At 32.1% G+C, this 144,179-nt stretch overlaps 17 protein-coding genes and 2 long non-coding RNA genes across 21 annotated transcripts in view; 6 read left to right on the top strand and 13 right to left on the bottom strand.

The window, feature by feature from the left end:
• Window positions 1–5,470: 5,470 nt before the first annotated feature.
• LOC11414468 (mini zinc finger protein 2) lies at window positions 5,471–6,145 on the bottom strand. Of its 2 annotated transcripts, none has more exons than XM_039826776.1 (2): window positions 6,114–6,145; window positions 5,471–6,005 (listed from the first exon to the last, which is right to left on the bottom strand). In XM_039826776.1, exon 2 carries the CDS (start codon window positions 5,964–5,966, stop codon window positions 5,721–5,723), a length of 246 nt encoding a protein of 81 aa, XP_039682710.1. In that variant the 5' UTR covers window positions 5,967–6,005; window positions 6,114–6,145; the 3' UTR covers window positions 5,471–5,720. The 2 variants fall into 2 exon arrangements, with proteins under 2 accessions (XP_039682710.1, XP_039682709.1); XM_039826775.1 differs by having other exon boundaries at window positions 6,097–6,125.
• A 25,073-nt stretch (window positions 6,146–31,218) lies between these two features.
• Window positions 31,219–33,614, bottom strand: LOC11412291 (transcription factor MYB30). Its single transcript, XM_003618440.4, has 3 exons — window positions 33,101–33,614; window positions 32,502–32,631; window positions 31,219–32,088 (listed from the first exon to the last, which is right to left on the bottom strand). Exons 1-3 carry the CDS (start codon window positions 33,231–33,233, stop codon window positions 31,395–31,397), a joined length of 957 nt encoding a protein of 318 aa, XP_003618488.1. The 5' UTR covers window positions 33,234–33,614; the 3' UTR covers window positions 31,219–31,394.
• Window positions 33,615–44,845: 11,231 nt separating this feature from the next.
• LOC11412983 (2-methylene-furan-3-one reductase) lies at window positions 44,846–47,096 on the top strand. The gene is made up of 4 exons (XM_003618439.4): window positions 44,846–45,214; window positions 45,612–45,935; window positions 46,409–46,568; window positions 46,693–47,096. The coding sequence occupies exons 1-4, from the start codon at window positions 45,002–45,004 to the stop codon at window positions 46,956–46,958; spliced, it is 963 nt and encodes a 320-aa protein (XP_003618487.1). The 5' UTR covers window positions 44,846–45,001; the 3' UTR covers window positions 46,959–47,096.
• A 1,943-nt stretch (window positions 47,097–49,039) lies between these two features.
• Window positions 49,040–51,196, top strand: LOC11412290 (2-methylene-furan-3-one reductase). Its single transcript, XM_003618438.3, has 4 exons — window positions 49,040–49,325; window positions 49,783–50,106; window positions 50,569–50,728; window positions 50,850–51,196. Exons 1-4 carry the CDS (start codon window positions 49,113–49,115, stop codon window positions 51,080–51,082), a joined length of 930 nt encoding a protein of 309 aa, XP_003618486.1. The 5' UTR covers window positions 49,040–49,112; the 3' UTR covers window positions 51,083–51,196.
• Window positions 51,197–52,715: 1,519 nt separating this feature from the next.
• LOC112422674 (uncharacterized mitochondrial protein AtMg00810-like) lies at window positions 52,716–53,343 on the bottom strand. Its single transcript, XM_024786009.1, has 2 exons — window positions 52,859–53,343; window positions 52,716–52,791 (listed from the first exon to the last, which is right to left on the bottom strand). The coding sequence occupies exons 1-2, from the start codon at window positions 53,341–53,343 to the stop codon at window positions 52,716–52,718; spliced, it is 561 nt and encodes a 186-aa protein (XP_024641777.1).
• A 203-nt stretch (window positions 53,344–53,546) lies between these two features.
• On the top strand, window positions 53,547–54,337 carry LOC11417484 (2-methylene-furan-3-one reductase). Its single transcript, XM_024786008.1, has 3 exons — window positions 53,547–53,555; window positions 53,794–53,953; window positions 54,075–54,337. The coding sequence occupies exons 1-3, from the start codon at window positions 53,547–53,549 to the stop codon at window positions 54,335–54,337; spliced, it is 432 nt and encodes a 143-aa protein (XP_024641776.1).
• Window positions 54,338–63,449: 9,112 nt separating this feature from the next.
• On the top strand, window positions 63,450–64,523 carry LOC11427672 (chlorophyll a-b binding protein of LHCII type 1). Its single transcript, XM_003618434.3, has one exon. It carries the CDS (start codon window positions 63,551–63,553, stop codon window positions 64,346–64,348), a length of 798 nt encoding a protein of 265 aa, XP_003618482.2. The 5' UTR covers window positions 63,450–63,550; the 3' UTR covers window positions 64,349–64,523.
• Window positions 64,524–70,845: 6,322 nt separating this feature from the next.
• On the bottom strand, window positions 70,846–71,857 carry LOC112422672 (chlorophyll a-b binding protein 1D). Its single transcript, XM_024786007.1, has 2 exons — window positions 71,793–71,857; window positions 70,846–71,242 (listed from the first exon to the last, which is right to left on the bottom strand). The coding sequence occupies exons 1-2, from the start codon at window positions 71,855–71,857 to the stop codon at window positions 70,846–70,848; spliced, it is 462 nt and encodes a 153-aa protein (XP_024641775.1).
• A 739-nt stretch (window positions 71,858–72,596) lies between these two features.
• On the bottom strand, window positions 72,597–73,593 carry LOC11414909 (chlorophyll a-b binding protein of LHCII type 1). The gene has a single exon (XM_003618432.4). The coding sequence runs from the start codon at window positions 73,497–73,499 to the stop codon at window positions 72,702–72,704; it is 798 nt and encodes a 265-aa protein (XP_003618480.2). The 5' UTR covers window positions 73,500–73,593; the 3' UTR covers window positions 72,597–72,701.
• Window positions 73,594–75,750: 2,157 nt separating this feature from the next.
• On the bottom strand, window positions 75,751–76,905 carry LOC25495306 (chlorophyll a-b binding protein of LHCII type 1). The gene has a single exon (XM_013595513.3). The coding sequence runs from the start codon at window positions 76,780–76,782 to the stop codon at window positions 75,985–75,987; it is 798 nt and encodes a 265-aa protein (XP_013450967.1). The 5' UTR covers window positions 76,783–76,905; the 3' UTR covers window positions 75,751–75,984.
• A 1,875-nt stretch (window positions 76,906–78,780) lies between these two features.
• On the bottom strand, window positions 78,781–79,888 carry LOC25495305 (chlorophyll a-b binding protein of LHCII type 1). Its single transcript, XM_013595512.3, has one exon. It carries the CDS (start codon window positions 79,827–79,829, stop codon window positions 79,032–79,034), a length of 798 nt encoding a protein of 265 aa, XP_013450966.1. The 5' UTR covers window positions 79,830–79,888; the 3' UTR covers window positions 78,781–79,031.
• A 4,604-nt stretch (window positions 79,889–84,492) lies between these two features.
• LOC25495304 (chlorophyll a-b binding protein of LHCII type 1) lies at window positions 84,493–85,550 on the bottom strand. Its single transcript, XM_013595511.2, has one exon. It carries the CDS (start codon window positions 85,475–85,477, stop codon window positions 84,680–84,682), a length of 798 nt encoding a protein of 265 aa, XP_013450965.1. The 5' UTR covers window positions 85,478–85,550; the 3' UTR covers window positions 84,493–84,679.
• Window positions 85,551–89,042: 3,492 nt separating this feature from the next.
• Window positions 89,043–93,261, bottom strand: LOC25495303 (protein FEZ). Of its 2 annotated transcripts, none has more exons than XM_024785747.2 (5): window positions 93,038–93,261; window positions 91,912–92,158; window positions 91,042–91,346; window positions 90,345–90,556; window positions 89,043–89,880 (listed from the first exon to the last, which is right to left on the bottom strand). In XM_024785747.2, the coding sequence occupies exons 2-5, from the start codon at window positions 92,093–92,095 to the stop codon at window positions 89,403–89,405; spliced, it is 1,179 nt and encodes a 392-aa protein (XP_024641515.1). In that variant the 5' UTR covers window positions 92,096–92,158; window positions 93,038–93,261; the 3' UTR covers window positions 89,043–89,402. The 2 variants fall into 2 exon arrangements, with proteins under 2 accessions (XP_024641515.1, XP_013450964.1); XM_013595510.3 differs by having other exon boundaries at window positions 91,042–91,343; window positions 93,038–93,260.
• A 13,852-nt stretch (window positions 93,262–107,113) lies between these two features.
• On the bottom strand, window positions 107,114–112,957 carry LOC112422671 (transposon Tf2-1 polyprotein). The gene is made up of 2 exons (XM_024786006.2): window positions 110,679–112,957; window positions 107,114–109,271 (listed from the first exon to the last, which is right to left on the bottom strand). The coding sequence occupies exons 1-2, from the start codon at window positions 112,955–112,957 to the stop codon at window positions 107,114–107,116; spliced, it is 4,437 nt and encodes a 1,478-aa protein (XP_024641774.2).
• A 5,621-nt stretch (window positions 112,958–118,578) lies between these two features.
• On the bottom strand, window positions 118,579–124,785 carry LOC25495301 (protease Do-like 8, chloroplastic). Its single transcript, XM_013595508.3, has 13 exons — window positions 124,505–124,785; window positions 123,529–123,656; window positions 122,388–122,470; window positions 121,786–121,884; window positions 121,584–121,650; window positions 121,304–121,379; window positions 121,144–121,210; window positions 120,513–120,730; window positions 120,013–120,080; window positions 119,683–119,762; window positions 119,419–119,505; window positions 119,213–119,320; window positions 118,579–118,822 (listed from the first exon to the last, which is right to left on the bottom strand). Exons 1-13 carry the CDS (start codon window positions 124,669–124,671, stop codon window positions 118,694–118,696), a joined length of 1,377 nt encoding a protein of 458 aa, XP_013450962.1. The 5' UTR covers window positions 124,672–124,785; the 3' UTR covers window positions 118,579–118,693.
• Window positions 124,786–126,970: 2,185 nt separating this feature from the next.
• On the top strand, window positions 126,971–131,962 carry LOC25495300 (DExH-box ATP-dependent RNA helicase DExH18, mitochondrial). The gene is made up of 3 exons (XM_013595507.3): window positions 126,971–129,584; window positions 130,561–130,632; window positions 131,306–131,962. Exons 1-2 carry the CDS (start codon window positions 127,132–127,134, stop codon window positions 130,589–130,591), a joined length of 2,484 nt encoding a protein of 827 aa, XP_013450961.2. The 5' UTR covers window positions 126,971–127,131; the 3' UTR covers window positions 130,592–130,632; window positions 131,306–131,962.
• Window positions 131,963–136,252: 4,290 nt separating this feature from the next.
• LOC112422634 (uncharacterized) lies at window positions 136,253–136,885 on the top strand. Its single transcript, XR_003013121.2, has 2 exons — window positions 136,253–136,332; window positions 136,421–136,885. It is a non-coding gene; the product is annotated as an uncharacterized lncRNA (long non-coding RNA).
• Window positions 136,886–138,911: 2,026 nt separating this feature from the next.
• LOC112422635 (uncharacterized) lies at window positions 138,912–140,396 on the bottom strand. The gene is made up of 2 exons (XR_003013122.2): window positions 140,312–140,396; window positions 138,912–139,418 (listed from the first exon to the last, which is right to left on the bottom strand). It is a non-coding gene; the product is annotated as an uncharacterized lncRNA (long non-coding RNA).
• Window positions 140,397–143,049: 2,653 nt separating this feature from the next.
• The window catches only part of LOC25495298 (cullin-3A), a 3,213-nt gene continuing 2,083 nt past the window's right edge, over window positions 143,050–144,179 (bottom strand). Inside the window, exon 2 of the mRNA XM_039826852.1 lies at window positions 143,050–144,179. This exon is cut by the window's right edge and continues 1,126 nt beyond it. Coding sequence (XP_039682786.1) covers window positions 143,265–144,179 — 915 coding nt within the window. The 3' untranslated portion in view covers window positions 143,050–143,264.

Here is a 144,179-nt window from a genome sequence, read left to right as displayed (position 1 = left end):
CATACCTTCCAAATGAAGAAGTACTACCTTAAAAATCAATCAATACCTCAAAGGCTGAAGAGAGAAAAACGAGTTCAAATGCAAAGTCATATCTCGGAACGATCACTCAAAAGATCTTCTTATTTCTAAATCATAACTAGACCGTTCTAAATTTTAATGTCCAAAAACAAAACGAACATAATGTTTCACCAGAGTTTGCTGGTTGGCATAAGATGCAGACCAACTTATTTTAAAAATAGAGATATATCTCGCATATACAAACCCAAGTCTTGGGGGCTCATCACAACCTTAGGGGATGGCCTATATCTAGCACGTAAATTGTCAAACACTTCACTCTTTTATGCCTCGTGCTTGGGGGACTATGTACGTTCCTGAATATTTCGGACCATTAGTATGTCCCAATAATCCAAATAAGGTATATTTACTAAGAAGGGCCCTATCCAACAGGACTTTACAGAAGAGATCTCACCCTTAGACTTAAGGCCTTATAGACTTTTTAAATTCTGATTAACATTTAATGTCTCAGGGGATTCGACCTCAAAGGTTTTGCCGATCTTAAAAAACAAATCGGTTTGTCAATTATTGGCTCGTCGCCAGCGGTCTCTCCATCAACCATAAGAGTACCTCACTGTCATTGCCATGGCAGTGAAAGCTCGAGGTGTTAATTATCGAGCAAGAACATATAAACTTCCAAGAATAGAAATTTGATAGAAAAGTGTAGAAGGACAATAAACTTTTTGTCCAAGAGTTATAAAGTAGGAAGCAAAATCAACAAGAAGTTTCAAACGAAAAGAATTCCTAAAGTACAACTACCATCTCCCTTTTTACAAGATCTTTGAATGACCTAGTCTCCCATTTTTATTACCATCAAAATTGAAGACAACCTTGTCAATTTATTCAAAAGAAAACAAAATTCATACAGACCAATTTTATTCTTAAGATATTATTGATGGGAAGTTAATACCATTCGGACGAGGTCACTCCCAAGGAAAGTCGGAGAAATATTGAGAAAAGTATCAATCCAAACATTCTCAACCAATAGGACATATATTTTATTTGTCTTACCCTAAGGCACTCAAGAAAATAATATGTGGATGTGTGTATTTTTCACTGACCTCCATTTGTACTTTGCAAGTGAACTATTTTTATAGAATAACTTGATATTGAAGTAAAACAATAGTAATTGTTTGATATTTTTTTCTTCTACATCTCTTTTGTTCTTCAAATTTTGTTTTCTCTGCGCGCTTCTACTATAGAAAGTTGAGATTGTGACGAAAATTTAGAGATTGAAAAAGACAAAATGCATCTCTAATTCCGTTGTCAATTGTTAAAGACGCCAAATTTATGTCAAAATTTATTTTCTCTCTACAATTTCATTTATTATTTCATTCATTCACGTGTTCTATCACATTGAGTTGGTTTGAAATTTGAACTACTAGTTGTAGTAATTTCTAGTTTGTCGTTATTTTTGTGGGGGAGCATACTATGGACCTGGACCGAATATAAATCTTACTATTTTAAGTAAATTTTAATAAAATATAATACTGGCCAGTTCTTAATTATTTTTTAAAAATGGTAAGAGCTCGCCTTTTGACTATTTTTGAAAGGTCCATATTAAACACATCGTAATTTTGCTTGTATAGTTAAATTGATAATTCATATTGAAATATTATACAAATCTCATGACATTGATTTTTAGGTAAAAAATCGAGAGTCCTTATCTTTTCTACGAATGGTTTGTAAACCTATTTGATTTTTTTTTTGAAAGATTGTAAACATATTTGATTGTTTTGTCTCCTAAGTGGTGCTAGTGTGTTTATTTTTCTTTTGGTGGGTTTAGTACTACTTATGCTTAATCCCTTTATATCTAATAGATTCTTTGCCGTTAATTTTTTTTTACATATATCATAACAAATTTGCAACATACTCTGGTTTATTAATACATACATTATATATATATTTTTTGAAAAACAAATCACTTTATGTATCAAGATCCTTAGCAAGGAAGAAGGAGATGAGATTTTTTGGTGAAAATAAGATTAATATATACATTATATATATATATTTAAAAAAAAACACTTTATGTATATCAAGATTATTAAGCAACAAAAAAAAAACTTTATGTATATCAAGATTATTAAGCAACCAAAGAAAATTGACCGAAGGAAACACATTCAAATGATACAATTTAAACATTCGGATCCATGTCATATAGAAAAAGATGCCTTTTGCTCTTTGTCACAACATGATCATCATGATAATAACAGTCCAGCACCACCCTACCTTTACATACACAACACATACATATATATATATATATATATATGGATGGGGATATTTTGACTCCAAGAGTAAGTGTAATATCTTACTCCAAATCTTGACCTTTAATTCTAATATTGGTTAATGACTTAGATTAATTGATATGATAGGCTTTAATTTCATTTTTTACTGTAGTCAACACTTATTACCACAAAATAACAAAACAATAAATGTCTTTTAATTGCATGATATTTTTTCTTCTTCCATTGTTTTTTTTTCACACAAAAATATTTTTTGAGGGTTAAATTAAAATCCTTTCCTTGAAATTTTGAAATAAAAATTTCAAGATTCACTCATTCTATTCTATTCCTTCAAAAAAATTGCATAAGAAAAAAAAATTTGCATATATTTTTTTACGCTAAAAGAATTTTTTTTTCTTCTCCCTTTACTTTTTTTACGCTAAAAAAATTGCATATATTTTTTTTTTTTTAAAGAAAACAATTGTAAAATTTAAAGAATTGCATATTTATTCTTTCTTCCGTTACTATTTTTTATACGACATATTTTTTTTTATTTCTTCATTATAATCCTGATCTTTTCTTATGTTTTTTTTTTTGTAAACACACATTTTTGTACTAATCTGTCACGAAAAAAAAGATGATAGAGGAAGTAACCCTAGTCTTTTCTTATATCTAATTCATTTACAATAATTGCATAAATTTTTTTTGGGTATTTTCTTATATAAATAACGAAAAATTAAAATAATCATCTCCATCGTAATTAGTTTTTGTTGTCACTGACATACATAGATGTTGATGTTGTTTGAGAAAGAGCTCAAGAATTCAACATAACATAAAAAATAAAAAATAAAAAAACACGTGAATCCAACATAACATAAGTAAAATTAGTTATTTTAATCATTAATTTAAATTAAATAATAAAGACAACATGTACAAATGTAAGAACACTTACCTACACATGTATTAATCATGTTTAATTTTTATTTCAAGGAAAGGATTTTAATTTAACCCTCAAAAAATATTTTAGCGTGAAATAAAAAAAAACAATAGAAGAAGAAAAAAAATCATGTAATTAAAAGACATTTATTATTTTGTTATTTTGTAGTGATAAGTGTTAACTACAATAGAAAATGGAATTAAAGTCTATCATATCAATTAATCTAAGCCATTAACCAATATTAGAATTAAAGGTCAAGATTTGGAGTAAGATATTACACTTACTCTTGGAGTCAAAATATCCCCACCCTATATATATATATAATTTTTTTCTTCTTCTTATAATGCAAGTTTAGTATGAATAAATTATTCTATGTAAAAGTTAGAAGTATATATAGTACAATCAAGCATGAGTAACTAAGATTGAAAATACCTTCTGCTAAAGAGATTAATAACAGCATCTCAGCAAAATATATAGCTAGCAAAGTTCATTCTTTAGGCAAAAAGATTAAAATGTTGGAAAAGACACTTTTTGAGCTATATACTTAAAAAATGCAACATTGGAATAGACATATACCTGAATCTGTGTTAACATATACCTAAAACTTTGTTTCCTTCCATGCTCAAATGCCTAACTTGTCTACTTTTGATTCAAGCATCTCACATGAAAAATATCTATACATACACAAAAAGTGGTACTTTTCTATCTCCTTTTTATGAAAGCTAGCTATAGATCAGCAACATAATAAGTGTCTTACCCCTTTGCACTTTCTATACATATTAATTTTAGTTAGCATCCACATTTGCTTGAATAACTAAAATGACTTGTGTTTGTTTCTGTCTTTCAGTTTCTTTGCTATATGAATGAATTTGTCTCTCACCATATGCAAAAGGTATGTCATATATTATGTACCCTTCAAATCTAATCCACTATTATCTTTCTTGTTTTCTACTACATGAGAATTGCACTTCTCCCATCTGATTTTGCTCATTTCCGCTGAGAAATAGACATGTGTAAGTTAACTCACACTGAAAATACACCTGCATAAGTTAACTCACGCTTAACTATTTTGACGAGAATGAGCAAAAATAGATGAGAGAAGAGCAGTACTCATCTACTATATACACTTTCATTATATTATATATTATTTTTTAGATAGACAAATGTTAGGTGAATTTAGAATTTGAAATCTAAACCTTGGTATTGATTTGGTGCTATCCTTCAAGTCATGGAGCTTCCTTCTTGAAACATTATATCATATAATATTAACATACTACTTTAACTTCATTTAGGGCTTGACCAAACCATATGCAACACCATGACATATATAGGAATATTTTTTATATATATATAACTAGGTTAGGTAGCTTCTAGGTTAGTGTTTTTGTGTTACTTTTACGTTGGTTAATTTTAGTAAATCATTAATCAATATCATTGACAAATAAATATATTATCTAATGCTTTCTTATCACCCTTTAATTTATATCTTTCAATTGAGTTTGAACTTAGCTTAAATAAACTTTTTTAATGTGTATGAAAGCTTAATGAAACTTCTTTATTTCAACAACCAACATGATTAGACATGTGGACCGTATAGTGATCTCAAACAAACACCAACTAGTGGATTCAAGAGTTAATGATCATTGTAGTATAGAACTTGCCAAAATCAGTTAATGGCTTTATGCATATCAAGTGATGAAAATTTGTGGTTAGTAGCATTTATATAAAGCTTAACTCATTTAGCTTACAAAGGAAATTTTCATATATGTAGAAACTTCTATAATTGCTATACTCTTACACATTTGTTTTATATGACACAAAATTACAAACTATAGAAAAATTTATAGCATGCAATCATATAGTAAAATGATACATTATTGAATTTCTTAACAAAGTTAATTAATTTTTTCCATGGAAATTTTTTTATTGAAATATAAATAGTAAATTTTTTACAGAGAAGGTAAAGGCAAGTGGAGTTTGGTATATTGTGGAAGCATCTAAGGATATGATATCATATGATCTTGTTGGATGGAATCAAAATCAGCATCCAACAAAAACAGACAGAAACTAAAGAAAATTCCATAACCAACCAACCAAAAACCCAAAAAACCAACTTCTTCATCATTTCTCAAACTCAAAAACAACTTTAACAAGTACAAAGATAATCATAAATAAATAAGAAAAATAAAATAAAATTAAAAAGAAAAACAAAAGAAGAAGAAGAGTACCTAACTTAAACAAAAAGAGAAAAATCTTAGCAAAACTTTGCACTTTTCTCTTCTCAAAACCAAAAACATATCATGAATTACTTTTCCTTTTTTACCCTTTACATAAATCAACCTTCAAAACCACATAAAAATATATATATACTTTCACTCTAGAAAGATAAATTTAGTATATAATAATATATATACTAAAATACCAAACAAGTCTTATATATATAACACAAGCAAAACACAAATATATTACAAGAATACCATATAAGGTATAGTTATGAAACAGTTTCAAGTACCATTTGAATGAGGTGAAGAACTCTCAGAAACAACTTCAACTTCTCTTTTGTGAAAGTTTCTGTGACAACCACAAGCAGCACAAGTGAGAGAACCATTTGTACTTGGCATGAACTCTCTACAACCATCAACAGCATAACCTCCAACATTAGCTGCATGATTCTTCTGACACTCTCCATATTTCACTACACTTCTTTGTGGATCTTCTGATCTTCTCACAACTACTTGTCTCTTCCTCATTCTTCTTCTCTCTTTATACCTTCTTCTTCCTTCAAAACCCTGCAAAGAATATGATGAATTTTTTCAAAGTTTTGGTGAATCAGTTAACCATAAATAGAGAGAGAGGAGAGAGGGAGGGAGAGAGAGAGACAAAGGAGGAGGGGTTACTCTGTGTGTGTGTTGAGCCCTAACCCTAAAAATGTGAGAATGTGTATTTATATACGGTAAACTTGATCAGCTCAATAAATATTAAAGTTTTGATAAATAAGTGGAGCCAGGTCATAATCACTTTTCATACAAAAAAGATCATAATCACTTTTCCTACAAAAAAGCTCATAATCACTTTGTTTGTTTTAATTGTTTATTTTACATATGTAATATTTGATTAATGGTGGTTTTTCTGAACTTAGATTTTTTTTTTTTTTTGACAATAACGTAAAATTATATGAACTGTCATACATTTAATTGTACTAACTGAAAATCATAGTTAATTTTACACACACAAAAAAAGCAATTATACTCGGTAGCAAAAAAAGTAATTATATTTATTACCATTTTACTCATTAATTCTCATATGTTAGCCACGAAATCTTCCTTATATTTTTCAAGAGTTGTTTTGAAAAAATTAAAAGACAATATGAGCTATATGAGTTCCTTTAAACAAGATTTTACTTTCAAATTTTATAAATAAGATGATTATCATCCACAAAAGATGATTAGCCATATACTTTAACGGGCATTAGTAATTGATAAAGGCCCTGGATACTTTGTACCTAGAATATTTAGAAACATAAATAAACTATATATAACTAATAGCACTTAAAAAAAGAGTTGTAACAATTCAAACAAAGTTAAAATTGGAGATAACAATGGAAGAAAGTAGAGATTTCATACACACAAGTAAAGAGTGGTATACTAATTTACTTATAAAAGTATTCAAAGGTTTCTCTCTTTTTTTAAAAATAAAAAAATCAATTAAGCTGCAAACTTGATCATAATTACAGTTCCAGTTGGATTAATTATTTATTTATTAAACTTACCAATGATTGGCTTAATATATTTTGAACCAATAATAAATGGATTACAAATTTTAAATTCCTTTACAAAATAAAGTTAGTAGCTAGCCAAAAGTTAAAAAGGAATGTAATTTGTAATTAGTTTAATCTACTTTTCAATCATATCTCACTATTTGATATTTTTGCAAGTATTAATTTAGAAAGAAAAAAAAAAGGTTAAAATGAGTTTTATTTTGTTTTTTTGATTGAGTTAAAATGAATTTTTAAATGAGTTTTTGAATATAAAATGAGTTTTTATATTGTGTAAAATATTTTTCAGACAATATCTATATGTATAAATATCTTTTATACGATCACCGCATAAAAGTTAAAATTAGGTTATAATTACCAAGTACAAAATAGTAAAAATAAATAAATAGACTTCATACATTTTTTTTACAATTAATATGAATATATAACTTTGACACTTTTTGTTATATTATTTCTCAAAGAGCTAATGGATTTTATTCAAGGCATAATAAGACACTAAATAAAGACAACTCTTCTAAGTTTCAACTGATATTCAGTCATTGGTTCACTACGTTGTGGAAGATTAATTCGTTTCGTTAAACCCAACCTCTTCATATTTGATTGTAGTTATTAAATTTTACTATGATTAAGATACAATTTCTTAATATTTTATTTTGCAACCTTTCATGGATAATTTACTTTTTTTTTTTCTTTCTTTCTTTCTCTCCACCTAATTTACCATTAGGTAATTCTGAAAATAAAGTTAAAGAGAAACGATTCCCGCGCATGTATATTTAAGGAAAGGGCCTTAATAGTGATGGGTTTAATTTGGAAAACTTTATGCTTTTCACCTAAATAGTGATGGGTTTACTTAGCAAAACAATAAAGATGGGTTTGATTTGGAATGACCAGCTAAGCCAGAATTAAGTCTCACACGTACCGTGGCCCCTAACTTGATAGTAAAAGGAAATTTTGTGGGGTGTACTGATTCGATACCAATAACATTTGTCTATAGCACTTGACCTAAAAACGTGACCACGATAGGTAAGCTTTGCCAACCTTGTACGACAATATTTTTCACAATATGATTCCTTTAATTTGTTTGCATGTACATGTAGTTAGTTCTATATAAATTCCATTAGGAAAATAACTTTCATGTTTTGATCAATTGCTAACTATAACATTGTACGAAAGGTCTTCTCTTTACCTCTTAGTTATATTGTATATTACGAAGGTAAAATATTAAATCATTTTGGCTTTCTAGAGTTGTAGTAAATATTGACAAACCATATATTTAACCACCTAACTTTATTTCCTAAGGCAAAAGTTAAATGACCATAGTCAAACACATAGAGGAGGAGAATGTGGATAGTATATGTGGTATAGGACGGCGATTCTCCGTTACTTTGAGCTTGTCTCGGATTTGCGGGTAAAATTCTTTTTTTTTTGGTCAAGTAGTCTAGTGGCTAGAGCTCACACAATTAAATTGTGGAGAAGTGGAGTGTCCGAGGTTCGAACCCCGGCCCTTGCATATACTATGCAATATCCCTACCAACTGAGCTAAGCTCACGAGGATTTTACGGGTAAAATTCTATAAGAGTAATGTTATTATATGTGGTATAGGACATCGATTCTCTAGTAACCTGAGCTTGCCTCAGGTTTGCGGGTAAAATTCTATAAGAGTAATGCTATGAATGTTATTTTGGACTCCTTATTTTTATCAATGACAATTCATTTATCTAATTGTAAGGTTGGATCAGTGCCTTTCAGGTACTTGAAGCTTTTTATTTGGGTATCCACGTATGTTGAGTACTCCGAAGTCAAGACTTACGACCCTTCGTAAGTTGTTTTGAGGTAATAGGGTAGTGAGTTTCTCAATGTGAAATGTTCTACTAAACTTTATTCTTAACTATTGATGGTAATCTTTTTTCTATCATTCATTAAGACGCCTTTTAAAATTTGGAAGCTCGTCGTCATGCATCCAAGTTAATTAGGAGTGGGTTCCTTTGGGGTGTGTCAAAGGAGGAGGTTTTTGGACGAGTGTAAATCTAAGGAAGGTGGAGAGATTGGGGTTGGATATTGACGTGTATTTGACATAGGTTTGTTAGGAAAATAGAGGTGGCTGACATTGACTTGAGTATCAACGCTTTGGTGGGATGTTTTGCTGGATGGATATTATATATTGATTACCTCCTCCCTTTTAGGTATTCGTCCTTGGGGGGCTTAGGGTTGCACATCTTTGTTTTATTAGGTTCTAGTTCAAACTCAAACTCTAAGGCTATGTTTGGATATTTTAAAACGAATGGAATGGAGCGGGATGGAATGGAACGGAGCGGGATGGAGTTTCCATTCCATTGTTTGAGTATTTTATAGAACTCATTTTACGACGGAATGGAACAAACTTGTTTATTCCATTTTTACCCTTATTTAAAAATACTATCATATATAGAATTGTATAGTTATAATAAAATAGTAACAAAAATAATAGTAGCAAAAAAGTTTTAATTTTGTTTGAAAAATTTGTCCATCACGTTACCCCCACCATCTCCATTCGTTGCGTTTTTTACATTTTTTTATTTAATTATAATGAACTTTCATTGATTTTCATGAGTAGTTTGGCTTTGTAGAAAGGATTTTGATGTATTGGAATGTCTAGTGCTATGTAGAACAGTGTTGTAGAGTTTGATGTTGTTGGGTATAGTTCGACATGAACTCATGAAAAAATAGGGAAAACAGAGATAACGTGTGTAATTAAATAAAAAATTGGGTTCAATCGGAAATTCGTGGCTACCAATTGGAAATAAAAAAACTGGGTTAAAAAGGTAATTGTCAAATTAATAGACCTCATTCCATTCTATACACCCCAAATTGGGAGGAATAAAAATAAAGGAAGATGATGGAATGGGATGGAATGGATTCCATCATATACCACTCCATTCCACTCATTTTTTAAATATCCAAACAATGAAACTTTATTATATACCACTCCATCCCATTCCATTCCACCACATGCCATCAATCCAAACAAAGCCTAAGTGTTTTCCTAAGTGTAAGGGATATTGAGATTGTGTTATGGATCTCACTTTGGAATGGCATATGGTTAGGATATTGAAATGGAAATATGTGCATTTTGGAATTCACTTGGTGGAGGGAGAAACTTTTTTGTAATATGTCGAATTTATCACCCCCTTTATATGTGATAGGTGTGTATCAGGCTTCATAAACTTTTTCTATAGTGTAAGTCTGACATATTTATTTGAATATGTTTTTTCAAAAGTCTAAGTCTAATCTTTTTAATAAACAGGTCAGGTCAAGCCTAAATAGGTCAGACCGTAGGTCCTTGTAAACTGACCTGACCTATTCTCACCCCTATAATGACAAGGACAATGTTTATATTGTTTCTAATGGTCTGTAAACTTGAGCCAAACGAAGGGTTTAAGATGGTAGGGTACAAGAAAGATTTCTTCTTGAAAAATCTAACTTGTTACGTTGATCTTGAAAATCAAGCAAATCAAAAGTTAGTTTTTAGTATGAGATTCATTAATAACTCCAAGAGAATGCAAACTCATACCGCCTTTTGATATAGGGGTTGCAAACCTAGAGAGGTTTTTTTACATTGTGAGTTAAATATTATTTTTCTTTTTTATATTCATGTTATTAAAATTTGAAATTCACACATTTATTGATTAAAAGTTTAAACAACTACTTCACTCAAAAAAGTTTAAACAACCAACCGACCTTTTTGCATACTTTTGTCATGAATAAGAAGATAGGAGGAGTAATGGTGATGTCGGGCACTTTTGTCTGATTTAAGCATATAAGAGCACCTAGGAGATCGTTGAAGAACTATATTCTCACATGGTGAACAAAAATAGATAACGAAAAGGAGGTTCTTTTACTTTAGTCTAGGCTTCATCTCAATCACATATCAGCATATTATCTAATCAAATTCCATTGGCGGGAAAGTAAAAATGTTAGGAATTTTTGTCTTATATATTGCATTCTTTCTTAGTCTTGAAGTAATTGGAATATGCCCAAAGTGCTCATATATTGAGTAAGCTATCAAAATTGTCTCTGACTTTGCATGTCGCTCTTGATTTAATTTATGGTTATTAATCATGAAATTATAGAGAAGAAGGTCGTAATAATCAACAAAAAAGCAAACATAGTTCCACTCATGAGGGAGATACCGGTAGAGATTCATATGAAAATAAATTAGATTGATAAAAGATATATAATGAATAGAGTGAGGTATTTATAGGAGTGAGTTGGAGTAGTTAACTTCATAACTATCTAACCAACTTTGTAACTTTAGTTAACCTATTATCTAACTTTAGTTTATTCACTATACTGAAATAATGATATTATAAATATTGCAATTTAGTCATCAACTCTATAAAACGTTTCTAAATTCCGTCCTTCTATCAATGCCTATTGCTAAATGTTGTTGACGGTGAAGACGTGTCCAATAAATGTTAAATTGGCAGCTAAAATGGTCGCCGACTTTGTAACAAATTCTCAATTTGGTTCTCGAGAATATATATATATCTATAATTCAGACTTCGACTCTATAAAACGTTTCTCAAATTCATCCTTATGTAAAATTCTGTTACTAAGCGTTGATGTGGATTATTGGTTGTCCTAGTCATGGAGGAAAGAATACAAAATATTTGAAACTATAATACACAAAGAGCAATTATGTGTCCTTACTTTGCGTGTCTTTTCTTCTTATTGTAGAACACTTTTATCTTCTTATGATGTTTGTGTACTGTGAATAAAACAATTGTTCATCGTCACTTATTTTAAAGTGGTGGAAATGTACATGTTGTTCCATCTTCATCTCTGATTTCATTTTTGTGAAAAATAACAACAGTGATCAATTTGATACTTTTTTGTTATAACAAAAAAGGTATTTGTGAAAAATATTTTTAAACCTTTGAATGTTGTACTATATAATTGCCAACATTATACTGAATGGAGACGTGCATCATCACCATCCACAATGTTGATTAAGTGACATTCATAGGAGAACAAATTTTGAGAAAAGTTTTAAGGAGTCGATGACTAAATCAAAATGTTCATATACTCTCATGGATCAAATTGAGAGAGTGTGTTATAAAGTCATGGATGTCAATTTTCATTGTTGTCAATGGCTTTTAGTAACGTTATTTTGTTTCCAAAATTATACTTAACAGACACATCATCACCATTAGCGACATTCAATAATAGATATTGAAAAAAATGACGAATTTGAAATTTTTTTTACAGGTCTGTTTGGTAACATTCAAAAAAGAGCTTTTAGCTCTTAACTTATAGCTTATAAGCTTGTTTGACAAAAAAATTCTGTTTGGTAACACTTTTTCACCATAAGCTTATAGCTTATTTCACGAGCTTATAAGCTATTTTTCAGAAGCTATTCCAAGTAGCCTTTGAACTTATAGCTTCTCACTTTTAATTCTAGTTTTACCCTTATTATTCTAACTAAATTTCATTTTTCACTATATATATATATGTACGTACAAACTTTATTTTATTTATTGTTATATTTAAAAATTTTTACACTTTATATCTAATTTTTTTAGGCAAATGAAAATAAATATAAATTAACATTTAGGAATTAAAAATTAATTTAATAATAATATTAAATTAACAATTTTTAATTTTTAAATACTTTAAACATTAATTGATATAAACTTTATTATGAATTAAAAATGTCCTTTTATGTAATTTTACATCTATCAGCTAATTGGACCGCTAATTTTACCAAACACTTCAAGTAGCTTATCAGTTACTAGTCATCAGCTATAAGCTATCAACTAGCTTATCAGTCATCCGCTATTTTTACCAAACAGAGCCTACATAGTCTTAAAGTAAATTGAGAGTGTCTTTCTATTGGACCATTTTGGTGGTTTATCCTTTTTTTTTTTTTTTAACAAGTTGGTGGTTTATTTCCTTATATTTGGGTTTGGTTGAAATGCTTATATTTCACACAATGGACACAGACAGAAATCGTACCAAATTCTATGCATATTCGGTGCTTTTATCAACCAATAGTACTAGAAATACTATTATTTCAACCAAATTTTATACACAAAAAAAGGATGAACAATATCTCTAATGAAGGTGAAAGATTGGACTTGAAATACCACGTTGAATCAATTTTTCCCATCATATCAATGTCTTCTTGTAATATCTATTTTTTTGGTAAATGTCTTCTTGTAATATCTAATGATTGAAAGCAATTTTTTCACAACACTAGCTGGTCAAGAAAATATTTTGCAATTTCAATAAGAGAATAAAATGGCATATCAAATCAAAAGGTAGTTGATTAAGATGTATTTAAGGGTTGATAGAGACTTAAGTATGATTGTATTTTGGACAGAAATATAAATAATGAAGTTTTTTGTTACTCAACTACCCAACCTATATTGTGATATCCAATGTAAAAGGATTTATGATCATGACATTTGTGGTCCTTAAATAAAAGCTAGGTAGCATCTTAGGCTTCTAATTAATTAACCACAAATTAGTTAGTATATATATTTTTGCTTTCAAATCATGGTAGCTAGAAATTGATGTGAAGGTAGACAAACCAATGATAAAGATGTGCAATAATGCAAAACAAAAATGGAATTAAGCAGAGAAATTATTTGAGCAATCTGTAGGGAAGGTTGCTTCAAATGAGCCTCAAGATTCTTATCTTTGAAATTAAATACTTACTTTGTTCAAACACTTATAAAGATAAAATTGTCAGCTTCCTTCACGTAAAACAATTTTTTCTAAATTGGTTGCTAGATAGATTCCTTCCGTACTTTGGACCACAATATGAATGTGGACTACCTAGTGACCTTCAAATGTTATACATAAAAGTTTTTCACTACCTATTAAAATTGATTTAATCGATAAAGAGTTGACTCACTCGTAAGATTATGGATTCAATTCTCATTGACGATATGACAATCTTTTTAAGAGGTGATATGTAAGTGTCTCTGTTATTGCTCGTTGAGTTTAAGACCTACTTTTTTTTATTATAAAGAGGGTCGAAGCCCAGGAAAGAAAAACTAAAAAGAACTAAACGAGGGATGGTAATCCCCCAAAACATCAGCTGTCAACAAATGACTAAACTACGACGGACTCGCATCAAACAACACAAGATTGGAATCCAAGGAGCCTCCGAGATTTGCTAATGCATCCGCACACTGATTTGTATCCCGATAAGTATGATTAACGACTACTTCCCAATCCATATCCAACATCCTTCAAATCTTCATCACAAGAGACCTTCCATCTGGAGCGCCATATCCTCCGGAGTTAAGAATCTTGACCACCACCGCTGTTAGCCTGCATTTTTTTTTTTTTTTATGAATTTCGACCGGTGGTTGAAGATTTGAAAGTCACAAAATTCTCTAAGTCCACAAGTGGAGTTGTTGAGTTCGACGAAGATAAGAAAGCTTTCGAGAAGAAAGGCTTCATTCGACAGATTGCTTGACTTTTAACCAAATTCAAATTCTTCCTGAAGAAGCATGTTCAAAGGTTTAGAAATGTAGAAAGCATGCTAAAGCTGTCGAAATGGAATAGTTTCTAGCCGTTGGTATGATTAGTTATTTTCTCTTATGCATATATAGTAGTTTTTCATAGGAAAAACGGGTCACAAATCATTTAGCAAAAGTTCTATACATTCTTTGCTTTTAAAACTTTTAAGTCTTTTACTTATTTTAATGCATTGATTTATGTCGAAAGGCAGTTATCTTAACAAATTCATGAATATGATGAATGTTCATACATTTTCTGAAAAATCATTGCACAACATGTCCTAGGACTTCCAGTTTGATCCTGCAAGTAATTATTTAAAACTAGTCTTATTGTTTACCAAAAACACCGGTAAACAACCGCTAAATCCACACACACACGCATATATATATATATATATATATATATATATATATATATATAACTCGACATGCCGAAAATCAAGACTTCGAACATACCTCAATCCTTCAAGCACCCCCAACAATTCTGCTACATAGGCGCTACAAAGAACCACATATATATGGTTATTAATCCTTCACTCACCTCACCTATACGAAACATAGGTGACATTTTAGAATTATGTTAAAAATTTAAAATAATGCTCTCTATTTATAAAACGGATATGAAATACCATATTCAAAAGAAAACTACGTTGTAGTGAAGTTGAAAATGTCAATATTTTAAGTCAACTTTTAGTAAACTAATTTAAAACAATTTTTCCAATAGATTTTTTTTTGAGGAAATATTTTTTATTTTTTCACTAAAAGCATCCAATCCAGCAGGGTCGGCTGCACATATACTCCCTCCGATCACATTTATAAACAAAAAATCACTTTTTAGATTCATTAAACACCTAATATATTTGGTCTATAATATATACCAAATACATTAGCTATGCAATGAACCTAAAAAGTTAATTTTTTTTTTTATAAATGTGATCGGATGGAGTAATGTGTTGGGGCTGCCCCCACTTACTTTAATGTGCTTTGGTAATAGGCGTGTGTTTTGAAAAATTGTTTCCTACTACTAAAAATAACATATTGACCGCATCAATTTATTTTTTAGTACATTGCATATATATTACTGTATGTATCTAATGATGTATTTATTTTTGGAGCAAATTTTGATTTTGCACATGACAACAATAATAATTGAAATTGGTTTTTCTATTATAAGTTTTGTGAAGAATCAAATGTCCAACCGTATGAAAGAATATGAATTGGTGAATAATCATTTGATCACATACATAGAGATAAATATCTGTAGTACCAAAAACAACTATGAAGTCTAGTAGGAAACTGTCATAATTTATAGCTGTTGAAGTGTTCTAATTATAGAGGCTAACACTCCATCGTTGAACCTCATGATCATCATGCCACAAGTTTGATTCATTAATCAACCACTCTAGAAAACAATACTCCATCACGTTCCACCATTAATGCCATCCATTACCCAAAAACATACTCTAATTTTTACTAGGCCATGTGACAATAAGGCTGATACGCATGCAGCACACCAAATTTGCAGCCATGCTAGCAGAATAAATGAATAATCATTGGGTCTAATTTAATTTTTGGTGGTGCTACGAATTTCTGAGTTTCTGTTGCTCTTCATATGTTAAATGTGTTCAAGTGTGCATGAAAGTTTCTTTTTTCTTTATAATTTTATAAAAATAATCGCGATACTAATGATTATTTACAACTATCTAAAGTGGGATTTATACTATGTCTTTATGGGTTACATAATCAAGCTCTTACCCCTGAGAAAACACCTATTGGACAAAACATTTGAGACACTTTTCCAATTCAATCACTTAGGCAGCTTTTACTATGGATCCAAGATATTTAAATCGTGTAATTTAGGGTATGATATGATCTCCAACTTTCACCTCAAAGGTAGAACTACTTCGTATTTTTGTTAAATTATATTCAATATACTATCTCGCTTATACTCAAGTAGAAGTCATACGCTTTTAAGGTTGTCTCGATGTCTCCAATCTCCCATTCAATTCCTCCCCTGACTCTTCAAGAAGGACTACATCATCTGCAAGAAGCATAGTGTTGTGAAAGTGCCTCAAAATTGAAGAAATTGGAATTCTGGAAGCTGAAAATCGATGCCCGATTTTCAAAGCACGGTGGCCGATTTTGGACTCTGTTTTTTTTTGTTGGTTCGGAAAAATCAGTGGCCGATTTGGTGAGCACGGTGACCGATTTTGACAGCAGAAAATAAAATAGAAACGTATTTTCGGGCCTAGATTTGTTCCAGTTTTATTGAGGATTCGTTTACTATAAATATAGACATTGTATCAGTGTAAACCTTGAGATAGAGGGAGTTGAAACAAGGGTTTAGAAAGGCAACAACAAAACTAGGGTTTGTATAGAGTTTGTCTCTTGGCAACAAACACTAGGGTTTAAGGGTTGATTCATCTTGGGAAACACTATTAGGATTGAGTCTCTTTGTTACGGAAAGAGATTGGGACTTTGGGTAGAATTAGGCAGGAGACTTATTCTTGTAACCCATTGATATCTCTTTTGTAAGGTTACTCATCATTATAGTGAAACGGAGGGCTGCTCTGTCCCAGACTAGGTCAATTTGGACCGAACTGGGTCAACAAATTCTTTTGTGTTATCTCTTCCTTTTTCTCTCGATGTTTTCTACTTTTGGCTTGTGTTTATAATTGTTCCATACACTTTGTTTTGGTTGCCTAATTATCACTTGCTCCACACGTCAAGTTTGTTATTGGTGTGTTTTTTCATCGAATTCACAACAATTGGAGCCCACCGTGGGGCAGAGGGTTAAAGGAAAATCAAGTACCATGGGTTCAAAGTGGGATATTGAGAAGTTTACCGGAGATAACGATTTTGGGTTATTGAAGGTAAAGATGGAGGCGATGTTAATACAGCAGAAGTGTGAGAAAGCTTTGAAGGGTAAAGGTTCGTTACCGGTCACCATGTCACGAGCGGAGAAGACTGAGATGGTGGACAAGGCCAGGAGTGTCATTGTCTTGTGCCTCGGGGATAAAGTTTTGAGAAAAGTAGCGAAGGAATCCACCGCAGCATCGATGTGGCCAAAGTTGGAAGCTTTGTATATGACAAAGTCTTTGACTCATCAACAATTCCTAAAGCAATAACTTTACTCATTCAAGATGGTAAAGTCAAAGGCCATCATGGAGCTACTTGTAGAGTTCAATAAAATCATTGGTGATTTGGAGAACATTGAGGTGCGTCTTGAGGATGTGGATGCTCTGATGGTGTGGTGTTGTTTGGAGGATGAAGAAGGTGATGTGTCTCACCTTGGGGGTGATGCCTAGTGGAGCGGTGGTTGTCTGGAGAGACGTTAAACACTCAACATCAACCTGGAGAGGCGGTGGTAAGAATAGTCATGATCAGTCTCAAGAGGTGGAGACAACAATACTCATGATCTACCTGTTGAGGTGGACTTTCAAGGTTGAAGACATAGTGGGATGTACGCATTTGCTAGTTGAGGTAGAGTACGCTCAACTTGAGGTGGAGTTGAACACACCGGTAATGGTATGACTTTGGAGGACCTTGGGTGCTATGCTCTATGGTGAGCAAGGGATTTCTTCATGAAGACGGAAGACATTCCGGAGGTTGAAGAATGTATAGCACGGCTTGCGGGATTACCCTAAAGGCCGCGGGATTACCCTAAAAAAGGCCAAGGGTGATTGGATGCAAGGAGACCTTCAAGGAAGCGGGATATGTCCTGTGTTGAAGATGTTATGGTGAATGCTTGTGGAACTACCTAAAATTCCTAGCGTAGTTGGACTGCAAGGACCTTCGAGAAGGCGGAAGACATTTCGAGGGCTGAAGGGGTTAAGGTGTATAGTTGTGGATTACTCTAAAAGCCAAGGGTGATTGGGCACAAGTAGATCTTCAAGGAAGCGGGAGATGTCACGTATTGAAGATGTTATGTTATAGTCTTGTAGAACTACCTGAAATTCCTAGTGTAGTTGAACTACAAGGATCTTTGAGAAGGCGGAAGACATTCCGATGGCTAAAGAGGTTAGGGTGTAAACTTGTGGAGCTACTTGGTGTAGTGGGAACAAGGGAAAGAGCAACAAGTTGGTTGATGGTTTGGCATCATCACTAATTTTGAGTCAAGGTGGAGATTGTTGTGAAAGTGCCTCAAAATTGAAGAAATTGGAATTCTAGAAGCTGAAAATCGGTGGCCGATTTTCAGAGCATTGTGGCCGATTTTGGACTCTGTTTTTTTGTTTGTTGGTTCGGCAAAATCGGTGGCCGATTTGGTGAGCACGGTGGTCGATTTTGACAGCAGAAAATAAAACAGAAACGTATTTTTGGGCCTAGATTTGTTCCAGTTTTATTGAGGATTCTTTTACTATAAATATAGACATTGTATCAATGTAAAACTTGAGATAGAGGGGGCTGAAACATCGGTTTAGAAAGGCAACAACAAAACTAGGGTTTGTATAGAGTTTGTCTCTTAGCAACAAACACTAGGGTTTGAGGGTTGATTCACCTTGGGAAACACTATTAGGATTGAATCTCTTGGTTACGGGAAGAGATTGGGGCTTTGGGTAGAATTAGGAGGGAGACTTATTCTTGTAACCCATTGATATCTCTTTTGTAAAGTTACTAATAATATAGTGAAACTGAGGGCTGCTCTCTCCCCATACTAGGTCAATTTGGACCGAACTGGGTCAACAAATTCTTTTGTGTTCTCTCTTCTTTTCTCTCGTTGTTTTCTACTTTTTGGCTTGTGTTTATAATTGTTCCATACACTTTGTTTTGGTTGCTTGATTATCCTTTGCTCCACACATCAAGTTTGTTATTGGTGTGTTTTCTCATCGAATTCACAACACATAGTTATCAGTACTAAATCTTGAATGTGTTCCATAAGTACATCCAAAACTAAAGTAAAAAGATAAGGGCTTAAGGTTGACCCTTAGTGCAATCCTATTGTTATGGGAAAATCGTCGGTAACCCTATCTTGCGTTCTCACACTAATATAAGAAATCCTAACTCCTTTCTTCTCTGGAGGTTTCCACAAAATCTCCATAGGTACTTTATCATACGCCTTCTTCAAATCAATGAAAACTAAGTGTAAGTCTTTTTTGTTTGTCCGATATCGCTCCATCATACGCCGAAGTAAGTAGATCATTTCCATTGTCGACCTCCAAAGCATAAAATCAAATTGATTATCCGTAACTCGAGTCTCTTTTCTTAATTTCAATTTAGTCGCCCCTTTCCATAACATCGTGGTATGACTCATACATTTAATTCCCCTATAATTTTTGCAATTTTGTATATCCCCCTTATTCTTCTCTACTCGTCTAAAATTTTCTTTGTCCTCATAATTTCATTAAAAAGTTTGGTGAGCTACCCAATTCATCTATCTCCAAGATTTTTCCATACTTCAAAAAGTATGTCATATGGCCCAACTGTCTTGCCATTATTCATCATTTTCAACACTTGTTTACCTTGTATTATTGAATCAGACGATAATAGTTATAACATTGATCCTCCTCTCTAGTGTCTAGCCTTCTAGAATGTGATAATATCTCATATTCGTCATTAAATAAGTGATGGAAATACTTCTTCCATCCATCCTTTATATCTCTTTTCTAAATCAAAAGTTTACCCTCTTAATCCTTAATGGAATTCACTTTTTCTAAGTCTCTTGTCCCTTAGCCAGGTATATAGATTTTTCTCCCTCCTTAGTGCCTAAACGTCTCTTTTGCTACTTTTTTAATCTCATTTGCTATCTTGTTCGACATATCATTTTTGTTTTCTTATGGTTTCATGAAACCTCCCTCTAAGATATTTTGTTGGAAAATCCCTTTGATTTTCATCCTTTACATGCCCCCACTTGATCCTCAAGGCCCCATGGTGGCTTCTTCTCATTACTCTCATCTTAACCCTTGCATCTTTAACTAATACTCCATATTGAATAGTCAAGCTCTCTCCAAGTATGAATTTACGGTCCAACCAAATATCTTTGTTTGGCTTTCTGATAAGAAGTCTATATGAGAACATGTCACTCAATTCTTGTATGTAATAAGATGCTAATGTTTTTTTTTTCTTCATAAAAACACATGTTAGCTATAGTAAGATCAAAAGCAACCAAAAAATTTAGGATGGATTTACCATCCATATTTATCTCTCTGAGACCTATCTTTCATCCAAATGGATTGTGAAAATGTTCAATTGGCAGGATTGAACTGTCACTAAAGAGGGAAAAATGACTACTTAAAAATTTCTCGAGAAAATCCACCCCCACCCCCAATGCAAGTCCCGAAGTCTTAAAATATTATTTCTTTAAATAAGAAGAAGTTTATATGAGAACATATCACTCCATTCTTGTATGTAATCAGATGTCATCTTTTTATATAAAACACGTATTACCTATAGTAAGATCAATAGTAACCGAAAAATGTAAAATGGATTTATCATCTGCGTTTATCTCTTTGAGACCAAACTTTCATCCAAAAAGATTCTGAAAACGTTCAATTGGCAGGAGTGAACTGTCTAAACCCTCAAAACATCTTGATACACTCCCTACATGCCCATATAGATCATCTCATATAAAGATCGTTTCTCCTGATGGTATATTCTGAATTAAGCCTTCTAACTCATCTCAAAATTATACTATAAGGTGTTCTACTAACCCTAAATTTGGTGCGTAAGTGCTAATAATATTAAAGGTTTCTTGTTCTACTGATTTTTTTAGGATTATTATTCGACCTCATATTATTTTAACATGCACATTATCCTTCTTTCACTCCTTATCCACAATATATTATATTTAATTTATCTCTTGTTAAAAAAATAATAACTTTTGCAAGAGAGATTTCTATAATGTGTTACACATGAAAGCAAAAAAAAATAAATTAAAATTTCAAATGATAGATAAGAGTTTACTTACAATCAGAGCTCAAAAGTCGTGACGAAAAACATTTGATGGACTAAAACTTGTTAAAAAAAATTAGAGTGTCTAAAAACAAAATTTAAAATATTTATATGGACCAATAACTTTTTTTATCCTTTACATAAATGATAATATGTTCAATACAATTTGGTATTTCAACCAATATTTAAAAACTAGCTGAAGATGTGGCCACCTTAGCTAAACTATGGTCTACCTCATTTTCTTGCTTCCTTACAAACTCAACATTGGAGTTAACAAAATATTGTTTGAAAATAGCTATACAGTTATGGATAATCATCCCAAACTATGTGGCATCATGTGTTGAGGATGTAAAACTATGCACCACCTTTAACATCAAACTCAAAATCAATATGTCCTAAATTCAAGACATGAACCCAATCTAATGCTGATAAGAATCCTAAAGCTTCAACAACATATTCCTCACAAATTGGACTAAACTAAATCCAACCCTTACATAAATGATGTAAAGTAACAAAATAAAGCACTAATATTGCATGTAAGCATAAAACTAATTTACATTTATTGTGTTTACCATTTAATCTCATATTATATATTAAATATAATAAAATAAGAAGCATTGATAACGATTATGAAAATTGTTTTTCCCACATCAAACAAAGTTAAGAAACACCATAAAATTACAAGTTTAACTCCAACTACAGTTAACAACTGCTGGATTTTAACCTACAGTAGTTAACTGACGATGGAATTTGCAGTTAAACTTGTTATTTCATGGTGTTTTTTAACTGTGTGAAGTGGGAAAAGCAATTTTCAACGTTTATTGCAAAGAGGCCCAGGAGGGCAAAAGACACTTGTCCCAGCCTGGCCCATCCCTCTCTTTAGGGAAACAGAGCATTTGTTATGGCCCATTTCATCCACATTGCTGGTGTTTTTTTTTTTTTTTTTAAAAAAAAACCATCTGAAACATGTGTGAGGAATTCATTTATTTAAAGAAAAAAAGATTTTTATAATAGAACCTAACAATAAACACTGCATAGAATTTCCTATGTTCCGTTAAACATTTAACATTTATTAGAATAACTAAAACTAATAAGAAAAAAATTATTTCATCCATATCAAATAGTTTTTTCTTCTATAGAAGTGGCAAAATCTTAATTGCAGGAGTTTTATTAATAGTTTTTTTTTTATGCATAATGTAGCAATGATCAACGTTCCTAGATAATTAAAATAATAAACTCTTTTTTTTTTTTGAATTATGATGTTATTGGTACGAAGTTTTCATCATCGTTTAATGATATTGATCATCGTCGACGGATTTTTGGGACACACAAGACGAATTCTTCCCTCCTATCGAATTTTCTCTATATACAAGTGATATGAATAGAATCCCTAATCATTTGCTTAATTAAGAGGTCCAAATCTTTAACCGATTGATGTTAAAAATACTAAACTTAGTGTGCGCCTCCTGACCTTCTCGAAATCTTATGTTTGATTCTCCTCGACGATAATTTAAGCGGGATTGTTTAACTTCTTTAAAAACTATACTAAACATAGTGAATTGATATATATATATATATATATATATATATATATATATAGGACCATAAGACTTGGTTAAATATTGATGTACATCACCGAATGTGAGAAGCAAAACTATACCACAAACAAGCTAAACAATTTAAAAGAAGAATTGTGAAAAATAAGTCTCATAAACTTGAAAACCCATTTGGGGTTGGTTTAGTGGTTAATTTGGAATTTTAAAGTTTGGTCCTCCAAAGATCTCAGGTTTGATTCCCTCGGATATCGAATTTTTTTTTTTAAAAAAGTTTCATAAGCTTGGACTCACAGAAATTGTGTGGAAATATTTCCCTTTAATGATGTATTAAATGTCTTTTTCATATCAAGTTTCGTGTATGACAATGCAAGCTGTCAAAGCAGTTTATGTATATGTATATGCAATTCCACATGGTTTCACTAAATGCACAATGAGTTGGTATCAGAAAATCATGCTTAAGGCACATGATTCTGTCCTTAGGAAGTTAGCTTTGGATGGCAACTTGAAAATGATGCTCAAGGTTTATTCATGATTCTATATTTTATTTTTATTTTCTACCCTCTAAATTTTTATTATATCCTTAGGAAGTTAACTATGCATTTTCTAATACATGGTTCGAAAGATAGTCCACAGTATTCTCATGAAATTCATCATGTCCTAATTGGTCAAAACTCAAAACCAATAATGCTACTGAGTCTTGAAGGATGGTTCAAAAGATAGTACATGTAAATTTAGGCCAAATACAATGTTTTTGGAATCATGGTGACAACCTGATTTTATAGAAGCTCTAAAACCTAGTTTTATTTTGTTAAATTCATTGCAATTTCATACATGCACTAAATCATATTTTAAAGAGTGATGCCAATAACACATTTTTTTTATTATTAAAATTTATATAAACCACACTAAATTTATATGGGATCACATGATTTGGTGGGACTCATGTGAATTTTAATTAATCAAAGAGAGTGCATTAGAAAGTGTGGGCTGCTGACATTATTCTTTAATCATATTTTAGTTGCATCGTGGTGACCAAGTAGATTTAGTGTTAATATACAAGAAATATATTTATGTATCACTCATTACCTTTGTATATTTTGTGTTATGAGTCTCACATTTAATTGATAAGGTTGATGTGAGTAATTCATATTACTAGTTTGATTCACATTAGTATCACATTGGATCATCATATTAAGTTAGGAACAACAACATAAATGAGTTGGACACCACGTCTTAACCCAAAATTTTAAGGCATTGTGTCTATGAATCTTTTCACTTATATGTTGTTAAATTATACTCTTTCATTCAATGAGAAGCTTTACTTACACTTTACACATCAAGACTCTGGTACCACTTGTTGGAAGTATTCAAGGGAACATGGTAGCCACAATAAACTAAATGTTGCGTTCAAGACCCCTACGAGACCTTAACATCATATCTCCATCAAAAACTTTAAAATATTAGGTACACGAGTCATCTATTTTATATATCTAACATTTCATTTATTTTTAGTCGACGTGGGACTATCAACTTACATTTGATTCCAATAAAAAGTTTATAAGTTAAAACAATTCTTCTCTCACATGTCGGTTTTGTAAGAAGTGAGTCAGACTCAATTCAAATTATAAGATAGTATCATAATTTAACAAAGATTTATTGTGTCATCTACTATCAGACGATCTCTTCATTGCTATCAATTATATAGTTAAAATCTTGAATTCTCGATTTGTCAAAGCCGTACTATATATGAGAGTCATCGTAACTTTTGCAAATTTACCGTGATTCTCTATAATTTTGACAAACCTATTTTAGCTTTAGCTTTGAATTGAAGACTTATTATTAATTAGATTGGACCGCATCAACACAAGAGACTAAATCAATTGAATCTTTGGCAATTTGAGCGGGACGCCTCCCAATAAATCAATTAAAAAACAAGTGAATAAATGAAGGGTGTTGCTACAATATTACCCTTATCAAGTATTGCTTTAAATTCCTTTAATAAAAAGTATTGCTTTGAATTGATTTTTTCTTTTTAAGGATGCTTTGAATTGAAAATTGAAAGTCTCAATTATTATAAAACAGTATTTTTTACAAATAGATTAATTATTATGAGACGAAGGGAACGGTACTTAAATACTTCACCCGTTTTAAAATATATGTCGCAGTTTTACAATATACATTATTCATATAGTTTACTTTGACCATATTTTTAACTAATATATAAATACAAATGTTAGCATGTAAGATGTTTGATTTGTCTCAATGAATATTTTTAAAATATCAAATTTTTATAATTTTTATTATGAGTTAGGATCCGTTGACACCAGATGTTAACGAATTCGTTGACACCAAATCGCAACCGTTTATTTTATTTAATCAATGGCTTGTAGTTTTCTATTTTGTGTGTATTATTTCCCTCAATCGCACAACATTATTATTTTCCTATTGATCTGTGCTATGCTAACGTAACAAAACCTGAAGTTATCTCTTCTCCTTTACGGATCTCAATTAGACCCCATCATAGATAACTCTTGAGATTTGTATATGCACCAAAGATTGGCAGCAATGGCAGAAATCCATGTATTTTGCAAGGATGTTCAATTATTCATTAATGGTTAAACACCATACCAATTGATACCTAAAACCCCTTAATTAATATCTTCATCTCCAATTGCAATTCATACATCGAATTAACCAAGAGGGAAGATAGATGCAAACAAGAAATTGTATTAACGGAAGTGGTGGCATATAACAACGATGTGATGATGTTCCCAATTTCAGATTTTCAATGATCGAAAACAATAATACTATGTGATTGAGGGAATGAGTACACACAGAATAGAAAAATATATGAGCTATGGATTAAATAAAATAAACGGTTGAGATTTGGTGTCAAAGAATTCGTTGACACCTGATGTCAACGGATCCTAACTCTTTTATTATATATAATTAAATATATTAATGATCAAAGTTATGTATTGACATGTGTGTTGCGGTTGACTACGACATGTATTTTGGAACGGAAGGAGCATCGTATAAGCTTTTCTTGGTCTATCTATATCTAAGTCAGCATGCCAATATATTTTTTCTTGCATATTAATAATGGCACTCATTATGGTAGTATTTGTAACAATTTGACCTATGCCATTTTTCCCCCATTATGAGTATGGCTATATCATGAGTGGTGAGAAGGAAGGGTTTATAAGAAAAAGTTTTATTATATTTTACTACATAGTCGAAAATGGTCCCATGAAAACTTTATTTTTCAACATTTTTGTCATAATGCTACACACATGAGTCTTGAGTATGAGTCTTAGTTCTTTTCCCATCCCTTTACAGCATGAGTATCTGAACAACAAGAATAAAGAACTATAAAATAACCTATACATGAAAACAAGAGAAAAAAATGCATCACATGAGGATTGATAGCCAATCAGTTTAATTATATGAAAACATTCTATCAAAAAACTAGTTTATATCTATTTTTGACGTCATGCATGATGGAACAACATAAGAAAATGTTGAATAAAATTAACTTCCCTATTTTTTTTCCATTATAAGATCGCTTTAATGCATGGTTGTGCCAACAGACAAAGTTTAGATGAAAAATCCAGTCAAAGAAAACAAATTAGATGAATGAACTAAACTCAATATTTGGCATCATGCATGACGAAAATAACATATATAAAAAATGATGACAATTTTCTCTTATTTTTTGTGTAATCTTTGAGTTTAGTAGGATATGTGTAGTGTGCCACGATTTTTTTTGGTAGTGCTATAGGAGTTTTTTTGGTAGTGTAGTGTGCCACGATTAATCATTGAGGTAACGTTACTTTATACATATTTAACTAGACTCTAAAATTACAGAAACAATCAAACTAACTAATGATTGAGAGTATCGACATGCAAAATCTCAAAAAAAAAAATTAAAAAAATTTCATTTGCATCAACAAAAATAAATACGGAATCAAACTCATAAACTACATTTTGTGAAAGTAATCAAAGGTGGAAATAAACACAATAAAAATGAGCGTTGGTGACTTTAAAAAAGGCTTTTAGGATTGCATATCTATTTTAGAAGCAAGAATATTTCAATAAAAATGTTAGTGATCTAGTGATAAAAGCTCTAAGGTGTTATTATGGGTACCTGGTTTGTTTCCTTGCAAACCTTTTTTTTCAAAAAAAAATAAAATTAGACCCATCAAAAAAGGCGGGATTAGGACTAATTAGGGTTGGTTGGAGACTATCTAACATTTATACTACCTCTGTTCCTTTTTAATTGTCACATTTTGACATTTTACACAAACCAAGACAATCAACAATTGATACTACTTTTGATGCAATAAGTTATACTTTTACTATAATGACATTATTCATTTAATATCTCATTTCATATATTTCTCTCTCTGCAATAAATAACTAAGGATAATATTGGTAGAACAATATTTAATGTTGCATTGAACTTTGAAAGTGATAGTTAAATAGAAATAAATTTTTTCTTCAAAAGTGACACTTAAAAAGGAACAGGGGAAGCATATATTAAGATTAAGATTATTTTTTTAGGTAATTTTTATGTTGATTTTGTCTTATAAGTACGATTATCCAACTTTTTTTCATGAATACATAAGAATTATTCGTAAGAAATTGAAAGAAAAATAACTTTTGTTTAGTTTCATTATTTCCTACCTAAAGTTACATGTGTACACATGAAGTGTTAGTTTTTTTTGACATGAAGTGTTAGTTCAATAGTAAGAGTTTAACCTTATAATTTTAATTAAGGTACATAGTTCAAATTCCTTCTTTGACAGTTCTATATGATCATTAATGTCATTATATTTAATTGTGTAAGAACATTGCATAATGGGGAATGATGTGGCATGGAAGCTACTCCTGTTATCATACCCCCTCCCCTGATATGATCAACCTTACATTAATATTAATGAGTCTTTGGACCCCTCCCCATTTTAGAGAAAGAATGTACAAAAAGAAGTAGTGAATGTCATCAACATCACTTGTACATATGATCATTTGTATTTCATTAAAATAAGTTATGTGCTATTTTTTACCGAACAAAATTAATGTATGATATATGATGATGGTGATTTGGGCGACTTAAGAATGTCTTTTTTTAAAGCGAATAAAGATTGATAGTCGGCCTTAATGTGTACATCGCTTTGTACTATTTTCGAAAATTTCAGTTAATCAAATATGTGGTCTGTGCGAATACAATTTTCAATCGCGTGATCACTATTTAGAAGTTGAAAAATGTGATCACACAACTAAAATATATGTGACCACTATTTTTTCACTTAGTTAACCAAATAAATTCTGAAAAAATAGTGGTCGCGCAAGTAAAGAATTGTAGTCACACAAACCATATATTTGTTTAACTAAAAAAATTCAGAGTGGTATAAATGGATGTACACATTAAGAATGTCTACCTATCACTGCTCTTTAAAAATTAATTAGAGAGTGCAAATGCATCACTGTACAAATTATTAGTTTCAATTAGGTTGGTACACTCCTAAAATATTACTTAAGAAGGAAAATGCAAATACAAAAAATTTCAGAGAGGACATACCAAACTTTGGATAAGATCAACAACATTTATTACTAACTACAAAAGAAAAGAATCACTTGTTAATTACTGCAAGTTTTTTGGGTCGATTTGGAAGATTAGGAACACTCTTATTTTTGAGGGGAATTTGACGAAGGTTTCTAAAGTTGTTAATTTGATCAAACATTGTCTTAGCAATGGTTGTTGCTAGCTCTTAAAACAAGCTATATGACTATTTAGGGTCGGCTTTAACAGACTTTGAGTTTTATCGAATCGAACCAAAGAAAGTTTTTTTAAAATATGGGCTCTAAAAAAATTACTCAAGCCCGACCCTATAGAGGCCACAGGCTAAACACATGTCAGCCCTTATTAAAAAATAACTTTTTTTTAATAAAAAATTACTATAAAATAATCCAACAAAATTACTTTTTTTTTTTAGTAATCAACAAACAAAATTACTTATAAATCATATATTTAATAGATTTAAATACTACCTAGCAAAAAATACGAATGTTATGGTTATAGATATTTACATGTTCGAACTTTTGAAATCATAAGTAACGAAACAAGTAAATACAATTTTTGTTTACTTTTTTGTGTGTTGATTCACTGGATTTTTTTTTACTTTAATAATCAACTATGTAAGGAATTATTAAAAATAATTTATTTTTTTTTTTGTTATACAAGCTGAACAGGTTACCCGTGGCCCGTATGGGCTAGCCCAAATGGATACGGCTTTTTGAGGTCGAGCTCAAAGCCCTAAAAAAGTCGAGTTAAGTATTTAAGGCCCAAGCTAACTTATCAAATGATTGTCTTAGAAGGTAGCCTTGGTTTTTGATTAGTGGCATCTACTAATAAAGAAAAAATTAGCGAGAAAAATTTAGAGATGAAAAACGTTAAATCCCTCTCTAATTTTATCACTAAATTTTGTGATGAGGAAATTATATGAGATTTCATTTTAACCGCCATTGATTTCCTTCCTTATTCTACTTTTTCAAATACTAGAATACTTATTCTACTTCATCTAGTGTGTTTGATCTAGTATCCTTTATACTTTGATTTCGGTCTCCTATTAACAAAATTGTTTCTTTTGATGTTAAAAAATAATAATTTAACTAACCTATCAACACAAACTTTATCTTCTATTAATATATTGCTACTCCGCGTATGATTCCGATGTAATTTCTTTTGATTCGAGCTTACACTCTTTTGTATTCAAACAAAAAAATATAGGCTTAAATGTGCTTTTAGTTATCGCTTTGGTCCTTTAACTAAAAAAAAAAATTGTTTGAGGATTTTAAGTTTTTTTTTAGTCTCGTTTTGATCCCTTCTGTTAGGTTTTCGTTAGGGTTTTAAAAAAAAGTTAACTCATGGACACGTGTCACCTTGTCATTGGCTCTGAGTTTTTTTTTTTTTTTACAATTTTTTTTAAATATATATTTTTTTTAAAAAAATCCCAAAGCCAATGACAAAGTGACACGTGTCACCTTGTCATTGGTTCTGGGAATTTTTTACAAAAAATAAAATATATATATATTTAAAAAAAATAAAATATATTTTTATCCTAAAAAAAAAATTCAGAGCCATTGACAAGGTGACACGTGTCCACACTTAACGTTTTTTATTAAAACTAACGGAAACCTAACAGAAGGGACCAAAACGAGACTAAAAAAAAACTTAAAATCCTCAAACAATCTTTTTTTTAGTTAAGGGACCAAAGCGATACCAATTAAATAGTTAAGGGACTAAAAAAGCATTTAAGCCAAAAAATATATATTAGAAACTCTAAAAAGTTTACTTCAAAAGAATACTAATCTTCCAATTAATTAACTAAAGAATTATTGTTGGTGAATACACTTCTGTAGAGTTGATCCTATAATATGGAGAATTTCTTAACATAGTTTGCCCAATTTGATTGTGCTCATTTACTTTAAATATTGAATGAAATTGTTTAGCCATAAAAAAAAATAGGCTTAATTGCTTACACCAACAGTATTGAATTTTAACTCTAAATTGAAATTGATAGACTCTAAAAGCTATAACTATAGAAACTAATGAATTCTAAGCTAAGAAGAAGAAGAAGAAAGGAACTAGCTACAAAATAAAACATGAGTTTCTTCATTCATTTTGGCTACCTTTACCAAAGGGAATAATAATACATTGTATATCTATTCTAAGTAAATTCTAGCCATCCAAGTGTCCTTATCTTAAGGATCCTATGAACATTCTAGAAAACATAATAATATAAAAAATAACTACTAATATTTTTTTTTTTTTTGACAAATCTACTAATATATATCTAAATACTATAATTAGACTATTTCAAAAAAAAAAAAAACTAATAATTCACTAATTTGATTAACTTTTAAGTCCACTATATATTTAGCTAGGTTTATCAAGGGATCAATATAATTTTGAAATTCCCATGTTTATGGGAGACTATTACAACTTACACAGAAAAATAAAAAAAAAAAAAAGGAAAACTAAAAGGGTTTCAAAACTTAAAAGGAGTATTGATTAAGGAATAAATACAAGTACTTATTTTGAGGATAATAGTTTAACACTTGTTTTTGTACCAAAATAGTTAAGTGTATCATTCTAAATAAATTTATCTCATTTGATTTCTTAATCAATACAGATAGTTGTTAATGTTCTTCAAAGACATTGTAAGTTTAGCAAAAAAACAAAGACATTAAGTAAATGATATGGAATTAATTGTAGAAAATGATGATATTATAACATCAATATTGGAGTGGAATATACACTTCTTACACCACAAGAGTGTTGAAAACCAAAGAGAGATTCAATTAGGCTTAGTCCTAGAACTAAGAAAAAAGCTAGATTCCCAAGTTCTTACAAAATTGAAAATCCAAAACATAGTCACAATAATTTCAAAATATATAATTAATTTCACTAAGACCAACTTTCTCTTGACAAGCACCATCATCTAGAAGCCATTTTTCAAGCATAGAGAAAGGCATAATTTCACCAATATTTTCAGGTTTGCTCTCATCTTGAAAAAGAGTAGTAGAATCAGAATTTGATGAATCAAAAGACTCATAACCAAACAAAGATTCAAAAGTCTCAGATAATTCAACACTTGTTGACCCTTTTTCCATTCCTTCACTAGAAGCACTAGTCTCATAATTTTGTGTCACATTTGTGTTATTACCATTCGATCCTTCTTTAGGTTTATTTTTCATCCAACCTTTCAACAAACGAGCTATGTTATCAGCACTTGATGCATAAGACAAAGATTGAGTTGTAGGTTTTGTTGAACAAAAAGAGCTTTCACTTGAAAAATTTGATTCAAGTGGTAACATTAAGTTGCTACTAGAAGTGCTTTTTTCTGGTTGAAGAGCTTCACTAAGTGCTTTTTTGGCCATGTGAATATCAGTTTGAAGTCTTCTTTCCCATTGTCCTCTAGCTATTGGTTGAGAAACTGAGAATTCATCATGACCTAAACATGATTCAGAAGAAGTACTTGTTTCCAATTTTTTCAGCTTTTTCTTCAAATAAGTGTTCCAATAGTTTTTTATGTCATTGTCTGTTCTTTGTGGAAGGTATGCAGCTATGGCAGCCCATCTGTACAATAATCAATGTGATGCAATTAATTAGCATGTGAAAAAAAGTACTTTTCCTAGACAAAGTACTCAAAATAACAATTTTGATGAAAAATAAAAGTAATTAAATTTTACTTTATTATATATTTTTGTGAAGAAAAAAAAATTACTTTGACATGTGCTAGGTTTTGTAAAAAATCATTTGCAACTACGATTTGAGTCGTGACATCAACATTTTAAATATCTTTTTAAATCGTGTTGTGAACGCAATTTAGGTTACATAAGTCGTATTCAATTGTGATTCTCGAGAAGTTAGAGATTGTGATGCAACCACATTTATGAGAGTAATTTAAAAACTTTTGTATATTATTCAAAAATTAAAAAACTAGGTGGTTATGGTAGAAAAAGAGGTTGAAGAATAATCAATGAATATACCTGTTTCCTAAAAGAGCTTGAAGATGAATAATCATTTTCTCTTCTTGGTCAGTGAAGTTACCCCTTTTGATTCCTGGCCTTAGATAATTTGTCCATCTAAGTCTGCAACTCTTACTACACCTTAACAAACCTGAAAAATCAAAACACAAAAATAAAAACTATTAATTTGAAATCACAACCTTAAAAGAATTAAAATCTCCTTTGATTATAGTTTCATAAAACAAGATATAAAAATAAAATTTTAAAAAATAAACAATGATAAATTTCAACAAAAAAAAACTATATCAAGTAACCTTAAAAGAATCAAAATTTCCTATGATTATGGTCTATAAAACAAGACAAAAAATTGACAAAATTACAAACAAAAAAACTATTTCAAATCACAACCTAAAAGAATCAAAATTTCTTTGATAATGGTCTAATTAAAAAACAAAAATTAAAAAACATTGATAAGTCACTAAAATAGACTATTAATTTCAAATCACATCATTAAATAAATCAAAATTTCTTCAATCATGATCTTATAAAACAAGAAAAAAAAACTTTGATAAAATCATTTAAGAGAGTGGAAATAGAAGAGTAAGTAATTAACTAATTACCAGTATTGGTAGGAACAGCTTTCCAATTTCCAGGACCATGTTCTTGAATATAAGAAACCAAAATGATATCTTCTTCAGGAGTCCAAGGTCCTTTTTTCACACCTTCTTTATCACAACATGGTGGTCTAACCATTTTTTTTTCCTTGTATACTCTTTTTTCTCTTTTTTCAAAAATCTATATGTTTCTTCACAAATATAGCTTTTTTTTTCCTCTTACTGTTAGCTACTTAGGAATGTGTTGAGGCAAGAGTCAAAATGAAAGGGTGTATAAATAGGGGAAGAAAATTAAACAAAGGGTGCAAATAGTCAAAAGTTGACAGCAAAAGCATTAACTGTTGTCATAAGGATGTAAAGAAGACATGGAAAAAGTCAGCTCAAGTGGAGTAGTAATAAGCTCTTTGTGAGTCTCAAAACCGCGTTGTGCATTCAATGTGACTGCACTGGGAAAGCTCAATTATCTACTTTTTTAAGTCTCTAAAATTGTATGCTAGCATTAATGTTTATGTGAGGTATGAAAGGTGTTGCATGGTGGTGAGGTGACTTTGGCCAACCTATAACTTTTTTCGTATTATTTGTGTTTATACCTATATGCCCTTCTTTGTATGCTTGTGAATAGTAGTTGAGTTCACCATAGTAGTTTTTTAAAGTTATAGTATAGTGGTCAAGTTATCACTAACCTAAGTTACTCTAAGTTAGGAAAAAAAAAATAGTTTAAGAAAAATTAAATTAGGGCAAGTTAGACTCTAAACAAAAATCATAGTAGTTTTTTTAAAAGAAATAGTATAGTGGTCAATTAGGGCAAGTTAGTCTCTAAACTAAAATCATAGTAGTTTTTTTTTAAAGAAATAGTGGTTAATTTATGACTAACCTAAACTACTCTTGGTTAGAAAAAAAAACACAAGTTTTAGTTTAGGAAAAAAATAAATTAGGGTAAGTTAGTCTTTAAACTAAAATCGTAGTAGTTTTTTTTTAAGGAAATAGTGGTGAAGTTATCACTGACTTAAATTACTCTTAGAAAAAAGACAAGTTATAGTTTATAAAAAGCTAACCTAAATTAGGGCATGTTAGTCTCTAAACCAAAAACCGTAGTAGTTTTTTTTAAAGAAATAGTGGTCAACTTATCACTAACCTAAATTTAGTAGGGCAACTTATAATCATAGTAATTTTAGTTTTATGAAAAATTAAATTAGGGCAACTTAATTAGTCTCTAAGCTAAAACCATAGTAGTTTTCTAAGGAAATAGTGGTCAAGTAATCACAAACCTAAATTACTCTTAGTTAGAAAAAAACACAAGTTCTAGTTTATGAAAATTTAAATTAGGGCAAGTTAGTCTCTAAACTAAAATTCAATCAGACTATCCATTAAGTATTTACTGTACTATTTAGGTAACGACGTGACATTAATGTTGTTTATCGTGTGTGATTTTTGTAATGGGTGAGAATCAAACTAAAAAATTTGTGGATGCGATCTGGATCGTGATGTTAGGGTTTCCAATTCCTCTAATATTGTAACTTCATTGAATTTGAGGTCATCGTATATAGTTTTAAAAATTGGTATGCACATGCAATCTAAAATGTGTCATTAAGATTTTTTATGACACCGTTTTATCAAATTTCCAATCTAGCACAATAGAAAAAACACAATCAACCGATTCAAAAACCCGATCAGTTGAATACGAAGAGAAGAAAAGTGATTCTTTTTAAATTAATTCAATTGATTTTTGGTTCCCAGAATGAAAACCAATCAAATCCGTTCCAAATTTGAATTAAAAATCAAATACATATGAACACTCTAGTTATCAAATTGATTGGATGATCTAGTCAAAACCAAATACTAAATTGATTGGATGACATTTTCTTCTCAAAACTCATTTTCTTGATAGGTTTTTCTTCTCAAAACTTATTCAATCCAATCTACACACACCCTAGTTATCACGACTGATTTTATTTTAGTTTTTTTTCTACTACATAATAACTGATTTGAAACCTTTAATTGTGAAGTCTAAGTGACCTGCGGCAGCCCTTTCTCTTTCAACTTATCTATAACTACATCAATTGACTTGTATTTGTACAATATTAATTTCATATTTGACATTTTTGACACATAATTTTGTCCCATGCTTCTTTGGAAAGGGATAAAGAGATCATTATCGTGTGAATTTGTGCTTATGTTATTGACTTCTTTTTCTTGAGTAAATGTTATTGACTATTTTTGTTTTAATATGGCTTGTAAACAGACAAAATTCGCGTTATTTATTTGGAGAATATTTCTTTTAGTAAATTTCCATTTCTTGTTTGTAAAGAAATTAATACTCGGTTAGTACTACTGCTTTGACATAATATGAATAGGTCAAACTTTAGCTCATACTAGCATTGATAGGTTTTGTTAGTTTTTACAGTTTTAAATTCAAACTTTTTTGGGTACAAAATTCAAACTTTATTCTGCAAAAATAAGATCAAACTTAGTAATTAATTAACCAGTACACTAAAAAAATTAAGGCGTGTATGAATAGTTATCATTATTTCTCAGTTATCTCTTGTTTAATTTCTTGTATTACAGTAATATATAATTATTTACCAAAATATCCTTAACTATTTTATCATCAGTCTCTTGTGATGATTGACGAAAAATGTGGGTGAGTACTCAGTCTCAATTATACAAATTTGTTAGGTGGATAATTAATTAATACACTAAAATAGTAAAATGATGACATCCAATTAAAAAATTTATTTAAGGGTACTTTCATAAAATAAAAATCATATAAATTTCAGTAACGAAATTTTCAATCAAACTTCTAATTATTGATTGCAATACTTGATTTATATGTATTAAAAAACAAAATCAGTACTAGTACATTTTTTTATGAATGAGTACTAGTAAATCTTATAGAGAGTAAATATAAAAAACATTCATATCTGGTAAAAAAATAGTTATATAAATATTTATTTTATGAATTGAAGTAAAGCAAGCATAAATAAATTCTAAATAAGTTGAAAATCTTGAAAAATCAAGTGATTATGCTCAGGTGAGTAACAAGATCTTGTGAAAGATAAATTGGTTAGTCCATGTGAGCTTAACTCATCAATGATAGGAATATCGCATTTCATATACGGGAGTCAAAGTTCAAACCCTGAATTCCTCATTTATTCACTTTCTGAGGTGAATTTATTAGTTATTAGGTTTCTTGATAAAAAATAAAATAAAATAAAAGGAAAGATGAATTGTTTAACCAAACAATTAGACAAGTGGTTGATGAACTTCACCAATGAAAATTGTTCAAGATAACCTAGTTCAAATTCTAGGTGAAACAATTATTGGTCAGAGTTTGCTTACAGCCCGGTCGAAAAACGAACTACATAACCCATTTTTCTTAAGAGTCGGAGGGTTAATACCAAAAAAGGTGAATTGTTTGGAAGAACTCAAATTTAAATTATAACGGATGACATATAAGCTTAAATGACCATTTCCTTAACGAAGGGAGTACTATTTTAAGACACTCGTTAGATAAACCCTTTATGTTAACCCTTAAGAACACATATTAATGAACTCATTATAGAAGTATACTTATCAAAAGTTGTGCATTCAACTTCTCTAAATTGAAATATTCTATTTTCCAATACAAAATTGTTTTTTTTATTCGTTAACATATATCTTTAAAGCACAAGTTAACATGATCTTATTTTAAAGAAGACGGAAAATTATCCAATTTGGAAAAACTTTTGCAAAGTCAACGTTTTCTTTATACTAAAATGATGTATTTACGAGAAGTAAATAAAATTTGACTTTTCTGAAGTATTCAACACGTCGAACAGTGTGTTAAAACTGTGTGGCCAGTTAAATTTTCTCTATTTGCTTTGCTTTGCTTATTGGTGACTGACCAATCAGTGATCAAGTGGATCCACACTACGAAAATATGCATGACAATTTTAATGTGTATAGGCCCCTCAGTCTCAAATGCACTATCCTTTTAGGAAGAACTTGTTGAGACAATTCTAAAAAAGTTAAAAGTCTTGCGTTGTTTAAAAGAGTTAAGAATCAGCATTTTATAAATGAAAGAATTTATAAACTTATGTTTAAGTTTTAGGTATAATAATATGAACAACTCGTTTGGGTAGTTATTAATAATATAGATTTTCTTTGTCAACAAAATAATAAAGATTGATTATTTTTCAAACACTCCTCATAACCCAAGTAAATGTTACTTATAATGGTTATTTTTAAACTTCAACGCAACATAACTCCCTCCAGTTCTTATTATATGAAAATAAAACAACAAAAATATCAAAATCAATATAGTCATTAAAAAAAAAATATTAAATGAGGGATAGAAAAATATTTTAAACAATAACTATACCTTAAAGTTGTAACATTTTCTTATAAATAGGATCAAATTTTTTTTATAACTTTTTTTTATATCAAGGATTGAAGGGAGCAATGTAAAACGACAAATAAATCAATTAGTCTTGTATATTACCTCATTCGTACAAACCAATAAGTCACTTTGCAAAAAGAAAATATCATCACAAAATTTCTATATTTTGTTTTTAAGAAGTCAACTTAACTCATCGAAATTAACATCAAACAAAATCGAACCTAAGACATTAGCTAATTAATTTTTTATTAATTAGTGTAAATGTTCTTAGAAAACATCTAAGATCATCCACAATGAAGGATGTTTCACCTATTTAGCACCACACTAAATAAACACCATTATTGAGGAGTATAATATATGTGTGCCTATGAAGAAGAGTGGTTATGAAAACACCCTCTCTCTCTTCATTTTTCACTGGTCTCATTTAATAAATCTTAATAAAAAAAATTGTTCAAATATAATGATGTAAAATTATTTGTAAGACTTATTTAATAATTTCTTTTGAAGTGTTGGGTTGGAAAAAATTGACGCTTATTAAATAGAGAAATGATATTTGAACATCCATTTAGTGATAACTTTTGCAACAACTTTTTCTCTCATACTCACATTACTTTTTACTTTATCTCTCTATTGCTATGGTTTCCGTGTCAATACCACTTTTTTCTTTGTAAAATATGGTTATCAAATAAGTTGTCACCAAATTGGTTGTTCAAATAACACTCCTCTATTAAATATTAACGTAAAATGAATGATGTGGCCACAAAAGACTCGTTTATACACTCAATCTAACATGCTCTGTTGTGGATGATGTTAGCGAATCCAAAATGATAATCAATACCAATAGAATTATTGGTTAAATACTGCAATTTCAACATGGAAGCCAAATCCACCTCAAACTATCGTCAAATAAGTTTGATTCGATATCGGTATTCTATAAGAAAATCTTGAATAAAATTTGATTTTGTTATTAAATAAATTAATAAAAAAAATCTGACATGTTAAAATAATTAAATCCGCTCAAAAAAATTGAGAATAGTTAAATGATAATTAGATATACAATAATACAACCAAACACTCTTCCTCTCTCTTGGGATGATTTATAGTCAACTTTGATCTAAAATCGTTCATCTGAATTATTTTTCCGTTTTTTTTTATTTAAATAAACGATTTACACATATTTCCAGTCTTTTGTTTCTTTTTGTGATTTTGTCGTGTTTGCACGACTCTACTTATTTTGATTTCTTTTATTTGTGTAATGTGCGTGTTGAGTTCCTATCTTAGTGCGGTGTTTATCTGATTCAGGTTGAAAAGTTAGCTTTGGACAAGTGCAGATTCAATCAATGATTGACATTGTCAACGTTGTAGATCCGAAGACTTGAGTATTTCAGAGATTTAGATATAGTCATATTTATAGGCATATATATTCTGTTTTACGCTATTAACATAGATGTTGTGAGTTTGTTCGCATATCCATTCTTTATGTTTTAAACGATTTTAAATTTGTATTTTATCGATATACTTTATTAATTTAATTGAATATCGTTTATTTTTATAAAAAAATAAAAAATAATACGACCAAACTTTAGAGTATCATAGTCTTCACATTTTAAATATTAATTTGAGATTCACATTGTGATTTGATGAATTGCATTTGTAAGAGTAGGCACCCATGTGTGATTGCAATGACCCACTACATATGAACGTGTCATATAAACATGGTGTTTGCTTATACAAATTTGAGAGTGTACACGTATTGTCCAAATACTTCTAACTTGCTGGCCTAATCAACACCTTAAAGCAACGTATTCAGTACATAGTTAATCAATTTATTTATCTAAAATATCATTTATTGTTCATTTATAAGTCTCACATTTGTTATTTATAACACCTCAATGATAGTACTAAGATTTAGATAGACATGTTTCTTTTTTGTTTTTTAATTTGCATGGACAATTTTTTGTAACCATAGACGTACTATCATAGTTTATTAATTTTCCTTTGATAACCATAGTTTTTTTTTTGTGAGCTTCATATTATTACATTTTTAATTCTTAAAAATATTTGTTTTCATCAAATTTAGGTACAATTCCTTGTGAATGTATCCAATGGCATAACACAACAAATTTCACTAAAACATAAAAATACAATCTTGGACCAACATTATGAAAGTAATATGTTTGGATTCTACCAAATTAAGCAAAAGAAAAATTACGTTTCTATCAGAAAAAATAAAGTGTAGAGTTAATGAAAAATGAGGTGAGAGAGTCCAAAATAAAAATGTAGTTTCTTTCTGGTAAGCAATCTTGTCGTGGGCGAACTATATAAAAATTTGAGTCTGTAGATTTCGTAGTATTTTCTTCAAATATTTTTTATTTCACATTGTTTATTTTTCTATTTTATCCTTTTTCGTATTATTGTATTATGTGTGTTTGTTTTGAACAACAAAAAAAATATTATGTGTGTTTGTTGCAATTAAAGACAATTTAAAATTTTAATTGAAATAAAATCTATTCCATAGTACTTATTGTATAAAAAGAAAATTGTCAAAAAACATTAGCTGATGAGATGTAGAATGTTAGAAACATTATTTCCAATACTCACTCTAAAATTCACTCTCCTATAGAGTACAATCAATATGAGATTCATATAAAATGGCATGACATATGTAAATTTCATATAATATGAGAGTAAGTGTCTTAGTGAGTGATGGAAATTTTTTTTTTTTTAAGTAAATGTGATGCATATGATGAACCAATTGCACCAAAATATTTTTCAATTATAATTGTTAAACAAAAGTCATATCAAGAAAAGAAAAAAAATAACAAAAATAACAAACCTAGATTAAAAGAAAAAATTGTAACCGGCATTATAAACATGAAAACCCTTTTTCATATTCTTTTTCTTATTCTTTAACACTACCACAATAAGTGATCGTTCTTCTCTAAAAATAGTGTTTTTAGCATTATTGGTGATGCACATATGAATCAAACTTATGCAAATTATTATAAGAAACATATGAATCAAAATTTATGCTGTCCGTTATTTCCAACAAAAAAAATTGTGCAGATTATTGACCATACATTCATTAAGCAGCTTATTTATTTTTATTTTTTTTGTCAAATATCTTACTATATTTTTGGTTTTTTTTTTTTTTGAGAGCATATTTTTGGTTGAATGTCATGGCATTCGTCATACGTATGAAAATTATTGGGCTTGGGCTCTATGATTAGAAAATTCATTAAAATATTAGAAAATGTTACCCTCCATACCCCCCACTCGTACTCCTACCCACAAACCCACTAAATCTCAAGTTTGGCCTTGACCTATTCATTAAACCCACTAAACATTAGTATGAGCGATAGGTTTCTTAGATTGGGTCAAGCAGATTATCTTTGTAATTACTTGAATCTTGTAATCGCAGAGTACTCTTTTATGTAATTGCAAGTTTAGGAGGGTGTATTGAATTAGGATTTTAAAGGATAATTTTTGTTTAAAAAAGTCTTTAGGATTTTAAAAGACTTTGCAGAATTTTGGATTAGTCTTCATTTAGTTAATGTTTGTTCTTAATGATTTTTATATGTTTACGAATATATGATTGATTTAGGTCTCTAATGACTACTAACCCTAGATTTTGAGACTCGACCTAATTTATCCGTATAATCGGTAATATATCTTTAACATATTGTATTATCGCATTTGTGATACTAAGTTTTAACCTATGAGTCAAGATTAAAGAAGATGATCATGATTAAAAAAGAGGGTTATGGATCAAGACATTGATCATAACTATTTTGTTAAATTTGTCGTAATTATCAGCGAACAATTATAATAACCGACTAGATTATCAAGTAACGAAAGATAAATGATTTGAAAACGACCTAATCAGTTTTAACTGTTGAATTTATCCAAATCAAACTTATATGTGTTGTGCAACCCCTCAAATTTATAATCCCCAATACAATTGAATTTATAAGTAGAAATCACACAATTCTTGTGGATACGAGCTTGTAAATTTTATTACTTGAACAATAATTTAGTACAATTGCTAAATTATCCATAAAAATTTGACGTCGTTGTTGGAGATCGTTGATTAATTTCAGTAAGGCAATTTATGTTATTACGTAGGGTCCCAATTTATTTTTCTGTAAAACTATTAAATAAACCCAAAAAAGTTCTTATTGTTTTACTATGAATTGTGTAGTGCTACTGAGATATCTTTTATGACTGTTTATGCACATTAAAGGAGAAAACAAGAGTTGCAACCATGACAAATTGATGTTTCCGGTTGATATAATTATTATTGATGTTTCTCTTTAGTTTTTGGTCAACCTTTTCTAGCTACAACCAAAGTCATGGTAGATGTTGAGTTAGGATAGGTTGATGTCCGGTTAAATGTTGAATAAGAGGTTTTTAACATGTCTAAATCCGAAAGGAGAGATCATGGAGCTACTCAAGGTAATTGCTCTTCTCCCATCTATTTTTGCTCATTTTCGTAAAATAGTTGAGCGTGAATTGACTCACGCATGTGTATTTTTAACGTGAGTTAACTCACGTAGGTGTATTTTCCAGCGTAAGTTAACTCATGTAGAGTGGAAATGAGCAAAACCAGATGGAAGAGCAATTCTCGCTACTCAATGCTTCTTAGTGAAGGTATATGAAGGCCCAACTAAAGGAGGTGGACAACAAAAATAGGGTCTCAATATCAACAGGGAATTAAGGATAAACATCACGAGGTTAAGGAACCAAATGAAGATATAAGAACAACACATCCTTAGGAGAGTACATGGCAAGGGCAGGGCCATGGACACCATTGCGGAGAGAAAAGAATTTGAAGTAGGCGACTTGGTGAAGCCAAAGGTCTTTAATTTGTTTTATAAGAGTTCCAAACCATAGAGAAGATGGTATGCACCTTTAAGGTGCATAGCGTTTGCAAAAGAAACTGTATAGAGATTTGAGATGATTTACTTTGTGTCACCCATGTCAAGAGATTAGAACTCTAGCACATGGAATAAGGGGACTAAGAAGAAGAAAAACTTAGTCTATGTTTGGTTGCACGGCGAAAACACTTAAACGCACGTCCTATTCCTGAAACGTGATTTCACTGTGTTTGGTTTTCCTCCAACGCCTTACCGCCACCATACGTTTTCATCTACAAAATCGATTCTTGGAGAAGCTGCTCTCCCTAGCTTCTTGAAATCGTGTCTATCCAACGTGAAAGTACACAACACCATTTGTCTCTTTTACCCTTGAATCTTGTCACTTCCTTTCACATACCTTTTATATTTGACAGATCCATTCACCTACTTAAGAAAACTGTTACAATATCTCACTGTTGATTGTTGTCTGCGTTATTTTATTGTTGCTGTGAATTTTTTCATTTTTTGGTGTCGCAGAAAACTCAAGGAAAAAGCCTTTCTTAATAATCCTGTATGATTTTTGGAACCCATAAATATGAATCTCTGGTTGCTGATAGTTTTTTTTAATAATCTATTTTTGGTAGAAAGCTTATTTTATTAAAATTGTATTAAAATTAATAAAGTAACATAAAAATAAATAACTAACGTGACCAAAAAAAATAAAATAATAAATAACTAACTAAAATTGGAAATGAAATTTGTAGAAAAGTTAAATGAAATATATTTTAAATGCACAACTTATAAAAAAATAATCCATTTTGGTCATTTACACAACCAAAATCAATTTTGACACAAAATAGTCAAACAACATTTTTCATGTAAATCACTTCTATGGTAGAGGTGTCCAAACATAAATCACTTTTCACTCAACTCACTTTTAATCAAAATCAATTCTACAAAATCAATTATATCAAAATCAATTTTGTCCACCACACAACCAAACACACACTTAAAAGGGAGATAAAATCCCATTATTCAACTATTGAAGTGTTAAAGGTCAAGTGATAAAATCCCTCTATTCCTCTAATGGTTCAAGTTTTAGATTTAGATAACACTTTGTCATAACAATTTTTTTAGTCGAGTTATGAAATTAATTGAAGAAATGATCGTGAAGAGAAACAATTACACAGAAGACTTTGAAATCAAATCAAATTCACCCTAATCAAACAACTTTGTAGTCATGTTATGTTTTTACAAGATGTATGTGTCAAATATCTAGTGGAATAGTCAATGCGAACGTTACAATGAAGAGAAAACGAGACAAGTATCCTAGATATGCTACTGTCCCTTGCTCAAAGAATGTCCTACAACATCCGGTTTTGCGTGAGGCATTACTCAAATGCAATATAAACGATTAAACCATTGAATTGGTCCCTGTCTTTGTACTAAGTTTTTAAATTGGTCTCTGACTCTATTAACGATCATGATACTTTAATAAAAAAACATTATTATTTAGTCAATTATATTCATTTTTAAAAAAGAACATCGTTGCTATTATACTTTGGGTCTTGTTAACGAGTGTCATCGGGACACTCTTTAAGCTATTCAAAATAAACAATTATTCTCTAAGAAAGTCAAATATTTCGATTTCCAAAACATTAATTGCATGCATTTTCATAATATATTTACTAATTATGGTCCTTAACGAATGCTTGTGTACGTGCTTGTGTGTGATGTCAGGCATGAAGTCACTTAAGGAAGCACAGTAACTTGAAAGCAATTATTTGGTGAAAGAAAACGTTTTTTACATTTATTAAAGATTTTTGTTTACATTTATAATACAATTTTTCTATCAACAGTACTAAACTCACCTATTGAACCTTTTTATCTAATCTTTTTATTTGTTACTCCCTCCGTCCCACAATAACAGAGCCATTTGTAAATAAAAAATGTCCTAAAATAACTGAGTCATTTCACTTTTCAATACAATATTAATTATTTTTTTCCCTTTATAACTCTAATTAATATTACTTTCACAACTTCCAATTCAATATATTCCACTTTGCATTTACAATAATGGAGAATGCACCAATACTTAACAAGAGAACTTAAAACCATTTTTCTCTCTCTTTTATTTATACATTTGTCTTAATATGTGTGAAATGAAAAATGGCGCAGCTAATTTGAAACGGAGGGAGTATACTTTTAAATTATTTATGCATTGAAGAAGTATAAGCTTAATTATTTAATTAAAAAGATTCATAACTTTTAGTCTAATCGGTAAAAAAAAAACTTTTAGTCTAATTGTTACATTATAGTAGTATTGAAGAGCCAAGTTGAGCAAACATTACAAAGCCGAATGCTCTTAGTACTCCCTTGTCGTTTTCATTTGTCTTTAATGATATTGCTCCCTCGTATACCATTGCATCACTTCATGAACTTGACCCCAAAGTCATCTTCATCCATTGCTTGAATTAATTTGACATAAAGTAGAAAAAGGAAATTAATTCTTATGATTCATGCATTGTAGCATATAACTCCTATCTATAAATAATAACCATTTGATTAGCATTTTCACACAAAAAATATACCAACACAAAATTCAACTTTATATTACATTTAAATACCCTTCATATATATTTTTCTCTAAAAATTCTTAGTAGCAAAGTGATCATGGCAAGCACACCAAGTATTCCATCTCATACAAAAGCTTGGGTTTACTCTCAATATGGTAACATAGAAGAGATTCTAAAGTTTGATTCTAATGTACCTACACCACACCCAAAAGAAGATCAAGTGCTCATCAAGGTGGTTGCTGCTGCCCTTAATCCTGTTGATATTAAGAGGGCTCTTGGTCATTTCAAGGACATTGACTCTCCTTTGCCGGTAAGGTTTCTATTGCCATCTATGACTTAAATTTCAATAGCATCTTTGCTAGTGTACCGTAGAAGTTTCCATTTATATTTTTAGTCCTGTAAAGTTTTTTTCCTTTGTTTATAGTCGTTGCAAATATATAATGTTTTTGCTTTTGATTCTATTTGTTGTCTTAATTCATATGCACCGTCAATGTAATTAAATAATTTTTACACTGGCAATCTAATGCGATCAGGAAGATCATTAAAAACGTCTACTTAAATCATAATTATTTTTAAAATCACATGTATGATTGGTCGTAGTTTCTTGACGGTGTAAAACACCAACAATGTATCAAAATGAAACTCACAAAAATAATGCTAAATAACATTTTTTTTTTCTTCTTCTTTTGTGTGGTGGTGGTGTGAAGACTGTACCAGGATATGATGTTGCTGGTGTGGTGGTTAGTGTGGGAGAGCAAGTGAAGAAATTTAAGGTTGGAGATGAAGTTTATGGTGATATCAATGAGATTACTTTACACAATCCAAAAACTATTGGTACTTTGTCAGAGTATACTGTTGCTGAAGAAAAAGTACTTGCTCACAAACCATCAAATTTGAGTTTTGTTGAAGCTGCTAGTCTCCCTTTAGCAATCATTACTGCTTATCAAGGTCTTGAAAGAGTTGAATTTTCTTCTGGTAAATCTCTACTTGTTCTTGGAGGTGCTGGGGGAGTTGGATCTCTTGTTATTCAGGTTTGAAATCTTGTTTCTAAAGATACTCAATACTAGGAAATAAGATAAGATATATATATATATATATATATATTTTTTTTTTTGTCTTAAGTCTTTGTTCTCATGAAAAAAGAACCTGGTTAAAGTCAGACTAAAAATTGTTCTAATCAGAAATATAACATGTTCTCACAAATAATTCATCTTTAACTAAAGTTTGACCAGACGATAGTTAAAGCCCTTGGAAATAAGATGAACATTTTTTGTTCTCATCTTGTGGTTCTCGAGAAAAGCGACGCTGATAATCCGTAAATCTGACCAGAAGATAAGTAAAGTCCGATTAAAGATTGTTCCAACCAGAAACCAAATAGATTATCTCAAACAATTCGTCCTTAACTTATTCATTGCTCAATATAAGTTGGCTTTTGTAATACATAAAGTATACAATGTAGTATTTTGTCATCTAATGGAATGCAATTATTTGTTTTGGACTATAGCTAGCCAAGCATGTTTTTGAGGCATCTAGAATTGCAGCTACTGCTAGCACAACAAAACTAGATTTTTTGAGGAAATTGGGAGCAGACTTGGCAATTGATTATACTAAGGAGAATTATGAAGAACTTACTGAAAAGTTTGATGTGGTGTATGATGCAGTAGGTAAGATATTTGTAGTAAATTTGAACCCTTATTAATAATATATTGTATTATGTGTAAGTTTTCATTGTAAGAAAACAATATAGTTAAGAACCTATTTAATATTTTTTATATATTCCTAAAATAGGTGATAGTGAGAGGGCAGTGAAGGCTGCCAATGAAGGAGGAAAAGTTGTGACAATACTACCACCTGGAACTCCACCAGCTATCCCTTTCTTACTCACTTCAGATGGAGCTGTATTAGAGAAATTGCAACCTTATTTGGAAAATGGCAAAGTGAAACCAATATTGGACCCTAAGAGTCCCTTTCCATTTTATCAGACTTTGGAAGCATTTTCCTATCTCAATACTAATAGAGCTATTGGGAAAATAGTTATTCATCCCATTCCATGAGCATGAATAATCAAGCTCATAAATTTCATGGCTTTGAATTTGTACTATTTTGGTTACTAGAAAGTGTATTTGTGTGTTTATGCAGTAATAAATCTCTAAGAGATATATGTTTGTTATTTTTTATAATTATCCAAAAAATCGTTAATGTTGAAAATTGATTCAAAATTGATATTGAAGTTCTGAAAAAATCGTGGCGTGATTAAAAATCCAAACTTTTTTATAAAATAATATTGTGTCTATATCTTTTATAAATGACGATAAATGGGATAAAGTAAATGAAACAAAACCGTTAATGCAATGTTCATCTGCACAATATATATAATTAAAAAACATTATAAAACCTTGTTTCTTCACTCATTTACAATCTTGAAATTTTAGTCTTTACCATTTGAAAGTACAATCTTTTCATGAAAGTTTATAGTACAAATCAAGAGTTTGGATAAGCTGCTCTGCTTTTTATAATCACTGGGAAATGATTTATGACTTGGAAAAACAACTTGAAGGAGAACATGCTGAGAAGCTTGAGAGAAACAAAAGAAAGGTCTTTGGGTTCTGGTGTAGTAGTTTTCTAATGTTCTTTGCTGCAAGATTTAATTGTACTATCTCCCCGTGATTTTTTAATTCTCAGTCAAATAGTTTATTAGTTAGAAATTTAACTTTTTAAGAAGAATAAACAAGTCTTCGAGGTTGGATCATGCAATTTCACGTTGTACATTGTGTATATGTCACCACCTTACTTCTTCTTGTGAGTGATTAAGGACAATTTTGATCCGAAAATTACACCTCAAAATTGTTTTTCCTTATTCTTGTTAAATAAGTGATTTCCACATATGTTCAGTCTTCTTACGTTTGATTTTGAGATTTCGTCATTTTTCCACAATTTTTTTTTTGCTTTCGCACCGGTTTCCGACCCACCAAAGGTGGACGACTAATCCGGCTCGTGTGTATAGGCATGCGCACTGGCCAAGCGTTGTTCCCCCTGAGAATCGAAACCGGTATTCCCCGAATACGTATTTGGAAAGAGCTCTTTGCCACTAGAGCCCAAGCAACTTGATTTGTACTCTAAATTTTTTTTGTCAATTATTTTATCTTTATTATTGCATTCTAAAATTGCTTCCGGATGATTGTCTATTTAATTACATGTGTGTAACGAAATATATTCCACCTTAAAGAAACAATTAAGTCTAGTTTTTCCTAACAATATGTTTATGAACAAATACATGATCAAATACATTTTGTTCATAATTGAATTGTACGTGCTTGTGTCTGATGTCAGGCGTGAAGTCACTCAAGGAAGAACAGTAACTAGAAAGCAATTATTTAGTGAAAGGAAACTTTTTTTTTTTTAAGGAGAAAACTTTACTTTTATATAAGATTTTATTAATTTTAATTTTGAAAAAACTGGTATAATTTAATTTTTGTCGTGACAATATTAATTTTATATAAGATTGTATTTATTTTAATGTTGAAAATTGTTGTATAAGAGGTTTTGTTTTTGATATTTTTTTGGTTGCCTTTGTTGAACTTACACCCGAGTTGACTATACTTATAGATATTAAAAACATATATTTTTTATTAAGTAGTTTGGTCGATAGAAATTACCTTTTAAGGTGAATAAGTGATGAATATATAATTTAAATCTCGGTTCTTAATATATAATGCAATGTCGCTATCAACTGAGTTAAATTCGCATGTTTATTTATTATAATTTTAAATTTTTTATGAATTGCAGAAGTATAAACTTAATTATTAATTAAAAAGATTCATAACTTTTAGTCTAATTGTTAGAATATAAATATTGGAGATCCAAGTTGAGCAGCAAAACCGAATGCTCCTGGTTGAATGAGATTGCTCCTCGTATACCATTACATCACTTCATGAACTTATCCCCAAAGTCATCTTCATGCATTGGTTGAATGAATTTGACATACATAAAATAAGAAAAGGGAATGGACACTTATTATTCTTAAATGAACAAATATTAGAATGATTCAAGCATTTTAACGTACAACTCCTATCTATATAAATAATAGTCATTTGATTTGATGAACATTATCACACAAAAAACACCAACACAAAGTGCAACTTTATATTACATCTAATAATTACCTTTTTATATATTTTTCTCTTAAAACTCTTAATAGCAAAGTGATCATGGCAAGCACACATAGTATTCCATCTCATACAAAAGCTTGGGTTTACTCTCAATATGGTATTATAGAAGATGTTCTAAAGTTTGATCCTAATGTACCTACACCACACCCCAAAGAAGATCAAGTGCTCATCAAGGTTGTGGCTGCTGCCCTTAATCCTGTAGAGATTAAGAGGGCTCTTGGTCAGTTGAAGGATATTGACTCTCCTTTGCCAGTAAGATTTCAATTACCATCTATGACCTAAGTATGAATTTTTATTTTTATTTTAATCTTGTAAAACTTGTTCTTTGTTTTTAGTCATATCAAATATGTAAAAAAAAATTCTCTAAAAGTTTAGCTCAGTTGATAGTGGCAATGCATAATTTATGCAGGGGTCAGAGTTCGAACCCCATATCCCCGCTAAATTCCTAAACCAATATATATATATATATATATATTATTTTTTTTTTTTTTGCATTTGATTCATAATTAAATAATTTTTTCACTAGCAATCATATGGGTAAGATTATTAAAAACGTCTACTTAAATATTAATTATTTCTAACATCACACGTATGATTGTTCGTAATTTCTTGACAGTGGAAAACACCAACAAGGTATCAAAATTAAACTCACAAATATAATGCTTGAATAACATGATTTTTTTTCTTTCTTTTGTGTGGTGGTGTGAAGACTGTGCCAGGATATGATGTTGCTGGTGTTGTGGTTAGTGTGGGAGAGAAAGTGAATAAATTTAAGGTTGGAGATGAAGTTTATGGTGATATCAATGAGACTGCTTTAAACAATCCAAAAACTGTTGGTTCTTTGTCAGAGTATACTGTTGCTGAAGAAAAAGTACTTGCTCACAAGCCATCAAATTTGAGTTTTGTTGAAGCTGCTAGTCTCCCTTTAGCAATAATTACTGCTTATCAAGGTCTTGAAAGAGTAGAATTTTCTTCTGGGAAATCTCTACTTGTTCTTGGAGGTGCTGGGGGAGTTGGATCTCTTGTTATTCAGGTTTGAAATCTTGTTTCTAAAGATACTCAATACTAGGAAATAACATAAGATAAGATATATATATATTTTTTTGTCTTCAGTCTTTGTTCTCATGAAAAGAGAACCCGGTTAAAGTCGGACTAAAAATTGTTCTAATCAGAAATATAACAGGTTCTCACAAACAATTCATCTTTAACTAAAGTTTGACCAGAAGATAGTTAAATCCCTTGAAAATAAGATGAACATTTTTTGTTCTCATCTTGTGGTTCTCGAGAAAAGCGACGCTGATAATCCGTAAGTCTAACTAGAAGATAAGTAAAGTCCGATTAAAGAATGTTCCAACCAGAAACCAAACAGATTCTCCCAAACAATTCGTCCTTAACTTATTCATTCCTCAATATAAGTTGGCTTTTGTAATACATAAAGTATACAATGTAGTATTTTGTCATCTAATGGAATGCAATTATTTGTTTTGGACTATAGCTAGCCAAGCATGTTTTTGAGGCATCTAGAATTGCAGCTACTGCTAGCACAACAAAACTTGAATTTTTGAGGAAATTGGGAGCAGACTTGGCAATTGATTATACAAAGGAGAATTATGAAGAAATTACTGAAAAGTTTGATGTGGTGTATGATGCAGTAGGTAAGATATTTGTATTAAATTTGAATTTTTATTAATATGTTGTATAATGTGTAAGTTTTCATTGTAAGAAAACAATATAGTTAAGAACCTATTTAATATTTTTTATATATTCCAAAAATAGGTGATAGTGAGAGGGCAGTGAAGGCTGCCAATGAAGGAGGAAAAGTTGTGACAATACTACCACCTGGAACTCCACCAGCTATCCCTTTCTTACTCACTTCAGATGGAGCAGTGTTAGAGAAATTGCAACCTTATTTGGAAAATGGCAGAGTGAGGCCAATATTGGACCCTAAGAGTCCCTTTCCACCTGGAACTCCATTATTCTGTATAAGTTGGTTTTTTAAATACAATTAGTATACAGTGTACTATTTTTGTTAGCGGAGGTTTAAAGCTTGATGAACAAGCTAGGGTTTTTCTTAGGGTTTTGATTTTATTGGATTTGAGAGAATAGAACGAATAGGTCAATGAGGAGATTAGAGTTATGAAAGAAGTGATTTCATTGATATGTGAAATACACATGAAAAGAGCTTATATAGATGGTTTTGTTAAGTTGCTTGAAAGACAAGTATCAATCGAACCCTAACAACCTTATGCTTGAATCTAGTAAATTTGTAACAAATTAAACTAACTAGATTACTAATGTGATTAACCAAACAAACTTGATTAAAATCACTAACTAACTTGAATTATCAACTAACATCCTCCCTTAATTCAAGTTTCAACTTTTGTCATATTGATGACAGTCCGTCATTCGCTAATTCTAGAGTCTTTTTATATGTATTTTGATTACAAATTGGAGTTCACAAGGCAATCGTGTCACGATGGCATAATCGTGACACGATCTGAGGAAACCCTAATTCATCGATTTGCGATTCAAGGAGAATCGTGCCACGATTTACTTAAATCGTGGCACGATTTTAGGCGAAATTATGTGCCTATTTAAGCGGAAGTCTATTCCAAAGACAAGGGTTACAATTTGGAGAGAGCAAAGTGCGATTTTGAGACCTAAAGACGGCTGGGAGGGCGATTTCTTAAACCTTTTACCGGTTCGTTTATGTTTTGATTCCACTATTGATTATGCTATTTGTAAACTCAATTATGAGTAGCTAAATCTCTTAGAGATTAGGTCTGAGATGATTCTTTGTAACCCTAATTGAACCATGTTGCTGTGAAACTCTATTTATTTTGAATGACAATCTAGTTTTTATTCAATTCAATTGTTCTTAATGCTTTTTATATCCTGATCAAATATAAACATGATTTAGTGAGAATAAATGACTACTGACCATAGCTTTCTACTTAGACAGAATTGAATTGTTCTAATAAACAGGGTTAGTCTAGGAATGGATAATCGTTTGTTAGTGATATTAGGTTAATGTTCTTAAAACCTTCAAAGATTATTAGACCACCTAAGGAATTAGGGGCTGTAGTTTGAGAAGAGGGTCCTAACTCAAGGGATTGATTAGGACTATTTTGTTAACTATCGTGGAACTAGAAAATCATTCATAAGAATAGGTGCAGTATACCAATTAGGGGAACATAAATGATTCGAAAGACCTAATCTCATCTCTCTCTTATTCTTTCCAACTATATCTTTACATTCTGTTTATTTAATTTTATGCAAACCAAAACTACTGCCTAGGACAACTAAAAGAAATTTATACATCCTAAATATTTACCTTATTGCTAAATTGAGATTAACACAGTCTTTGTGGGAACGATATTTTTACTACTTCGATAGTATTTAGTAAACTTGCTAAAAAAATCTATCACATATCAATCAAGCTTCTTAGCTTGATGAACCTGCCAACCTTCAGAGGTAATTTAGTGAACTAATCTGCAAGTTGCAGCTCAGTAGAACAATGGACAATCTTCAATGCTTGCTTGTTTACTTGTTCCCTAAGAAAGTGAAACTTAGCTTCAATGTGCTTCCTCCTTCCATGCAAAACTGGATTCTTTACTAAGTTTATAGCCGATTTGTTGTTGTCTATGAAATTGGAGCATTCAGAAACTTGAATAGGTAACCTGATGTGCTCTTCCTATCTCGCTTATTCCCAACCAATCTGCATCAGAATAAGTTATAAATTCCGTAGAGTTTTCATTTATACATTTAGGAAACAAAATGCATACTCTAGTGTTCCTTTGATGTATCTCATCACTCTTTTAGCTGCTAGCAGGTGAGATGCTCTTGGTTCACTCATGAATCGTCTGATTATACCAACTGCATATGCAATATCAGGTCTACTATTGCACATATACCTTAGTGATCCCACAATATGCTTGAACAATGTAGGATCTACTAGTTCTTCTTCTTCATTCACCACCATTTTAAAATTAGTTTCAGTAGGTGATGATAATGGATTGCAGCTCACCATTTTGAACCTCTTCAATATATCAGATGCATACTTCATTTGATGCATAACACATCCTTCAAAAATCTCAGTGAATTCCATGCCAAGAACATATGTTAGCTTTAATAAATCTGTCATTTCACACTCTTTCATCATTTTGCCTTTGAACGTTTCTATCTCATTCACATCACTACCGGTCACAATCAAGTTTCCCAATTCACGCTTCAAGAACTGGAAGATGAGTGTTGAAACTACTACTACCATTCATGGTCACTCCTTCAATGTTTCTACCTTGATAATTGCGTGATTGAAGTTCTCTATCACCCCTTAGAACAAAACCATACTTTGATACCAATTTGTTAGCGCATCTTTTAAAGCTTGATCAACAAGCTAGAGTTTTTCTTAGGGTTTTGATTTTATTGGATTTGAGAGAATAGAAAGAATAGGTGAATGAGGAGATTAGAATTATGAAAGAAGTGATTTCATTGATATGTGAAATACACATGAAAAGAGCTTATATACATTGTTTTGTTAAGTTGCTTGAAAGACAAGTAATCTATCAAACCCTAACAACCTTATGCTTGAATCTAGTAAATTTGTAACAAACTAAACTAACTAGATTACTAATGTGATTAACCAAACAAACTTGATTAAATCACTAACTAACTTGAATTATCAACTAATGGAATGCAATTATTTGTTATGTGACTATAGCTAGCGAAGCATGTTTTTGAGGCATCTAGAATTGCAGCTACTGCTAGCACAACAAAACTTGAATTTTTGAGGAAATTGGGAGCAGACTTGGCAACTGATTATACAAAGGAGAATTATGAAGAAATTACTGAAAAGTTTGATGTGGTGTATGATGCAGTAGGTAAGATATTTGTATTAAATTTGAATTTTTATTAATATGTTGTATAATGTGTAAGTTTTCATTGTATAAAAACAATATAGTTAAAAACCTATTAAATATTTTTTATATATTCCAAAAATAGGTGATAGTGAGAGGGCACTGAAGGCTGTAAATGAAGGAGGAAAATTTTTGACAATACTACCACCTGGAACTCCACCAGCTATCCCTTTTGCACTCACTTCAGATGGAGCTGTGTTAGAGAAATTGAAACCTTACTTGGAAAATGGCAAAGTGAAACCAATATTGGACTCTAAGAGTCCCTTTCCATTTTCTCATACTTTGGAAGCATTTACCCATCTTAATACAAATAGAGCTATTGGCACTAGTACAAAAAACCCTTTTTAAGTCGGTTAAAAAAGGCTTTTTAAGTCGGGCGCGAGGCTGACTTAACAGCTCCCGTAGTAAGAAGTTTCTTCCTTTTAAGTCGGGTATAGCAACCGACTTAAGGCCTCATTGTTTAAGTCAGTTAAAAAAGCTTTGTAAGTCGGGCACGCGTTCGACCTAATAGCTCCCGTAGTAAGAAGTTTCAGCTTTTGAAGTCGGATTTAGCAACCGACTTAAGGCCTCAATGTGTAAGTCAGTTAATATTTACCCGACCTAAGATATTAACTTCGTAAGTCACACAGTTTTAACCGTCTTAAAAAGTTAATACTTTTTTTTTTATTTTTTTTTTTATATAGCACACATGCAGAATTGGCTTCCATTTTTTTTTTGTCCACTGCATGCATGCAGAATATCCAATGCACTATATTGCAGTGTAATAGGAAGATACATTAAAGTGCATAACCAAAATCCACATGTACTATTTAAAATAAACCATTGAACTTCAATGTCATTAGAAAGTAAATATTGCCACTGTGCACCGACAGATTAAAGTACTAGAACCAAAATGCAAATAATATAAAACTCAAAACAGGGCTAACACTAAGCTAAAACCCCAATTGCTAAAAAAAGAAAACCAGTCTCACTAAAGCTTACTCCCCCCACCTGCTCCAAAAACCAGTCTCGCACTACAATGAATCCTCATTTGCTTCGATAAGTTCCAGAATCAAATTTGCACAGCGTTCTTGAACATTTTTAACTTCATCCTTTTGAAAGGGAGTTGAATCCGCAAATATCTAAATAAATAAATGATGACATAATATTAGTTTATCATATTAGCATGTAAGAATAAAATTAATTAATTTATAATATTTGTTAAAAAAATCTTATACATACTTGCATCCATGAATCCACAACACCACTGGATATGATGTTCAACATATGTAGCATGACAAAGTATCCTCTCTTGTTTCAAAACATACACAACTCTCCCTTTAAAGATGCTTAATTCAATATTTTAATCTGAATTTATATATTTTTTGTTATCTCACCCGATAGCACTGGTTATTGGCTTTTATCTTCTGGGCATGGTGTTTATTTTGGGTTAATAGGTCTTTACCCTCTGTAATATATGTCATTTTTTGTTTTTCCCCTGTAAAATTTTTATTTTGATTCACCCCCTGTTAAATATTTTTGTTTTGATTTACCCCCCTAATCGGCCAAACAAAAACGAAAATTTCTTGAAAAAAAAAATAAAGTTGGTTTTGTTTGACCTATTAGGGAGGTAAATCAAAACAAAAATATTTTACAGGGGGTGAATCAAAATAAAAATTTTACAAAGGGAAAACCAGAAATGACCTATATTATAGAGGAATAAATACCTATTAACCCTAATTTTTTAATTGTACTTTGACACTTTGTTTTGTTTCTTTGGTAGATACACCTTGTGCTTAGCTTTATCTCATCCATTTCTTTTTTAATATATTTATTCTGTCTTAAAAAAATTTCTCCTTATAATTCATTGAGCATTTTGAAGCCCCAACACAAACACAACAACATTAGCAAAGTGCATTATCTTTTCAACAAAACTTGTTAAAAATTAAGAGAAACTAGACTTTCCACCCGTGCTGCCGCACGGGTCATATACATTGTAGATGTAGTAGACAAAAACAAATCTCAATGCATATCCAAGAGAATGAAATATGTGATCCCAAATATATTCAGATGTTGGAATTCGAACCTCAGACACCACACTTATTCACCTTAAAAATATTAATTTTTATGAATCGTGTGTTACTTCATTCTTTTGTTAAAATTATATCTCAATGTTATATTATTGGTATGTTACTTCATTTTATTTATTTTTTTGACAAAATGTTACTTCATTCTTTTGTAAAAATTATATGTTAATGTTGTATTATGTACCTAAAAATAGCTCATTTTTAACTCCAACATGTAAAATGTTTTATTTAAATAATTTTCCTTTTATCGAATATTTGGCCTTTACCGTAAGTGATACCCTTTAACTGTTTGTTGAAATGTTTCTTCCACCTGTTTATATAGATTGCAAAATTCTGGTGCATTTTGTGGTAGATATTTAACAAAGAGAGTTCAGTTCTAATTTGGATGAAAAATATAATATTAACAAAAAAAATGTTGCTATAATCTTTCAAAACCCTTTTATTCCAATATGACGATTTGTTTTGTTGAAGAAATAGGGCGATTTGTTTTAGAAATAGGGGAAATAAAGCAATGCCGATTTTCTTTGTTCATGAAAATAGGAGATTAGGTGTGAGCATTAAAGTTGTTCATGAAAATAGGAGATTAGGTGTGAGCATTAGGGTTAAAACAGTAAAATTATGCAATAGGGTTTAGGTTAAAATTAGGGCTTACGGGTTAACTTTAATATATAAGAAGATTAGATGTGAGCATTAGGGTTGTTCACGAAAATAGGAGATTAGGTGTGAGCATTAGGGTTAAAACTGTAAAATTATGCAATAAGGTTTAAGTTAAAATTAGGGCTTATGGGTTAACTTTAATATATAAGAAGATGTTATATTATTGGTATGTTACTTCATTTTTTATTTTTTTTTGACAAAATGTTATTTCATTCTTTTGTAAAAATTATATGTTAATGTTATATTATGTACCTAAAAATAGCTCATTTTCAACCTCAACATGTAAAATGTTTTATTTAAATAATTTTCCTTTTATCGAATATTTGGCCTTTACCGTAAATGATACCCTTTAACTGTTTGTTGAAATGTTTCTTCCACCTGTTTATATAGATTGCAAAATTCTGGTGCATTTTGTGGTAGATATTTAACAAAGAGAGTTCAGTTCTAATTTGGATGAAAAGTGTAATATTAACAAAAAAAATGTTGCTATAATCTTTCAAAACCCTTTTATTCCAATATGGCGATTTGTTTTGTTGAAGAAATAGGGCGATTTGTTTTGAAGAAATAGGGGAAATAAAGCAATGCCGATTTGCTTTGTTCATGAAAATAGGAGATTAGGTGTACGCATTAGGGTTAAAACAGTAAAATTATGCAATAAGATTTAGTTTAAAATTAGGGCTTACAGGTTAACTTTAATATATAAGAAGATAAGAAGATTAGGTGTGAGCATTAGAGTTGTTCACAAAAATAGGAGATTAGGTGTGAGCATTAGGGTTAAAACTGTAAAATTATGCAATAGGGTTTAGGTTAAAATTAGGGCTTACAAGTTAACTTTAATATATAACTAGACCATTAACCCGTGCAAAGCACGGGTCATATTGATAAATATATCAAGTGCTAATATGTATCAAAATAGTTTAGTTGAATGGAAATAATAGTATAATTCAATTCATAATATTAATTCGAACCCCGGACACCCTACTTATTCACCTTATAAGGTGAATTCTAGTCGCTAGGTTACCTGACAAAAAAAAAAGATCACATTTGATGTCACATCGATATCTTCGCCGTCCTCATCATTGATCAATATCTTTAAACCATCCTTTGAAGTAACCCTTGATATTGCGACGTACAATTGTCCATGTGAAAAAACAGGAGATGGTAGATAAACACCAACATGTTTCAACGACTGACCCTGACTCTTGTTAATAGTTATTGCAAATGAGACAGATAACGGAAATTGCTTTCATGTCAAGCAAAACCTCATAATTTGCTAACCCCGTGCTATCACACGGGTCAATGATGAGCACAATATATTAGTAATTTAGGAGTTCAACATCACATAAAAACCGTAAATTAAAATAACATGAAATATATAGCTATATTATGTAGGTAAGGTATGATTTACAATTAATGTTTTGCAATGATCATACTTATAGTTAATGGTAAGTTAAGCATATTTTGAAGACACAATCATATGCTTAGATAGATCCTTATTCAGCCAATAGAATATCACATGAAGCATTGGGCCAATCCTTATTAAAACAATGATATGAATCATGGTTTACAACTTAATTTGTAGTTTGCATAGCTCAGGGGACATCTAAGACACAGTCACATCAGTTTAATCAACCACCACCGTATAAATTATCACCGCGAGGGCCTTCTTGCAACAACCACCACCGCATAAACCTCCTTCTAGAATATAACAAACAAAAAAAGAGATGATAATAAATTAGATAGCAATGCAATTCAAAAAGTCATCGGATTACAAATAACCAAAAATCAAACTAAACAAATGCTCCTACTCTTATTCCAACCCCGAATTTGAAAATTGCTGAACTGCAAAATCAACAAACCAAACCCCACACCAATCATATAACAATTACTTTGATTTTGTAAGAAGTCTAAAAAGCTATTGCAAGCTATTTTGTACAATAGAGGAATTGAATAGAGAGAAAGATGTGTGGTTAACCTTAGTCACATAAAAGAGGAGGAGCAGCTAAAAATCCATTTGATTTTTCTTCTCAATGTTAACACAATAACAATGCTTCTATATAAACAAAAAAATAAATAAATTAGAATGAAACAATTAAATCATTGTGGAGCCCCGTTAAGATAAGCTAATAATTTTCGCATGGAAAGAGAAAACGCACTTGCAATTTTGAAGTGAGATGAAGAAGTAATGACCAAGTGTAACAACGAAGCCTATCTGCAAATTTCTGGATAGAACCAACCCTTCCAGCTTCTTGGTGATAAATCCAACGACATAATGGGAACCATCAGAGAAAGTGAGGCAATTATATAAAATAAAAAAAAAACTTCTATACAAACACATAAAAAGGGAAGAAAAAAAAAATTAGAATGAAACAATTACATAATGAAAGTGAAATAAACAAACATACCTGCATATCCCCAAATCCACATTTCCATCAACAAAATCTGCAATTTGTAAAATAAAGCTACAGATCAAAACATGGTGGAGAAAGAAAAAACATTGAAAATCATTGCATATATCATCATCTTACACAAATGATATTTGCAGATTCAGAAATTCTATGGGAGTTTAGACCAGTCAACCTCCAAGGATGCGAGTAACAAAATCTATTAGCAGAAGCAGCAGGAAATAATGATTTGTTTTGTTAAAAAAAAAGTAGGAGGGATTTGTTTCGTTCAAAAGAATTGGGAATTTCTGCAATAAAATAGGAACAATTTGTTAATAGGAGTGATTTTTTTTTTTTTTTTTAAGTTTATCTGTTTAGTAGGAAACAATTTTATTTTTTTTTAAAATAGGAGATTTCTGCAATTTGATATTTTAAACATGGGTAATACAGTAAAAGCAAGCATTGAATTTAAGTTAAATTAAGGCAACAATTAGCATCCGGGTTAACTTTAATAAATAAAAGATAAAAGATAATATATTAGGGTAAATGAGTTGAGGAAGTGAGGAAAAAAAATATGGCAACAGAAAATATGAAAATCAATTAGATAGATTTTAGGAGGAGGAAAATTAAGAAATCATGGTTAGGGTTTGGAGGAGGGGAATTAGGAAATATGGTTAGGTTTTGAAGGAGGGGAATTAGGTTTTAGGAGGAGGGAAATTAGGAAATCATGGTTAGGGTTTGGAGGAGGGGAATTAGAAAATATGGTTAGGTTTTGAAGGAGGGAAAAATGGCTATAATTTTTTAGGTTAAATATTAGGTGGAATTAGGGCAACAATGTTAGGTTTATAAATAAAAGATAAGATAAGATAAGATAAGATAAGAAGATGTTATATTATTGGTATGTTACTTCATTTTTATTTTTTTTGACAAAATGTTACTTCACTCTTTTGTAAAAATTATATGTTAATGTTATATTATGTACCTAAAAATAGCTCATTTTTAATCTCAACATGTAAAATGTTTTATTTAAATAATTTTCCTTTTATCGAATATTTGGCCTTTACCGTAAATGATACCCTTTAACTGTTTGTTGAAATGTTTCTTCCACCTGTTTATATAGATTGCAAAATTCTGGTGCATTTTGTTGTAGATATTTAACAAAGAGAGTTCAGTTCTAATTTGGATGAAAAGTGTAATATTAACAAAAAAAAATGTTGCTATAATCTTTCAAAACCCTTTTATTCCAATATGGCGATTTGTTTTGTTGAAGAAATAGGGCGATTTGTTTTGAAGAAATAGGGGAAATAAAGCGATGCCGATTTGCTTTGTTCATGAAAATAGGAGATTAGGTGTGAGCATTAGGGTTAAAACAGTAAAATTATGCAATATGGTTTAGGTTAAAATTAGAGCTTACGGGTTAACTTTAATATATAAGAAGATAAGAAGATATTTAAATCAAACTCCGCAATGAAATGCCGAAGGTGAAAGATATGATAAATAAGGCCATTTTGATAAAATTATTCTTTTTTTCAAAATGGTTAAACGAAAGTTAACGGAAAATATAAACTCGGATCAAAATCTATAATTTTGCATTTTGGAGAGAGAGTGGTGTATGTTTTGAAACAAGAGAGGAGGAGGTTGTAATATCTTTGAAAGAAGAAGGGAGTGATAACTCAAACTTAAAACATGATTTAGAGTCCTTCAAGAGTCTTCACGATGTAAGAAAATATATAAACAATAGAAATCAAATTTACACAACAAAAAAAATGTTTATAATTATTTATACCCGTTGGCGTAAAGTTTGGCTTTGCTTGTCCATTTATTAGAGATAAACATAATAAATGGATTAGTGATTTTGTAGATCCCTCAAAACTATCACATATGTCCATCTCTTATAAATAGACCATAAATGGAGCAAAGTAAATGAAACAAACTAAGTTGTTTGGGCTCAAGTGGCAAGGAGTTTATTCCAAAGACGTATCCGGAGAATACCGGGTTCGATTCCCAAGGGGAACAACGCTTGGCCAGTGCACATACCTCTACGCATGAACCGGATTAGTCGTCAACCTTTGATGGATCGGAAACTGATGCGAAAGCCAAAAAAAAAGTAAATGAAACAAATCCGTTAGCACAATGGCCGTATGCACAATAATAATAATAGTAATTAAAAAAAAGAGAGCATTATAGAACCTTGTTTCTCCATTGATTTACAATCTTGAAATTTGACAAATATATATATATATATATATATATATATATATATATATATATATATATATATATATAGGGTTATATGTCTTTACCCCTGTAATTTGGGCAAGTTTCGGTTTATCCCCTGTAAAAAAAAAAATTAGATTTCAACCCTGTAAAATAAGATTCTTTAATTTTAGCCCCTGACCCATGTGACTGTGCAGAATTGCTGACGTGACGAGCTGAGTGGCATGCTGACTATGCATATCTGATTATGTGGCGTGCTAACTGTATAATTGATTTTTTTCATTTTTTTTTTAAAATTGAAAAAATTTGTAATAGTTAAAAAAAAAAATCAGGATTTTTTTTTACGAAAAATATTTTCCAAAATTTTTTAATATATATTTTTCAAAAATTCCAAAATTTACGAAAAATATTTTAAAATTAATTTTGAAAAAAAATTCAAATTATTTTTGAAAATATATATTTTTCGAAAAGAAGTTTTTAAAATTTTCTCAAAAAAAAAAAATCTCGAAAATATTTTTATTTTTAAAAATCTGGATACAAATTTATTTAAAAATTTATAATAATTACACAGCGGCGTGCCACGTCAATGTCCATTACACACGTGTCAGGTTTTAAAAAAAATAAAATTAAAATAATTACACAGTGGCGTGCCACGTCAGCGTCTGGATGAGGTCAGAGGTGTTTTGTGGAGAATCTTTATATTACAGGGATGTTTTGAGGAGAATCTTGATATTATAGGGTCGAAATCTAAACTTTTTTTTAGAGGGGGTAAACTGAAACTCAACCAAATTACAGGGGTAAAGACATATGAACTCAAATATATATACTAACTGGTCTTTACAATTTGAAAGTCAAATCTTTTCTTGAAAATTCATTGAACAAATCTAGAGTTTGCATAAACCGCTATGTTTTATATTCTGTTTTTGCAACTACATAAATGGGAATGAACAAGCTTGTTCATTACACAACTATATGAATGCAATTTCTACTATAAGGATCCATTTTCTAATTTTTATTCTATCAAATGATCATAATAACTAAAAGATTATTCAACAAGCAAATTTCATAACCAACCTAGAGTGATTTTGCCTTTATGGTATACGGTATACCGTACCAACTTCACTAAATTATTTTCCTATGAACTACTCTTATGCAACAAAACAAGCATGATGTTATGTAAATTTATCATTGGTTACAAACTCATGGTATGATAATATATTATAATTAACGCTTAAACAGGTCTTTCGTCCCTGCAAATATAGACTATTTGAATTTTCGTCCAAATTACTATTCCTTCCATTTTGCCATTGCAAATATTAATCATTTAAAAAATGGTCATAATTACATCTGATTAGTAACTTTAGGGACGAAAATTCAAATGACCTATATTTGTAGGGACGAAAGACCTATTTAAGCCAACCACCTCGCCTAATCATCACTTACCACATGGGCACCACGTCGCTAATGACAGTCCACCTTAGCGAAAAAACCTAATTAAGACCAGAAGTCAAATGATTAAATTTTGCAGTGGCAGATTTGAAGGATTAGCAACTTTAGAGACGAAAATTCAAATGACCTATATTTGCAGGACGAAAGACCTATTTAAGCCTATAATTAAACTAAAGATAATTTGTTTATTTGATGCAACACACATAAGAAACTAACAATGAGACCAACCTCCGTTGTCAATTATAAATAAATTTTAAATTTTTAGGTTCATTCAATTAATAATATATATGATCTATATTACAGACTACATCATTAATTAAATGAATCTAAAAATTTAAAATTTGTTTATAATTGACAACGGATGGAGTACCGTCAATGTGGTCCCTCTTCTGCAATACTTAACGTTTATATATTGTTATACATCTTTTGATTATCACATCAAGAAATCATAAATGACAACTTCTTATTGGATGAAACAAGGTTTTCATGATAATCAATTGTCATATTGTGGATATCTGATATATTTCTGAAAGATTTTTTTTTTATAATTCTAAAATGATATATGTGTGGCTTGAGATGCAAGTGCAATGCTCGAAACCAATTGAAAATCAAGATATAGATTTTGTAAGATAAGGACCTCTAGTTTTCCTTGTTGGAATCACATATAAATAGTATCCACCATGCATCATCAACAATCATCCTCTTACCTTATCAAAAATAAATAATCCTCCTCTTCATTTTCAATAGAACTACTCGTTTGTTTAACTTAGTTACCAAAAAATACTACAATGGCTGCTTCAACAATGGCTCTCTCATCTTCATCAATGGTTGGAAAGGCAATCAAGCTTTCCCCTTCGACTCCAGACCTTGTGATGGGAAGAATCACCATGAGGAAAACAACCACCAAGAAGACTGCTCCTTCTGGAAGCCAGTGGTACGGTCCAGACCGTGTCAAGTACTTGGGTCCATTCTCTGGTGAAGCTCCATCTTACCTCACGGGAGAATTTCCTGGTGATTATGGTTGGGATACTGCTGGGCTTTCTGCCGACCCAGAGACATTTGCCAAAAACCGTGAACTCGAGGTCATTCATAGTAGATGGGCTATGTTGGGTGCCTTAGGATGTGTCTTCCCAGAACTCTTGGCTCGCAATGGTGTGAAATTCGGTGAGGCTGTGTGGTTTAAGGCAGGATCTCAAATCTTTAGTGAGGGTGGACTTGACTACTTGGGTAACCCAAGCCTAGTCCATGCACAAAGCATCCTTGCTATTTGGGCTGTCCAAGTTATCTTAATGGGAGCTGTTGAAGGTTACCGTATTGCCGGTGGACCTCTTGGTGAGGTAGTCGACCCACTCTATCCAGGTGGAAGCTTTGACCCATTGGGCCTTGCTGAGGACCCCGAGGCTTTTGCAGAGTTAAAGGTTAAAGAACTCAAGAATGGTAGGTTAGCGATGTTCTCTATGTTTGGATTCTTTGTTCAAGCCATCGTGACCGGAAAGGGACCTTTAGAAAACCTTGCTGACCACATCGCTGACCCAGTTAACAACAACGCTTGGGCCTTCGCCACAAACTTTGTCCCCGGAAAGTGAACAATGACTATACAATAACTATCTAAAGTTACTAGCTGGTCTATCAGAGTGCTTGTTTCTTATTGTTAATTAATTTAGTGAAATATTTGGTGCATTTGGATCGTTGTTCAAGTTTTGTACAAATTAAGAGAGTGAAATAAATATTATATTCTGCAAATTAAATGCTTGTGAATGATGATATGGTGTTTATGCAAGCTATCATCCCTTTACCAAATCTAATGATACATGAAAGTATTCTAAGTTATTCTTCCTAAATCTCTATTAGCATGTAACTTTTAATTACATTTTTATTTTCTGAATCACTTGTTCTTTTTTATTAGTATTTTCTGAATCATTTCATTTGTAATGACACTGAAAGTAAGGCTAATCAAAGTAACTACTAAATTCCATTCAAAACCATTTCCAATGAACATTTGATTGAATATAAGTTAGAAAATGGGAAAAGTTGAAATGAACATAAATTTGCTTGTTATATAATCTCCTAAAAAACGAAATCAGGAAACACTAGCCTTTCAGTTCTCCAAAAAAATGAACATAAATTTGGTTATTCTTGATTGGTCTCTACAGATTGAAGTCATCATAAGATAAAGTTATATATATATTATCCAGAAACAGAGAAAAAAGGCACCAATTCTACTACAATTTTCTCAATATATTGCCATACATAAAATCCAAAAATATTAACGGTTACTATTGAATAAAGCATGTTATTGTGACTAAAAACCAACCCTATTTCCATGATATCATCATGTAGGTCATTGAGCTTTTACTTTTATAACCTTTCCATGAACTATTCCTTTGTGACATGCTTATTTTGGTATAAGTCTAACTTGAACAATACACATGCATGTGATTTCATTTTTTTTCCTTTGGATTAGTCGGTCCTTAGGTGAGATACCGAGTTTTCAAAAGAAAAAATATATAGATATAAAATAACAAACATATCTTAGAGATTTATTCATACATAAACACACAAATACACATGGAATTGATGTGCCTAATTAGCCATGCTCATGGAATGGGATGTATAACTATTTTCCCAACAACCCTATTTGTATTGAGATAGGAAAATGCTTCCACAGTCTGAGAAAATGGAAAGGGACTCTTAGGGTCCAATATTGGTTTCAGTTTGCCATTTTCCAAGTAAGGTTTCAATTTCTCTAACACTGCTCCATCTGAAGTGAGTAAGAAAGTGATAGCTCACTACTAGAAAAATCAATTTTAGAGAGGGTAGAAATCCGTCACTAAACTACCATAATTCCCTCACAAACTAATTTAGTGACGACGGGTAATCCCTTAAGAATATTGACACGGATACAATCCCTCACTACAAATCTGTCAGTAATTAGTGAGGGATTCTTGTTCCCTTTCTAATAGTGAGGGAGTATTCCATCATGTTTTACCATTATTTCCGTCACTAATTAATGACGGATTGGTTTTCCCTTTCAAATTTTGAAGGCATAAATTGTGATGAAACTTAATTCCCTCACAAACTACAATCTTTGGTTTAGTGATAAATTTATTTCCCTCACTAATTCAAACAAAAGATTAATATTCAATTTCAAATCAGATTTCATTAATTAATTATATTAAGATTGTAAATGCATTTACTATATTAAACCATATTGAACTTGATGGAAATTATAAATATACAATAAAAAATTGTCTTCATACTCATCACATACATTCATCACCATAAAAGTCATAAGGAAACTCTCAATAAGTTTACAACCATTGTTCAACTCTCAAAATACATAGAGTCACAAGAAAACTCTCAAAATAAGTTTGCAACCAAGCTATCAAAACGGTACTAGAAGTAGCACATTAACTAAGTTTGCAACCAAGCTATCAAGATAATGTTGTCACTTTCATGTCTAGAAACATCGTCCCCTAGTGCCTTCTCATGTGAATCCCTCTCAATAATCCTTTTTTCAAACTCATCCTGCAAAATAATTATATTTTACTAACAAGTAATAATTTCATACTTCATTTAGTAAACAGAAACAACTTTTTTTTAAAAAAAACTTCAATACATGAATAATTCGAAGTATATGAAATATTTTGACAACTATTCTTCCCTAATCTTAAACAGAGTACTTTGTCACCTGATAACTATATGAAATGTTGGCCTAAAACCTTATCTAAAAACATTGTTGATTTTTAGCCGGTATGTTGTCCTAAAAAATTATACTGTGTTCACTGCTTGCCTATATCAGTTTCCCAGAAGCATCAAACAAACTAACATTCTGATATATCTTCCTGTCAAGACAATTCATTATTTTTTTCAATCTGTTTCTAAAATATGGACATAGTTTCATATGGAGTTATTTATGTCAAAAAAAAAAAAAATCAAGTGGAGTTAGGATTTGTATGGAGGAAAAAAAGAGAATTGAAATGGTAGTGCTAAGTCTAAGTCATAGGTACGTTTATATTATTTCTTAATATGTGCTTAACAATTAGCATCAGTATATAACCTCCATAAAAATAGCATCAGTGAACAATTATTTTAGTGCAGAACTATTAAAACAATTAAAAATAGCATTAGTTCTAACAATTAGCATCAATGCTGAACCTCCATATCATAGTTCAACTACTTTAAAAATAGACTAAATATTCATCAAGTTCAATAAGGTCATGATGTAATAACTTACAGCAATATCTTTTGATTTTGAGGAAACCCACTTGCTTGGATCACCTTAATTTGGCTCAATGACTTAGTTTGAATCTATATCTTCATACATATCTTCATCTTCCTCCCCCTCCCCTTCATATTCATCTTCCTCCTCCTCCTCCTCATCCTCAACAATGGGTTTGGCACTTCTCTTCAACAAAGAGTTTGGCACTTCTTCAGCTACACCATTAATGTCAACAAGACATTGCTGAAAATCATCATTTGAAACAACTATTGGTAGTGTATTAACATCATCATCTTGATATGCATCTGTTGTTTGCTGTTTTTTTTTTTTCCACAGTTGGAATGTTACTGCGGTCCTTGGTTTTTATGACACCTAGCCAACCTTGTTGCCCTTCAGGAAATGATGTAAAGTAAACTTGATCCGCTTGTTGGGCTAATATAAAAGGATCATAATTTTGATATTTCCTAGATTTTTATTATTTTAACATTGCCATAGTTATCCGTCTTGGTCCCTTGAGAGCTCGGATCAAACCAATCACATTGAAATAAAACCACCTTCTTTGTAGGGTGACCGGTGTACTCTAATTCGACAATGTCAGTCAAAACACCATAGTAATCATTTTCTAATGAATCTAATTGCCCTCCCCGAACACATACATTGCAATTGGTTGTACTCATCCCTTCATTTCGAGATTTTGTTACAAACTTGTAGCCATTAATAACATAACTATGCCACTTGATAACATTTCTAAGAGGGCCCCATGCCAAACTTGTTAACAACACATCGTTTATCTCATTCCTTGAATCAAGCACCTACATTAGGCAAAATAGTGTAAATTCAACCTAATAAATTGGGTACTATAATTTTAAACTATGGAGATTCACGTACATGTGTTTTGAACCAAGTTGGAAATGTTGCGGAAATTTGTTTGTCCAAATCTAGTTCACTCAACTCGGGGTCTAGTTCTCCTAACAAATCAGAGTACATGCTACACATGTAAAATATCCATTAAATTTGACTTCATAAACAATTAATACATGTGTGCAAATTTCAACTTTGGAATACTTACTTCCAGGTAAGGCACCACCTCAAGACAATTTAAAAGCACATAAAGGTGTGCAGCTTTCATTTCCCTATCAGTCAAATTAAAATTAGTACGTTTTCCAAAAGGACGACCTGGATAGTTAAAGATTGACACTGGAGGATTCACTGAAAAATCTTCTCCTCCATCATCGTTCCGCGGCATTCTTGTTCTCCTCGATGGAATATCAGCGGGATGATAATAGGAACCTAATGTAGACATCTCCTCTAGTGAATATTCTTTGGCAATCGAACCTTCCACATAAGCTTGATTTGTTACCTTTTGTTTTAAAGTTCGTATGAACGTATAGACCAAATTAAGATTAAGCTTAGATAAATGAAGAAATAGCTAAAAACAACTAACCAAGAGAGTATATCAGGTTGAAGAATTAACCTTTCAAATGGATACATCCATCTATACTGCACGGGACCACCAACTCTTGCTTCATAAGCTAAATGAATAGGAAGATGTTCCATTGAGTCAAAAAAGCTTGGAGGAAATATTTGTTCTAATTTGCACATAATGATTGCGATGTTTTCCTCCAAACTACGCAATTTATCTTCACTCAACACTAATGATGTGATTTCTCTAAAGAATTGGCTGAATTCGATAAGTGTATTCAAAATAGGTTTGGGTAAGGCTTTAAATGCTAATGGTATCAAACGCTGCATGAATACATGGCAGTCATGACTCTTCATGCCAGACAACTTTGCTTCCTTGAAGTCAACACATCTACTCAAATTCGAAACATAACCATCTGGAAGCTTAAGGTTTGTAACCCATTCACATACAACTGTTCTTTGTTGTTTGGTTAATGTATATTGTGCCTTTGGTTTTACAAAGTTACCATTCCTACCAGGTTTAAGCTCTAAGCCCTTACGCTTACAATGTGCTTCTAAGTCCTTCCTAGATTTGTAAGTATCTTTTGTCTTGCCTTTGGTATCCATTACTGTGAACAAAATATTAAGAAACACATTTCTCTCGATGTGCATTACATCAAGATTATGTGGGAGAAGATGAGTTTTCCAATATGGAAGTTCCCAAAATATATTCCGTTTTGTCCAATGATGCTTTTCTCCATAGCCTGGTGGTTTACATTCTTGGGATTCCTCCGCACTTGGTATATATATTTCTAACACTTTCCCAAACTTCTTCACCACTCAGCCTTCGCGGAGGAATTGACGTCTCAACTTTATCTTTTGTAAATGCAGTCTTATTCCTTCTAAATGAATGATTTTGTGGTAAGAATTGTCTACTACAATCAAACCACGAGGTCTTTTTAGTATCTTGGGTAAATACCTTAGAGTGTTGCTTCATGCAAATTGGGCAAGCTAGTTTTTCCTTTGTCATCCAACCACTTGGGGGCCAAAAGTGCTACAGTTGCAAAACTTAGGGGGCGGTTTTGTAGTTTTTTTTTTACGGGGCCAAAATCGCAACTTCGTGAAAGTTAAGGGACGAAAACTGCTATTAAGCCTAGTTATAAATTAAAAGAATAATTTTGACATAATAAAAATAACATTTTTTTCAAAAGATATCTCTTGAAAATGTTTTTTTTTTATGAGAAACTATTCAAAATAGTTCCTCATTTTAAGTTTTTTTATTTTATTTTATTACTCAAAAGAAATCTTAACAAAATGATGAAATACTTGAAATGACATTTTATGAGAAGCTATCAAAACCAATTTTTCATTTGAAGTTTTTATTAAAAAAAAATTTTAAAAAATTGATAACAAAAAAAAAAAAGAAATACAATAAAAATCTTTTTTTTAAAACAAGAACAAGCACGGCCATTTGTTTTCTAAAAATGATTTCATTTGTTTAAACTTGAATTAGATTCTATAATCAGTTCAATAGAAAATGAATATTTTTCAAACATAGATTTTAGAGCCACTATGGATCTTGAGACTTTGGGAAACCATGGTAAAGTAAATAAACTGTTAAGAGGAGATTGCTTGGAGTTTGTGGAGGATAGATCCTTAGATAGTTTGATCTATGTAATACCGACACTTCAGATTGAATCGTGTCTGAGTATTTGATATGAGTCGATGTTCGACATACACTAGCACATATGGCTATATTTTCCTATAAACCATTCTTATGCAACATAAGTAAGCAAACATTTATGTAAATTTCTCATTTTAGAATCCAAGTGACTTTTGGATTATGCATAGTGTTTATTGGTTAGTATTTTTTTTCTCTTGCAAGTTTATTGGTTATAAAGTAAATCATGATATTGTTCCTCATGCCATATTTTAGGTTCATAGCAGTCAAAAGAACTTGCTGCATTCCTTTTCAAACTCTTGCAAAGATTTATAGAAAAATAACCTATCCACGGTCCAATAGTTTAAACTATGCTCAAATTTCATCAAGTTCAAGTTATAAAAGGTTTAAACTTTTATTATAATGTTAATTTAGTTGTTTCTTTGATTAGCCTTAATTAAGACAAACAGTTTCTTATGGTCTCAATTGACCGCAGAGGACTCCACCATTTGGAAGAATTTTGTTTTTGAACAAATGGTTCAGAAAAATATGTAATTACAAATCACATGCTACAAGAGTTTCTAAATAAACCATTACAGTAGTTTTGTGTTTTAGTAGATTTGGTATATTGCTGAATGCTGATAGCTTGCATGATCATCATCATTCAAATTCATTACATTGGCACAGTATAATATTTCTTCAAAATGCACAAAATATTTCACTAAATTAATTAACAAATAAGAAATTCACACTGATGTGCAAGTCAGTCACTAAACATAGTTTTGGCGTAGTTTTTTTTCTCACTTTCCGGGAACAAAGTTTGTGGCAAAGGCCCAAGCGTTGCTGTTGACTGGATCAGCGATGTGGTCAGCAAGGTTCTCTAGTGGTCCCTTTTCGGTTACAATGGCCTGAACGAAAAATCCAAACATCGAGAACATAGCTAACCTGCCATTCTTGAGTTCTTTAACCTTTAACTCTGCAAAAGCCTCTGGGTCGTCTGCGAGGCCCAATGGGTCAAAGCTTCCACCGGGGTAGAGTGGATCGACTACCTCACCAAGAGGTCCATCGGCAATACGGTAACCCTCAACAGCTCCCATTAAGATAGCTAGGACAACCCAAATAGCAAGGATGCTTTGTGCGTGGACTAGGCTTGGGTTACCCAAGTAGTCAAGCCCTCCATCACTAAAGATTTGAGTTCTTGTGAATTTACTTAAACAAATTCACTTTAAATTCACTAAATAAATTCACTTTAAGAAAAATAAATTCACTTGTATCAGATGATAAAGTGTGTAGAAAAACAGGGTTTAAAAACCAACATACAAACTAGGGTTTATAGAGAATTTCTCTTTGCAACAACACTAGGGTTGGGATTGTTTTGATTCACCTTGAACAAAACACTATTAGGATTGAGTCTCTTGGTCACGGGAAGAGGCTGGGACTTGGTAGAATTAGGTAGGCTGAGACTTGGGTAGAATTAGGTTTGAAGACTGATTCTTGTAACTCAATATCTCTTTGTAAAGAAACTCATATCATTATAGTGGAACGGAGAGCTGCTCTCTCCCCAGACTAGGTCATCATTAGACCGAACTGGGTAAACAAATTCTTGTGTTCTTCTTCTTCTTCTTCCTTTTATCTCTTGCTGTTTACTTTTGTTTGGATTATTTGCTACCCGCTTGATTTGATTACTTGGTATTAATTTGCTCCACGCATCAAGTTTTTATTGGTGTGGTTTTCTCAACGAATTCACAACATGATGTCATCCATGTTGAAATGTGGGGAATATACACGGGAATGCACATGACTGGCAGACATGGTTTTATTCGTCTCATAATAGGAGGTGACTCCAAGTTTCATCTCCTATTATGAATAGTAAAAAATAGAAAAAAAAAGAAATTCTATCTTCTGTTTTTCCTGTGTTTATTTTGAATAACGGATGAATATTTTTTTTGAGGTGTATTTTGTTTACTAATATTAATCCCTTTCTTCTATTTAACTTTTCTAAGTATATGTTTCTTTGTTCATATGCTACTCTCAAAAAACAATAATTCATCTTGTTCTTCATATCAAATCTTTGCAATGGAAACTATCAAACTGACGCAAACAATAATGAGAAAATAATTGATACTAAAGTACTGCTCCACCAGAACTTCTGAATTATCAAAGCTAACATCATAAAATTTTCACATTGTGGAGCATTACCCTTTATAGTAGAAGAAGTAATAAACATGATCTTAGGCACCACCAACCTTACTTAAATTATGTAAATCTATCATTTAAGATTCAAAGTGACCAATGCATTATGCTGTGTTTATTGGAAGGCCCTAAAAGAAACCCTTAATTAAGACATTTTCTTATAGTCTTAATTTCCTGCAGAGGACAACAGTAAAAAAAAAATATATAGAAAAAGTGATTGAGAAAGCGATGTATTACTGGTGATATGATAGTAAAGAATATTTTGGAAGAATAATTTACATTTCTTGCATGATCATCATTAACATTCATTGCATTGGCACATTGTAATATGTATTTCAGTCGCTAAATTGGCACAAACTTGAAGAAAGATCTAAATGCACCGAATATTTCACTAAATTAATAACACGAAATTCGCACTCTTGTATGAGCTAGTAACTTAACATAGTTTTTATGAAGTTTTTGCTCACTTTCCGGGGACAAAGTTTGTGGCAAAGGCCCAAGCGTTGTTGTTGACGGGGTCAGTGATATGGTCGGCAAGGTTCTCTAGAGGTCCCTTTCCGGTTACAATGGCCTGAACGAAGAATCCAAACATAGAGAACATAGCTAGCCTACCATTCTTAAGTTCTTTCACCTTTAACTCTGCAAAAGCCTCTGGGTCGTCAGCGAGGCCCAATGGGTCAAAGCTTCCACCTGGGTAGAGTGGGTCGACTACCTCACCAAGAGGTCCACCGGCAATACGGTAACCCTCAACAGCTCCCATTAAGATAACTTGGACAGCCCATATAGCAAGGATACTTTGTGCGTGGACTAGGCTTGGGTTACCCAAGTAGTCAAGTCCTCCCTCACTAAAGATTTGAGATCCTGCCTTGAACCACACAGCCTCGCCGAATTTCACACCATTGCGAGACAAGAGCTCGGGGAAGACACATCCCAAAGCTCCTAACATAGCCCATCTACTGTGGATGACCTCGAGTTCACGGTTCTTGGCAAATGTCTCTGGGTCAGCAGAAAGCCCAGCAGTGTCCCAACCATAGTCACCAGGAAATTCACCAGTGAGATAAGATGGAGCTTCACCAGAGAATGGACCCAAGTATTTGACACGATCTGGACCGTACCACGGGCTTCCAGAAGGGACGTTCTTCTTGTTGGTTGTTTTCCTCATGGTGATTCTTCCCATCACAAGGTCTGGAGTGGAAGGGGAAAGCTTGATTGCCTTCCCAACCATTGTTGAAGAAGAGAGAGCCATTGTTGATGTAGCCATTCTAGTATTTTATTTGCAACTTAGTTAAATGCAAATAAATAGCTCTATTGAAAATGAAGAGGATGGTTATTGATGATGCTTTGTTATGTCCTAGTGGTACTATTTATATGTTAATTCATCAAGAAAAACTAGAGGTCCATATCTTATGAAATCTATATCTTGATTTTCTATTGGTTTGGAGCATTACACTTACATCTCAAACCACATATATTTCTCTTCAGAATTATTATTTCAAAAAATATCAAATATCCAGAATATGACAATTGAATATCATGAAAAACTTGTTCCATCCAATAAGAAATTGTCATTTATGATTACTTGATGGGATAATAATCAATAGATTTACAGAAAAGGGACCACACAGTGCACTGGTCCCATTAATAGTTTCTTCTGTTTGCATCAAATGAACAAAACAAATTTATTCTACTTATGTATTTATTGTAATCACTGCAAAATACACATGTCCGTACGTAGTTAGCTATTGTACTTTCTACTGATAAGGATATCTAATAATTTTGCTTTGCTAAACTGTCTTGTGAAAACTTAATTTAAATTTTATGTAATGCCTGAGTTATTTTTTTTTTTTATTATAACTAAGTAAAAAAATAAATAAATGGAGTTACTAGTTAACAGCAGCCAAAATTCAACTCAATAATTTAAAAACCGAAATGAAAGTCAACCATGTGATTCTCTCAAGTCATGGTTAAATTGGTTCAATCGATCAGTTGAACTGGTTGAGCCAACTGCAATCGAAGCACGATTCAATTTAGTTTTCGGTTCAACCAATTGAACTGACCAATCCGGCTCGTTCTAAACTGACTCAACTATAACAGAATATATATCTTGAGTGGTAGACATAACTAATTTCAGACATTTTTAAGCTGCAATGTCACATTGAAAATGGATCCTCTCCTAGGTGATTTTCACAAAAGATGTCAAGTATGATATCTTGTTAGAGAGAAACACATGAAAAATTAAGATATTAGAAATATGGATGATTAGAGATCACACTTTACTCAAATTCACACTTGAGAGAATTCAATCACGGCCACATTATGCAATTAATTATTCACATCATCGGTTAATAGAGATGCCAGGGCCAACCTAAATATCAATTGAGACCTAAAATAATTCCAAGACTAGTTTTAAAGTAATTGATATTTAATTTTTATTGACACAATGTTGATCTTTATTAAATTTTATAAATTTAAGTTTTGAAAAACTACTTTATATATACAACAACTATGAAAATTGTAACATTATTATATGAGCAAAACATGCATGCATTTGAAAAATATCAAGTCTTTAACATAAGTTTTCCACCGCTCAAAAAACTTATTCAAGAAGAATTGGGAAGCTTTGTACTCATGATTTGTTGTGTCTAGGAAATTCCTTCCCACATTGTAAACCAAGTTCTCTTAAAATGAAGTAATTGGTTGATATGTATAAGAAACAAATATTACTAGTAGTGGATTGATTCAAATTGTAAGAATTTTGGACTCTTTAAACAAGTGCTCACAAGTTCGATAGAGAAAATTCGGATGAAAAGAGAGAACATATCTTATGTATTTTTGGTGTTTTCAAAATTCCGACTTAAATTCTAAAATCCAGAATTTCGCGACTTTCTTCACCTTCAACGACTCAAATCCATCGCGATTTTAAGATTTCAAACAAAATTGCATGATGTTAAAGGGTTTTGAAGAATTTTTTCCATTTTTTTAGTCATTTATGTTTAAGTATTTTGTGGACTTTAATCTGAGTCATTTATGTTTTGGTCTATGTTTTTAGCATTATTTTTGTTTTGGTAAAACTCATCGATTTTGATTGCGATTTTACAATTTCTTATATCTATTCTACAAGAGTAGTTGAGTAAATTCCTACGATTTTGATTGCGATTTTACGAGTCCTGATTTTGCTATTCCCTTTTCGACCTGAAGTAAAGTCCCGATTTTGACAACCTTTAGAGATTAATCACTTTCGTACTTATAACATGGTAAAAAAAAAAATATTGAAATGTTTCATTTTTAAAGAAATCTAGATTTTATATTGAATGGCAGTGTTTTTAGCAAAAGTTATAGCATTTTTAAAATCACTTACTGTCTCTATATTCTACACACACAAAAACTAAAACTAAATTAGACATTTTTTTATTTTATATTTACATTGATACACCTATTATTTGATTGAAAAATTACAATTGATTTCTTATACTTATCAATAATGCAGACAATAATAGATGCAATCACAAGTGACTTAGAATTTTGGAAGAATCAACTGCACAATACTTTGGCATTTCATTAGGTCTGCTACAGTGTTGATAATATGCATGATCATCATTCACATAATCACATTCATTTCACTCTCTTAAAAAGTACAAACTTGAAAGAATTAAAAAAATCTAAATGCACCATATGTTTCTCAAAGCATATGAATTCTCATTGTTTGCTTCAGAAATCACTTCTCATTGGTATGGTGTAGTTTTGGCTCACTTTCCAGGGGCAAAGTTTGTGGCATAGGCCCATGCATTGTTGTTAACTGGGTCAGCAAGGTGGTCAGCAAGATTCTCTATAGGTCCTTTTCCGGTTACAATAGCTTGAACAAAGAATCCAAACATGGAAAACATAGCTAACCTTCCATTTTTGAGTTCTTTCACCTTTAACTCTGCAAAAGCCTCTGGGTCATCAGCTAGGCCTAATGGGTCAAAACTACCACCTGGGTAGAGTGGGTCGACAACCTCACCGAGAGGTCCACCTGCAATACGATAACCCTCAACAGCACCCATTAAGATAACTTGGACAGCCCATATAGCAAGGATGCTTTGTGCATGGACTAGACTTGGATTTCCCAAGTAGTCAAGTCCACCCTCACTAAAGATTTGAGATCCTGCCTTGAACCACACGGCCTCACCGAATTTAACACCATTGCGAGCCAAGAGCTCAGGGAAGACACATCCCAAGGCTCCCAACATAGCCCACCTACTGTGAATGACCTCTAGTTCACGGTTTTTAGAGAAGGTCTCCGGATCAGCAGAAAGTCCAGCAGTGTCCCATCCATAGTCACCGGGAAATTCACCAGTAAGGTAAGATGGAGCTTCACCAGAGAATGGACCCAAGTACTTGACACGGTCTGGACCGTACCATGGGCTTCCAGAAGGAACATTCTTCTTGGTGGTTGTTTTCCTCATGGTAATTCTTCCCATGACAAGGTCTGGAGTAGAGGGGGAAAGCTTGATTGCCTTCCCAACCAATGATGAAGAAGAGAGAGACATTGTTGAAGCAGCCATGGTAGAATTTTAGTGTTTACTAAGTAAACAAATAAATATCTTTATTGGCAATGTTGATGATGGCTATATTGAATGTGTTATGGTATGGTGTTATTTATATGTTGTTTTCAACAAGATAAATTAAATGTCCATATCTTATGAAATCTATGTATCTAACTTTCTATTGGTTTTGAGCATTACAGTTGCTTCTCAAACCACATATCACTTTAAAAATTATTTTCTTCCTTTCCCAAACATATCAAATATCCACAATAATATATAATAATATCATTAAATATCTTTTTCATCCAATAAGAGTTTGCCAATTGTAATTTCTGGATAGGATGATCAATAACGTACAAATTCATGCATATAACGGTATATAATTATATGTTGTAGAAGAGGGACCACATTACATATTGGTCCCATTGCTAGTTAATTTGTGGTGTGTGTTGCATCAAATGGACAAAGAATATTTCTTTTTTGGCTCCATGGATAAAAACACATTTATCCTAATTTTATGTCATTATACCATTTTTTTTACTAAATGTCATTATACCATATTCTACAGTTTATGTTTGGAAGCAATGCAAAATAGACACACAAGGATGTTGGAAGCTATAACCATCTAATCCACGCTCTTTGTTTTGCAATGTGAAAAATTATCTTGAGATTTAAAAATAAGTATATACTGATACATTAGACTTGAATTTTTTGCCAATTCACTATCACAAAAGTATTTGGCTCTCCAATGAACTTTGCATGTATCTTGGTGACCTTATGAGTTACGACATTTGGATGCGCTATGAGACTAATTACCAAGTTCGTTGCAAGCTATCTTATTTTTTGTCTAAAGAGTTGAACTATCCCTTATATGGATGATTTTATAAATCAAAACCGAGATATTCTTAAAGCGAGTCAGCGAGTCAGTTAATATTAATTCACTCAACATCATCTTGACATTTTAAAATAGATTTGTATCACCTAATTTTAACTCGCTTTAAGAATATTTATATTTTATTTTGTTAAATAGATTAAAAGTTATTTGGGTTGAACCGGTGAACATTCTAATAGATTTTTCAAGCATTTATTTATAGATACCTTCCATGATTTCCATTTTTAATGGACCTTTCACATTTTCTAACATAAAATTCAAACTCGCCCTTCAAATAGCATATCAAAATATTGTTGTTTGACTTTATTATTATATTTTGTGTTCGAAGATTGGTGATCCTTAACCATTCGAGTAAAACTTGTTTGGTCGAAATCCTGATCATTTGTATTTGGGCACACATAAGGGAAAAAAGAAAAAAGAAAATAAACTAAGTCTAAAGTGATAGTAATTTTAGTAACGGTAATTTTCGTAGTTAATTGTCCTTTTATCGTAGGTATAACCGCAAGTACTTAAACCCACATATTTTTGGTCGTCGCTATAGTCTAAAAGTGACAGATTTTACTTGTTAAACAAAACCTTTTGTTTTACCTAGGATTTTAGATATAGGAATAGAGCTTAATTTTAACTTAAAAATATGTGGGTATAGGTACTTGGGACTATACATACGGTAAAAAGATTTTAACCTAAAGAAATTTACTGTCATTAAAAGTAAAGTTTTAGGTATGTGGGCTATACCTACGGTATAAGGACTTTTACCTACAAAACTTTATTGTCATTGAAGGTCAAGTTTTTTGTGTATGTGACCAAAGAGTGTTGCTCAATTCATTCATGGGTTACTGGTGATCCTTACAATTTTTTTATAGGAAAAGAAATTAAACTATGAAATCAGCTTAGATCGTACAACCACCTCTGGCACTATATCAACACCAACTATGGAGTGCATTGCAAATTCCACCTTATTAAGATTTATATCTTGGGTGATTGCCAAACATGGAACCCACAATATGATGTTACTTTATTTTGTTAGTTTCGAATTCATAAGTGGTTTTAGAAGACAACGTGAGGGAAACAAAAAACAAAGAAACCATTCATTTCATTCACTTAATTAATTTATGAAGAATCAATTACACAATAGTTTGGTAATTCATTATAATTGACAAAGTGTTGATATATAGCTTGCATGATCACCGTTCACATTCATTGCTCTCTCCCTTGTTTTAGTAAAACCATTCATTTCATTCACATAATTTGTACAAACTTAGGAAGAAGAAAAAAAGATGTAATGCGCCATACGTTTTTCAACATATAACACAATAACAAATTCAAAGTTTGATATTCAAGTCATTCACTACTTCTCATTTGGTGTAGTTATTGCTTATTTTCCAGGGGCAAAGTTTGTGGCATAGGCCCAAGCATTGTTGTTAACTGGATCAGCAAGGTGGTCAGCGAGGTTCTCAATAGGTCCCTTTCCGGTGACAATGGCCTGAACGAAGAATCCAAACATAGAGAACATAGCTAACCTACCATTTTTTAGTTCTTTCACCTTCAACTCTGCAAAAGCCTCGGGATCTTCGGCAAGGCCCAAGGGGTCAAAGCTGCCACCTGGGTAGAGTGGATCGACTACCTCGCCTAGAGGTCCACCAGCAATACGGTAACCCTCCACGGCGCCCATTAAGATAACTTGGACTGCCCATATAGCAAGGATGCTTTGTGCATGGACTAGACTTGGGTTACCCAAGTAGTCAAGTCCACCCTCACTAAAGATTTGGGATCCTGCCTTGAACCACACGGCCTCACCGAATTGTACACCATTGCGAGATAAGAGCTCAGGGAAGACACATCCCAAGGCACCCAACATAGCCCATCTACTGTGGATGACCTCGAGTTCACGGTTCTTGGCAAATGTCTCTGGGTCAGCAGAAAGTCCAGCAGTGTCCCAACCGTAGTCACCAGGGAATTCACCTGTGAGGTAGGATGGGGCTTCACCGGAGAATGGGCCCAAGTACTTCACACGGTCTGGACCGTACCATGGGCTTCCAGACGGAACGGACTTCTTGGTGGTTGTTTTCCTCATTGTGACTCTTCCCACCCCAATGTCTTGAGTGGATGGGGAAAGTTTGATTGCCTTCCCGACAAATGATGAAGAAGAGAGGGACATTGTTGAAGCAGCCATTGTGGTATTTTTTTGCTTACTAAGTAAAGTAATGAAGCTCAATTGGCAATGTTGAGAATGGTTATCAAATTTGGTTATATGGCTATTTATATTTGGTTATCATCGAGTAAAACTAAAGGTCTATATCTTGTGAAATCCATATCTAAGTTTCTATTGGTTTGTAGTATTTCCTTTATTTCTCAAACCACATATCTTTAAGATATTATTTTCTTTCATTATAAAATATATCAAATATCCAAAGTATGTAATGATAATATCATTAAATACGTCTTCCATCCAATAAAATTTGTCAAATTAGATTTCTGGATAGGCTAATCAATAATGTACAAATTCATACATAACGGTATAAAATCATGAGTTGAAGAAGAGGGACCATAGTGCATATTGGTACCATTGCTAGTTAATTTGTGTTGCATCAAAAGGACAAAGAATATTTCTTTTTTCTTTGGCTCAATAGATAAAAAAACATTTATCCTAAAATTATGTCATTATACCATATTTTACCGTTTATTTTTGGAAGCAATGCAAAATGGACACAAAAGGATGTGGGAAGAAATGCAAAATAAAACATTCAATAGATGCTCTCTTGTTTTAGCTAACTAATCAAGTAGTTTCACTCTATTTTTTTATCATGTGCAAAAATTTAGTTGCAATGCATGCAATGTGAAAAAGTATATTGAGATTTTGCTTTAGTGCATTGTGAAATATGTCTTGTAAAATAAAAATGAAAATAATGAGATAAAGAAATAAATTTAAATAAACTGATCTTATTATATGTTTAAAAATAACAAGATAAATAATTAAATCCATGTATATGACTAATAAAATCCGCAGTGATGTTACTATAACAAAAGTATTTGGCTCTCCAATGGATACCACCCGCATTTGAAAGCGCTACATGACTACTTACCAAGTTCGTTGCAAGCTATCTTACTTTTTGTCTTGAGAGTCGAACCATCTCTCAAATGGACGATTGTATAAATCGAAACCAAAATATTTTTGCTAATAGGCGAGTCGTGTTAATATAAATTATCTCAACATCATCTTGATATAATCAAATTGATTTGTATCACATGATTTTAACATGCTTCAAGAATATTTATATTTTTTTGGTTAACTAGATTGAACTTAATGTGGGCTGAAGTGGTAAACATTCTAATAAATTTTTCAAGCATTATTTTTTTTTGTCAAATAGTATAGTGACCGGAGCTCATACATTTTAAATGTGGAGAAGTGACCAGGGTGTCCGAGGTTCGATGACTCTGCATATAATATATAATATCACTACCAAGAGAATCAAGCTCACAGAGATATTTTATATCCACCTTTCATGATATATTTATTTACTGGACCTTCCACATTTTCTAAAATAAAGTTCAAACTCGTCCTTCAAATAGCATAATATCAACATCTAATTTTATTAAGATATTGTTGTTTGTCTTTTTTTTGTCTTAATTGTTGTTTGTCTTTATTATATTATTTTTCTGATTGGTGTGATCCTTATTCATTCGAGTAAGACTTGTTTGGTCATAACTTGAAATTCCCGGCAAATATAACGGATGCTGAATATTTAGCGTGTCAGTTAGAAGTTGTTCTATGTGAAGTTTCAACTCGAGATGCACAGAAAGCACATGTTCCGTTTAATGTTCCAACATCGTGCTAGAAGTAAACATAAACAAAACAGCAAAATAAAAGACAAGAAAGTAAAGAAGAGTTTGTTAACTCAGTTCGGCACAACTCACCTACATCTGGGGCTACCAAGTTAGGAAAGTAATCCACTAGTGTAGTTCTTATTCTAAAGCTCTCAGCAAAATCCTCGTTTACACTTAAGACCTAGGACCTACCCGTATTGATTTCAACCTAAGAACTTCTAGATCTAAGATCTCATCTCACTATCCTACAACCAATCACAGCCACTGTGATCAGTGGCGAAGCCACTCTTGTGTGAGGGGGTTCAAGTGATTTCTCAATATTTCTCTTTGAACCTGCATTTTCAATCTACCGTCAAAACGTGGTGCAATGTTACTTTGTTTTTGTTTTTTCTGCTATTATAACATATTATTGTTACTATTATTAGAACAAAAATGAAAGGGATCCCCCATGTCATTATTAAAAGTAAGGTTAAATATGTTTTTGGTCCCTATAAATATACCAACTTTTCGTTTTAGTCCCTCTAAAATTTTCCTTCAACTTTTAGTCCTCCAAAAATTTTCCATCTTCACTTGTGGTCCCTCTTTTAAAGTAAATTCATATGTAGAATTCACATTTTTGAATAAAAGTTTGCAGAAAAATTCATAATATTTTAAGTATCTCTCCTAAAAAAATTTAGAATTTTTCAACAAAACATGAATTTATTATGAATTTTTATATTTTTGATGGTTAAAAATTCATATTAAATTTATGTTTCGTTAAAAAATTCTAATTTTTTTGGGAAATATTTTTACAATATTCTACACATTTCTGCACAATTTCATTAAAAAATACTAAAATTAATTTAAAAATAGGGACTATAAGTAGTGATTGAAAATTTTATAGGGACTAAAAGTTGAACGAAAATTTTAGAATGACTAAAAGGAAAAGTTGGTATATTTATAGAGACTAAAAACATATTTAACCCTTAAAAGTAATATATCCAGTAGACTAACACATCATTTGATTGTATCTTTGGAAAGTTGTTACAAATATGCATGATCTTTTTTATATTTATTTGGTAAGCATGCTTTAAAATTTAAATAATAATATGTCATTGCTTATACATACAATTATTTATTTTTTACTAATCAAATTAAATTGAAAATTTATATGATTCTAAACGACTAAAAAAATTGTCGATGTCGATTGGTCTAGGAGTTGATTCACAAACCATAAGAACCTAAGTTTAACTTATGTTGCCAATGTAAGAACCTTGTCGGTGGATAATTTGCATGTACACTCAACGCTCTCTTGATCATGACGAGCTTCTGGTACTCAATTCACTTAAACTGTCTTTTCTGCTATGAAGATTGTGATAATTGGGTTGTGTAATCAAATAGGAGATGAAACAATCATAGAATATACATATTAGTACAATGTAATTTTTTAATATACATTACTTTTATTGCATATTATTAGAATTATTAATATACATATTGGAACATAGTATCGAACATCACAAACATGGATATTTGTATTAGCAATAATGCAGCCAATACAAATACCCATCATAACCCCATATCATTTTGATTTGGACACACATAAGTGAAAACATATAAAAGAAAAATCAATAAAATAATATATTTTTGAAAATAATCAATGATATATATATATGCGCGTGTGTGTGGGTGTCTGTTTTTTTTTATGTGTGTGTCTAAATTATTTATATTTGTGGTTGTGCCCAAGCAAGAATTGCTCTATTCATTCATGGTTTATTGGTGATCGTTACATTTTTTATTATTTGATAGGAAAGGAAATTAAACTACGAAAGCTTATTAGAGATACAGCCACCTTTGGCATCATATAGTAACAAAAATCTGACGCAAAATGGAAGCAAGGGTTAGCAAACGCTAAACTTAAAAGATAACAACAGGTTGTAAGCGATAAACCTATCAAATAAGAGTTTCCAAAATCCACCAGAATTGAGAGAAAAGTCTCGAATATTTTTATTGAATGAAAAGTGCCTCTTTGGCTACATAAGTTCTGTTTAAATACTAAATGAAATAACAAACCCGTATATGCTGAAAAATAACAAAACGAAATAAAATATAAAGTTCTAGAATATGCTGAAGTATTAAAACGCGGTTTTCGGGCCTTCAGACGACCTCGAATGATTAAATTAACTCCTACATCATGACAAAGCGATGAGTATTGCTCGTGAGGTCCGGGGCTTTTCAAAAAGGTTTAATTCATGTTATTCCGACGTCGGATGCTAAATCAGCACCAATCCGACTAAACCTTTCTTACGCGCCACTTCGTCTTCGATTCGCGCTGCCAACTTGTCTACATCAAAATCTGAGCATGAGAAAAACATAATGTACACCAACTCTTGTAGTGTGCCTCTTATTAGCATAGGAGATCTACATATTTATTTGTTTCTTTATAAATATAACAGATGAAACTTCTCCTTGAAGGGAGGTTCAGAATAGCAACGATCTCATGTAGGAAATGTTGAATAAAAGCAATTCGGTAGGATTTAAATTAACCATATCAATATCAACTTTGGAGTCCATCTCAAATTCCTACTTGCTATGATTTAGATCTTGGGTGATTTCCATACGGGGAAACCATAATTCAGCTCAAACGGCATTACAAGATCTCATATTGAGCTAAAGATATATGGCATGTAAAAGGTTAACAAAATAAAATATAATTGTAGCAAACAAAGAAACAGTCTGGTGCACAAGGCAACCACATACGTAGAGTCCGAGAAAGGGTCTCACCATCTGGTGTATTGCACACAGTCTTATTCTATTTTTACACAAGAGACTATTTTCAGAACTTGAACTCGTGACATTTTTAATCAACTTTTACCGTTGTGTAGGCTCCTCTTTAAAATAAAATATAATTATAAAATATGAAAAGTTAATATGATAAAAACTTCACTGGTTTAAAACATCGTTACACTTGATTTTTTTTTATTTTTTTTTGAAAGGACATCGTTACACTTGATGTTCTGGTAATAGATTGCTTGATACCATTCACAGTCATTTCACTCTCCCTTGTTTCGGTAAAACCATTCATTTCATTCACTTAATATGTACAAACTTAGGGGAAAAAAAGATGTAACATGCCATGCGTTTTACAAAATATAACACACTAACAAATTCAAACTTCGATATTCAAGTCATTCACTTCTCATTTGGTGTAGTTATTGCTTATTTTCCGGGGGCAAAGTTTGTGGCGTAGGCCCAAGCATTGTTGTTAACCGGGTCAGCAAGGTGGTCGGCGAGGTTCTCGATAGGTCCCTTTCCAGTCACAATGGCTTGAACGAAAAATCCAAACATAGAGAACATAGCTAACCTACCATTTTTTAGTTCTTTCACCTTCAACTCTGCAAAAGCCTCGGGATCTTCGGCAAGGCCCAAGGGGTCAAAGCTGCCACCTGGGTAGAGTGGGTCAACCACCTCACCGAGAGGTCCACCAGCAATACGGTAACCCTCAACAGCACCCATTAAGATAACTTGGACAGCCCATATAGCAAGGATGCTTTGTGCATGGACTAGACTTGGGTTACCCAAGTAGTCAAGCCCACCCTCACTAAAAATTTGGGATCCTGCCTTGAACCATACAGCCTCGCCGAATTTGACACCATTGCGAGATAAGAGCTCAGGGAAGACACATCCCAAGGCACCCAACATAGCCCATCTACTGTGGATGACCTCGAGTTCACGGTTTTTGGCAAATGTCTCTGGGTCAGCAGAAAGTCCAGCAGTGTCCCAACCGTAGTCACCAGGAAATTCACCGGTGAGGTAGGATGGGGCTTCACCGGAGAATGGGCCCAAGTACTTGACACGGTCTGGACCGTACCAAGGACTTCCAGAAGGAACAGACTTCTTGGTGGTTGCTTTCCTCATTGTGACTCTTCCCACCCCAATGTCTTGGGTGGATGGGGAAAGCTTGATTGCCTTCCCTACAAATGATGAAGAAGAGAGAGACATTGTTGAAGCCGCCATTTTAGTATTTTATTCCTTACTAAGTAAACAAATGAAGCTCAATTGGCAATGTTGAGGATGGTTATCAAATTAGGTTATATGGCTATTTATAGTTGGTTTTCATCGAGCAAAACTAAAGGTCAATATCTTAGGAAATCTATATCTAAGTTTCTATTGGTTTGTAGTATTTCCTTTGCTTCTCAAACCACATATCTTTTAGAAATTCTTCTTTCATTATAAAATATTTCAAATATCCAAAGTATGTGATGATAATATCATTAAATACGTCTTCCATCCAATAAAAATTGTCAAATATGATTTCTAGATAGGCTAATCAATAATGTACAAATTCATACATATCTAGATGTGCGCAGCATTGTGACCACGGTGCGTATATTGGTCCCCCTGCTAGTTTGTGGTGTGTGTTGCATCAAATTAATGCACAACATTATTTTCTTCTTTTTGCTCAATGGAATAAGACAATTTTATCCTTTTAGAGTAAGAAAACAAGTTTATTCTATTGTATGTCAATATGTCATTCTACCATATTGACACATTCTACGGATTATTTTTGGAAGCAATGCAAAATAGCCACACAGTGAAGTTGGAAGCTATTATAGCCACACAATGAAGCAATGCAAATGCTCTCTTTATTAATTAACTAACCAAATAGTTTCACATTACTTTTGATTGTGTGAACAATAGCTGCTATAATACTTGACATGTTTGCTCTCAACAAAAAAAGTTTTTAATACTATGGGATATCTATGGGATTTTATGGGATTTTGCTACTTGTCATGTGAAAAGTATACTTTAAGTCTAAAACAATATAATATAGGTAGGGAAAAAAATGCATGTACAAAAATCAAAAGTAAACTTGATGAAGACTAAAGATAAAAAGAATAGAACGGAGGTGTAGAAAACCACTTTTTGAATAAGCTTGGTTTACCAAAAATATTGAAAGGGATAAAAATAATATGTAGGAAGTTAATAAAAATAAAATGGAAAAAGAATAAAGGGTATAAGATAAATGTTAAATATGAGTATATTCTCTATAAATAAAAATTATCAAATTTGTAGAGACGTTTTAAATAGAGTTGTCATATAGGTTGACCCGATATGCTTCATATTAGTAAATTAGCGTGCATTAATAAATAGGCCAAATTGATCTGGTCTACTTGCTATACGGGCTCTAAACATTAATCCAAATTTAAGCATTTTGAACTACGTGAATGAAGGAGATTGCTCTTTAGACACTTTGGGGTTGTTCTTAGGCACCCCAGACTGACGTTTTCAACCCCCAACATAAGTTAATATCATCTTGTCAAGCTAACGCTAGTTAACTATCACTCGCACAAACTAGCGGTAGTTAACTGCGTTCTGGTCATATACCAGAACAAAACACCAACTCGCCCATTTGTGTAAAACACGTAGGTCTTCATATGTCCGACCATTTTGCAAACCATCCACCACAATGGCCTTGACACTAATGATGATCTACAGTGAATCCTTAGTATTCCTAACATGTCCCTCCTTAATAATTATCTCCTAATTCATCGTCCTAGGGGGTTCTCGCTCGATAGAGGAAGAATCTTCGGATAAAATACATGATACAATTCGGACACGTATCCTGGTACGTACTACCATGGATCCTCCACCTCCGGACCCCTACCAGTCTCTGGTATGACGTGAGGAAGGAAATCTATGAAAGTTTGAGCTACATGGTGCATTTTGTTCATTTTCTGTAAACCACATCTTAGAACACCACATCTTAGAACAATAACACTTATATATAATATATAAACACCAAGTTATCTGGGGTTTACTACAACATTTGAAAACCTAATTTGTTTAGGGTTCAGGTTGATGTCACATTAGTCTGACATGAAGCATCAGTTGGATCAAATTTATCGTGGACAACCAAAGAGATGCAAGGATGGTGGAGAATGTTGAGTATCGTTGTCCATCGACCGACTCAAATGGAACTAGTCCACCCAGATCAAACTCCGGAATGACGACGACATGGTAACCATTTTCTCAATATTTTGCTTATACAATTCTAAAAGACCTATCAAGTTGGACGCTTCTTTAGTGAGATCTTTCGAAGTATAGAAGTATGGATGCATCATGTTAGGATTAAGTGTGACTTCCTTTTTTGACAGAAGTTTAGTGTGACTATTTCTTTTTGAACTATACCATTTATATATTTTATCCACAAGTTAATCAATATTCTTTATTGGATATATAATCAAATTTTCTAAATCGCTATACTTCTATATAACAGAATTACTTTTTGGTGTGATAATTTTTGGTGTGATGATTTTCTTTTTGGTGTGATATTTTCTGGTGTGATAAAAAAATACTACTTTTTGCTCATCTTTTTGGTGTGATAATCTCTATACTTTTCCAAAAAAAAATTAACCATCCCTTTAACTTTTTCTGTTTTATTATTCTTTATCAATCAAATAACTTATGTTTTTAAATAATTAGCTAAAATTATACAACTATTCTATTTATTGATAAAAGCATAAAGATGAGCACATCAATGCTCGTTTTGATGCTGAATCGTTCTTTTTTTTAATAAACAACTATTAGAAATTATATATTATAAATTAATAGATAAATGTTCTAACTCTGATTATCATTTTAGGGTGTTAATATTTAATAGAGTTATTGTAGCAGAAAATATATATAATAGAGTTGGCCCAAATGAAGACATAATGAACACATGGTTCATTGTATATTTGATATAGGACATGCATTTTTTAGTTTCCTTCATACACATAGAATGAAAATTTCTACGTGATATATCATTTCATCTTTGCCTCTTCGGATTAGTGAAGTACTCTTTTTTCACGTCGCCGCATGCAAATGATATTGTAAACTATAGTCTCTAAATTTCATTAGAGAGCCCAAAAATATGATTTTACACTCTAATGTGTGTGAAAGTGATGAACAAAATGTCCCATTTGTCTGCAGTTTTAAATTCATTCTTACACGGAACAAATTTACACTCTTCTATCTATTTAATTATGTGCTAGCTAATAGTATTGCTTATCCAAAACCATGAAAGCTAACTTTTATTTAATTTGTTTTATACAAGTAATTAATTATTTAATTTGTTTTTTTTCGACAATTAATTATTTAATTTGTTATCGACTTCTTAAAAGCAGCCAAGATATAAGTCTATAGTCTCTGAACACAGATATAATTGTGCTTTGTTTTAACTTTTTCAACCTTTTCAACTATATACTCCAAAAACAAAATTACAAGAAATTTCCCATTATTGTTTAGAATATAATACTATATGCTTTTCTTTTTCAAACTCTTTCCTCTTGTACATTTTTTTAACTTCGTATGAGTATTTTTCCATCACTCCTAAAAGATTTATACTTGATTTAGTAGCTATATGTCATTAAGATTTGTGACAAGGAAAATGAAATAAGATATATATATCTATGTAAATAATAAAACAAGCATAAAATCAAAAAAAAAAAAAAATTATTATATGAACGTAGCAAACTATATAACTAGATATCTTACATGAAGATAATATAAATAAAAACCCTAATTAAAATACAACAAATTTTTTGCTAAGCCCTTGGAAATATTTTTGTATCTATTCTTTGTACATGACCTTATCATATATAAACACTACACCCCTATTATACATTTGGTATTCTTTTTCTATGTTCCTGCAGGGTAGTACTGGTTTTAATGTACATATAAACAAATAAAACATGTACATTTACAAGTAAAATCACAACCAATTAAAATGGTAATGATTTTATTGGTAAATATACTAATTGGTAAAAATGATAATCAACCACACTATAACTATAGCTTGCTATAACCAGTACCTAACTACCCCTATAAATTGTCCCCAATTTGGTTTTAAGTATATGTTTGGTACATTAATTTGACACATAAATCCAAACACATTATCCTAAGTGTAACATTTACTAGTGACAAAGGTTGTGGACATTTCACTGGTGCAAGGTGGTGAGTCCCATGTAACACTTGTCCTCAAAGCATCAAAACTTGGAGACAAATTGAATGGAAATTCAATTGTTCTTCCAAGATTTTCCCATTGATTAAGCTGCATTTGATCTTGAATATTCACAATGTTTGGTTGCATATCTTGAGGTAAACTAATTGAGAAGCCATTATATTGATTATTTGCATCTTCAAAACCAATATAGTTAGTGTTGGAAAGAATTGAACTATCATCAATTGTGCACTTTGTGGAACCATTGGCGTCAAGTGTGTAGAACATTAGGTTATCAATAATGTCTCCATTAGGAACCTGAATTTGTGAGGATTTGGAAATTGTGTTGATGTTGTTGATTGGTTTGTAATTTGGAAAATCTGAAGCTGAGAAATTGTTGATGGTATTGGAGACTTGTTGTATATCATGCTTGTTGCTACAAAATTGAATGGATAATTATTAGGCACATGGTTATATAAATTTGTAGCGAGTAGTGTTAGCAATACTCTAACGCTATTTTTCCGATAGTAACTCTCTTATTGGGTCAAATTTCCCATAATTTTTTGTAGGTCCATATTCAAAATAGTGGGACCACATGAGTTTTACCGAATAAAAAATAAGTGTTAAAAAAAGAGTTTTAGAGTAAGTTTGCAATCACTTAATATTTTATTTTTGAATATACATCAAAATTGTTATTTACGATTTTTCATATTATGAAAATATTGATGATCTTCTTATTTAAGTGTCAATAAAAATATTTCTTCTCATACAAGAAACTAAATAATTATTCAACAATTCATTTCTCATTTGATTTTGCATCTAATTCTTTGTATAATAAATAAGTAAAATAGATATTATAGTAGTACAAAAAAAATGATAATGAAAACCACCAACACTTACATTTGTAAGTTTGTTCCTGCTGATGATCCTTGTTCTATTGTTGTGCATGAGATATTATTTTCTGAACAGAATTGGTTGATGTTTGTTGTTTGTGTGAGTAATTCACTAACCATACTTCCTGGTAATTGGGAGATCCAAGGGTGAGACAATGCTTTTTGTACCATGGAAAGGGAATTGGTTTTCTTGAAGATCCTACATATTGCCCATGAATCCTGAAAAATTCATAAAGAACTAATTAGTTTAGTATAGGACTAAACCAAAAAATTAGTAGAAGAATATCAAAATGAAGAGGAGTTGGTTTTTGCCAAAACAAAACTTAACAATGTTCATTTAATAACATTAGCTAAAATGTATTTATTTCATTTAATTTAAATGTAAAAATTAGAAATAAAATTTGATTGTACTTTTTCATGCTATATTTTTTTTTATAAGCAAAAAATAGAGCGCACCGAGGAAAAGACATTTCAATTAGGTTGGTACCCCAAATCATCTTCTATCATTTGCACCACTCTAAAATTTTATACTATATTGAATCATTTTAGATTAATGCATGTATGTTAGTATATCAAGAAAATTTATTCAATGGTGTAACTTAAACCTAATTTTGACTTATAATATTCTACAATAAAATTACCTGGTAAAAATATATTAAATAGTAAAAATGAGGTGAGTAGTATGAAATAACTAAAATACTTACATTTGGAGAGAAACTTTTATCTGAAAACTTTTTAGGAGGAGAGTTTGAATCTGAAATGCAAGGTAGCCTAAACTCATGCATCATCCAATCAGTTTTCATCCCTTTGGCAGCTCTACCCTTATAGAAGACAAGTGACTTCTTCAAACCAATGCATTTTCCATCTGATGAGTATATAGGTCTATCAGTTCCAGTTGCCTTCCAAAATCCAGCTCTTGTAACTCTATTAGGTCTTGAACTGTTTCTATATTTTCTGTCCCTTGGACAATAGAAATACCATTCTTTTTCACCACTACTTGCTAGCTCTTCTTGTTTACAAAAATAAAATGAAGTCAATATTTTTTGGTCAATAAAATAGTTTCATATTTTATATTTTCAATTTAATTGGTAAATAAGATAGAATATATAGGTTCAATTATTCTCTTGTCATTTTTTTTTTGTATAGTTTTTATAAACTGATTCAATAATTTTATAAAATTTAAAAATATCAAAATATCGTTTTCATTGTTTCTGAAAAATCATTCTCCGTGGTTATCATTCTATCTTATCTCTATCATAATTATTTACTACGATGAGTCTTCCGTCTTCTTGTTAAAAAGTATTTAGGGTAATATGTTTGTAATCCTAAAAATTACGAATTTATAAAAAAAAAATCCATTTTAATATTCATCTTTTATAAAAATAAAAATAAAATTAAAACGTAGTCCTTTTTGGTCCCTACAAAGAGACTAAAAATACCCTGTTTTTTTTTCAATTAAAAATAACCTTAATATTTATAATGTTGTGTTCACTCACTAGAAAAAGGAAAATGGGTTTTATGCTAAAACATGAGAAAGCTAAAAAATAGTGAGTTTGTGTTATACAAATTCTTACTTGGAAGGTCCCATGGATCATGTTTGTAAATATCCACTTGCTTAATAAGTTCAATAGGAAGAGATTTTTGCTGAATTTTTCTCTTGAGGTAAAAACCAACAAGCTCTTCATCTGTGGGATGAAAACGAAAGCCAGGCATCAAATCATCAACCTTATTAATATCCATCTCAGTTCTTTCCTCCATATTGTTCAAGTACCAAATGAATAGATAGAAAGTGATTTCAAGATGTCAATATTTCTATGGAATCTGCAAGAAGTTTGAGGTTAGTTAGTGATAATTAAATATGAGACATTATTATATATATTTAGTTGGTTATACTCTTTGCATGTGCATGGAAACACGAATTTAAATTTGTCTCAATCAAGATTTTACTCACTTACAAGTTAGTGATTCAGAGTCGTTGGATTAAAATCAGCCAACATTTATTTGTTATCAAAGATTTCAAGCGTTCACATTGTGACCAACATAGATCATAGGAGGAATATATAATTTTTTTAATGTGGCAAATTTATATTTTATAAATATTTATATAAAAATGCATTAAATTATAAGAAATAAAATTAATATGACGACATCATCATTATCATTAATTAAAAAATAGAATATTGCAAAATTATATTATACATTCAAATATTGAAGATAGTTTAAAATTGAAAAATTATCGTATTTATAAATTAAAATATTTTTAACACAATCAAAAATACATTTATATGTGTATGTGCCCAAACAAACATTTAATAATTTTTCTCTCTCACATCGTTGTGGGGCCAACACTTATTTAATTCATGTACATATGTCTCTTGCTCTGAGTCGTTGGTTTAAAATTATACATCTTTCATCTCGAGTTTTCTTTTAAAGCTAATTTTGCGAGCTTAAAATCAGAATCGGCTCATCTTGATCCAAACAATTTCAACTTGTTGAATGTATATATGTACTAATTAAAATCACTTATATGAAGATAATCCAAATTCATGGAAACAAAACAAAGTTTTAACTTTGCAATCTTTGGAAAATCAAACTCATTTTTAATATATTATTCTCAAATACAATAAATGTGTGTGTGAGAGAGAGAGAGTAGAAGTTAAAAGCTCTTAAAGAAGTTTTAAGATATATGCTATAACTCACAGTGTGTGTAAAATTTTCTTTGCTCAAGACCACTATATGCCTTCCAAGAAGCTGTATGTTTCCAAAGCTTTTGCCTCCAAATGAAAATAGAGTGAAATTTGGATGAAAATCAAGATGACTTTGGTGGTGACAACTTATGACAAGAAGTTATTTAAGGAGGATGTTACTCAAGTCAAGCAAAAGTAAACTCTTCGATGTATAATTCTTTACATCCTCACCCAATATATATATATTGTTATATGTGAATGACATAATTTAGGATTAGAAGAGACTACAAAACTAGTAGCTTTCTAATTAATTAAATATTATATTGTGATATTATTCCATTTTCACACTTTGATGATGTTCATAAACTGTTCATCTAATCTTCAACAAATCAAAGACAAGTACAAAATGACAAGGCAACCTTCTAACGTAATTATTATTTAATTTTCTATGATATATAATCCTGTTTTGGATTTTCTTTGGTACGTAAAATAATAAATGGACCCACTGAAATTATATTATAATATTAATGTAGTTTTCAGTCTGATTAATTCTCTCCTTAATTCTTTTGAGGGTCCCCTTTGTGACAATTTTGTCATTTTTATCATGTTCCCATGTTTCGTGGCGAATAAGAACAAATTGTAGGTATTTTTAAATATTGCAATTAAATAATATTTTCCAATAAGTTATTCTTTGTGATAATGAAGGCATTCCCACTTATAAGCTGCTTGCTTAAGTAAACAATCATTTGACCCTCTAAAAGGACATATCGTGGGACACAAGAATTCAAGTAACTCACTCTTAATAAGGGAGTAGTGCTATTCCCTCCATAATTTTAACCTCCACAAAATAATGAAAATAGATTTCAGGTTTGAAAATTTAGAATTTTTTGAAAATACAATTTTTCAACTAGTTAGATGATAATAAAAATAGTATTTCATCTACCAGAAAAAGAAAAAAAATAGTATTTCAAACTCATTTTATTAACCTCATTTGAGGTCATTGTTTTCATACGACCCAGATGAGATGTGCAGTCAACCTTATAAATGGTAGCTGATATGAATCGATAAATTTTGATATCATTTTAAATTTTATATTTGATCTAACTTAATCTTACAAAATCAGCTTGTAGATTGAGATACACAGTTATTATAAACTTTAATCAACGCTTATATTTACCTACATGGAACTTGATTTCTCTAATATATTATTTTTGAGTAAAAAAAACAATACAATTTTTTTAATATTAATGTACGATATATTATAATATATCATATAATGTTGTTACAAAAATTTGGGGTGATGGGATGATATCTCAGTTCAAGGTAAAAGATATTCGAACTCAATTGAAATATAAAATTTAAGGCTAAATATATTATTTTAGCATCTATAAAATTTAACTTCTATTTGAAAAATGACATTTTGGACTATCAACACTCTTTGAGCTTTGAATTTTATCTTAATTTTTTTCGAGACCAACTCATCTAAACTTTTGTTAAAGAAAAAGTGACATTTGAGCAGCATAACTAAGTTTCAAAATTCTTCAAAAAAGAAAAAAACATAAGTTTCAAAATTTTATTCCATTTCTGATCCTGATTCTGATAAGTTGATGTCACCACAAATTCAACCCTTATCTGTTAAAGAAGAATCGCTGTAAAACAAATTTGACAGATTCGTAAATATGATAGGTGAAAAGTTAAATTAAGTTTCTATCATATTTGCCATAAAATCTCTTGCATGCATTCATATTAACCAAATCTTTTACATTGGTAATCAATATTACGTGAATGGATTGAGGAATCAAAAACATGCAAACATGTGGCAAATTTCCAATCAACTTCGTGATTATGGGGAAATATAGTTAATATTTAATATTTAATATTCCTTCAACAAAAATTAATATTGTGTAATAAATTAGTAAGGATAAATTTTAAAATTGATATATTTCATCACTTCATGTCATCATAATCCTAAAAATAGGAACATGAGAAAAATATAATTATCATGATTATATATGGTTTGACTAATCAAGAAATTGCTCCTCTCAACAGAAAGAAATTTCTATCATGCATTTATATCAAAACCGATATAGTAATATAAAATAAATAATGTTGTACAAAACACAAATATAAATTAAATAGTGACTCAAAAGTTTAACCAAAAAAGTTAATTCAAAATAAATCTTAAATTAATTGATGTAAGCTAGATATCATTCAACTTTTGTATTTACACATTTCTACCTTTATTTCTTATTTTACTTTTATCTCTTCAGAATCATTCAGTCAAATTATATATTTATATTTGTTCTTTAAATTTCATTTTAATTGTCTTTGTAATCATAGTTCAGTTTGTAGATACAGTGCAATATACAGGGGCTAGAGTTTAAACCTCATATTTTTCACATGTTCACCATAAGGAGTGAAATTCTATCCACATTCATGCAGGTTAGTATGAAAGTGATCATTGAATCAAGATCAAACGTTTCATATTACAGGTTCAATATTTCATTGCTAAAAAAGTTAAAATATGCATTGAAATCTTATATAATTGACATTTAACTTTTCAAAATTATATCCGAATAAAATGTATTTTAGGATGGAGGTTGACCTAGGACAATGCCCTAATTTATTTATTTTTTAGAAGCAAAAGTTTTTTTTTTGAAACACCATACTTAGACTTGACTATCTTTATAGGTCTTGACTATAAATTTAAAACTTGTGATCCTATCCGAGTAAATTAGGGCTCAAGTGAATTATCCCTTGAGTCAATATATTCGGTGATTTCTGTCTACATGTCCCTATGAGCTACTCGGCCTCAGATTGAGCTCTTTTCAGATGATGAGCTTCATATTTTATTTTTGTGTTTGGAAGAGTTGGCCCTGAAATAAGGTCATTGATCTTCCAACCATAAGTGTTCGATATGGCTCCAACGTACTCACCAAACTCTTCTATGTCCAATCATATAGAGATGTTGAAAGTTTGGTGTGTGTTTTTTGTAGCATCAATCAAGACTCAAGATTCAGATCGATGTCTTTTTGTTACCTATGACTTATCACCACAAAGTATGGTATAAAATTATGTGATGGTTTAGGTCGGAGCGAGTCATATCTCCTACCTTATTTCGATTATTCTCCTTTTTTTTTCTTTGGAGTTAATTGGTTCTCAACTAAAAACTTTGTTTGGAGTTAGTTTCACATTGGAAGTCACGAAGTAACATTATTTTCTCTAATAAGTTTATCCCATTTAAGCAATTGGTGAATTGAATTAAATTATCTTCTTCAAATGAGTTTTTGGGTAAAAAACACTGGGGTCCACTTGCACTTTCTAAAAGTGGGCAATGCAACCCTACATTGTTTGTTGAGATAGTCCTTGGTTGGTCAAATGGCTATTTGTAGGGGTTATCATTTATCTTGTTCGCTAATTGGCGGGGTTATACTTTAACCTGTCATGCAATTAGGAATATCTTAACTTTTTATATATTTTTTTTTATGGTTTAGGGCTTTGTTTTGTTGTGTTATTCTTGGTTTGGATTTTGGACTCTTGGGTGGAGTTTGACCCTATCATGTCATGTTATCTCTTTGTAATGGGTTTGAGTATTTTTTTTTACATTATTTTAATATATTTTCTTTTTTAAATAAAATTGTATTCTTCACGTGCAATTGTATGAATTATAATCTCCTTAAGGTAATTTGAATTCATTTAAAAGTTTGACATCTTTCAACAAATGTTTTCCCATATACATTATTCAGGGTCTGGGTGGGGAACCTTTGGGGTAATAAGGTGGATTTTTCTCTTTCAACCAAATTTTCTCTATAGGCAAGAGTCAATGATCCAAAAGTGAATCACTTGCTTAAAGGGTCAAAGTCCCTTACTAGCTATATTTGGATGAAAATGATATTTGTACAACCATTTTTTAACAACTTTTGTGACTATTTTCTTTTTTATACTCACATTATATTTTTACTTTCTCTCTGTTACTTTGCTTATTGTGTCAATACCTTATTTTCTTTGTAAATTTATGATTATCACAAAAGTTATCATCCAAATGGTTGTTCAAATAACACAATTCTATTTTAGATTCGAACTAGATAACACAACTCTATTTCCGATTCGAACTAGTCACCTTTGAAAATATATTCAACGTGAAAATATCGATATTATTTCCTTTAGTACAAATGCTCTTTTTTTTGGATGAAGTTAGCGTGACTTAGTTGATTTATTTTCTTAAAAATGAATCTAGTCGAATTAAGTCACATAAATAAACTTGATGGGTTAATCAATCGCTCAAACAATCTAATATTTTTGAAGCAAATCTAATCTGAATTTAATTCTTACAATATGATAAAATATTTAAAAAGGTCATGTGTTCATATTTCACCATAAAAATTCATTGAACTTTAAAATATAATAATTCGTGATAAAATTCATTGAACCGTAGTTATTAGTAGTATATTTGATATATATTGGAATATTCTTGGGTTATTTTTTTTAAAAGGAATATTCTTGGTTTAAAACACTATCTTCTTGGTTTAAAACACTTTATCTAGTAATAAATAAATAAAATAACTCTCGTTATCTTTCACACGGAATTAATAGTAGCTCCAAGTATTTGTGTAATGCGATGTTCTTTTCTATTAATCCTGTTTTTTTTATTTCAATTGGTTCATAGATTATAGATTTCAAAGTTGTCATTTTATCTCCTTTTTTTAAATACACGTTTTCTTGACACATTTTAATTGGTTCATAGATTATAGATCTCAATTGATTTCTATAATTTACATGTTTTACAATTTTAGTTTGATGTAACACAACCCTACAGAATTGGTTTATAAGATGAGGGATAAATTTCTCTTATAATCACCTTTTCAAGACATATGTATCTACTATCTATTATCTATATATCATCCACAGGTTTTGCATGATGTCGATTTAATTTGGCACAAGCAGGTTCCCCTAAAAGTGTTTATTTTTGCTTGGCGGTTGCTCCATGATCGCCTTCCTACTAAATTTAATTTGGTGGCGTGTGGTGTAATTGATGCAAATGCGTGTTTGTGTGTTTCTGGATGCGGTCAGGTGGAGGATGGTCGTCACTTGTTTTTGTTGTGTACTTGATTTGGGTCATTGTGGCCTTTATTGAGGTCTTGGATTGGTTTTGATGGTGTCGACCATCAAGATATTTCAGATCACTTTATTCATTTTACTAATTATACAGGTGGTTTGAAATCGCAGAGGTCTTTTCTTCAGCTGATTTGGCTTCTTACCGCTTGGATTTTATGGAATGAACAAAACAATAGATTATTTAAACAGAAAGAATACTCTATAGATCAACTACTAGACAAAGTAAAATATTATTCTTTGTGGTGGTTGAAAGCCAAAAAGGCTAGCTTTGTATTTGGTGAACATTTGTGGTGGTCGAGTCTTTTGTCGTGTTTAGACATTGAATAGACACTTTTTATATCTTGTGTGAACTGCTTGTTTTTTTAGTAGTATTTTTGGCACATCTTGTGCTGAGGAGACTGGTATAACAGTGTTAATATATCAATTTTTGCTTGTTCAAAAAAAAATTGAACTCTCAACACATTTCCCGTTTCTATGATTGAATATCTAAATAACTAGAGTTTTGTGATAGCTTATAACTCAATAGATTTTTGATAAATTATGACTTTATTTAAATTATTTAATAGCTTAAATCTACAAAATTGTCATGTTAGATGTTACTCATTTATAAAATATTTTTTATTCCTTAAAATGCAGGTGTTGAGCTATCTTAATTTAAATAATGTGACTCACACTACTTCATTTTTTATTTTATTTTTAAAAAAAGTTAAAATGAAATAAAATAATCAGTTACAATCCCTTTACAAGGTGTATAAGAAATTAAAAATCATACAAAGGTAACCCAAAACCAATTCAATCATCCAAAAAAACTTTACTGGCTAAGTGATCATTCCAAGACAAATTATAGGATCACCAATCATGCAACTCAAATGATGAATTACATCATGTGTTTATTCTGATCTTAATTTAAAACAAAAAAATAACTCATGTTACCCTTAAAATTAAGTTTAATAAAATTATTTTTCTCAGCGTGTCATCAAAAAAATTGTAAATCATGAAAAATTGATAGATGAAAATAAAAATGTCATTGGAAATCAAGTTTATTTTAATTTAGATTATTTTAGAAATAACATCATTAAAAAATTGAGAAAAATATTATAAAACTTGTTTATAATTAAGACCGTTAAATATAAATATTTTTTGTTATATTTTTTATAATTAAGATCAGAAGGTTAACACAAAAAGAATAATTAATGTAATATTAAATTGGTGATTTATTGCTCTATGGATTGACAAGTGTACCGGTCATCATGAAAAAATATTTCATTTGAAAATATAAATAGAAGCAATAATTTGCTGAAATTAATTACTTATACCAGTAGTATAAATGTTACTCCTCCGATCACATTTATAAGTAAAAACACAACTTTTTAAATACATTAAATAGCTAATATATCTAACATATAAATGTGATCTGAACATTACTTATTCAATGAATCTAAAAAATTGTTTTTTTTCTTAGTAGTAATATAAAATGACGGTAGAAAAGTTATCTTATGCATCCCCCGTTGTTCAGTTTCATTTAACAGGCTCTAGCCAGCGATAATCCTTGCTAGTTCATCAATTATACACAGCAGTGAGTCCTCACATTGCATTTGGCAAGGAAGATAAGCTACTGATTGGTGTTTCCCACTTTGGTGGTTTTGTTTCAAACTCCAAAGCCACTCACTACAAGTGTTTGTTTTTTTGCCTCAATCAAAATTTAATTGTGTAGCTTTTTGATCGGTGCTGATTTTGATTTTGGGAGTGATGATGATTTCAATTCTTTTATCACCAAATTCCAATTGATTTTATTAGCATCGGTTTCTTTCCTCACTGTACTATATCGAACAGAATTCATATTCACTGGTACTGGTTCTTAAAATTGGGGTCGCGCACCGCGTTAATGCCTCGGTGCATTACAAAGGTTGAACCACGCCTGTATCAATACTAGGACTGGTCTTGGTGGATCCATTTCAGTTTACAGATGGCATACGCGTGTCAATGGCCGTGTGTGTCGGAGATTACACCCTCTACAGCTTTGGTAATTTCTGCAAAAACGGTGCAACCTACTACAACACTATTGTCTTTCGCAGCATCTCTTGCGGGGACTAATGTTACGAATGATAGGCCTTTCCCTTCTCCTTGCATCAAAGGCGATGCTTTAAGCATCAAAATCTGTCAAGATGAATACCATAAGTGACTGGAAGATTGTCGAAAAATGTTAAGGGCTCGATTGACTCCTAACAAAAGGGACAAACCTTACTTTGCACGTGATCTCAATATTAAAATTAGAAAAATTTGGAAGACAACGGCAAGCTAGAAAATGGTGCCTCTTAGTAAGGGGTATTATGACTTTCACTTCGACTCGGCGAAGAACTTATAAAAAAAATGGGCAGTAGGGATGGTAAATCTTAATCCTGGTTTGTTGAGATTTTCACAATAGACCAAGGACTTTAAATTTCTGGCGCATAAACAAACTCATGTATCACTTTGGATACGTTTGGTAGAACTACCGCAAAAGTATTGGCGGGAGAGGACCTTGAAGGAAATTGCAAGTGCGGTTGGAACACCTATTGATATTGATGGACCAACTAGAAATCGTACTTTTGGTCATTATGCTCGCATTTTGGTGGACATTGATTTATCGAAGAAAGCATATGATGAGATTCTTGTTGAACGCGATGGTTTTGCGTTCATGGGTGGAAATCCAATATGAGTGGAGACCTCTATTTTGCCATCATTGTTACTCCATTGGTCATAATATCAATACTTGCAAATGGTTAAATCTGCAAGCCACCAAGGATAAAGAGAATCGAGGGAAACAACATGTTAAAGATAATGTGGTTGCGCCCCCTAAGGCACCACAAAGCAAGGATATGGGTCCTTCTACCTCGGCCATTGAAGGTAAAGGGATGTGGGTTTTGTCTGTTAGTTCTACCTCTACCAAGATGACGGCCCCAGTTACTCAAACAACACAGGCTACACCAATTCCGGTCAACACACATACTCAATCAATTTCGGTTTCTTTACCTACAGTACCGGTATCAGACATATCATCAAACTCGTTCAGTTTTCCGCTTCATAATGTTTTTGGCAGAATTGATCGTATTTCGACTGATGAGTAAGATAGGCCTACACCTGTGTTGGAAAAGGTTGTTTCCAATGTATTGCAAGATGACGTGCAACCTGCAGAAGTGGGAAGGTCTCAACAGACATCGCGGGAGGTGATGGAGAACCCCATGGTGTCTGTTGTTACCAACTCGCCTCTGGATAGTGTGAGACACAGTCTTGTGAACTCGAGGGAGCTGGTGGAGAGTCCCAACGGTTTCATTGAGCGTGTCACACACTCATCCCCTCTTGGGCGTGAGGACGTACGACCTGACGGAGTGGAACGGACAACTCAGACATCGTTGGAGGAGTTGGAGATACCCACGGTCGATGATGTTTCTAATCCGCTTCAGGATGATGTGGAGCATGATCACGTGAGCCCACGGGAGCTGGTGGAGAGTCTCACAGGTGCTCGTGAGAATGTTTCAAGATCATTCATTGATAAGCATGTTGACATGCATGAGTCAGATGCTGACCTACATGGCCATCACGTGAATTTGGACACTCTTGTTGGTCCACAAGGTATGTCTACGGGCAAAACACAAGAGGTTGGTACATTACAAAGACAAGAGGTATATCCTAGCAAGAACATTCGGCATGGTTTAGATTTGTGGGAAAGAGTCCGAGAGTATGATGCTCGATCAACAGCTGAAGCTTGACGCATCTGCACGCTTTATGTCGGTTCTTACAAGAAATCAGAAGCAAAAACTGAAGGTCCAACATGTTCTTTCAAAGAAGCCTTCTAAATCCCGTGCACGGGGTGACAATAAATCCTCTGATCAATGAATTGTCTCTATTGGAATATTAAAGGTATCGGTAACTCTGATTCTCGGATTGCTTTAAAAATTTATGTATATGCCCGACACTTACAGGTTCAGGTTATTTCTTCCCACATTTTTCGTGAAGGAAACAACTGTGCAGATAGGTTGGCTTCTATGGGTCACTCCAGGTTCGGTGTAGGTCTAGGTAGACACTCTTCCTATTGATTTAAGGCTTGATTTCTATAGGGATAGATGTGGACTTCCAAATTACAGATTCCCATGATCTGTTTTTTGGTTGCTTTTTATTGTTTCTTCTATTTATTTTCTGTTTCCTTCTCTTTTTGTTTTTTGAGGGTTTTGGTCTAGTCCCCTCTCTTTTTGTAATTATTTTTTTTCCTTTTTTAATAAAATTTTTAGAGCGTGGCGGCATAGGGTGGAGGTCTCTCGAGGTGCCAACCTAGTTGAAATGTCGATGATGCCTCTTGATGTCTGTCTACGTTCCTTGTTTATCAAAAATATATATATATATATATCTATATATATATATATATATATATAAAATGACGGTTAGCATAAAAATATGCAAATGTCATGGCAGAAGCAGGATTGGTCTAATCGTCGAAAAGTACATTAATTGTTTGAATAGAAGTTTTTTTTTTTAAGTAATTGTTTGAATATAAGTTATTGACCCTTCTTTGATAGAAGTAATTCGTTTTTGTAAAGTATTCATTTTAGTACCTAGGGTGGGTTGATAACTCACAATAAAAGCAATGCTATAGCACACGACACTATATGCACCATGAACCACAGGACATATATGTGGCACACTTCTGTTGTTTAATTAAATTTTAATTAAAATAAATGAAAAAATCAGAAATTGCATCCTAGTGGAAAACAAAGTCGTGGGGTAGCACGACAAATACATGTCATGCAGTTTAGCAATTTTCCTCACAATAATATTGCAAATAGTTAAATATGATCACTCAATTTAAGACCGAGAGTATTTTCCCATGTGCGTTTGTTTTGGATTTTTTTTTTCATTTTTAAGTGTTTGTATAGGATTTTTTGAAAAATCATTTTAAAAATCTATTTTGACCCTAAATTGAAAAACTATTAGGATTAGCTTTTCTCAAAATTTATTTTTTTTCAACGATAAGGAGGTAGCACATGTACATGTTATAACTCATTTTTTGAAGAAAAAAAAAGGATTTTTATGAATAATAGGCAAAAATAAAATAACTTCAGATTTTTTTAAAAATCTCTAAAAATTAATTTCTAGATTCTTTTAACACAATTTTTTTTTTCTTCTAAAGTTAAAACAAACGCACCCTAGTGGCAGTGACGGAGCCAGAAAATTTGAATTGTGGGGGCACCATATATATACATTTGTAACAAAAAATGCATAAGATTTAAAATTAATGGTTGATGTTTTGGATATGAGAAAGGCTAGAAACTATGTTAGAAGGACCCTCGTTCTATTAGGTTAAATTCATACGTGTTTCACTATTTTATGTGAGACTCATTTGTAAAGTGTGATATTCTAATGTATTTCACTTAATAATAGATAGAGTGTTACAGACCGTGATAAGAAAGAAACAAACAAGTGTCCATAACACTCCTCTTGTGCATTTTGAAATTGATTTTCCACAATTTTCTCCTCCTTATTTACTAACATATACTATTAAAATTATTTATTTTTTCTCAAAAGTTTGTTTCTTGAGCTTGATTGACTGTTTAATTAACTTGGCCATAGTATCTATTTTCTTTGCTTTGAACAATTTCATACACACTCTTTTTACAAGTTTGAGGCTGCCCGCACTAATAAGTAATAACCCTGACGTACCATGGACACGAAATCAGTGCCAAGAGAACTAGTGAGGTTTTATAATGTGGTAGCAAAAACTTGGCTTTGAATGAGCTGAATTTTAGTATTATTATTTTTTTTCTCAAAAGTTTGTGCAGGCAGAGCCCCCACAAGGGTCTACCTGCCTCCGCCCCTGTATAGTGGGATAAGACTATTTTCTAGGATCTAAGAAATAAAAGTTTGCAAGGAGGTAAAGAATGATCGGAAGAAGTTATAGATACAAAATTTAATTGTGGTAGAAGAAATTTTTAACTTAAGAATGAGAATAACAGTTTCATTTCGAACGTTAAGTTGATTCAGAATCAAGTTTGGAGCAATATCCACATTCAATCAAACTCTAACCTTAAATTGATGAATTATAAACTCATATATAAAGGTATATATCTCTCTCAAGAATTGATAAAATATGTTGTTGATTATGTTTCACCGTCACATATAGTTGCACTTGATTTCTTTAAGTTTTAATTATTATCGATGTTAAGGTATCAGTGTTTTGTCTGGTGGCCGTATAATATTTTTTGCTTATTTGGAGGAAAGTTGAAGTCATTCGCGAAAACCTTGTGTACTCATATATCAACATGTTTCCTTCCGATTAAGGTGGCAATGAAAATATTTAAACTTCTTAAATTGTTAAAAACTCTTAAAAGTTTCCTTGAGTCAAAGAAAACAAATACAAGCTTTCCATGATGACTGTGAAGATGGAGAAAGAATCTTTGCTTGGTGCATACTATACATGTAACTGTACCAATGTTGTTATACATTAATGAATTTTCTATTATAAACGTTCATTTTAAATAATTTAACTTCACCTTAGTACGTATCCTACACTGTTTGTTCAAGCTCCATCGTTGTGCACAAATAGAGAAAAAAAATCTAAAAAAGATAATTAAGAGGAGGCAACATTATTTTTGCTGGTCTAAGACACCAAATCAATATTTTTATAATAAATCAATATGTTTTATACCCTAAAACTATTAAAATTGTATGTTTGTTCTTGATGTTTATAGCATGCTTATTTGACTATTATGTTTTTGCAATATAGTATATAGAAAACATGTCTTATATTGATTAATTGTTTAATTAATTCCAAACACTCCATTGTTTAAAAAGAAAATATTAAAAATAATCAATATTGCGTTCATCCAAATGCAAATTTCTTATAAAAAAAATTCAGCTCAAACCATGTGGATTAAAAGAAAGAAAAAAGGGTAGAAACTAGATACTTTTTTTGAAGGAAAATAAACTAGATACTTTTTTTTGAAAGAAAAATAAACTAAATGCTTTAATGTGAAAATAAATTTTACGAGTAATACGATTATTAAAAAAATTAAGACCAGGAAAGACAATCCTCTTAATAACTTCAAGACTATTATGTACACAATTTGCTATCTTTATCCATCTTATGGGTATAACCTTCGACCCTCTCATCCCATGATTCTTCACAAATTGCACTAACAATGTAAAAAAAATTAATTAAACAGAAAATCAAATTGACACCATATATTTTACCTTAGTAGATGTTTCTACAAGTGAGGGTAGATACAAAAATATGATTGCATGCGTGCATAAAATATGCTCAATGTCATTGATTGTTATCAAATTTTAGATTAAAACAAGACTAGACACTTCTCAAGAACTTTGTTCCTCAAGTACCAAAACCAGCTCCAACTTTTCATCACCCATCTGAATCAACAACATTACTTTATCTCCTACATCATAGTCATCCAATACTTTCAACAACTCTCCTTTGCTCTTGACCTACCTAGAATGTACCAAACTTTTCAAATTTAATGAAATCTCTTGTCTACTTATAAAGGTAGTGTAGTGTGTGTTACATGGAACAATGGATTAAGAAGCATAGGAAAGTTCAAATAAAAGTTAGTAATATGAAATTAATATGTTTTGGCTTTTTGGTGATATTTTTTCACGTGTACACATTACTCATTTATAAATTTTTAATAGTATTATCTAACAAGTACTTAATCCCTCCAATTCAGCATCTCACACAAATTTCTTAAACGAGAATTCATTAATTTCATCTATCAATACATTATAATATCCTAATATTAAAAAAATTAGATGTAGACCCGCGCGTTGCGCAGTTGAATTTCATATAACAATACTATGGAGCGAGATATAAGGTGGTTTGGTTGTACTGGGTGAGGGGGTGCCATTTAATTTGGGAAAGGAGAGTTTTTTCCCACCATGGGAAAGTTGATCATGTCCATTAGATTAAATGAGGAACATATTCCTATCATACTCTCTCAACCACTAGATTATTTTTTTATATTATCTTTCACATGGGTGTGTGGGGACATGAAAGAGAGAGTGTGAAAGATAGTTTAAAAAAATAATCTAGTGGTTGAGAGAGTATGATAGGAATATGTTCCTCATTTAATCTAATGAACATGATCAACTTTCCCATGGTGGGAAAAAACTCTCCTTTCCCAAATTAAATGGCATCGGGTGAGGGACTTAGGGTTAGTGGTATAGGTTGCTCTGTTCAATCCCCATCCACTAACATTGTAACAAATAATTACAACTAAACATTAACCATGTTAAAAAACATTTCATTAGGGAGAAAAATCATATATGTTCCTTCTTAAGCATCGAAATGAAAACCAAAATTTGAAATACTAATGTCACTGCAAAAGCATCACAACACCACATTTTATAGAAAAGTTTAATAAAAATATACCTTTTCTTCTGTAAAAAAATATATATACCTTTTCTTTTTGGTAAAAATAAGGGGTTGTATTCAGCAAAACAATAAAATATATGTCAGTGACCAACATCAATTAGTTTTTTTTTTTTTGATACAACAACGATGCATGATAATTTTAAAAAATTCATAAAAAAAACATTATAGGATAATAATTTAATCATGTAAACAATGAAGATGGGAACCAACTGTGAGTCAAAAGACACTGGTGCAGAGCAAACTGACGCAGTACGGAAGCGTAGGGTTAGCAAGCGCTAAACCTAGATAGAAAAGAACAAGTTTGTAAGCGACAAACTTGTGAAAATAGGGTTGCAAGCGACAAACCTATCAAAATAAGGGTTCCGGAATCCACCAGAAATTGAGAGAAAATCTCGAATATTATTAATGAATAAAAGTGTGCCTCTTAGGCTGCATAAGTTCTGCTTATATAGTGAAAGAAATAACAAACCCGTGGGCCAAAATAAAACAAAACAAAATAATAATAGAAAGTTCTAGAAAATCATTAAGATTTGACTAAAATAAAATACTTTAAAATTACTAAGGAAGCCCTCCTACATCAGTCTCCTCCACCTCTGAAGAACTCGACCCCGAGTTCTCATCTTGATAAAGGACTTCATCTGCATGGTATTCATGAATGTCTGCCACATTGAAAGTGTTGGAAATGTTCATAGAATCTGGAAGTGCTACCACATATGCATTATCATTGATCTTGCGAGTCACTTTGAATGGACCATACTTGCGGGGCTGTAGCTTACCGTAGGTACCAACGGGAAATCTCTCTTTTCGCAGAAACACCATCACATCATCCCCCACATTGAAAACCTTGACTCTTCGCCGTTTATCTGCAGCAACTTTATTTTTCAACCCGGTAGCTTCTAACTTGGCCTTGACAGAATCTTTGACAGTCATAATCTCTTCAGCCATCTTTTCAGCAGCTACGCTAACTCCATGAGCTTTAGGCAACTTAATCAAATCAACGACATGCCTAGGGACAGAAGTGTAAACAAGTGCAAAAGGTGTTTTTCCGGTAGCAGAATGCACAGTGCTGTTATAAGCAAATTCAACCTGAGGTAAAGCCAAGTCCCATTGTTTCGGTTTGTCACCACAAACACAGCGAATCATATTTCCCAAAGTCCTGTTCGTGACCTCAGTTTGTCCATCAGTCTGGGGGTGAGCAGTAGAACTCCTGTTCAGTGATGTTCCAAATAATTTCCACAGAGTAATCCAGAAATGACTGAGGAATTTAGTGTCTCTGTCAGAGGTAATAGATGTAGGAACCCCATGAAGGCGCACAACCTCTCTGAAAAACAGTTTGGCTATGTTGGATGCATCCGCAGTCCTCTTGCAAGCAATGAAATGGGACATCTTGGAGAATCGGTCCACAACTACAAACACAGAATCCACACCTCGCTGGGTACGAGGCAAACCCAACACGAAATCCATAGATAAATCCTGCCAAATGTCATCAGGAATCGGTAAAGGCATGTAAAGACCAGTGTTCTGCGACTGACCTTTAGAAACTTGGCAAGTGTAGCATTTCTTGACAATGGTTCCAACATCTTTTCTCAAGTGTGGCCAATAAAACCTCTCTTCTAGACTAACAATGGTCTTATCTCGCCCCATGTGTCCACTAAGACCGCCACTATGTAGGTCCCTAATTAATTTCTCCCTTAAGGATGAGCAAGGAATGCACAGTTGGTCTCCTTTAAAAAGGTATCCTTCTCGAATATGAAAATCTGCACAAGGACGCTCCTTGCATTTGGCAAACAATTCTTTGAACTCAGCATCACTCTCATACAATTCCTTCAGACATTCAAAACCCACAACCTCTTGTGCTAAGGTGACAAGCAAAGAAGCTCTCCTACTTAAAGCATCAGCTACCTTGTTAAGAGCACCGGATTTATGCTGAATAATAAAAGGGAACTTTTGCAGAAAACTCACCCACCGAGCGTGCATCTTGTTAATTACTTTCTGACTATGGAGAAATTTTAGAGCTTGATGATCAGTAAACAGAATGAACTCTCTATGAATCAGATAATGCTCCCATTGGCGAAGGGCTCTGAAAACGGCGTAAAATTCTTGGTCATAAGTACTCCATTTTTGGCGAGCTTCACTCAACTTCTCACTAAAGAAAGCAATTGGCTTCTTCTCTTGAGATAAAACAGCTCCTATTCCAATTCCACTAGCATCACATTCAACTTGGAACACCTTTTCAAAATCAGGAAGAGCTAAGACTGGGGCGGTGCACAACTTCTTTTTTATTAAGGCAAAACTCTGATCTTGCTCGGAACCCCACTTGAATTTTCCTTTCTTCAAACACTCTGTGATTGGTGCAGTGATAGTGCTGAAATCTCTGATAAATCTTCTATAAAAAGTGGCCAGCCCGTGAAAACTACGTACTTCAGTAACTGATGTGGGTGCAGGCCAATCTCTGATAGCCCTCACCTTTTCCTCATCAACCTGGATTCCTTCTTCACCAACTATAAACCCCAAGAAAAGTAACCTGTTGGTACTGAATGTGCACTTTTTCAAATTAATGTACAGCTGATTATCTTGTAAAACTTGCAAAACCAACCTCACATGTTCCAAGTGCTCTTTCTTGGACTTACTATAAATAAGAATATCATCAAAATAAACTACTACAAAGGATCCAATAAAGGGGCGTAGAACCTGATTCATTAATCTCATGAAGGTGCTAGGGGCGTTTTGATGAAGGATTTTTACCTCTCATAAAACTATTTACACGTAAGTATATATAGGATCGTGTCCACAAGGAGTTGCGTATTTCATAAGCATTTTCACAATATTTGTCACGTTAAGTGTTTGGGTATAAATTGTTTGTTTGTGTAAAACTATTTTCCTAATAGACATAAAAGTAAAACGAGAAGAGATAGGGCTATTCCACTTGCGGTCAGAGACATCAACCAAGCGTAACAGCTGCAATCTCTCGATCGATTAACGGATTCTAGCTTTTTAAACTATATTATCACAATCACTCGACAATATCATTCGTGTCCAAATGATATCGTTATTTCTAAGGGGTCGTTTAAACATCGATTTCCCAAACATTTAAACGATCACAAAATCGATTGGGTAGTTTAATCGACGATTTCCCAACCGATTAAATTACCCAAAAGCATTAAGTCCTAGATTAAAAGTGATTATCAAATATTAACATCCATGTCTAGAGTGATAACTTAAGATAGATTGTTATTCTATTTCTAGATTCAAAAGTATGTGTCCATATCATTTTGAATCTCAATAAAATAATAAAAGCAAGAATAACAACAATATTGAATAAATTGCTAGAACCATATATTAAAAGATCAAAAGATTACATAATAGCTTGTTTGAATACCTCAAAACTACAAGAGTAGATGTAGCTACATATGTCTATGATAGCTTTGCAAAGGATGAAGAAAGGGTGAAGATTCCATGACAAGATCCATGATGTCTCAACAAATCTTGGCTTGAATCTACTCCTAACTACCTTGCTTTGTGTTTCTCTCTCTAAAAAAGCCCTAGTCTCTCTCTAAAACCAGAAAAATATGAATAAAAATGTAATAATCCCCCTGGAAAGAGAAGAGAAAACTATTTATATGGGCTGACTGCGTGCCAGTTCGCTTAAGCGAAGAAGAGTTCGCTTAAGCGAACAACCAGGAAATCTCCAGTTGACCATTGAGGTGCTGCCACGTGGTCCCTATCCTCTGAAGTTGGATGAACTTCGCTTAAGCGACGCATAAGCGAACATGTGAGCGAACTTTCCTGGAGCTCACTGGAACTTGGTCGCTTAAGCGAACCATAGTTCGCTTAAGCGAACTGACCTTTCTTCATGAGCGAACTGGAAGCGTGCTTGTAAGCGAACAGAACGGTTGCTCTCTGTAACTGGTTCGCTTAAGCTAACAGGAGTTCGCTTAAGCGAACGGACCTTGGTTCAGGAGCTTCCTTCTTTTCGTCCTTGCTTGTCGTTTCCTGCATAAATGGGGTAGAATCAGGCATGTAAAGCATAAATGGTAAAATTGCACTCAAATGGTAGCTTTTCCTTAGATAACTTGCAAAACGAGTCACTAATTTGCCTAAGTTAACACATGAAATATGTTACTTTTGAGCACTTATCACGTTTGACAAACCGAAAGGCATCACTAGCCATTCATAAAGTTCATCCTTACTCTTGAAAGCTGTCTTCCACTCATCTCCAGGTCTAATTCTGATCTGATGATATCCACTACGCAGGTCTATTTTCGAAAACACCTTAGACCCTGACAACTCATCAAGCATGTCTTCTAAACGGGGAATTGGAAACCGATACTTGATAGTTATCTTGTTGATGGCTCTACTGTCGACACACATCCTCCACTGATTTCCTTTCTTTGGTACTAAAAGGACTGGAACAGCACAAGGACTCATGCTCTCACGGATGAATCCCTTTCTTAGTAAATCCTCAATCTGCTCCCTTAAAATCTCATTCTCTTTAGGACTCATGCAGTAATGAGGAAGGTTTGGTAGACTAGATCCTGGAATCAAGTTTATCTGATGTTGAATGTCTCTCATGGGAGGTAAATCATTTGGAAGCTCATCTGCAATCAACTCATTGAAATCTTTTAGAATTTCTAAGACTTCACCTGGTATCAAAATCTCTTCTTTCACAACGTTCATCAGTCCTTTGATCACAACCGGATAAAAACACTCAGTTTCCTTAACGGCATCATCAAGTTCCTTTTCATTCTGAGTCATCACTAGGAAACTCGTTTTCTTCTCTTTCGGGTTCTTATCAAATTGTAAAACAGGTGTCATAGCAATCTTATAAGTTCCCCAAGTAAACAACATCACATTATCCCGTCCCCGATAAGTAATATCATTATCAAACTGCCAAGGTCTACCAAGTAAAATATGACAAACATCCATATCAAGAACATCACAAAGTACCTCTTCTTTATAATGTTTGCCGATGGATATAGGAACTTTGCAGGACAGCGTCACTCGTACCTGGGATCCCTTGCTGACCCAGCCAAGTGAGTATGGCTTCTCATGAGGCTCCGTGGGCAGCTTGAAATAATCCACCAATTTTTTTGACACCAAGTTCTCCGTGCTTCCATTATCAATTATCAGGTCACATACTTTGTTATTGACGGAACAACGAGTCTTAAATAAATTTTTGCGTTGGCCTTCCTCTTTGGATGCTAGCAACAATCGCTGAAGCACAAAGTTCACTCTCTCTTCAGAATCTTCCTCAGCAAACTCAACTCCTATGTATTCATCTTCCTCATCAAGTTGCTCATTATCATCATCCAAACCTTCTGCTACTCCAGCAACCCTCCTTGATGGACAAACATTGGACTTGTGACCCTTTCCACCGCAACGGTAACAATTATCACCACCAGGATACGCATATGGGTTGTTCTGCTTTTGGACAGGGGCCTTGACTGGAGGTGCACTGCCAGAACTGCTTGCTTTGCTAGCATGGTTTGAATCTTTGACTGCTGCACTTTTCTCTTTGTCATCAGCTTGGTTCTGTGGAGAATATCTTCTGAAATTTGAGAAATTTATGGGGGATTTCTCTATTAATTCCGCCTTTAAAGCTAGGTTGGACGCTTCAGCAACGGTACAAACAGTCTGTAATTCCATCTTCTCTTGCAATGAACTTTTCAAACCACTAATATAACGAGCCACCTTCTGATTCTCGGACTCGCCTAATTCGTTACGTTCAGAAAAACGCAAAAATTCAGCCGTGTACTCAGTCACTGATCGCTTGCCCTGAACACATTCAATATACATCTTATATAGAATCTGTTCATAATCTTCAGGTAAAAATCTGTCAAGCATCAACTGTTTCATCTTTCTCCAAGTTCGAATAGGGTGTTTATTTTGCCTACGCCTCTGAACAACGAGCCTGTCCCACCAAACAGCTGCGGTACTTTTCAATCTGATCGCAACCATCTTAACCTGCTTGTCTGTCGGGACGTCCATGACCTCGAAAAATCTATCAACATCGATCTGCCAGTCCAAGAATTCTTCTACTCCCATCATTCCGTGAAATAGGGGAATATCAGCCTTAACACGGTAATCTTGGTGATTCCCACGTTCACTCTCATCATCGATCACGACTTCCTCTTCATCAAAACTCGAATTATCATCAGAAGGGTCGTTGACGTAACGAACCCTAATATCTGGAGTCGGTCCTCCTCCCCTGTTGTTGCGGTTGTTGTTGTTTTGGCGGTTGTTGTTTCGGTTGTTAATGTTTCTGTTGTGGTCGCCGTTTATGTTGTTGTTGTTGGTGCTTTCGTCAACTTTAGTCGACAAAGCCGTCATCTGATCTGACAAAGCTTTGAGGGTTGCAGCAAAACCTTCAAATTCTGCCCTAGTGACCGATTGATCTCCCATGGCTGGATCACGTTCACGAAAGAACAGGGGAAACCTGCTCTGATGTCAACTGACGCAGTACGGAAGCGTAGGGTTAGCAAGCGCTAAACCTAGATAGAAAAGAACAAGTTTGCAAGCGACAAACTTGTGAAAATAGGGTTGCAAGCGACAAACCTATCAAAATAAGGGTTCCGGAATCCACCAGAAATTGAGAGAAAATCTCGAATATTATTAATGAATAAAAGTGTGCCTCTTAGGCTGCATAAGTTCTGCTTATATAGTGAAAGAAATAACAAACCCGTGGGCCAAAATAAAACAAAACAAAATAATAATAGAAAGTTCTAGAAAATCATTAAGATTTGACTAAAATAAAATACTTTAAAATTACTAAGGAAGCCCTCCTACATCAGCAAACTCACGTAGACCTAATTTTCGCAGTTTAGAGATGAGAATAAGGAATGGAACCGAAATGAGTTCTAAGCTATGACACGTCAGAATCTATGTGACGTGGTGGAAATAGTATTACATGACTCTTCCATTGTGGATGATCGGATTACGATTTTCTGCTCTAAAAGATTAGACATAGTTGCACGATGTAGCATATCTCAACCATGGATATGAGATCGGTCGGTCCAGTTTTTAATCACAGTTTCATACAGTGAAATGATCTCGGCAATCAATTTAAAATTGGACGGTCTAGATAAGTTATATCGCCCTATTGTAACAGCAGAAAATCTAATTCCGTTGATGGTCTAATATGTTATCATTTGTCTTTATATATAAGTAGGAAAATATGATCAAAATATGTTATATGAATGGTGCACATAATCCAATTGGGTCGTTCATTTTAGGATAGATGGTGTTTATCTCCAAGGATTATATAAAATCTTTTTTCAATGACAAATATTAGTAATTAGTTGTTAGATTAATTTTTTTTCTATGCTCAATTTGAACTCTAAACTTTCAACCTCTTGCAGTGGGATTTAGCCCCATTTGGTACATAAGGAACAAAAGTTGTAAAGCGGTAAAGAGTTATTTGGAAGAAGCTATAAATACAAAGTATGATTTTCGTACACGAAATTTTATAATGGATTTTTTTTTTGGTTTAATTGCACTTTTGGACCCCTATCTTTTCAAAAGTTGCGGTTATGGCCCCCTAACTATTTTAAATACAAAACAGACCCCTATGTTTTGATTCTTTGGCAGTTTTGGACCCCCAGTCCATTAGTGAGGTTCCACGTGGCCCTCTAAATAATACACGTGGCACCTCACTAATGGACTGGGGGTCCAAAACTGCAAAAAAATCAAAACATATGGGGCTGTTTTGTATTTAAATTAGTTAGGGGACCATAACCGCAACTTTTGGAAAGATAGGGGTCCAAAAGTGTAATTAAGTCTTTTCTTTTACAAGGCTAAAAGAGAAACAAAACAAAAAATGAGAACTAGGATCTCAGGAACAAGGTTCCTTAAGCATCATTCCTCAAAAAGGGAAGGAGATCATCCGGAGGGGATGGGTGGAGTAAGAGACCAACATCTGAACTTGCTTCTAACTTGGCAAAATAATATGTGCATTGGTTACCTTCACGAAGAGTGTGATGGAACGAATAGTTCGCCTGAGAAAACAAATCTTTAATTTCTTGAATGAGAACAGCATGAATGAGAAACTTCGACGTGTTGCTAGTTATAAGGTTAATAGATAGGAGAAAATTCGGATAACATGTCAAATCAGCAATGCCCATGTTGTTAGCTATGGAAATGCCGTGAAAGATAGCAGTCAACTCTACTTGTAAAATGTCTGATGAAGAAGGAAGACAGTAGTCCCTTCATCATGTTGGGCATAGGCTAAGAGTTATTTATTTTCTTGTTTTCTTTCTGTACAGGTTCTGTTTGTAAATACTTTGTTGACTTTGCTGTCTTCTTCTTAGTACACCTTGTGCTAGGAAAGACACTTTAATTTGGTAATATATTCCATTTTAGCCTCTTAAAAAAACAATAATTTGAAGAAAACTCGTGCGAAAAAGAAAAAAAAATCATTTGGAAAAAACTTCATTCTCAACTAATTATATCGGGAAAGATCTTATGATCATTGAGAATTGGTCGGAGGTAAGAAAAACATATTAAGTATATTAAGTATTGTTTAAATTAAATATTTTTTTAACAAGTTTAAATTAGAGATTAAATTAAAGATTTAATTTTGAATTTAATCCAAAATTAAAAAATTTATTTTTAATTTAGAAATTTGAGTGTTTTTTTTGAACAAATCAAAATGGAATTATATTACTCAAACAACAATGATCACCCTGCACAAGGAGTGCAAAGGGGGAGCATCGGTTAAAAATTTACAAAGTCATGATGCCAACAAACAAGAGCACCACCTAACCTAACCCACCTAATTACAACAAAGCACCCATACAAAATATATAATATATTTATCACTAGTTTTAAAATAAAAAATCAATTTGAAATATTATATAAATCACAGAATTGATTTTCCCTGACTCATGGATTAATTATGATTGTTGGATTCATTTCATTTCAATCACAAAGAATATCATCAACTACATGCATCAAACCATCGATATATCTTACAAAGAATGCATGTCTTTATAATTATTCATGTACTATATATTACTCATGTAGTCATGTATGTCATATGAGAATGAATATTATATCTGTTAAGTTATTGTGAATTTTAACTCATATTACATTTATGTATTACTAGCTGAAAGACGATCACTTACGTGTCCGTCTTTTCTCTCTTTTTATCGCGCTAACACATGTAAATATGAAGGATATTTTATATGAAATTCTCATTTTGATTAAAATGATAAATAGATATTTTTGACTATTAAATTGTATCAAACTCAACAAATCATGTTTATCTTTTCCAATGACATCAATAATATAAAAAATATAATATGATTTCTTATTTTTTTTAATAACACCAACAATATAATATTTTATAGAAAAATTTGTTTAAGGGTCTAATTGAAGTAATAAAATACAAACCAAAATCCGCTATTGATTTTATTTTATACTACCAGAAAGATAGAGATTAACATGCTTGTTTATCAGCTCTCTACTGTGCCGCTTAATCGTATGTAGAAAGATACAACAATTAAATATTTTTTGAAAATCTGATTAAAACTAAATATTTTTTGAAGATCAGATTAAAACAAGGTTTTCTAAAGAAATATCTAAATAAGTTTTTTTTTATTGTGTATGTTATTGTACTATTACTGTGGAAGTTCCTTTTTTTTTAAGGTATTCTAGTGGTTACAATTCACCTTTTTTAAGGTGAATACTGAGGTGTCTGAGGTTTGAATCCCGGCCCTTATATATCCTTGTCAGCTGAGCTATGTTCACGGGGACATTTCCTATTTTAATGGGATTTAACTTTTTTTTATTTAATAGTTCAAACAATAATATTATAAGAGGATAATATAGTAGATTAATACTTTAAATGAAGAGTAAAATTGGAAAGATAAAAAGTCAACCCAAATTGATATGTTGTCTTTATATATAGTAGTATAGATGTATCTTCCCTCAACAAAACAAAAAAATATAGTATAGATGTTTCTATTATATATCAAATAACTAATATATTTTTTTAAATAATCTCAAAATATTTATAACGTTTTATCATTTTATTGACAAATTAATTTCCTAAAATAAATTTTGTGGATAAATTATAAATTTCATTAGATACTGCTTTGAACTTAGAGAACACTAGTATGTATACTCGTGTCCAGCACGGGCTAGAATTTCTTCATATATGATGGAGATAATCATGTGATGTATAAGTGTCGGCTACAGTCCAACATTGACTATAAGCGTGGAGGTTGAACAACATAAAAGTGAAAAAACTCATACACTTAGGACCTTAAAATATTGAGTGAAAATGTGGTATCAATCTCATTTGTGTGGTTTCTCTCTATCTTTAAGTCAACTCACACCAGTGTTGCCTTTCTCGGAAGGCCCAAAGGTGGGAACATAGCCCGATTCAACTTTGTGGGGGAAGCAGGAGTGATTCATGATGGTAGATCACAGATGCAGAGGTCTCATACATAAGGAAGAGACGTTAGTCTGTCAAGTATTAATTAAAGTTTTGCATTGAATGCAAGAGTAAATGTTATAGAACATTTAGATGATATACCTAATACCCCTATACCTAATTCTTTAAGGTATAGGATGAAGATGCAATGTCAATATCATTTGTATGGGCTCTGTTAGTCTAAAAAGATGATTAAACTCAATGTAAGATCCTCCGGAAGTCATAACATTATGATGAACAATCTTTTTAGTTTTTGGATGTCATTTGTTTAATTTTTTATCTTAAAATTTAGTTTTTGGATGTAATGTTTTTCATGCAAATTTTTTCATTCAACCCTATTATTTCAAATTCCTTCACTTTTGGTATTTGGTGCCATGTGACAATTGAAAATTGTAGAAGTGTTATGTTGGGTTGACAAAATATATGTTTATTACATGTTTAAAATTATGTGGTGTTTTTTTAATTGAGCCTAAATTTTTTTCTAAAAAAATTACTCGAAAATCTAAAACTTCTTCAATAAACCTATAAAAACACTGACAATTTACACTATTCCTTATACTGACACGAACAAAAAGCATAATATTTACTTTTTTCCTTATACTAACACGAATAAATTTTGTGGATGAATTATTTATTTCATTAGATACTGCTTTGAACTTAGAGAACATTAGCAACATTAATTATTTGTTTGGTTTTTCATATGTCTTATTAATTCTTTTGTATTTTTATTCTTTTTCTTTCTTGTTTTTGTACACATACGTAAAAATAACAAACAATTTGAGATACTTGTATAGTAAAAATAAAAGACATCACTACAAACAAAACATAAATTAGTGAGAGAAAATTAGAAAGGAAAAACGTGAAATTCTTTTCTAATTTCATCATTAAGTTTTACGATTAAAAAGTTTGTGAAAGATTTTTTATTTTATCCGTCACTAAGTTCTCTCCCTAATTTTACTTTTCCTAACGGTGCATCTTGAGATACCTGTATATTTTCGCTAAAACTAAATTGTGAATATAAACCTATTTTACACTAAGATTCAATAACAATTCACTATTTTGCCACATCGTCTCATTTTAGCATGGTTATTTTTAAATTTATAGCGTCACAATGTACGCACGATAAACTCTTCATAATTTAAAAAACATATTTTGTTTTGGAAAACAGTTAAAGTCATTTTTTTATTTGTTACTTCTTTTTGCCTTTTTGTACTTTTTCATCTTTTCTAGTCTACACAAAATTGAATTGTCAACAAAAACAATAATACAATAATAACATATATGTATCGTGTTGTGTTGAAGAGTTTGGAGACGAGATGGTCGACAACAATGATAAGATAAGCTTAGTAGTCTATAGAAATTAAACTTTTTATGATTCTTTTTTAAGTGTTACAAATTCATCTTTCTTATTTGACAAAAAAAAAAATCATCTCTTACAATGAATAAGTGGAGTTTCCGGAATTCGAATCCCAAATCTTATATTATGTGCTAGCTGACCTAAGCTCACAAAGACAAGTTAAAACTTCTTTTATCCCACAAAAATAAAACTGAACTTATATTATTATTTTTTTTGTTATTCTGAACTTATCATTAAAATGAAAAATAAAACCATGTTATCTCTTAATTTAAAAAAAAATGCATCGTAATTAACTCACTAACAAATTAAAATTACAATATATATATTATTGCATGTACACTTCTCATCAAGAACTCTGTTCTTCAAGTACCACAGGCAGCTCCAACTTTTCATCACCCCTCTGAATCAACAACATTACTTTAGTTCCTACATTATACTCATCCAATACCTTCAACAACTCTCCTTTGCTCTTGACCTACCAAGAATGTACCAAAATTTTCAAATTAATTAAAATCACTTGTCTACATATAAAGCTAGAGTTTTACATAAAACAATGGCATAAGCATATAAAAGATGAAATAAGAAATAAAAGTTAGTAATATGAAATGAATATTTTGGATTATTAACGAGCATCGTCCGTTTGTTGCAAAATAAAATAAAAAAACGATTTTAATATTCAATAATTTAGAGCTTAATTTTCAGAGATTTGAAAAAGAAAAAAAACAGAAACTATTTTATGCTTGTTTACCCTAATGACAATCACATCTCTTGCAAAATCATCTATCAAAAATTATTTTCAAGATAAGCTACTCAAAACAACTCGTCGTTAAAGCAGTTTTATATTTTCTTTCTTCCAAGGACTCACAGGTTTATTGTCAACTGCAATGATGATATCTCCAAGGACTATATTACCAGCAAATCCTCTTGTAGTGGGATTTAGTCCTAGTTTGGCAGCAAGACTATTTTTTGGAACCTGAGGAACATAAGTTGTACAGAGTTAAAGAATGATTTAAAAGGATTTATAAATACAAAGTTTGATTGTGGTACAAGAAACAAATGTCATGGATTTACCGTAAGAATAAGAGCTCCATTTCGAACGTTAAGTTGATTTGCAATCAAGTCTGGAGCAATATCCACATTCAATCCAGCTCTAACAACCTTAAATTGACGAATCATTGACTCAAATATAAGGGTATATATATGGTGAAAAGTTATAAAATATGTTGTTAATTACGTAGCACCATAATAGGCGTGTCCGGAGTTCGACACTAACACATGTAGTCACATTCAATTTCTTAGATTGTTTGTATATGTGTATCACAGTTAACTACTTACTTTTCCAAACTGAATCAACTGAGGAACGATTCGACGTACAGTTGAAGATGGAATGGCAAATCCTACACCAGCTGAAGTTCCTGCAATACCAAGAAAAACAACAATAAAAGTAAGGCATACAAAATTGAACAAAGAAAAAGCTATAACTTTTGGCTTATGTAGTCACTTTCACGTGCGAAGAAAAGCAAATAGAGCATCAACTCCATGAAATGAAAAGCAGTTAAAATTTGCACATGGACCAAAAATATTTCCTCAACAAAACCATATTCAGACATACATCAATGTTCTGTATCATCTTATTATGATGGTGAAAATGATGAAGAAACTTGCCTGTCTGAGTAAATATTGCGGCATTGATCCCAATTAAGCTTCCTTTCGAATTCAGAAGTGGACCTCCACTATTAGAGTCACACTAAAAGTAATAAATTAAATGTGATATATGAAAGCACTAGTTAACACCAATCATGAAAGATCACTAGTCCAACTCCTGTTTTGATCGACTTACTTGAGCTTATCTACTAACATAAGCAGCTTTCAGACTGTTTATGAGAGCTTATGAAATCAAAAACAACTTATGACATGTCCATAACTTGTTTTCATCTTATTTTCATAAGCTCTCCAAGATAGTTCATGAAAACGGTCTATAATTTATATGAGAAAAGTTTGACTTCGTTTCATCTTTTCTAATAAAAGTAGCTTACACATAAGCACTTATATTATAACTGTTTATGCTTAAGCGCTTAATTAAGATGTTTATCCAAACAAGACTCAAGCAAGTAGCACAAAACTAGAGCAATAAAATTCAGATATCGAAGGGAGCCTAGTGTAACCTGTTTCCGGGATTTATGGCTGCATCAGTTTGAATACCGCCACCAATTGTTACACCAGTTTTACTAAAGATATCTCGATTAAGACCACTGATAACACCAACTGTGAGGGTGTGATCAAATCCGAATGGATTTCCAATCGCCAAACATTGCTGCCCGACTTTCAGAGACGACGACTCTCCCACATTGATTGGCTTTAAAATTTCTTTAGGGGCGTCTACCTGTAATAGCAGCAACAAGAAATCAAACATGGAAGCAAAATATTCTCACAAGATGTTATTAGTCGGTATATGATGTAAAGTTAAATAGATATGTTGTTGAATAGATTGCTTGTGAATAATGAGTGATTTCTAGAGAAAAAATAGTTCACAAGTTTACGAGTGCAGATTTTTTCTTACGCATTTCATATATATGCCTATGGGATCGTGTACGAAAGGATCTACATTCCATTATCCATACGAGTCTCAACGCAAGAATATAAACATGCATAAGGTCTTTACATGTGAATAAAGAGCTCGACATATTATACCACATTCATAATTTTGCACAAGATACATCATGAATCAAACCCGTAATTTCACTAGCAACCTTACTTGGTGGCGAACAAATCCAAAAAGTAGAAAAGAAAACATGCCTTCAAGACAGCTAGATCCTTTAAACGATCAGCTCCAATGAGTATACCTTCAAAATTCTTTATTACCCTTTATAAAGGAAAGTGTGTTAGAGACATATATTGACTGTTAAGTTTCAAACAGCACAAAACGCAGAGGGAAAAATGTCTCCTTCAGCCTCACCCTTCCGATGCTAGAATATTAATTCGCGCAACGACCTGACCGGAGCTTGGGTTTCTCGAAAGGGCATTGCCAATTACTGAGTAATACAAGAATGTAACAATCATAAATTCTTAAATTATCTTAAAATCTTCACATAGTTCACTAAAATCTTGGTGAAGAGAATGAATGCTAAAAGCATATAAATGTCTATAGTTTTCGATATGTGAGAAAATAAGTTCAGACTTAGCATAGAACTGTATCAGACTTAGCGTAGAACTATAATTTCTCGACTGATTCTCACCATGATAATTTGTCACAATGTGGCCCTCTTCATCCCAAACTACTCCAGAGCCATTTCCTTCAGGAATCTGTCAGTATGAAATACAAAATGTGACCATGTTGTTTCATTCCTACCATATATCATTCTTGTACACTAGAGACAATATAATGATGATAAATAAACTAGATAATCACATATTGGTATTTATTGAATTCCATGTTACCTCAACCACACCAGTCACATTAAGTTGAGGACGCAACGTCACATCAAAGATGTTAACAACAGAGTATGTGTTACTTTCAAACAGTTGGACAATTCGGTCCTGCCAATTAAAAGTATAGAAACCATGGTTATCAAATCGACATTCAAATCATGAATCCGAAGATCTATTTTCTGAATCTAATCATGAATTCGTAAGATACATTACCAAAGCTATTTGTAAGTAAAAACAAGTGACATTTTAAAATTATAAGCTGACATATTATATGCGAACATCAAAATATTCCAAGATGCAATTCATAAATTAAATGACTAAAGCAAAATGGTTGGTTATACAAAGTTGACCAAAAAAAGTGGTTGGTTTCAATAACTTTAGGCAGTGATTCATAAGAATGAATTGGGATACAGAATAGCGAATCAAGATTCATCGTATTAAATCAGGATTCAAAATCGATACACACTAGGGATATGTTTGTGTGTGTGTGTGTGTGTAACGCAACTCGTAACCATGATAGGGATATTCTTCTGAGAATATTGCTACTGAAGGATTCAAAAGTGTTAAACAACCACAATGGACAAAAAAGGAGGCTAGAGTTGAAAGCTTACCTCTGCAGGAAAGAGTGGCTCGGTAGAAAACACAGGAGGGGTCACTTCTTCAATTGTCACTGATGTATCTCCTAATGCTAGTGCTGTACATTTACAATTTATCTCATAATGAGAAACTTTGCTAGTAAATAATAAGAGACTTCTATTATAAAATCGAACAAGGAAAGAGCATAGAAAATTAGAAAACAAAGCAACCAGAACTCTGTACTCTACCAATTTCATATTTACAATTGATGTCATAACATCAGTGTTGTCAACCACTGATCGCAAAAATAACAGTTTATTCAACTCTGCTATGCTGTAGTGTTATATCGGCTATAGCCGCTAAGTTGAACGAAATAGCGTATCAAGGAACAATAGTGGTTTGTTCAAACTATGCTATGTTATAGCTCCACTCCACTACATCAGCTATTTGACAACACTGCATAATAGGAGTGAGAAGGTGATCAACGTTACAGAAATATATGACATTGACCCTTCAAATTCCAGTTTTATATGAACTTTCCAATATACTTAGTGCGTGTTATGGGGTTAATATATTTAGTAAGCACTAATTCAATAAGCTATTATAGTAATGAGACCTGTTGAAGTAAGTTGAAAAGAGCTTACGGACATGTCATCATGAGTTATTTTTATAAGTTTATCATATACTAATATAAGGGGTCGTTAGATACCTTGAAGTATTGAAACTTTAACCTTGTTGGACCTTTCATGGTAAGTTAGTCCCTTAAGTATAAAAAAGAGTCAAGATAATCTCTTAAGCCTGTGTTCTTGTGCAGTCAATGTACGTTGATTTAGAAGCTAACAACTGGAGCTTCTTACTTGACATGCCTCGGGACGCGAAAAAAGGAGGTTCTACCACAAATCCAAACAACTTCTAACTACTAAAAAGGTAACGAGGCACGTGGAAAATGGCCAAAAAGCCAACTCTGTTAAGGTTTTAATACTTGTTGGCGGGAAAAAAGGATAAAGGGTGAATCTGAAGCTTTAAATTAAGGACCTCGTATACTAAACCTATTCCAATTAATTACACAGGCACTTATTTCATAATACAAGTTCAAGTATAAGCTACAAATAAGCTCTTTTAAAGCTTTTTATATACAATCAAAAAATTGAAACGTGAAAACAGAACCGTGCGGACCTGACAAGTACCTTGAAGAACAGTAAGAGGAATACAAAGTCAAACTCGACATTAACACGCGTCTTGTTGGGGACACAATAACCTTCTTTATCGTGTTACCAGAATCCTGACTTTCATCTTGAACAGTCCTATAAGCACACATAAAAAACGGTTACAACTACAACCCTCTGAAACAGTAAAGATTCAAACTTTGTTATTCACAACAAAATACCCACTTGTGTTTTGTTATTCAAATCTTAAGAGTTAAATATACTTTTAATCCTATAAAAATTATAAATTTTGTTTTGAATCGTTGTACCTGTTTTTTAGGAACTACTCTTTAAGGTCTGTTTGGATTGACTAATTTAAGTTTATCTAGTGACATAAGTACTCTTGTGACTGTTCGGAAGAGTTTATGGAAATAGTTTATGACATGTCCATAAGCTCTCTAGGATAGCATATAAAAACAGCTTATAGCTTAAAAAAAAGCTTCATTTTGTGTGTGTTTGGTTCTGCAGTTAAAAAAAATTAATTTTGAATGAATTGATTATGTAAAATTGATTGTGGCTAAAAGTGAGTTGAATGCAAACTGGTTTATATTTGAATACATTTATGTAAAAGTCAGTTGAACGATAAATTGAAGGCTAAAAATCGATTCTAGAAGCCAAAAACTACAAATTCTAGCTTAAAGTTAGAATTAATTCTAAAGGCAAAATCAATTCCTCTCTTCTGCTTTTTTTTCTACATGGAAATATCCAAACATGTCGAAATTACACCTCTGAAACCAATCTTGCCTTCTCCAACAGTGGAACTAAATGTACATAATTTTTTCTATAGATATAACCTATATATAAGCACTTACATAATAAGAGCTTAATCAAGTTGTTTATCCAAACAGAACCTTAATCTCTCTAGAAACTGCTCTTTAAAACAAAATTTGAGATAATTACTAACACTAAACATATATAAAATAAGTTTGAATTTGAAAGAAGAGTACCTTGTTGAAATGGAGATAGGTTGTTGAGGAGGGATGGCATCATGGTTGCAAAGAGATGAAGATATGCAAACCTCACGCCGGCTTAGAACACTGCTGATGCTTTTTTGAGGAGTTGTTGGCAGCATTGACATACACCACATATTGTTGCATGCTGATACTACTTGCATCTTTGTTTTGTTCTCTCTCTCTCTCTCTCTCTCTCTCAAGAAAAAGAGAGATAAGGGTAAGTGGCTATATGCTGATACTACGTAAGATGTTTTTAACTTGTTTGAGTTTGAGTCAGTTAGATATTGTTTTGTTTTGTGAATTGTGATTCTCACACTTTCCAAGTACTATATGTACAAATACAACTACCACATGGAGTAACTTACCTTCCACAATACTAACCGTCATAAACAAGAAAAAAAAATCCAAAAAATCTATAGGAAACGCCTCTTAACAAAGGGCTATCTCCAAAATCAATAAATAGAAACACCAACAACAAAGCTATCACCATGATCAACGAAACAACATAAACAAAAGTTGTACCAAAATCCTCAAACATCATCACAACTGCCACAAAAACAACTTACATCACCTACAATCTGCTGCTCACACACAACCCCCGAACAACAACATAATAACTTACACAACAACCAACAACCTTTAAAAAACAGTAAATAAATAAATAATATACAACCACTAAATAAATAAAAAGTATGCAAATAAACTGGTTTTGAAGTGTCTTCCAATAATAATTGAGAATGTGGTGGTTATTTTTAAAAAGAGAAGATAAGATACATAGAGAATGACTATTTTTTAAATAATTTTACACTTTTCATCAAATTACAACTGCGTATACGAGGTTGGTAGCTCAACTGTTTTGAATTAAGACAAAGGAGAAAAAGTAATGGGAAATTGATATCTGTACAACCATTTTTCAACACATTTTTAGATAACTTTCTCTGAAATATTGTCATTGTGTTCTTACCCTCTCTCTATTATTTTAATTTTCGTGTTAACGTTTACATTTCTTAGTATATTTTAAGTTGTTTGAAAAATGGTTACTCAAATAACATATCTCAAAACTAATCTAATAACTAATTACTAACATTAATTGTTAAAAAAAAAACATAAAAATAGCAACCGTGTATTCCGTCAAATCACTTCATTACACGCTACTTTTTCTTTTTAGAATTACTACACTCTACCAAAAGAAATAATTAATACTTATTTTATTTTTTGGGTAAATATAGTTAGTTAATTTTTATTAGAAGTTAGTGTAAGGTTGTTTGTCATGAGCGGAGGAGATTATTTGTTTGGGAGGAGGAACTTCTCATTAGTTTGATGGAGGATTTAAAGAGGCATAGGTGGTACAATAAAGAGGATAGTTGGTGTGGTAAAGTGGAGGAGGGGGAAGTCTTCGTATAAGAAGTTGAAAATGTTGTTGATTTTGAAGGACAATTGAAGTAGTAAAGAGAATACAGGGTTTGAGAATATTTGGAAAAGTCCGACACAATCTAAAGTTGTTGCTTTCTCTTAAAAACTACTTAATCACATTCAATATAGAAGAAACCTTGTGAGGCGGGATATTCTATCTCCAGATAAGTCAACTGTGTTTGTTATGTGAAAGGGTGGAAGAATCGTCAACCCATCTTTTTCTTCATTGTGAGTGAACAAATTCAATTTGGGATAAGGCAACGAGGTGGGTGAATGTTTCCTTCATTACAACACCAAATTTCTTTATGCATTGAAAAGGTTGAAGTACAAAAGAAAGAGTATGCAGAAGAGTTTACGGCTTATTTGGCATTCTACAATTTAGACAATCTGGGAAGCTAGCAACCAAATTATATTAGAAAAAATGTGATGAAAGATGTTAAGACTATTGTGGAGGATATTAAGGTTCTCTTGTGGCGGTGGAGATTGGATAACAACCAAATTATCTCAACTTGTTTGTACAATGAATGGACTTATAATCCGCAAGATTGACCTCAAGGGTAAGGTTGTTGTCTTCGAAAATGTCTTGTTTGATGGTGGAGTTCAGGTGGTTTTTGGTGTTGCATTTATAGGTGACACTGTTGTATTTCTTTAGTTTTGTGCAACTTAGTGCGTCTTGTACGAGTTGTCTTCAATAATATTTTATGATTCAAAAAATACATTTAATTGAAAAAACGTATTCATTAAAACTCTTTTAAAAATGATTACAAAATTGGGCTACATTTAATTATTATTATTTTTTGCTTATTTGGGTGAGATAATTTAGATTCCTAAAATTTTGTCAAAAAAAAAAATTTAGATTCCTAAAATGAAATGCTGAATTTTTTTATTAATTTGGTAAACTCATTATTGCTTCTTTTTTATATATTTTCTTAATTTTTCTTCCTTCCATTTTTTTAAATTTCTTAATTATTATTTTTGACAAATTCTTAATTTTTAGTGCACTAATAATATCATGCACCAATTTTTGTTTCTAAAAAAAAACTTATGCACCAATTTTCATTCACAAAAATCTTGCAGCCTTTGGCTTTGTTAAGGGTTTAACCTCTCTTCACTCTCCTTCTCCCATTTTCTATATTTCAAACCCTAATTCTAATGTTTACCCCCTTTTGAATTCACACACCCCTTTTCAATTCGGTTTATCAATTTCAATGGCTAGAGGTTCAATTTCATCGATTTTCCTCTTATACACACGAAAAAAACGAACCTTTTCAACCCTTAAACCTCTTCTCTTCAATCACACACACAGTTCATCTTCAAATTCACAATTTCATGGCCATTTTCGCCATTTTTCGACCCATTTAATAAAATCTCGTTTTTGTCCTAGTTTGTGTCAAACATTGAATTTTTATGGTGGTAGAAGCATTCCCATCAGACCCTTTTCGACAGACGGCGAGGAGGGTTGTAAAGAAGCTGATTTGGATACCGAAATCGAAAAGGGTGCCGGTGAAAATGATGAATTTGAGCTTGGAAATGAGGTCAGTGATGATGTTTATGGTTTATCTGAAAATGGGGTTGATTTAGATTATGGTAATGATGATTGTGATTCAGAGATTATTGATTCTGTAGAATGTAGTAATAGTAATAGTAGTAGTAGCGGTAGTAGCAGTAACGTCGATGAATTAGAGAATAAGAGTGAGGTTGTTGATTTTACGCACGTTGCGTCCCGTGATCCTATTGAATTGTATGGTGAGCTAAAGAATGTGAAAAAGGGTGCAAAGTTGACTAGAGATGAGGTGGAAGTGTTTCAAGATGTGTTTCATTATTTTGCTAAATCGGGTTGGGCTTCGAATCAAGCACTTGCGATGTACATTGGTTTGTCTTTTTATCCGACGGCTGCACACAAGTTTCGGAATTTTTTCATGAAGAGATGTCCGGAGGATGTTACTAAGTACTTGATTTCGCTTGGACCGTGTGATGAGGCTGTGAAGTTTTTGTTTCCTATATTTGTTGAGTTTTGTTTGGAAAATTTTACTGATGAGATCACGAGGTTTAGGGAGATGGTTAAGTCGGCTGACCTCACGATGCCTCATACTTGGTTTCCTTTTGCAAGGGCGATGAAAAGAAAAATAATTTATCATTGCGGGCCTACTAATAGTGGTAAGACTTATAATGCTTTGCAGAGGTTTATGGAGGCGAAGAAGGGTATTTATTGTAGTCCACTTAGATTGTTGGCTATGGAAGTTTTTGATAAAGTTAATGCGAAGGGTGTTTATTGTAGTCTGTTAACTGGTCAAGAGAAGAAGTATTTACCATTTTCAAATCATGTTGCGTGTACTGTTGAAATGGCTTCGACGCAGGAATTGTATGAAGTGGCTATTGTTGATGAAATTCAGATGATGGCAGATCCGTATAGAGGTTATGCATGGACTAGGGCGCTCCTTGGTTTGATGGCTGACGAGATACATTTATGCGGTGATCCTAGTGTTTTGGATATTGTTCGAAAGATCTGTCAGGAAACAGGAGATGATTTGTATGAGCAACATTATGAGAGGTTCAAACCGTTGGTAGTCGAAGCAAAGACCCTGCTTGGAAATCTTGAAAATATTAAATCTGGGGACTGTGTTGTTGCCTTCTCAAGGAGAGAGATATTTGAGGTTAAATTAGCTATCGAGAAACACACTAATCATAAATGTTGTGTGATATACGGAGCTTTGCCACCAGAGACTCGTAGGCAGCAAGCTAATTTGTTCAACGATCAAAGTAATGAATATGACGTTCTAGTAGCTAGTGATGCAGTGGGGATGGGCCTTAACCTTAACATTCGAAGGGTGATTTTTAATAACCTTTCAAAGTACAACGGTGACAAAATTCTTCCTGTTCCAGCGTCACAGGTTAAGCAAATTGCCGGAAGAGCTGGTCGAAGAGGATGTGTTTATCCCGATGGACTCGCCACTACTTTGCATTTAGAGGATTTGGATTACTTGATCGAGTGTTTGAAACAACCCTTTGATCATGTGGAGAAGGTTGGCCTTTTTCCTTATTATGAGCAGGTTGAATTGTTCGCCGGACAACTTTCTAACATGACATTCAGCCAGCTTTTAGAAAAATTCGGTGAAAATTGCCGTTTAGACGGATCGTACTTCTTGTGTCGACATGATCATATAAAGAAAATCTCTAATATGTTAGAGAGGATTCCAGGGTTATCTTTAGAAGAACGATTCAACTTCTGTTTTGCTCCTATTAATGTTAGGGACCCAAAAGCTATGTACCACTTACTCAGATTTGCTACAGCGTTTGGTCAGAAGGTTCCCGTCAACATAGCTATGGGCATGCCAAAATGTTCGGCACGGAATGACTCAGAACTCCTAGACCTTGAGAGTAGGCATCAAGTGTTATCTTCGTATATGTGGTTATCAAACCACTTTGATAAGGAAAAATTTCCATATGCGGAGAAAGCCCAAGCAATGGCTGCGGATATTGCTATCTTACTTGCTCAATCTCTTAGAAAAGCTGATTGGAAACCTGAATCAAGGGGGAGAGGGAAACCAAAAGCTGCAGATAGTGAAGAGCCGCAAACAGAATCAAGAAGTGATACTTTAGAAACTGAAAAGAAGAATCGTGGTTATTCAAGACCACAGTCTCTTGTTAAAGTATATGAACAGTAAGTACCTTTCAATGTATAACCTTTTACTTTGGTATTTATGTAATTTCACCGTGGGGATTGAGAACATCTTCATTTTAATTAAACTGAGGAAGTGTAATGGCTCATGGATAAACAAATAATTATTACTTTCAAAGTCTGAAGTTTCTGATTTTTTAGTTAAGCATTGAAATCCTGCAATGGTTTAGAAACCTAGAAAAAGTTAGATTGTTTGTTTTTGTTGCTTTTATGTTCTGTGATACTGTGGATTCAAGGCTTTGAAATTGAATTGTAATAATCATTCTGTATGTTCTTTTCATACAAGACTAAGAAATCTTCTTTTCTACATGATATAGGTATATTATAATCACAATTTTTTAATACCAAATGGCCTTAAATTTCCATTTCCATATAAAACTAACTTCTATCTGTAGTTAACACCTGTAACGTTTCTTCCTTTGATGCATCTTGTGTTTCTTTCTTATATGATGGTCCCAAGGTACTTAACATGATAGTTGACAGTTGTGGGATAATATGGTCTCAAATTTTCACCTATAAATTAGGATTTGTGTTTCTTTCTTATATAATAATATAAAAGAATAAAAACAGATGATGTATATTTTATATTTAATACACGTTTTATACCTTCTGGCAAAGTGTCTTAAGCATCAATACCCCAGTTGTGCCCCAGCAATTTTTTGGTGTCCCTTTTGTCTAGCTATAAGGCCAAGGATTCTATTTTTGATGCAACACAAAAGTTTACTAGTCTTGGTAAGTTTGTCAGTGATGCTAAGATTTTTATGAATGGCTTGATACAAATGGAATCAGTGACCTTAAATTTGATTAATTTTATTAGTGTCGGTGACCCTTTATGTCTAGCATTCCTTCTTTTTCCTGGTCTTAAGTTTATCCCATGATCTTAGTTCTTAAAATGATGTCTGCTACATTTTTTTTCTCTTTCTCTCTTTTCTGACTGTATTTTTTTTCTGTTATTTAGGAAACGGCAGAAAGTGTTGTTTACACTCTGATTGTTTAAAGAAGATAAATGCATAATATGATGACTTTGGAGGTAATTCTGCTGATATATTATTCTCTCTGTTGGTAGGGAGGAAGAGTTGGTTCTATTTTCTCCATGATAAGCTAATGAAACATGCAAAAATTCAAAGCCAACACTCTGCCGAACCAATATATGCATAAGTTTGATCCATGATTATCTTCTATGAAGAACTGGCATAGGCACACTCAACAGACACAACACTATAACTTAGACATTGGTAATAAATTAAGAAAATAGAAATGATTGAATTAACTGCATGTGTTGATATCGTTTCGGTGTCAGACACCGACAAGTGTCGGACACTGGACACACCTTTAATCTGAAACCTTGGGACTACATAGGTTATCATACACTTCTTGTTTCATTATATGAAAAGTTGCTATTATTTTCTCTGTGGATGGCACCTTCTACCCTTTCGTAAATAACTTAAGATTGAATATGATTAGGCCAAGGTTTTTGCTTGTGTTTGTTTCAACCTATTCAAAACATTCCTGGTAATAGCAATTCGAATGACACCACCATTCCTGGTTACGTATTCAAAATATTTTTAATGTGAATCCAGCTAAAAAATAAATACATGTGAAGTCTTACTTTTTAATTCTCAAGTATATGTGGAGTTTCACTTTATTATATGAATTTTCAATATTCTGGTCATGACTTTGCGTGTTTCATCTTTGGTGTGCAGGTCATAATCAACAACAACTGCAATTTAACAACTTATACCGACTATTCACATAAATTTATTGTACTTTTTCAGCCAAAGCTGTGGCTTAGACCATGTTGGGAATGCATGAAAAAAAGACGACTTTAGGATTGAAGGATATTGACATTCATAGAAGATAGAGAACAAGGAAAGATACAAACAAGTAGGAATTATGCAAGTTTAGTTTTTCAGATAAACAAAATTGGAGCTTTGTTAGGTGCCTGAAGTAATATGCTCTGTTTCAAATGTAGACTAGAAATTTTGGTATAAGCTTCATCAAAAAGTTTATTATTTAATTATGCTTTGGTAGCTAAAGAGGCTTGTTGCCTTGAGAAATGAGGGGTGGTCAGGACCTAGGGTAGTATGCAACATTGATTTGAAAAAGTAGAGCCCCAAGATATGAACAAGCTTTTGTTAAAAGGTAGGCATCACACTCAATAAATGCATCTCTCAAGTAGTAGGAGAAAAAAAAATGTTATATGGCTTAATTTGTTTTCATATTTAAATAACAAAATTATTGTCTCCTAGTTTGTATTTGTTTCATGTTTTTATAAAGATTTTGTACTTGAAACAAGGTAGCAAGGATGCTTCTAGGGTGAAGTATTTTGTGTGAATCATGGTGAATCATTTTTAGATCAAGTACTTTCATTTGATATTATTTCTCATAAATCCAACACCTGATATCACCTTCCTCCTATGTAATCAATTTGTCATGTATTTGTTTTGAAGGGTTGTCATGTATTTGTTAGTCACAATGAATTAATTTTCATGAATCAAATAGACACTAAATATATAATTTAAGGGATAATTTGATACTCAATATATAATTCCAATGATAACAAATTTTCTCAGATGGATGAATAGACTAAAGTTGCTAAAAAAAACTATAGTGACATTCTATAAAAATGAGGGACCAAATCAAATACACCATATAGAAGTGGGAGCAGGTTTAGCCATCAATTGTTTCAACATATTCACAATTTGTTAGGCATATACACATATAATAATAAATACAAGAGGAACTATAATTTTTTTAGATTTCTTTAATTTTTTTTTAGAGTAAATTTAAAAAAAAAAAATGTGCATTATATATTAGTGTGTATATTTTGTTTGGAACACAATGAACATCATCACAACTAATTATTGGAGTATACGTCTTCAGGATAATGGTGATGAATCCACCTATAGAGTTGCTCTCATTTTAGTGTATGAACACTAAGCTCAAATTGTGGGCTAATGAAAGAAAGAAAATTAAATAGACAAGGATGCATTTGTTGGCACAATTTTGCTATTAACTATAACATGTGTGACATAGTTACATTTGAATTTTAGTTTTGTTTTCAATTTCTATAGGTGTTACAACGTAGCTTAACTAATAAGATTTGTTAGCGCCTATAAACAGCTCTTTTTGTTTAACTTTGGATTAGGGATGGCAATGGGCCCTCAATGGGCAGGGTACTGTAATGCCTGTCCCCCGTACCTGCGTTTGTAAAAAATGCCCGTACCCGAACCCATACCTTCATGGGCAACAATTTTACTGCCCGTCCCCATGCCATATGGGCATCTAAATGCCCGTACTCGCGCCCATTACCCGCACTTTAATACAAAACAATAAAAAAGAAAAGAAACATAACTGAATTTAAATTAATACATAAAATTTTACAAATAATAGTATTTTGCCAAATCAAAAGCATTCAATGTTTATACGAAAAACCAAATAAAAAGCATTCAAAGTCTGTATGAAAAAAAGTGCATAATACGATAAATTTCAAACAAAATATAGTCATGAACTTGTGACTCCTTAGCTCATGTTACAATTAACTAATTAATTTTAGTGGTATATAAATTTAAATATGGGTCCTGCTAACCGGTGCCCCTGGGGCACAGGTTAAACATACCATAAAAGGGAATTATTACCATAAAAGGAAACTGTTTTTGACATTATTATAAATTAATTACACAATTTCAATGCATTAACTACTATATAATTTCCTTTTTCATACCCTTAACCAGTGCCCTGGGGGCACCGGTTAGCATTTCCCTTTAAATATATATAATATTATATTTATATATATGCGGGCTACAGGGCGGACTGGGCATTAGAGTGCCCGTGCCCGTGCCCATGCCCGTTAAAGTTTGCGGGTAATTACCCGAGCCCGCCCCCATACCCATAAGTGCGGGTATTTACCCGCCCATTGCGGGTATGTTTTGCGGGTGTCCAATGGGCTTGGGTCGAATTGCCATCCCTACTCTGGATATTATAGCGGCTCATCAGGATTGCACCGTTCTGGCGGCTTGTTATGATTAGGCCGCTGCTACGGCTTGTAGGGAGGGATTGTGGTGGGCTTTGTATCGTTGCATCATATTATAGGATAACATTTTAGATAAGAATTTAGCTCTTCACCAAGCAAATTTCGCTCGCGTCCCTGCATGTTTTCCAAATATAACCCTGTTTGAGTTTAAGTCACACAGTGTGACTTAACTCACGCACTTCACAAGCTTTGCGTGACTTAAGTCACGCACCACTGAGCCTCTACGCGAGTTAACTTGCGCAAGTTGGCCGGTGGTAAAAACTGTAGCACAAACGTTTTTCGGACGGTGGTCAATAGTTTTGATTGGTTTTTACACGTTTTTCTTAAGTTTTTCACACGTTTTTGGACCTCATTAAGTGCTATCTACCCAGGCCCGGCCTTGAGGGTGTGCAAGGTGCTCAACCAAGCCGGGCCTACAAATGCTACGGGCCTCTAACGAAAAATTAAATTTAATACTCACCCCCCACTTAAATAAAAAAATATATATGTTATATCATTTTCTTTCTTTAGTACACGTTTGAGTTTTTTTCTAAACTCTAGTTCTCCTTTTTGTACATAAATCAGATCCTATCAAACCACCCCTAATTTGTATAATCACGTAATCATTCAATTTGGAAAGCTATATCATTGAAAGAATCACAACAATCATTTTTTTCTTCGCATAAACCATTCGTTTTACCCTTTTCCACAACAGAGGAGTGAAAAATCCAAACGACACCATTAGATAAATTTCACCTCTTTCACTTAATTTTTTTTAATTCCTTTCATGTTTAAAAGTTCTTCTGATTCTGATTTTTTTTATAATGAAATTTAACTACAAAAAAAAATTACGTTTTATTTTACTAAGGGTCTATTTTAAAAAGAGAGTTGAGCCTCCTATTTCACAGGGATGTCTGTATCTACCTTATACCACCTATAAAAACCCGCACATACTTCCTCTTTTCCTGACATTTTCTCCTCCCACTCTCTCCCCGTCTTTCTCTTCTTCTTATTTGTTTCTATAGTGTCTAAGGTTTTTATACCCCTTTAGGTAAATACCGGTGGCTTTTGGGGGAAGTAGTGGTCCGTTAGGTTGGGGAAAAAGACATCTTCCCTTGAAGTAAAATTAGGTTTGCTTCCTTTTACTCCCAAAATCTTTTTACCGTGGGTAAAAAGAATCATCAAAAGGAACCAAATTTAAATTTAACTCAAGGGGTCTTGATGTCGTTTTTTCCAACAGGACGGATCACTACTTTGCCCAAGATCTATTGGTATATACCGAAGATGGTAAAATATATGTAGGCATCAAGGAGTATCTATATATTTTTGAAAGCAAGATCTAACTCATAGCAACCTCTTGATATTTTTGAGTATCTATCTATCGAGGATGCAGCAAGGAGTATCTATATATTTTTGAAAGCATGCTAAAGATCTTCACCATGCTGGCACATAGAGAGCAATCTATTTTACGACAGCATGACAAAGATCCTCAGCACAATGACAAAAAATTTCATGGTTTCTTTGGTGTGTTTGTGTGTTTTTGATGGAAATGAAGTTTGAAAACCGGAAACACTTATTTATAGGGGTTTATGGATGTTGTGGACCACAAAAATTGTCTGTGAAATGTGGTCCTCACAAAAGAATCCTATGCTGAGGCAGTCCGGATTTTGTAATCCGAATTGTACTTGCACCCTAAACAAAGTGACTTGAATTCATACTATTTTAGCGTTTAACTGAACATCTTTGAATCTCATGTTGAAGCTTTTCGGAATATACAATCTGAACTAACCGCACCCTACAAAAAGAGCCAAGTTTCTCGTAGTTTCACCTACGATCGTATTTTTCCGGAATATATTATAATCCGGAATCCATGTGTAATTTGGATTATATATTCCAGACTGCATCAGAAGCTTTTGATTGTTTTCAAAGGTTGGTCAAGTAAAAAAAAAACGTGTTTTTACAATTAATGGCTTTCCCACCTTTTTTTTATCATCCCTCCCTATAAATAGGCTTCATTTTCCTCACAATTTCTCACACCCTATTCTCCTCTTCCTTCTACAACGATGTGTTTCCATCGTTGGCCTTTCATAGAAAGAGACCTCTTTAAAAATCCATCAGGGTTATATGATCGGTTAACGGGGAAGAGGTCAGTCTGTCTAGGTGTAAAATGAAAAATTTATGAAGAACAAAAAAAGCATTCCGGATTTTAAAATTCGAAAAATACTAACAAGTTCGAAAATTTGTCATTAGGTGCTTTAATCATGTTCTCTCTAGCTTTAAACAGAATTATAATAATGTGATTCATAGAAAATTTAGATCCTTCCTCCGTCATGTATAATATGCTTTAGTTGCTGACATGTTAATTTGACAATAGTGCTTATATAATATTGTATCTGCAGTATTTAATGAAAAACGATTAATTTTATCATCCATTATAGTCCTACCCAACTGAATGGATGGATTAATCTCTATAAATGCATGCAGACAAACAAACATTACTTATAATGTGGTTTTGGGATTTTTGTCACGTTATGAGCATGTGGTCTTTGTCAACGCCGTCAACTTTTAATGTATATTGTCAGGGATAAAAAAAATTAACTTATAATTGCATGCCACGTAGAGCACACTTCCTAATTCTAGAAATTTTGACAGATCCTTCAAACCCTTGGCCATGCCCATACTCTCTGCTGATGCTAAATCCTTCAGACTCCCAATTGTGTAAGTCAATGATTGTTTTTCCTTCTCTTTTTGTATATTCAAATTTTATATCCATCCAATTTCTTGAATCTTCTGTCTCTAATCTCAGGATTCCAAAGCCAAAGTTAGGGACTAGAGGTACCAGCAACATTGAAGAGCCACCAATTTCTGCATCTTCTTTGCATGGTTCTAAAATTAACATGAAATAAGTGCCAATATTTGATCTTTGTCTAAAAAAGAGGTTCATTAACAAGTTCTACACAATTGTTGTTATTATTTTTGTACTCACAGTGATGATGTGTATTTGGACAGATATTTCCGGCTTTTGAGTTGAGTGAAGCCAAAGCTGGCTGCACCTTCATAAGAGAGTTTCTCAATGTGTTCGACCAACAGCTCCTTCAATGCATTCTAATCCCTCATAGGCAGTTTTCTTGAAGGTCTAATTATCTGCACTGATTTCATTTGATAATAGTTTAGTCCTCATCAATGAATTAATTAGTAATAGAATAATTTGCTAATAGGTGTATAATCATTGTTCATAAATAATAGAATATACTATGCTTTTGTTTCATTATTTTTACTCTTAACTCATTGCTGAACTTTTGCTTCTTCTTGCTCCACAAAATTAAAACCAGATTCTTATCTTTCATTGATTCAGAGAAATCAACACACTCCATTAGTCAATCAAGATCCTACATCAATCGATTAAAACAGTAATAAGAAAAGTTTGGATTATTAATGTTTGTTATGCAATCTAACCAAAAAATATTTTTTTAAACAAAATATCACTATTTATGTGACCCCCTCTGAAATAAAAGTGGGAAGATATGCAATGAACAAACCAAATGGGCCATAATGATTCAAGATTGTAATACTATATAATACCTTCTTTCTCTTCCTTATTCATCTTTAGGTTTGTTTATTTTAATTTTAAGGTTGTTTTTTTGTTTATTTTAGATGTTCTTATTTTGTGAATGCATTATTTAATGCTATAAGTAATTATGCCAAACTGTGTGGAAACAATCCTATTGTGACCAGGACTCTGTTTCCAAAATTAAAGAAAATATTGAAGAGTTTGAATTTTGGTTTCTCATGTCTATAACTCAGTATAATCATTGTATTGAAAATGGGTATTAACCCCATGCATTCTTTATATATATTCAAACACTTTCTTTTTTCATTCTCTATGCTTTTAAAAGGATTTGGATATCTTAAAAGAGAAAAAGAGGTATTAGATAGAAAAGAAAACTTACATGTTTTTGTCTAAAGAAAAACATGCTAACAAATAAACACCAGCTCCATTGCTAACAAATAAACAAAGAAAAACATATTGTCAATGGTGGGCATCTTATCAATTATTTTCCCTTTTTCCACAATTTGAGCCACTTATTTTCTTGCACCATAAGCTAAAAAGAAAAATTACAATACATACATACATGATTTACAAAAGTGAAAAAAATATTTTGACAAGGAAAAAAAATAGGATCAAGTAGACTTGACATATAAATATTTTTTTCTTTCTAAAGTGCAGAATCTAAGGGATGATAGGAAGCAATGAAACAATATAACAGCTCATCATAATTAAGGGGAAATTAATTATTGAAGACTTATACATTAAGCTTGATGAAGGATAGCTAATCCTATTATGAATTTTAGCAAATTTTGTGTTAATGCATTGTTATTGATGAAAAGAATTTCAAGGTTTTGTGTGAATATTTGATTGTGGTACACCGTCACAGAAGAAACAAGAATGTTAAAGTGTTCATGCCAAAAACATGTATTGAAAAGGACTTTTGGGATAAATTTAAAGATTAGGACTTTTATTGGCTCACTGGGTAATCCCCTTAAAATATAGAGTTTTCAAGAAAAAGCCATGAAACAAGGGATTGAAGTCAACATTTTTGAAAAAAAAGAGAGCCTAAAAACATGGCTTTAATAGCTGCACCTATAGGATAAATATAAAGACCCGATTTTTCAGACGTTAATTACCAAAATTCTTAGTGAAAAGAGGAATAATTTCTTTAAAAACAAATAATAATCTTAGTAACGTGAAACTCATCAATTCTAAAATAACAATAATAATCTTCTCCTTGAATTTCTAAAATAGTAAATTTTACAAAAAAAAAAATATATAATATCCCTAATAACAAGACACTTGCCTTTTTCCTACCTAAGACTACACCTAGCTCAAAGTTCTAGATGCTTGTGAAAAGTTTTCTCAACAAGGTTAATACCAATGTCGGAATATATCAAGCCTCCAAATGTGCACCACTAGTGTCTTCTTCTACTATAACACTTTGCCTCCCTGACGTCACCGCCAAGAAGGAGACACGGATCGACGGTCATCTGTCCAAAAGTAAAGGTCATCTCCAACTAACAAACATAGTACAAATGTGCATGCTTATATAAATTTACACCTCTAAACGCAAATGTCCCACCATTGGGCTATATGCAAATGGTCATCAGTCTATATGCAAATGCTCATGATCCGGATTTCACCTCTAAACGGAGCCAAATGTCCCACCATTGGACAATATACCCCACCATTGGGCAATACCCCACCATTGGGTAATAACTCCTAAAAATTTGATGTTCAGTACCCCACCATTGGGCATTATTCTGAATCACCTAATGCATATGAATCGCCACTACCCCACCGTTGGGTAGTAACTCCTAAAACTCGATGGTCAGTACCCCACCATTGGGCATTTGTCTGAGTCATCTAATGCATGAATGTCTCCGTAAATACCCCACCGTTGGGTAATCTCCAAAAATCAAAAGTCTAATATCCCACCTTTGGATATAGTTTTGAATCACCATTTTAGTTACTTAAGTTTATTCACCCATAAACAAATAGTATTTACATTAAAACAACACCACATAAATAATAACATAATATTCATGCCAAAACAACAACACCAAGGTAATTATCACATCACCAATATATAGCACATAGCATTCACTTCAAAACAACAACACTATGGTAACCATCACAACACAAATATTCACACATACACATACGGAAGCGCATGGAATGATGCCCTTACCTTTGCACCAAGAACTCTTAAAATTCCCATGAAGCATTCTTTGTTCCACTACGTCTATACCTTCACAAAATAATTCACCACTAATTCTTAATACCAAAACTAACTAACATTTTAACATTCAAGGCTGAAGGGTTTGGCTAAGGAATCTAATCAAAATATGAATATTTTACTTAGATATTCACAACGACTACTTCTGTAAAATTAAGTCCAAAAGGTAAAGACATGTAAGATAATCTTTTAAGTATTTGATGATAAAACTTGTTTCACTCAACTCAGTTAGTAGTGTACCTCCAACAATCACATTTTCAAAGAAAATTTACCCAAAGATCAATTCCTAAATCAACAAAAAAACTCATTACGTAAATGAACAATGCTTTCAAATAATCTTTCTTAAGTTCAAAAAGTATACTTCTGGAAATAAAACTATATTTTTTTAACTCAAAATTTACTCAAGGTTATATTCATCTAGTCAAACATATAGATAGTAGCATACTCTATTGTCATATCAGGTCTAGTTAATTAAGAAAAGTTCAATTATATTTGCTTTAACCATAAAATTTTGATCGACTAATCATTCTAATAAACCATTTTAAGTCATTCAAGATTACTAGAACAAGGGGATAATTTTGCTCATAATTAAACTCATACAAATATGGCCCGTTAAAATAGAATTTCATCAAAATACTGAGATAATGATTCAAATATAACTTTTAGATCTAAATGAAAATTGGTGTAAAATTTAACAAAGCAACATCGATTTCTTAATCCCATCTTTTGTTTCAATTTACGTTTCAAAATTACTACTTTAAGGTCATAATAATAATTATAACATAGGTTTGTAAGAGAGAAAAAGTTTAAGGACTCTACATGTTATGTTTTCTACAAAAATATGATTGATGATTTTGATTCTTTAATAATAAAAATGACAATAAGAATACTAGTAGGATTCTTACTTGGTGATGATAATTTTGTTAAGATTGACTTTTCTCTCTCTTGGCTCTTCTTTCATTGTTCTTCCTTTCCTATTCTCTTTCTCTTTCTCACTATGTATTTTGTTTTTGTTCTTCAAAGTATAGAAAGGGGTGTGTGTGAAAAAGAGTAGGAATAAAATATCATCCCTCGCTTAATTAATATCATAAGATGATAAAATTAATTTGTAGTTTATAAGGTTAAAAGTAATAAATATATATACTAGAAGAAGAAGAATCTGGGATGTTACAATAAAGTTGCCTAAGATTAACAATTTGATAGGTGAATGACATGGATGATTCAAAACACTATGTTTCTTTAAAATTGTATTTGTGTATGAGTTCAAAGAATGACACAGTATGAAGGTCCAACATCAGCCTAAGATTTGGCTGAACAACTACCACCCTAGCTACTTTGATAAAAGAAAGTGCAAAAATAAAATTTGTTAGATGAATGGAATGCATGATTCATAAAACTATGTTTCTTTTTCAATTGTATTTGTGCATTAGTTCAGAGTAATTTAATTCAATTGTATTGGTGGAAGAAGGAAGGTGGTAGCGGCAGTTGAGGGCTCAGTGTTAGCATTTCAGAAGAATGAATGATAGCAGAGGGCTCGGGCTTGATGAAAGAGTTTGGACTTGGCCCATTTCTGCTTAGTTCTGGGTATATGTCTAAAACAGTGGTGTGAATAATAATATTCCCAAAATTGAATTTATTATTGAATTTGATAAAATAATTTCAAACCTATAGCATGTATCATTTAATTTTCAAAATATACACACCCTTAAATATATCTCCAAAAATTTATTCAAAGTATTTTCTAATTCAACTTAAGCCTATTTAGGTTGTTTGCACAATTTTAATTTTTGTAATTGACACGCATAATATAAAACAACTTTGATCGTGCACGTGTTACATAATAAACGCGTAATACGAAACAACTATTTATGTACACACATAACATAATACACGCCTAATGTGTAATTTTTTTGATTGTTTTTTTCTTTTTTGTGATAATAGTTACGTAACGATGAACGCTCATAACACGTGATCGTCTACCCGTGCATCAACACGGGTTACACACTAGCAAAAAAAATGTTAGTTTTGGATCAGTTTCATGAAGGGATAGGAAAGACCATTGATAACTCAGTTGTAGCTGTGGATGACGCTGTTGATTGTTGGGTTGTACAGGATGAAGACATTTTTACTCATTTAGATACTCTAAGATCTTCCCCATAGAATTTTTGGTGAAGATTGGGTGCCATGTGAATATGTTTGTCATCAGACACGATGTTATAGCGTATCCCCAGCAGGACTGTGGAAAAAGTCCTTCGTGAAAGCCACATAAAGATTATCTTAGAATTGTTGGGCACTCTCAAAACCTATGAGTGTGACTTCGTCACTTATGTAAGAAATCATGATAGCAAATGTGAATAAAAATATACCGGTGAAGGATGGTATAAGTTTCCGAGTGATAATAGTTTAAGTTTTGGTGACGTGTTGGTTTTTTATGTATCCCAGATTTTCTTTCTGTTAGGGTTGTTCCTTCTAAGATATCTCAGTGATCTAATGAATTGTTATTGTGGTTTCTAATTTTTAGTGTTGTTCTTCTTAAAAAAATAAATGTTGGTTTCAATTTGATTCTTTGCTTTCATGTCTTTTGTTGGTAGGAGGACTACTTGATTATAATGTTTGTCTTATGGCACGTGCAATCTTTGTTTATTTTATTATTTTCATATGTTTGAATCATATAGTGTTACCATTTTAGAAGCATTATGGGTTTAATGAAGGGGTGTTTGCCTAAAATGAAGGTGTAATCAGTATTATGTTAAAAGTTACAATTTTATTGTTCCATTTATGTTTTTGCAATGTTGTTGTTTTGGTATATCATTTAATTTAAAAATCTGTGATGTCAATATTGTCGTCAACCGTTATATTTATGTTTGTAAACTATGATATGTATACACCGATACGAACATTAGACATGATGTTAATATTGGTGTTTCGACTAATTCTTTTAATTTAAAATAATAACGTTGTTCAGTTTAATCATTGATATAAGTATTGTGTTGATGTCGGACATGGATAGACAATTTCTTGGTATCGAGACATGTTTATACAAGTGACAATGGTTTCAATTTCACACATGACATGGACTTTGACGTGTGATTTGTTATTATTAATTTGACAAACTAACATCAACTACGTACCAATGTGTATCACTATCATGTCAGTGATGGCCATTGAGGTGCGGTTGTCCATTGACGAGACATGCGTTATACAAACATCGAGGTTTTATTGTCCTTTGTCGATTCACGCGTTGCCAAACATTGAGGTACGATTGTCTATTATTGTGACATGTGTTGTCCGAAGATAAATATACCCGTGCGTCCGCGCACGGGTCACACACTAGTAATCTACAAAACATAGTCAATGGCCTGAAGAAAAAAAATATATAAATGTGAGTTATTTAAACTAAAATTTTCTATATTGATTATTGAGCATATTTTTTCATTGTGAAATGTTTCAAATTAGATTCCATTTTTTCTTCATTAAATGTCATTTGTATTTCTTTTTTTCCAAGCATTTAATTTAATAGACTAGTTCCTTAGCCTCTAGGAACTTTCTAGCATTTAAAAATCGTTGTAAAAATCATATGATAAAACTGCATAAATTGATAATACTCCTTTAAAGTTGGAGAAAACTCCATGGAGAAAATAAATTAACAAACATCAGATACATTAACTCAGATCAGAATGTATATGACAGACAATCAAAGTATATAACAGACAAAATAACAACTCGCGCAAAATACACATACTGTTTCAAGCTTATGACAGACAAAATCACAAAGTATCCATGATGAATTGTTTTAACTGTCGCAAAGTATCCATGATAAAATTGTTTAAACAGAGAGAGATAAAAGTGCATACTGTTTCAAGCAAGATAGCGGTACAATTCTCTGTCCACTTTATCCCTCTCTAAAAACTCGCGCTCAATGAGGGATTCAATCTGTTTTTTAATAACAACAGGATTGGGCAAAAACCGCGCCTGCAGCTGCTTCGTGACCTCGGCGATGACATTATTATGCTCTAAAACCCGCCTAGATTTCATTACCCTCACAATTGCTGTCTCAATCTGCGGCTTTCTTTCTTCCTCCACTCTTTGCCGAGTTTCTATATTTTCTGGTTCGGTCTCCCTTTGTGCAACAACAGTCCCTATTTTTACCTTGAAGAGCTTGCTAGTGAATTTTTCATTGAAAAAGAACACATCATCTTCAGATATGTCCTTGCTCATTAGCTCTTTCCGAAGAACATTTTTCCCTTTGACCAAGGCCAACGACTGAAGGCACCTCTTCAAGTCTGACATGGGTATTGCTGTAGCCTGCTCTATCTCCTTACAAGTCATCCGATCAGCATTGTTGAAAAGCATTAGTACACACATCTGGTATGTAGAAACATTCAGCTCATGCTTCTGGCCCTTACCAAATGTAGCTTTCAAATCAGCATTCCCCATATTAGCTTGCCACGTCAACCTCCTACCACTGTGAGGGCCGAGATAATAATTACGAAACTTCTCACATAGACCCCGGATTTCAGATGGAAGATTACATTGCGGACTAGGTTGGGTTGGCCATGAACCTGTTGTAAGCACCTGGACAGATAGTGTAGGGCTATCTCCCAACTGAGCACCATGATCAGCTAAGAAACCTTGCATCGTATCATAAGAAGTCTTCATGTCTGTAAACATACCCTCTAACTTAGAAGTGAATTGATATCCACATTCTGTTTTGAGCTTAAAAATCAAACTTCTTTCTGCCTCCTCTGATACAGTCTTCCTCGAAAGAAGCCT

The sequence above is a fragment of the Medicago truncatula genome, chromosome 6 (genome assembly GCF_003473485.1).
Source record: "Medicago truncatula cultivar Jemalong A17 chromosome 6, MtrunA17r5.0-ANR, whole genome shotgun sequence".
NCBI lineage: Eukaryota > Viridiplantae > Streptophyta > Magnoliopsida > Fabales > Fabaceae > Medicago > Medicago truncatula.
Note: the sequence above shows the minus strand (reverse complement) of the source record. Positions and strands in the feature narration are given on the sequence as shown.

Coding starts and splice junctions, on each gene's coding strand:
- LOC25495300 (XM_013595507.3), top strand. CDS start 127,132: ATGGCTAGAGGTTCAATTTCATCGATTTTCCTCTTATACACACGAAAA. Junction 129,585..130,560: donor CTTGTTAAAGTATATGAACA/GTAAGTACCTTT, acceptor TCTGTTATTTAG/GAAACGGCAGAAAGTGTTGT.
- LOC11412291 (XM_003618440.4), bottom strand. CDS start 33,233: ATGGTTAGACCACCATGTTGTGATAAAGAAGGTGTGAAAAAAGGACCT. Junction 32,632..33,100: donor AGCTGTTCCTACCAATACTG/GTAATTAGTTAA, acceptor TTGATTTTTCAG/GTTTGTTAAGGTGTAGTAAG. Junction 32,089..32,501: donor CAAGCTCTTTTAGGAAACAG/GTATATTCATTG, acceptor ATTATTGTACAG/ATGGGCTGCCATAGCTGCAT.
- LOC25495305 (XM_013595512.3), bottom strand. CDS start 79,829: ATGGCTGCTTCAACAATGTCCCTCTCTTCTTCATCATTTGTCGGGAAG.
- LOC112422674 (XM_024786009.1), bottom strand. CDS start 53,343: ATGGTAGTAGTAGTTTCAACACTCATCTTCCAGTTCTTGAAGCGTGAA. Junction 52,792..52,858: donor TACATCAAAGGAACACTAGA/GTATGCATTTTG, acceptor ATTCTGATGCAG/ATTGGTTGGGAATAAGCGAG.
- LOC11414468 (XM_039826776.1), bottom strand. CDS start 5,966: ATGAGGAAGAGACAAGTAGTTGTGAGAAGATCAGAAGATCCACAAAGA.
- LOC11412983 (XM_003618439.4), top strand. CDS start 45,002: ATGGCAAGCACACCAAGTATTCCATCTCATACAAAAGCTTGGGTTTAC. Junction 45,215..45,611: donor ACATTGACTCTCCTTTGCCG/GTAAGGTTTCTA, acceptor GGTGGTGTGAAG/ACTGTACCAGGATATGATGT. Junction 45,936..46,408: donor TTGGATCTCTTGTTATTCAG/GTTTGAAATCTT, acceptor TTTGGACTATAG/CTAGCCAAGCATGTTTTTGA.
- LOC25495304 (XM_013595511.2), bottom strand. CDS start 85,477: ATGGCGGCTTCAACAATGTCTCTCTCTTCTTCATCATTTGTAGGGAAG.
- LOC11414909 (XM_003618432.4), bottom strand. CDS start 73,499: ATGGCTACATCAACAATGGCTCTCTCTTCTTCAACAATGGTTGGGAAG.
- LOC112422671 (XM_024786006.2), bottom strand. CDS start 112,957: ATGGGAGATCAATCGGTCACTAGGGCAGAATTTGAAGGTTTTGCTGCA. Junction 109,272..110,678: donor AACGTGATAAGTGCTCAAAA/GTAACATATTTC, acceptor AAACGCCCCTAG/CACCTTCATGAGATTAATGA.
- LOC25495301 (XM_013595508.3), bottom strand. CDS start 124,671: ATGCAAGTAGTATCAGCATGCAACAATATGTGGTGTATGTCAATGCTG. Junction 121,211..121,303: donor AATATTCTAGCATCGGAAGG/GTGAGGCTGAAG, acceptor TCCTTTATAAAG/GGTAATAAAGAATTTTGAAG. Junction 120,731..121,143: donor AGGATCTAGCTGTCTTGAAG/GCATGTTTTCTT, acceptor CTGCTATTACAG/GTAGACGCCCCTAAAGAAAT.
- LOC11412290 (XM_003618438.3), top strand. CDS start 49,113: ATGGCAAGCACACATAGTATTCCATCTCATACAAAAGCTTGGGTTTAC. Junction 50,107..50,568: donor TTGGATCTCTTGTTATTCAG/GTTTGAAATCTT, acceptor TTTGGACTATAG/CTAGCCAAGCATGTTTTTGA. Junction 50,729..50,849: donor TGTGGTGTATGATGCAGTAG/GTAAGATATTTG, acceptor TTCCAAAAATAG/GTGATAGTGAGAGGGCAGTG.
- LOC11417484 (XM_024786008.1), top strand. Junction 53,954..54,074: donor TGTGGTGTATGATGCAGTAG/GTAAGATATTTG, acceptor TTCCAAAAATAG/GTGATAGTGAGAGGGCACTG.
- LOC25495306 (XM_013595513.3), bottom strand. CDS start 76,782: ATGGCTGCTTCAACAATGTCTCTCTCTTCTTCATCATTGGTTGGGAAG.
- LOC25495303 (XM_024785747.2), bottom strand. CDS start 92,095: ATGGAGGAAAGAACTGAGATGGATATTAATAAGGTTGATGATTTGATG. Junction 91,347..91,911: donor TGATCCATGGGACCTTCCAA/GTAAGAATTTGT, acceptor TTTGTAAACAAG/AAGAGCTAGCAAGTAGTGGT. Junction 90,557..91,041: donor ATAAAAGTTTCTCTCCAAAT/GTAAGTATTTTA, acceptor TGAATTTTTCAG/GATTCATGGGCAATATGTAG.
- LOC11427672 (XM_003618434.3), top strand. CDS start 63,551: ATGGCTGCTTCAACAATGGCTCTCTCATCTTCATCAATGGTTGGAAAG.
- LOC112422672 (XM_024786007.1), bottom strand. CDS start 71,857: ATGTCTGCCAGTCATGTGCATTCCCGTGTATATTCCCCACATTTCAAC. Junction 71,243..71,792: donor AACATGGATGACATCATGTT/GTGAATTCGTTG, acceptor TAAATTCACAAG/AACTCAAATCTTTAGTGATG.